Raw genomic sequence first — 123,600 nt, 5'->3', positions numbered from 1 at the left:
TCGTTCCTCCATTTACCCTTGAAAATAGAATTAAAATAGTTACTCACAGGTTAGGTAGGCACTAATTATTTCTGCTTCATGAGTAATCAGGGCAGAAGAATTTACCACCACCTACAGTGTCCAGTCATACTCTGTCTGAATATACAGATATCCAGGCAGGAAATTCTGAAGCAATGTTTACGGTGTCCACTCGAGGGAAGGTGACACAGCCCGAATTTTTGTGAGGTGGTTTAGGGCAGTAGAGGTGGGAAGGCAGGAAGGTCCTCACCATTAAGGATGATTTTTTTTCTTGACTTCTACTTGGGTTATGTTTTTTAATGCTCCGCTAATAAATTCAGAGTAAGGGCACTTCCAGGGTCCACAGTTCAGCCTCAGGGTAAATAATGACACTGGGTTTTTACCCAGAGGAAGCTCAACAGGAAAAGCTAAAAGATTAGCGAGACTGTGTAAAGATATCTTCCTGAAAATGAAAGCACACACATGAAGACATCGTGAAGACAGGAAAAAAGTCACGGCTATCGACAAAGTAAACAGGAACTGGCCTTTCGGTCCTAAGAGACCGAGGGTTTCCAATCCTGGGCTGTCTGAATACCTGACATCAGCTCGAATTAATATTCCTCACTGTTTATAGAATCTCCAAAGACGGTCCTGAAAGTAGCCTCATTTCCTCGGTTCCCCCGTCCGTGCCCCGAGTATATGTGTGCTCCCAGCACAGCTTGAAATGAGTGTATTTTTTCATCTCTGCCTTTAGTTTTTAAACAAGCAGGAAGCAATCCCAGGAGACGTGGGCGGCTGGCCGCTGTGCAGTGATGTCGGGCAGCCCGAGGCAGGTCTTCCTTATCTTCTCCCCGCCTGGCTTAGCATGCAGGGAACAGCCCGCCCCTAGAGAGGAGTTTTAAAATAATAATATGTAGTGCGAAATGAGATCATAGATATGAAAGCTCTTCTTTGAAGTTAAAAAAAATTTTCAGCCTACAAATGCACACTATTGATGTTATTTATTAATGAAATGTATTTGATACTCCCTTTGTCAGGCTCCTAGGCGGATTTGCATGCATTCATGTACAAAGACAATCATCACCATTGTGGCTTATAGAGGCTAATGTGGAAGTTTAATTGCTAATACATACTAATACATACACAAATATACCTAGGAGTCCATGCAGTCACTCTCTTCTACTTCACCAGCTACCAAAAGAAATTAAAAATCGCTATCAGCAAGAGACTCCCTCCCTTCCTTACAGGGTGAGAGACAAAGGAATGTGTGAGGGTAGGGGCGGAGGATGTTCTTCCTCTCTTGCCTGCTAAGTGTCAAAGAGGAGATGCACTCTCATAGGAGTCCTCCCAACCCAGCAGTCACAGAGTACTTGGCAAAGACCAGCTCATTAATAGGGTTAAATATCTATAGATAGCCCTGGAAACACAGAAAAAACTTTGGTCAGAGTAATTCATTAATAAATAGCCTAGAAGTACTGGACTTGTATCTCAGTTTGTGTCTCATAACCTCACCAGGGTGATAAAGCTGGTCTTGACCTAGTTCACAGGAGCCTCAGACAGGTGACTGAAGGAATTCGAAGACATGATGAACATCCCACCAAATGCTCTCCTTGCAGTAATATTGGCTGCCCGTTCAGACCACGCCCTTCACAGCTTTCCATGGGGAGCAGCTGTGGGACTGGGGCCAAGAGAATCTGCCCCTACAGGTCCCATGTGGGCACTGGCTTTGAACCACACTTGTCTGATTGATTTTATAGGAAATAAAGCCTGGTCCCTTTCTTCCAGAGCTATTTCTGGATTGAACAGTAAGAGATCAATAAGATCCATAGATAAGCACTCAGGCTTTAGCAGGTGACTTTGGAAAGGGCCACTATAGTATAAGAAGATTCTGGGATGAGTACTGGGGACAAGTAGCCATTTCCTCCACACAAGTAATGTCGGAGAGGTGACTCTGCTCCCTCTCTGTGTAAGAGAGCAGGCCCCTTGATCCATTCAGGGTGGAAGGCACTTTCCAAAGTCCATCTAGGACACCATGATATTCTGTGTGGCCCCTGGTGTCTATAAAGCAAGAAATGTCTCAGATAAACTACATGAATGAGCAAGAAGCAGGAAGAATTGGCGCTTAATAGAAACCACAGAGGCAGCCCAGGTTTACATCAAAACAAGGATCCAATCCACTCACTAAAGACAAAGGTACCGAGTGAGCACAGGGAGGCTGCCCTTTGATGAATGTCTGTTTGAGCCGTGTGTCGGGAATTATCTCATGTCACGGACTCTTTGTGCAAACTCTCCATCATCTTAAATATAGGTTTTTATTGAATGCTACAAAATAAAATCTAACGCAGATCAGTGAATAATTCATGTGCTTTCTCAGAGAGGGGGTATCATTAGTAGGACTTACTTCACTAATATAATCATAATCATTCCCTCTAAGGATTAAATTTATACCTTCGGCAAAGGCTCAATGAATTACAAAAAAAAAAATAAGTTTGATATAATGATGTCTTCTAAAACAAAAGACTTGTCGAAAATTCACCTGGGTTATGCAGCTCTCTCTAACAAGCTAAAACATTGCTTTCGTTGCATACCGTTTGTTGTCGTGGGACTGGTGGGGGCTTTCTGCCTTTTATTCACAAAGCATAAAATTGAAGACGAGCTCTGTGTTGTGATTTTTAGATCAGACACGCGAGGGCAGCAGTGAGCTGAGAAGGAACACAAACAATAGCGACCCCTTTGAGCCAGAAAGTTTGCATCTAGAAATTGAGATGCCTGGCTAGTTCTGCCTACAATCAATCATTTATACCTAGAACAAACACATTTTTAAACCCTTAAAATTAAATGGTAGAAGACCTCACTCTTCTAGCATGTATGTTCTGCTCCCCATTAGTGCTTCATTTTCTAATTTCTCTAATGTTTTTGCTTTACCTATTGACAATTTTCTTTTTTAATCTATTAAGGAGTTTGACTATTTTAAAGCTGAGATGCTTCTTCCTGACCAGCGCAAGCTGAAGCCCAGGGAGCAGAGGCAAGATATTCCAGCCCGCAGGCACAGAGCACGCTCTGTGCAGTGCCGAAGGTAACAAGGGCTGCCTTTGTGCAGAGCCCACTTTGGCCCAGAGCTGACAACATTGTTAGAGCAAATTGGTTTCCAAGGGCTCCTTTTTACAAAATAGGGAGGACACAGGGCACTCCCTCTTCCTCTCCAAAGACGGATTTGTTTCATCCCTGCCTTTTCTGGCATGGCACAGGCAGATAGCCCAGCTCTGGACAGCAAGACCGGCCAGTATGGGTTTCACTTTCACTGCAGGCAGGAGAGTCTGTAAACAAAGGTACCGCAGCCAGCCATCTCTAACCCCCCAAATGAGGGGGTGTATTTACTGAGGACAGGCTGGTCCACCTGCAGGGCCTGCTGGAGAATGACACCATGGGAGAAAGGGAGAAAGGAAGGGCGATCTAGGCTCACTCCCCACGTGGCCCAGAATAGCCCCACGGGGGGTGGCCGGGACAGCCCCTCTCCCTGTGCCTGACAAGAGGCCCTTTGTCAGGCTGTCAGGAAGGGTTTTATTTTTAGACTCAGCCAGGGCTGCCCTCCTGCTCTGGGCTTTCCCTCGCACAGCTGTTGCTTCTGCTTTCCAAAGTCCTACCCTACAGGTGCTGTGCTTCCCTGTGCCTTTGTTTGCCTGGACAAGTTGGAAGAGTGATGGTAACTTTAAAGAGAGGGGGTGAGGGAAGGTTGCAGCCTCCAGACAGGCTCCTAAGCACTCCCCTGGCCAGCCTTGGAGCATCCTGCCTTCCCCCATCACACTGTGGGCCTCCAGGCCAGGCATTTTTAAAACCAAACAACTTAGGGTCCCTAGGATAGGTGGCCTCATTGTACTGAGCATCCTTAAATGCTGGGCCTCTGTCACTTCTCTGAATGTCAGACACTTTACCCGGCCCAACCTGGAGTCAAACCCCAAAGCCACTTCTACACCATGGGCCTCTCTGATAACAGGGTTTTTTCATATGCATTGTATTCTAGTTTCTTTCATCCACTCTAAAAGAAATATGTATTTGTTGTAGCATTTCCATCCAGCTTGACGCTCTAAACAAATCTAGGCATAATTTTACCTTTCTGTTATTTTTTAACATAGTTGGGGCCATACTGGATGTGTGACTTCAAACCTTTGCATGTATATTTAAAATCTGCACAGAAGGCCGGGTGTGGTGGCTCACGCCTGTAATCCTAGCACTCTGGGAGGCCAAGGCGGGAGGATCAATCGAGGTCAGGAGTTTGAGACTAACCTGAGCAAGAGCAAGACCCCATCTCTACTAAAAATAGAAAGAAATTATATGGACAACTAAAAAAAATATAGAAAAATTACCCAGGCATGGTGGCACATGCCTGTAATCCCAGCTAGTCGGGAGGCTGAGGCAGGAGGATTGCTTGAGCCCAGGAGTTGGAGGTCGCAGTGAGCTGTGATGATGCCATTGAACTCTAGTCCGGGTGATAGAGGGAGACTCTGTCTCAAAAAACAAACAAACAACAAACAAACAAACACCTGCACTGAAACAGACTACCTGTGGGGAGTAGGACTGCGGAAATCAGGCAGTTTTGCATTCTTACTTTCTACTTTTCTAGGTTGTTTAATATTTTCCCAAGAGATGAATGATTTTTGTAATGTAAATAAGGAAAGAGATAGCTCTGACTAAAGTCGGGGTCATTGCTATGTTGTACATGCCTCAACCAGGACTTGGCACAGCGGGTGGGTTTTCTGTCCTGTCCTTAAAAACCACACTTACATTCTTGCTCCTACCACTGTAGTCCCTTTAGCTAAAAGAGTTTGAAATGCCTGTGGTGTCTCTGGATACCTATTTTTGAGGAGCAGGCTGAGAGCTCCTTCCTCTGCCCAGTGTGCCCCTACCCCAATACACACACACACTCTCTCTCTCTCTCCCCTTTTTTCCTCTTTTTCAGACACATGATGCTATCAGGCCCAAGAATTGGCCAGGAAAGAACTGAATACAGACAAGACTACTCAGAGAAACAATAAGATAAATCCACATGTTATACAACACATTGAAAAGCAAATTGGAAGAGAACTGGCTGTTCTTTATTTTTATGGACACTTTTGTCCTGTATTTGTATTCTCTCTTTCCATTCAGCTTCTGCTATGGTCTGAATGCTTGTGTCTCCCCAGAATGCATATGTGGAAAGCCTAACCCCCAAGGTGATGGTATTAGGAGGTGGGCCCTTTTGGGAGGTGATTAGGTCCCTCAAGAATAGGGTTAGTGCCCTTAGAAAAAAAGGCAGGAGGAAGCCTGTTTGCCCCTTCAGCCATGTGAGGACACAGAGAAGTGGCCATCCATGAGCAAGCAGCCTTCATCAGACACCAAATCTGCCAGCGCCTCGATCTGGAACTTCCCAGCCTCCAAAACTGTAAGTAAACTTCTGTTGGTTATAAGCCACCCCGTGTATGGCATGTTGTTATGGCAGCCCCAACAGACTAAGACAGATAAGCGCCTCCTTTACACCACCCTGCGCCTGCCTCTAGGCAGCTCCTGGGTTACGAAGGAGGGAGCCACAGGCCCTGCCTGGAGGACCACATGTGCCCTGCAGGACACAGGGAAAGGACGAGCTTGCAGCGAGGTGGGCAGTGGGCGGTGGAGGCCAGAGCAGCAGCCATCCTAGTTCAGCCCACATCAGAGAAGGGTCTCAGGAGGAGATGTCTGTATCTCAAAGGACCCGCTAGCCAAGTAGAGGAAACAGGAAACGATAACAAGGTCCCTCTGCTCTTGAGTTTTTCTACACATCTTGGTCAGCTCTGAGCATTTCACATGCAGCAGTTCAGTGGATTCTCACGGCCCTGTGGGGCAAGTGCTCTTACCACTCCCATTTCAAAGCAGAGGTCCCTGCGGCACAGAGGGCTGAGTGACTGCCACCAAGGCCACACCGTGAGTGTGTGAGTGGTATAGCCAGGATTTGAACAGACGCACTCTGGCTCTGGAGCCCCGCTTCTAACCCCTAGATGGTCCTGCAGTTTGGGCAACTCAGGAAGGGAAAGGGGCGTCTGGAACCCAGGGTTGCAGGACCTGGGTTGGAAAGATGGACAGAAAGCCACGTCCTGCTGAGCGCCTGAGTTTTATCCTGAAGGCAGTGAGAGGGTTGACAGCAAAGGCGTGTCCTGATCAGGTTTGGGTTCTAGGCAGATGTGTGCCTTTGGAAGAAGGATTGGTGAGGCCAGACTAGAGCGGCAGTGAGGTGGCCCTGGTGGGACTCTAACGGAGGGAGGAGGGGTAAAGGTGAGCAGGGAGGGTGACCAGTGTGAGCACCGTGGAGAGGGACTCCTGTCGCCCGGCACCTGGCATAGGTGACAAGCTGGAGGGTCAGCTCCTCTCAGGTATACTGGGAACACTGGAACGAGAGCAGGCATGAGAGAAGGGGGGGGGATGCAGTTCCGGTGCCTGTGGGGATTCCACGCGGAGATAAGGACTCTAACTAGGTCAGTGGCCAGAGGAATGGAAAGAAGGAGGCGAGTGCCGGCCATCGTTTTAAAGCAGGTGCTCTCACCTGGCCAGCACTCAGGGAGTCTGCAAACTTGTATGGGAAAAACTATATCTCTATGTTCACTTTCTTCCTACTAGAGTTTATCATCTTCTTGAATTATTAATGTAAGAAAATGAAATGATTAGAGTAACATGAACAACATCTATGACTTTGTCATCAATAGAAATCACAGATTTTTCACATCACATTTTCATATCACATTTCGGTTGTTGCAGACATTTCCAGCTGTCACTTGTGTTCCTCACTGCTTAAAAATGATATTAACTAGACCTGATACTGGATCTGAGTATTTAATACTGTATTAGTGCATTATTACATGTGTCCACATATCAAAATTTTATAATTTTGGAAACTGTATTTCTAAAAAACAGTTTCCTTTGCAATCCTTTATATTTTATTTTATGTATTACAAAGTATTATTCTGAGAAGCAGTGCAAAGTCTTCATCAGACTGCCGAAAGTTTTAATGAGACCAAATAAAATGTTAGGAACACCTGACTTAAAAATAAAATAAATTACACTTGTGAATGTTTGGAGGTGGGAGGAGGAAAACAAGAAGACTCCAAGAACACCTGGCTGAGTGCCCGAGTGATTGGTGGTAACACCTTCCAGCCTGGAGCGCACAGGAGAGGTGGAGAGGGGGACCAGGAGTTCATTTGGGAAGATGTCGGGTATGTGAAGCCCACAGGACAGCACTTGAGCTGTAAGAAACCAGATCTCAGGGATTTGGAGCTAATCATTTGGAAACAAGAAAGTAGAGGTGGTGAGTATGCGCTACTCTTTGAAGACATTTCTGTAATGGAGGGAGAGTGGGAGTGGAGATCACAAAGCCTCTAAAACAGAGGAGGCAGGGAGCGGGGGTGGGGCAGGCAGATTGGAGCAGAGCCAGCGAGGGGCAGCAGGACCACTTGAGGCAGGCCGGGTCAGTGGGGAGGCGGTCAGGACACACATGGAGGGAAGGAGCAGGCCCATTTTTTCTCTGACGAGAGATTTCAAGTGGAAATGAATGTGTGGTTAAGGCTGGATGAGAGAAGAAAAACTGAAGGCATCCCTCCATTCCTGTGTCCTCTAGACAGAGGTGGGTCCAGAGCTTGTGGGGCTGAAATGTATGCAGTTTGGGGTAAGGGCCTGTTTAAGAAAAAGAATGCAAAATTTAGCAAATCAAAATTAGGGATAAAGTGAATATGCATTTAGAATAAGAAATCACATAAATTTTAAATTTTCAAAAAGCAGATAAATACCACCAACCTTATAAAATTCAGAAAATAATACAAGGTTTATATTAATCAATTGACATACTGCTATATACTTTCCTACATTTTTAGCTATATGTGCTGATCATCTCTAAATGCAATGATTTGGTAATATTTTCTAAACTGAGATTAGAAGGATAATTCAGTATTTCTTCTAATGTGGTTGGTTGAATTTTGTTTTTTAATATTGATGGGAGGCGTAAAGCTTATGACTTCAATGACCTTGCTGCTTGTAGAAATGCTATATTCTATCTCACATGATTCTCACTGAGAAGAAAAAAATGTATGATGCATATATTAGTCAGCTCAGGCTGCTGTAACAAAATACCATAGACTGGGTGGCTTAAACAACAGACTTTTATGTCTCACAATTCTGGGGGCTGGAAGTCCTCAAGGTCAAGGTGGAGTTTTGCTGAGGGCTCTCTTCCCAGCTTTCAGACAGGCTCCTTCTTGCTGTATGTTCACATGGGGTGGGAGGAAAAGAGAGAGAGAGAGAGAGAGAGAGAAAGAGAAGCTCTCTGATCTTCTCTTATAAGGACACAAGTCTCGTATGAGAACTCAACCCTTATGATCTAATCTAAGCTGAATTACTTCTTGAAACCCCATTTCCAAACACCATGACATTGGGGAATAGGGGTTCAACAAATGAGTTTGGGGGAACACAAACATTCAGCCCATAACAGTGCATTTATAATTATAAATGCTGCATTATCTAGTAAGTTCCTGAGAGGGAAAGACTCCTGTTTTGACTGTGTCCTGAGAACCAAATCTTCCACTTACCCTTTTATACATCAGAGGATTACAAGAATTTTCCAGAGACTGATTTCTGGCTCTGTACATTTCAAACCCTGTTTTCTGCTCTATCTCATGCCTCTGCTGCCAGGCTCCATGGGACACATTCCTGTCACCATGTCCTACCCTGCACCTGGTGCACAGGGGCACTGAAAGTCCTGGGAGCTGCTTTCACACCAGGGTGACCGGCAGCAATTTTAGCTGAAACAGAAGTCAACAAATCACATAGATATTCACTAAACCCAAACGAAGTGCCTCTCCAACTCAACATCCTTTTAGCTGCATCTCCAAATGCCCATGGTCACCTCAATGTCAGCTAACACAAGAAAACGGGTGGCATCTTAACCAGTTGTGATTAAAATATCTTACTTTTGAATACTTGACAAAAGCACCAAAGGAACACATTTTCAGGGCCTCTCTTGGGGCCCTCAAAGGGGCCAGGCAAGTGAGGGGCTTTGCCTTCATGGTGAATCCACCCCTGCCTCTAGGGCACCGGCTGTGAATGTGTGGGTTGTGGTGAAACCACTATTTGAAATATAGTCGATAATCACATAGTGCCTACCAGGGAAAATGCTTTGCGTATGTTAAGTCATTTAATGCTTATAACAACCCTGTGGTGTTGGTGCTATGATACTCCTCACTTTACAGATAGGGAAGGGTAGGTAGCCTTCCCAGGGTCACACATGTAGTAATTCCTAGCCCTGGGATTTGAACCCCAGCAGTCTGGGTCATGCTTGCTCCCAGTGCGCTCCCCATAGCAGCCCCACGTCCTCGGCCCCCATTCCAGGACTCTGCAGTCCCACCTGTCACCTTCCGATATAGTAGACATTTTACTGATTTGCCTATTTTCTGTCCCTTGTTACTAAAACCAAGACTCTGTGAGGGCAGAGCTGTGTGTTTTGTTCACTGCTGAAGTGCCAACACGTAGAACAGTGCCTGCCACATAGTAGGTATGTAGCAAATCTTTTGTGATTACCTTAAGCTCTTTTATTCTCCTCCCAGGAAGTAATCTATTTGGAAAACTGCAAAAGAAAATGAATATGAGAGGGAAGAAACCCACATTAAAAAATGGGGAAAATGTTGCCCACATGAAATCCAGGGGGAAATAAACTGTTAGGTACATTTTGAAGAAGGTAGTCAGCTCTGTCACAAGTGCCGGTGAATCATAGTCCCACATGTCTCAGATCAGGTAAACTGTAGAAAGAACCAACTAGGAATGATCAAAAAATTTCAGATGACCTTGAGTGCCCAGCTGAGGTTTGAAATTCAAAATTTGAATTGTCACCTATCTGCATGATTATATGATTTTCTTCAGTAATATAAAGAGACAAAGTAAACAGAGGAGGGATGTGTGGACCCAAGATTGAGGATTTGTTAGTTGACTGTGCCTGCGAGTCGCAGGAGTAAGGGGGTTGTGTCTGACGGTGAAAGTGTCCTTACAGCCAAGAGCACTAGAGGCTATTCAAGGTCGATGCCTTGGTGAGACGGAAGCTTGACAGGATGCAGGTGCAGGGGAGGGAAGGGGTATGAGGTTGAGCTCAGAGTGGAATTTCCAAGTTCAAGATTTCGGAGGTGAAGCAGCCCTAGATGAAGACAAGGTCTTGTAATAGGATAGGAGATATTGATGGCAAGTGAGTAAAGCTCTATCATGAGTCATGGGACATGGGAAAATTTGATACTATGTGGGATAGGCACTAATGTATGGTTTTATGAGCTTCAGCCCTGATTTGTAAAAACTGCAAACTGTAAAGCCAGCTTTAAATATCACCTTCTCCAACAGTCTACTTTTGATTGAAAATACCTTATTTATAATAATTCTAAAATGCCAATCCTCCCAAAATGAACAAACCAGGATACTAAGCATCACCTCAATTCAGTAGGTTCAAAAAGTGGGGGCCTGTGAGCTTTGCTTGTTGAAGATCTGATTCTGTCCAAAGAATTGTTTGCAGTTTCACACATGCCAAAGATTTATAGCTCCAGATTAAAGTTCCTTTTGAGATCATACCAGAGAATTCATATTTTATTCAGTGGTACATACATAATAAAAGATCTTTTGTCTCCTGAAGTTCATATTCTAAGGCTACAAAACACTCAATATAAATATAGTGACAAACAATGGCAGGGTAGGAAAAAAAGCAAGTAGATCTCCCAGACACCGAATCCATGAAATGCTCAAATTACAAACATAACCGCCTGATTTTTAGAGAAACAAAAAACATTACTGAGTATTCTCCAGTGGTTTAAAAAAAAAAAAGATAATTGGAGCTTAAAATTGGATGTAGTGTCCAGTGAGGAGTAAGATTTCAACTTCTATCACTGGGGAGAGGGAGACAAATGTTTGGGGGGGGGGGGTTCTTTTTTTTTCCAGATTATTTTATCCAGTACTTAGCCTGAAACATTGAAGAAAGATATCAGAATCCCATATCAAGTGCAGCCAGCAAGTAAACTGATTTGTATTCTCCTTTGAGGAAATTCATAATAAAAGACCCAATCTGGTGTGTTTCGTTGAGTTCACCTGAAATGATAATGAGCCTTACTGGAGTCTTTCAAAGCAGTGGCCAGTAAAAGGCTCTCCACCCTGAGAGCTTGCTACCCAGAAGACAACTAAGCAATCTCCCCTTTCCTGCTCTGGGAGACAGCAGCTTCTGGGGCCAATGTGTCTGCTTTGGCAGGTTGACAGGCACCTGGGTAGTGTTTTGGAAGTCAGAAGTGAAGGAATCCATGCACTAGATCTTATGTGTGAAGTAATTTTTAGACATTTTATAAAACTAGGGAAACAATTTTGCCCTTTCCATCTCTCCCCTACTGGGTTTTCCATATCTCCAAGACAGATGGAGCACATGTAACAAACCAACAGAATGCAGAGGATGCAATCTGGGATATTAAAAATAAAATCTTTTCCAAATCTTCACAAGCTCCTTTAAAAACACTTCTACCCAAGTGTTAAAGCATCTAACAGAGGTATCTAAAAATGGAAAGAAGGAGAAGAGGTGCCCCGAGGGTTCTTATTTCAAAACCAGCCAGAATTAATATTTACTTCTCAGGAAGGGCTCTTTACACAATCAGCAAGTGTGGCCAAATTTAGTCATATGTGAACTTGAAAATGATTATATCCCAGAGGGCTTTCCATTAAGAATCTTAAAATATAAAAATGTTGAATTGAATCCAGAAATAAGACAAATCAGCAAGTACAATTAATACCTACATATAATGTTACTATATTACTGGACTCCAATAAACACTCAGTATCATTAAGATTTTCAAAGAAATAAATAAAAAAATATATATATATGGCTAGCTAGATTTTGACATTGCATTCTCTACTCTTACTAATTATAAGCTACTTATAGAAACATTATAGCTTATATTTTACATTTTCATAATGTTTAAATTTCATATTTTCATAATATTTAAAAATAGGAACCTATCAATAGTGGCTCCTAGGTTTTAAATTTTCTACGTAAAACTAATTTATTCTGAGCCATATGTAATTTCAGATTTTTCTAAGGATAAATTAACCTCACAAAATTATGTTCAAATATCACTATTCTATTGCCACGAACCAAAGAGTACATCAATATTGAATTAAATGTAAATAAAATTAATTTTGTCTCCTTCCTCTCTTCTCTACCGGAACATATAAGTAAATTGTTTGAAATATATTACTGATGGAAATTAAATGTAAATTACTTATTTCTTAATTTCCGGAGCCTCTGTGCACTGGGAACTGATGTAGTGCTGGGTACAGCCGTGAGTGAGGCAAACACGGCCCACGTCGTCTAATGGGGAGGATGGCAACAAACCCATACACAAGCAAATGAACAAACATGCCCATATCAGATAGTGACGAATGCGATGATGAATATGAAATCTGCTAATGGGATCAGTGGTGGCTGAGAAGCGGGTGGGGCAGGGGGATAGGGACAAGGTGATCAGGAAATTGGAAAAAATGATGTTTGGATCAAGACCAGAGGAAGCTTTGCAGAGAGCTGGGGCAGGAGTGTGTGTACTGGGGGCTGGGGGCGGTGAAGCATTCTAGCCAATGCCAAGACCCCAAGGCAGGAAGGAGCTTGGTGTGTTAATATATAACAGAAAGACAGCCGGTGGGACTAGCGTGTAGGGAAGAGGGAGGATGGGGAGAGTGAGACGAGACCCAGGAATGAGGCAAGGCCAGATTATGTAGTAAAGAGTTGGGGTTATATTCTAAGAAAGAGAAGAAGCCACAGGAACTGATTGCATGTTTTAAAAATATCACTCTGTCTACCATGAGGCAAATGGATGGGACAGTGTGACCTAAGAAAAAGTACATGTTTGCTCTCTGTCCCCAGTTCCTGGCACAGAGCTGCTACCACCCTTGTGATCCCCTGAGCAATAGGGGTGCTGGGTGCACCTTTTTTTGCTCCAATATTTGGTCTTTGACCTGGGTTCCTGACACAGAGCCCCTAATCCTTTGGGATTTCCTGGGTAATAGGAGTGTGTTTTGTTCTAATGAGGTGATTCTTGGTGGGCTTCTAGATGGGGGCTGGTCACTAGGAAGACCAAGCCATGGTTAGAAGCTTGGAATTTTCAGCTCTGCCCCCATCCTCCAGCAAAGGGGCAGGGGCTGGAGATTGAGTTAATAATCCATCATGCCTACGTGATGAAGCCTTCATAAAAATCCCTGAACTGTGGGGTTTGGTGAGTTTCCAGATAGGTGAGCCCCTGCCTATGTTGAGAGGGGAACACACCCACCTCCACAGGGACAGAAGCCGTGCACTCAGGTCTCTTCTGAACCTCACCCTGTGTCATTCTTCATCTGGCTGCTCCTTCATAGCCTTTAAAATGTCCTTTACAATCTATAGGCAAGAATAAGTAAACTGCTTTTCTGGGTTCTGTGGGCCACTCTAGCAAACTATTATTATTATTTATTATTTTTTTTTTTTTTTTGAGACAGAGTCTTGCTCTGTTGCCCAGGCTAGAGTGCCATGGCATCAGCCTAGCTCACAGCAACCTCAAACTCCTGGGCTCAAGCAATCCTTCTGCCTCAGCCTCCCGAGTAGCTGGGACTACAGGCATGTGCCACCATGCCTGGCTAATTTTTTCTATATATTTTTAGTTGTCCAGCTAATTTCTTTCTGTTTTTAGTAGAGATGGTGTCTCGCTCTTGCTCAGGCTGGTCTCAAACTCCTGACCTCGAGCGATCCTCCCGCCTCGGCCTCCCAGAGTGCTAGGATTACAGGTGTGAGCCACCGAGCCTGGCCTCTAGCAAATTATTGAACTCAAGAAGGGGGTCATGGGAGCCTCTGATTTGTAGCCATGTTGGACAGAAGTTGTGGGTAACCTGGCAACCTATGACTTGCGATTGGCATCTGAAGTCAGGGCAGTCTTGTGGGACTGAGCTGTTACTCCAGTGAGCATCAGAATTGAATTGAATTATAGGATACCCAGCTGGTGTTGGAGAACTGTTAGTTCATGGGGAAAAAACTCACACATTTTAGTGACCAGAAGTGTTCCGTGTTGAGTATAGAGAAAAACAGTTTGGTTTTTCCCTCTACAGGCAGGGATGAGAATAGAACCCCGGGGACCAGCTAGGAGACTGACAAAGAAGTCTAGGAGAGACACTGTGGTGACCTTAAATAGGGTGTTAGCAGTGGCCACAGTGGGGATGGTGGGAAATGTTCAAAATTGAAATATATGTTAGAGATAAAGCCTATCAGACTTGCTGACAGATAATTTCATTTTCCCAAATGTTGTTATTTCTCTTGAGCTACATTTCCAAAGATTTTTCTGAAACAATTTTAGATCCAAGCCCCTTGCCCTTACCTCCCCACCCATATGCACATCCACACACCCCTTTTATGCCTTGGGAAACTGCCCCCAGCCTTGGAATATCACAGTTGGTCCACACGGCTTACCCAGCCATCCACTGCAGTGCACCAAGTGCGTCTCAGCCACTGCTGCACCTGCAGGGCCCAGAAGTGACTCCCCAGCCCACTTTCCCAGGCCTTGTGATCCACACCCTCCTACAGACTCCTAGAGAAGTTTATTCCATATTTGTGCATGATTCTTGATGCACTCAAGATTTCTGTCCCTCTGTGGGTCTGCCCTAGATGGCTCTAGCAGCCCCAGTGCCATTCAGTGGGTGGATATCAAGGCCCCGCTCAACACTGGGGCCTTCACACGCTTCGGTTACTTCACTCTTCACCACTCTCAGAAAACAGAACTATCAGCAGCACCATCCTATGACTGAGGAAACCAGTTTGTAGCCATGTTTTGCAAATTGCAAAACAATACCCAGCTAGGATTTAAGTTAGGTGAAGCTTACCTGGGCTCTTAACCTCTGGGCCCCACTGCTTCTTGAAGAACTGCTGCCCCAAGAATGACCCTCTCCCTGCATAGTTAAGCATCAGAGCTAGAACACAACTCTGGAACCAGATTCCCTGGAATGGAACCTGAGTATCGCCACATTTTACTTCAGTGACCTTGGACAAGATATTATACTTAATCTCGCTGTGCCTCTGTTTTCTCATCTGTAAAAGAAAAATAATAATACCGGCCTTCTAAGGTGAGGATTAAGTGAGTTACTATATATAAAGTGCTCAGAATGACACCTGGTAGAGAGCAAGTGGTATGTAAGTATTATCTATCATCTCATCATCATCATCCTCCTGTCCCAACCACCACCATGTCACCCTCATTTCATATTTTTGCAACAAAACTTCAACCATATGATCACTGAGCTGTTACCAAAAACCCTGTTGGTAGGAGTCTGTTGAGGGGGTTGTTAGAAGGGTGCATACATAGCAAGGTCATTATTAAACAAATAAGTAAATAAATAAGACCATGGTGGGGCAAAGTGATAAGGTGACTGTCAGAGATACCAAAGAGACACTTAATAAGTTGTGATTAATTTACTCTGAATAATGCATTGAAGTGAGAACATTTTCAAAACATTATTTGGATTAAATTACATACTGTTCCAAGGCTCAGCTCACCAACCAGGAAGTGTATGGAGTGAGCAGCAGTGAGTCTGTCCTTTCCAGTAACTGTTTGGTCATTGACATATCTTGCTCCCAGCCAGTTCCCTAGCAACCCAGGGTTAAGCTCCTACACCTCAAGCTATAGCCTTCACTTCGTTGTTTTTAGTTACTATAGCTTTTAGTATGTCTACCAGTCAGCTAGACTGGATTTATCTGTGGTAACAAAAATAACAAAACTTCAGCAGCTAAAATGATAATGTTTATTTCCTGTCCATGCCACCAAGTCCATTGTGGGAGGGACAAGAAGGTCCTACTTACCGTAGTCCCGGAGAAACAAGGCTGACAAAGGCTTCATCTCAGTATGCTTCCCTGAGGGGAAAAATGGCAAACCACATGTTGCCTCTTTTTTTTTTTTTTTTTCTTTGAGACAGAGTCTTACTCTGTTGCCCGGGCTAGAGTGAGTGCTGTGGTGTCAGCCTGGCTCACAGCAACTCAAACTCCTGGGCTTAAGCGATCCTACTGCCTCAGCCTCCCAAGTAGCTGGGACTACAGGCAAGTGCCATCATGCCCGGCTAATTTTTTCTATATGTTTTTAGTTGTCCAGCTAATTTCTTTCTATTTTTTCAGTAGAGACGGGATATCACTCTTGCTCAGGCTGGTCTCAAACTCCTGAGCTCAAACAATTTGTCCACCTTGGCCTCCCAGAGTGCTAGGATTACAGGCATGAGCCACCACGCCCAGCCCTACATGTTGCCTCTTAAAGCTTTTGCCTGGAAATATCCCATCATGCTGTTCCTAGTTCATTGGTCCAAGCAAGTTCCATGGCCAGGGCTTAAAAAGAGAGAACATGTACAATCTTCCTGCCAGGAAATGTCCCAAATACTTAGCAACAATAATATAGGCCACTGAAGGAAAGAATTGAATGAAAATTATCAGAAAACCCACTAAAGGCAGTTTAAACAAGTAAGGGGTTATTTTCTCACACAAGAAGAAGATTGGAGATGGATCAAGGTCCAAGTTTGGTAAATTTAGCAGTTCAAAGACGTCTTCAGGGACACACTTGATTTCCATCTTTCTTCTTTGCTATCCCTAAGATGTCGGCAATATCTCCCTTCGTGGTTACAAGATGGCTGCAGCAGCGTCAGACATCACATGCAGACCAGCAACATCCAGAGAAGACTAGTGGTGTTTCCTGCCATTAGTCTTGTGTTGTTGAGTCTTTCCCAGAACCCCCAGCTTGCTTCCCCTTGGGTCCCACTGGCCAGAATTAAATCATATGTCCATGACCTAGCTAGTCACTGGCAGAAGGAATAAGACTACCATCCAGGATGAGAAAAAGCCTGTTTTCCCTTTGTACAAACAATTTTGGTTTCTGTGAGAAATACGGCCCTGAACATAAGCAATCAGGTAAATGTAATCTAGTCTCCCCAACTATGGTAAGGTCCTTTATTAAGAGTGCAAATAAAGAGGGACCACAAAGTCCCTTCTTGAAAAGCTTTTATTTGTGCTTATGTAATTATTCACAGTGGAATAAATATGGAGAAATAAAGCAGGCAAAACAGGCATTTAATAGGGAAGGATCATTTACCGAAGGGTCAGGGAAACAAGAAACTACTTTGGATTGATATTATATCTGTCTGAAAAGAGTTGACCAAAAGAATTCACCACTCCCTGCTTTGACCCCCCATTATTGCCTAAACCTTCTTCATCATTTCACCCGCTACACTTTATTGCCTTTATCTATGTACCCTTCTGTCTCCACCTGCAAGACTGTAAGCTCCTCGAAAATATAGTCTGCTTTATCTTTTTATGACTGTGCATGGTAAGAACAGTTAATGGCTAAAATCAATTGATCACTCACGGTGACCCAGAGCCCTAAGTTCTAAATGAATTAACTCTTGTATTCTTCACAACATCCTGTGAGGCACATATTCTTTTTTTTTATTATTATTCTTATTTCAGCATATTGTGGGGGTACAAAAGTTTAGGTTACGTATATTGCCCTTGCCCCCCACCCAGAGTCAGAGCTTCAAGCGTGTCCATCCCCCAGACAGTGCACATTGCACTCATTATGTATGTATACACCCATCCCCTCCCCACCCACATCTGCCCGACACCCGATCAATTTTATTTCTAAATGTGCTCTTAGGTGATGATCAGTGAAACCAATGTGATGGTGAGTACATGTGGTGCTTATTTTTCCATTCTTGGGATACTTCACTTAGTAGAATGGGTTCCAACTCTATCCGGAAAAATATAAGAGGTGCTATATCATCATTGTTTTTTATAGCTGAGTAGTACTCCATGGTACACATATACCACATTTTATTAATCCACTCATGTATTGATGGGCACTTGGGCTGTTTCCACATCTTTGAAATTGTGAATTGTGCTGCTATAAACATTCGGGTGCAGATATCTTTGTTATAGAATGTCTTTTGTTCTTTTGGGTAGATGCCCAATAATGGGATTGCTGGATCAAATGGTAGGTCTACTTGTATCTGTTTAAGGTATCTCCCAATTGCTTTCCACAGAGGTTGCACTAGTTTGTAGTCCCATCAGCAGTGTATGAGTGTTCCTGTCTCTCCGCATCCATGCTAACATTTGTTGTTATGGGACTTTTTGATGAAGGCCATTCTCACTGGAGTTAAGTGATATCTCATTGTGGTTTTGATTTGCATTTCCCTGATGATTAGAGATGTTGAGCATTTTTTCATATGTTTGTTGGCCGTTTTTCTGTCTTCTTTTGAAAAATTTCTGTTCATGTCCTTTGCCCCATGTGTTCTTAATATATAAGTTTTTAGGCTGGGCACGGTGGCTCATGCCTGTAATCCTAGCACTCTGGGAAGCCGAGGCGGGTGGATCACTCAAGGTCAGGAGTTCGAGACCAGCCTGAGCAAGAGCGAGACCCCGTCTCTACTAAAAATAGAAAGAAATTATATGGACAACTAAAATATATATAGAAAAAATTAGCTGGGTATGGTGGCGCATGCCTGTAGTCCCAGCTACTCGGGAGGCTGAGGCAGTAGGATTGCTTGAGCCCAGGAGTTTGAGGTTGCTGTGAGCTAGGCTGATGCCACGGCACTCACTCTAGCCAGGGCAACAAAGCGACACTCTGTCTCAAAAAAAAAAAAAAAAAAAAAAGAGTTTTTAAGTGAAGAGATGGAGGGTCAAAATTTAAGTCACTTGACCAAGTGTACACAACTATTAAGTGGGAAAGTTGGATTTCAAATGAAGGCAGCCTAAGTGGGTTACGCTTAGCACATTTGCCTAACAAATGGGGTGAACCTGGGATGCTTTAATATACAATATGAAGAAGAGAGAAAACAGATCTAAAGAACAAGTGACATTATCTTTCATTTACACGTAGAATCTTAAATCAGGTATGATAGAGTTAACATTCCATGAGGGTAGAGATCATGTATGTTTCACTTGTTCGGTATGATAGCTCCAGCTCCTAGTACAGTTCCTAGCGCACAGTTCGTATTCCTGGAGGTGGGGAAGGGAGGGAGGGAGGAAGGGAAGGAGGGAGGGAAGGAAGAGATTGAATGAGTAAACACAACTACTGCCTTCCTTCTCTTGCTCTCTGTTTTTTCTGTCTTCTCTGTCTCCATTATTTCCATGCATACCTTTGCTTCGGAGACCTACATCTTATTTAGGACAGGAAGAAGTGTTAGAGTTTCCAAGTATTAAGGGTTCTCAAAGATAATAATTTTTTCTTTCTTTTTTTTTTTTTTTTTAGCGACTAGGGTCTCACTCTGTCCCCCTAGGCTGGAGTGCAGTGGTGCGATCACAGCTCACTGTAGCTTTAAACTCCTGGGCTCAAGTGATCCTCCTGCCTCATCCTCCTGAAAACCTGGGCTACAGGCACATGCCACCATGCCTGGCTAATTTTTAAAAATTTTTTTAGAGATAAGGTGGTCTCTCTGTTTCCCAGACTTCTCTTCAACTCCTGGCCTTAAACATTCCCCTGCCCCCACCTCAGGCTCCTAAGCACCTGGAAGTACAGGCCTAAGGCACCTGGCAAAGAGAAGAATTTAAATGTAACATTGTTACAGAGTACTAAGACCTCTCAGCTGCCCTATAATTCTTTGGTGTTTGAAACAATGTATCTTGTATAAAGTAGACTTTTTCTCAAACTGAAACATTTTTTAAGAATTTGGGGCAACAGAACAAAAAAACCCAAAGAGACCCTGTCTATTAAAAAAGTAAATAAACAAACAAGAATTTCGACTTGTGCCGGGTGCGGTAGCTCACACCTATAATCCCAGCACTCTGGGAGGCTGACACAAGGATGGCTTCAGGCCAGGAGTTCCAGACCAGCCTAAGCAAGAGTGAGACCCTCGTCCCTACAAAACATAGAAAAATTAGCCAGGCATGGTGGCACACGCCTATAGTCCTAGATACTTGGGAGGCTGAGGCAGGAGGATGGCTTGAGTCCAGGAGTTTGAGGTTGCAATGATCTATGATGATGCCTCTGCGCTGCACTCTAGCCTGGGCAATAGTGAGACTCCATCTAAAAAAAAAACAAAAAGAATTGGATTTGTGCTTTTTCGTCTAATTGTGCACTGCTAAAATGTCAACACAATGCAGAGATGCCAGTTCCTACGTGGGCATATTGATTTTTTTTTTTTTAAATCAATACAGGGTCATAAGCAAATGACAGCAATAATTAAGGGCCAGGAAATGGCCACTGTCAGTTAATGGGACTACTACTCCAATAGCCCCTCTACAAAAAGCTGGTTACATTAGACAGATAATAGGCTGTGAACACTGAAAGCACTATTTTTGTCTTGCTTTCAGCAGCATTGTCATAGGACTTTGCTTTCACAGATTGCTCCAAACAGCTGTATAGATTTAACATATCAGTTCTAATCTTTAGACCATATAGACTCTCCACTTTAGTCTTAGTCAGCAGAGTAAAATCATGGTTGAAACTGAAGCATTGCATTTTTGTCATTGGTGAATTTTAAGTGTTCTTATTCCTAAAGGGTGCCTAAGTTTTCTGTTGTTGATTTTGTCATTTTGATTCCCATCTAAAGAGCTAATTTTGAAAAGTATCTCTTTGCTCTAACCTTGAACAGAACTTTACAAATATCTGAATATCCTGAAATTTTTTGTTTGTTTTTCATTCTCTGATTACTTTCAGATTCCATTCAAATTTTTTTGAGTTGGTGGGGATTTTTTTTCAGGTGGCTCCTAGTTCAACATATCCAAAAAATGAACTAACTGACTTTTCTGTAGTCTGACCTTCCTCTCCTGGTTTCTCTCTCTTGGTTGATGGCACCGTCATCCATTCTGATCCAACCCAACACCTCAGCCACTTTTGACCTCTCACATTTTTGCCACCTATATCCAATTAGTTGCCAAGTCAGATCATTTGATCTCTAGAGCCATCGTTTCTGTTCATTCCCATGTCAAGGACCTTAAGTCAGTCTCTCATCATCCCCTCCTGGAGTATTGCAATGACCCTCAATCTGGCTTCTTCTCTTTATTTCTTATCCTTCTTTTACATTTCCATTCAATTATTTTCCTGAAAGAGAGATTTATCATATTTCTCCCCTGCTCAAAAACCTACAGTGGCTCACTATTGCTAATTTTTTAAAATTCAAACTCTTTGATGACATTCAAGACTCTTCTCTGGTTAGTCCCAACCCACTTCAGCAGCCTCATGCCCTACCACTCCCCACTATTACCTTCATTCTTCTTTCCTATATGGATTTTCCCCAGACTTATCATGATATTTCTCAACTCCATCTGTCTGGCAAAATCCAAATTATCTTTCAAGGCCTCTCTCAAATGCCCTTGCCTTTTACGGAATCTTCCTTGGCCTCCAGGCAGAATTCGTCACTCCTTTCTGTGCTTTCTGAACTTTGTTCATGTTCATATTATGCCCCTTGTCAGCTTCCCAGAAGCAGACCCTGAGAGGAGGATTTGTAGGGAAGAGTTTTGTTAAGGAAATGCTCCCAGAAGAGACAAGTAAATGAATGAGGGAAGTAAGACAGGGAAGGGAAAGAGATGAAGCAAGGGTGAGAATTTGGTCAAAGTCCCATGGGAGTAGCGTAGCTCAATTCCATAGGGAAACTCCAGACATTAATTTACGTCCTTCTGTAAGGCAAGGGAGCTGGGCTTGCTTTCTCCCACACTGAGCAGTCACGAGCTAGGGATTAAGCTGCCAAGCACTTTCTGCTCTGTGCATCTGTGCACAGTGACCCAAGGGCAGCCACCAAAGGATAGTCATAGGTGCAGGCCAATGGCAGCAAAAGTGCATCTGAGCTGATGGAGGAGACACCCAAATGGTAAACGGGATCCCAGAGCATCTGGGAGGAGGGAGACAATGTCAGCTACGCTCCTAGTATAGTCTGCCTTGTGTCCTCCTAATCATGAACAGTTATCCCCTCCCCCCAGCCAGTGCATCGTGAACTGTTTGTGGGCAAAGGCCACTTCTTAGGCATCCTTGCGGTCCCTACAGCAAGCAGGCTATCACTTTGCACCTCGTGAGTGCTTAAATAGCAGTTATTGATTCAAACTGACTACTCCTTATACAACATTTTGCTGCTACTAATCATTTTGCTGATTTTTTTTTTCATAGCTGGTTTTTAGCTCAGTAATAAAAGACATGACTTCTGGAGTTTCAAAACCTCAAAACTTCAACTTTTTACCTCGCACTTTTCTTCCTGGGGCAACAACTTGCTCAGCACATCTCTTCCTCAATTCCAAGACAGGCTGCTTGCTCTGTTCAGTCAAGAATGCCAACCCAAGAAACATTTTTGAAAGATCACAGTCAACGTCATTGCCAAAAGAAGACATTCTTGGCACACAAAGAGCCTGGTTCAATATGAGATACCAGATGGTGATTTCAACTTCAGCTAAATTCCTGCTGAAGAGTGTTTGAACTGCAGATGAGAAAAGCTTCTATGACAAATTTCCAAGTGTTAGAAGCTTCAGAGGAAAATGGCAAGTGCTGATACACTCCCCACTGCACCACAACCGACCACATGCACACTTACCATAGAACTACTGCCTGCATCTGATAGCTAAGATTTCCACACAGATGCCTTTGCTTTTTAAGAAGACTATAAACCTTGATTTGACTCTTACTAATTTCAAAGTCTATTAACTGAGTCCATTGAAAGCAAATACTATTTGACTAATATGCTATGCTTTTTCAAAGAGTGTGCCCCCTTAGCATCAAAAATAACCCTCTCCCCTCTATGAATAACTCCACCATTAAGCTGATTTATAATCAGCGTGTCTCCCCTCCCTAAATACCTCCAGATTGCAGGAGATACATGTGAAGCATAAATTGATGGTGCTCTGCCCAGGTGCCCTTGGTTCCGTTTGACTGGTTCTGGGCACCCATGCCCCAGCTTCAATGTGCTTTGTTTTCATAACGATTAGCTCCTGCAATTATCTTCAGAAGATTTCCCTTGGACTACTGGAGTTTCACCATTTGCATGGAGAATTGGACGTGCCCAGGAGTTTACTGTTATCCTGAGGTGCCAACGGCCAATGACTTACACCAGTAAGTGCAGGAGATTGAAAGCCAAGCTCCCCTCACTCAAGTCAGAGCAAATTCTCAAGTGTAATTTATGCTCCAGAGCTCCACTCAGCATTAGGCTGAGGCTGGGATTTTGCCCAAAATAACACCTTTGCTTGGCTTCTTCCCTCCTTTCTCTGTCTTGCTCCTCACTAGCAACATCCACCCTTACAGGGTTTTCCTGTCACATATCTTTAATTCAACTCTTGCATCCAAATCCTCATCTCAGGGGTGGCTTCTGAAAATGACCTAAGAGATTCTGGGCCATAGAAACATTCAAGGAGTATCATGCTAATGGAGAAAAGAGAATTTTTTTCTAGAGCAAGGAATATATGCATACCTACTTATCAACCAAGGTCTCAGAAGAAAATAGTGGACAAACTCAAAGTAGGCATTTGAAGAATAGTTAATAATAAAGGGACTGTTTATAATAATAATAATAAAGGCACTCGGTGCAGAGGAACAAGGATAGTGCCTGTCTGGAAGCTGGTAACAGGGGTTGCCATGGCCAACCCTAAGCCTCATTGGCCAGAGGAGGGTGCGACTTGGAGACCTGGTGATTGAGTTGTGTAGAGAGGGCTGAGTGACAGGAGCTGTGATCTTAAAGGCTGTGGCAGCCTGCAGAGACCCTACAGGGAACAAACTAAGTAAATAAACATCTCGACCTCATGCTCTACCTCCCCTCCAGTCTTTTTTTTTCAATGATCCCATCAGCTGAGTCTAATGGGACACCAAAGCTTGAGGGAGCCTGTTAGTGTAGTACATCTAGGTGGGCCTCTTAGGGCATGGAGCAGGTGGAGAAGAGCAGAGAAAGGATGTGAAGGGACAGTCATAAGCTGTCCAGCACACCTACCTACCTGTCTTCAAACACACACACATTCTCTCTCTCTCTCTCTCTCTCTCTCTCTCATTCTTGATTTTGACCTATGACCAGATACACATAAATAGGCACTACTTTCCTCTCTACTGATCTTGTTTCCTTCTATTTTATTTGCACTTTGAGGGACCCAGAGATAGGCTGCACAATGTGGGAGAAGAGAAGCTCCATGATCAAGAATCAGACAAAATACATTTTTATTAAAGTCTGAGTATGGCATCTGGGTATGGCAGCCCCAATACTTCAGCCTCTGAGACATTTTATGTAGACTGAAATATGGCTCACAGAGCCCACTGCCATAACATTTATCACCACTTTGACCTCAGTATTTTGGTGCAATGAGGTCTAAACTATATCCTTAGAGAATCATACTTATTTGCTCACAACTAAAAACAAAATGCAAATCAAACAATCTTTATGTTGCTTTTTGTAATGCCATAGCTAATTGCTGTCTCATCAGTCCAGGTGCAAAAATGCCCTCATTATTCAGCTCACTCCCCAATGTTCTCATTACTGGAAGCAATGCTCTCTTCCTGTTGCTCTCATTTTCTGTTTTTGAAATGGTCATTTTTCCTGCATTTTGGCTTTGGCTGGATTCAGAACATAAGGCACTACACAATGCGCAGAGTGGAAGAAGCAAGGTCATTCAGTTATTTCAAGACCTTTGAGATTAATCATGGGAAACAGCATGGGTCCTGCGGATGCTGGCAGGAGCTGGTGCGGGTGGGATGGAGGGTGGAAGATGGAGAAGGACCCCTCCCACGCGGCCCTGGAGGACAGGCAAGGCCCAGCAGCCACTGCCTTGGTGGCCTCCAACCCTCTCTCTGCCGGGTACCCCACAGACACTGACACCGCTGAGTGGAAAACAGGTGGGGAGCGCTTTAATGAGTGGCCTATTGGGTAGTCATTTCTAAGTATTAAAATAGTATATATTGGCCCATTTTCTTCTGAAATTTTATTTTTAAAAATACATGTGAGGGGCCAAAGGGCTTAGAGGATGGTGATTTTTTAAAAAATATTTTTCAACACCGTGCTTCATTCCATAGCAGCTGTTTGTGTCAGCCATGAACCCTCTCGGGAGGTGAGCACCGGTGGAAAGCAGCCCAGGCCTAGGGATGTGATATCAAACCTGGGTTCCTTTTAACAGTAATGGAATTGGGTGGAAGAATTCAGAATCCTCTTCCTGTTCTAACACTGCGCTTATATGGCAGCCATTGGCTCCCTGTGGCTAGTCTGAATTGAGATGTGCTACAAGCACACACCAGGTTTCAGAGACTTAGTATGAAAACAAATGTAAAATATGGAACCAATAGTTTTTATATTGATTACGTGTTGAAATGATAACATTTTTGAGTATATTGGGTTAAATAAAATCTAAAAATTAATTTTATGTGTTTGTTTTCACTTAAAAAATGTAGCTACTAGAAAATTTTGAATTGGACATGTGGCTCACATTGTATTTCTACTGGACAGAACTGTTTTAAAATATATGTTTCTGGCTTCTCATTTCTTTTTTGTGTACATCAAATTCTAGAAAATGCAAAGTAGACTTGCTTGGGAAACAAATGTTACATCATTTTCCCTTCAAAGGTCTTTTTAAAAATGTAAAGATTTCGTATCATTTTGGTTAAGTGTTTAACAGTGTGTGAGGGGAAGGAACACCAATGTTTCTTAAACTGAAATTTCATTTCCTTCTCCTTTGAATGAAGCTGTACTGGCAGTCTTTTGGCATTTATATACTTTAAAACAGTAGAACATTTCCAGAATTCAGCTGCGTGAAAAGGGATAGTTCCAAAAGCGAGGATCAGCCCCATCCCTACCCTATGCACACACACACACACACCATCCCTTCTCCGTGTGAGTGCCGAATATTTGGAAAGTATCTAAATGCTCAGCCCGTGAGATCCAAAAGACACATGTGCAATAACCACTTCCTGCTGTGCCGTAAGTGCTGGGCCAAATGATGAGCAGTGGACAGAGACTGGGCATCCGACATGCCTCAGGACTGACGATCAAACAGAAAGAGCAGCAGAGAGAAGACCCAGAAGTTCAGGTGCACAGAGTTGAGGGAGGGTAGGGTGCCTGTGGATATCGAGGACACATACATTTGCATTGATCAGGTAGGGCCTTGAATGTCAGGAAAAATATCTAGAACCTGATACAAAGAAGGTAATGGTCAGAATGACCTGCTGGAAGCCACATTTGGGGGAAACCATTGCTCTCTTCTCTGCCATACTATAGTATGTGTACGTCCCCCAGCTGGAGGACCTGATTAGAATCCACTGCCACCTAACATCATTCCTTACTCTCTCATGTGTGCATAGTTTTGCTTCCCCAAGGGAGAATGATACGTTCCTCAATCAGGGCTGGGAACCTGGCCTTGAGGCCACATGTGGCCTTCTGGATCCTTGAGTGCAGTATTAAAAGGATTTGTTCTGTGAAGTTTAGATTCGGTCGAGTGGCCACCCTGGGGGATCTGGAGGGATCTGGAGGGCCACATGTGGCCTTGAGGCTGCAGGTTCCCCTGAACATCTTATGACTTTCAGGATAGTACTGGGCACAGAGTAGGCACTCAATGCTTACTTAAAAAAATAAATTGTGCTGAATCCCATTTTCCTCTTCTTTCACATACTTCATGAGGAAATGTTAAGAGAGAATCCTAACTTCTATTGAGAGTCCCCAGAGGCAATAGTGTAAATGAGTTTGCCTTCTGTCCCTTTCCCCTCCCTTTTCTGTGCTTTTCTCGTTTCTTCCTGGGTTCTTAACCACGAACATTTTGCTGCTTAAACTCTTAGCCCTTGACTTGCATGTCTGGAACCCAAATTTCCCCGTTCATCCTTTCACCATCAATCTTCCTTAGGGCCTTGGGGAGAGTGTGATGTCCTTTCTTTCACCCAGACAGTCCCTGGGCGAGACTGTAACTGCTTTAACCATTTGGTCTTACAGGTTCTACAACTTACCTAAAAATTATTCTGGTGAGTTCAGATGGTCAGAGAAAACAGGAAAGACGTCTATCAAAGAAGTTTAGAAGGAGCTAGGAGTTGCTACGTGAGTGACAGGCTATTTGGCTATTCTGTGAATAGGAAATAACTTATACTCAACTGTGACTTGGGACCGGGTAGACTGAGTCTGGTTAGAGCTGTAGGCTTTCCTTGAACAGCAAAAAAAAAAAAGTAACTCTTCAGATCCCAGGAAATTTACAAAGGCTGAATTCATAATTCATATTCGCTCTCTTTTATTTTGTTGTCCTCCACAAATTACTTCAGGAAGAAACAAAGGTTAACTTTCTCTTCCCTTCCCTGGATTATTCTTCAGTTAACTTTTTAGGGCTTGTAACCATCTAAGAAAGCCAGGTCACTACTACGAAATGTAGCAGAAAATGTCCCGTACAAATACTTCAAGGATCCTGGGCCCTTAAACAAAGTTCTTTGTAAAGTGAGAGTTAAAATCAGAGACAGATAAACTGCAACAGATAAGAATGAAATCTGGTTTGTAAAGGGTATTGACTCTGGGTAAACATTTACATTTCTTTTCGTTTTTCCTTATATTGTCTGCATTACAGAATTGGAGGTTGGCTGCTATATCTGCTGTTATTTTTTGTTTAATAGAGAAAAGGTCAAGTGATAGTTCCTAAGGGAAGTCCCTGCTTTTTTCCAGTGACTCTAGTCAGGACTAAGACTAACGATTTGCCCAATTACAGGCACATTGTGTTGAAGAAATAATCTTTCGTGGTAGGCTTGTTCTCGCCAGCCCACGCCGCCCAGTCACCATGCTCCACGCTTTTCCCTCCTTTGTAGCCAGGCTGGAAGTGATCCCAGTTCCCAGTCCCTGCACTAACTCCACCCCATTCACTCCTCTCAAGAAAGCATGTCTTGTGTTTTTCAAATTACACAACCCCCAGCAATTCCGATCTTCCTCCACAAGGAGTGAATGCCACCTGTGATATCCCCTGGCCCCCCAAAATCACTGCTTTAAAGCTAATGAGCAATCTCACCCTTGATTCTTGTGGGTTAAAAATGGATGCTTGGAGAAATAACCAGTAGATTGAGGCTCCCATGGCAGAGATTAGATGAAACAAGGAAGACACCTCTTCATTTTTACCTTCCAAGACAGTTGGCTGTTTTAGTGTCCAGTGAACATTATTCTTTTATCTATAAGATGACACCTATGTAAGTATTCTGGTAACAGGTTAGCCATCCTCTTAATGATTCTGTGTGTGTGTTGTACAATTATTACTGGACTGACAACCGTGTGCACAGTATATGAGTGTGTGTGTACTTATCCAAGAGTGTTAAAAAAGGTGAGAGGTGCATGAACTTCTCCTCTTTCCTATTCTCCAGGCACACTGTGTTGAAGGAACAGAGCTTGGGTTTTAAAATAAGACTGGTTTGCTTTAAATTTTTAATTTTTTTTTAGATAATTGTATATTCACACGAAATTGTAAGAAATAATAGAAAGATCCCCTCTAGACACTTCACCAGTTTTTTTCTCAATGATACATTTTGCATAACTGTAGTGCTACATCACAACCAGGAAACTGACATTAATGAAGGCCAAAGCCTTATTAGAATTTCACCAGTTTTACACGCTCTCGATTGTGTGTATTTAGTTATATGCAATTTTGCCACATACATGTTCTGCTTTTGAATCTTAGCTCTGACGAGTCCATGCTGTGTGATCCTGAGCAAGGCCTTTGACTTCTGGGAGATTGTTTCCTCATTTGCCAATGGGTGTAGATCTGCCTCCTAAGGGTGGTGTGAGGATTAGGGAAGATAATTTCTGTCATTTCCAGCACACTGGATTCTCAGTGAATGCTAGTTTCCTTCTTGTCTACTGGCTGTTCTCTCAGTAGCAGGGGACCTATCTCCAGTTTCTTGCTAAAATAACCAGACTTGTGAGTTGTAAGACATCAGGCGGATCCTTCTTCAGGGGCAACCCCGGGCCCCGAAGCTGCCATCGCCTCTAGGCCTGGACTTGGGATCCTGTTTGACTGCATTGAGATCACAAGTAGAGGGATGGCGAGTAAGAAAGCGGAGACTTTGGGGGAGCTGTGGAGTAAGGGTAGGAGGAGGCAGTAAATACCGAGCAACCGTTGGCCCGAGAACCACCAACTCCAAGGAGTTTCCGTCCTGGCTTGTGACCGAGGGTTGGTTGTACCCTCGGAAGGCTGCGCAGGGGGCAGGAGCCTACGAAGACGTGGTGGGCAGGTGCGGAAGCCGGTCTAGACCCGGTAGAAGGGTCGCACCAGCTCCAGAGGGTTCAAAGTCAAGTGTAGAGCCTTCCCGCCTACAGGACTTCCCCTCCTAGGACTGCCAATGGGCACCCGACGGCTGGGAACCCCGGGGCCGCCTGGGAGCAAAAGAGGCACCTGAATCCGCATCTTAAGGTCCCGCAGGCTGGAGGCGGGGGCCTCTCCTCTGCGCGGGGACCTTGCGGGCGAGAGATCCAGGGTGCGGGGTTCGTGCGGGCGCATTTGGAAGGAAAGGGAGGCGGACAGGCAGGGGGCCGAGGGGTGGACGCGCCAGTCCCCGCCCGGCAGCGACCTCGGGGCGCAGATCTCCTACACCCGCACCCCGAGCCCTTGCGTTTCCAAGTTCAAATCTCCGAGCAGGGGCTCGGTGGGGAGGGCGCATCCGCTAGGGCCCAGGCGGCGCCTCCCGCTCCTCCCTCCGCTACCGGAGCCGCGCGGGCCGCAGAGGAGGAGCCGCGCCCGGGCCGGCGTCGCCCTGACTCCTCCTCCCCGCGCGGGCCCGTCCCTTCCTCCCCGGCGTCCAAAGCTCCGGGTGGCCGCGGCCGAGCCGGGAGCCGAGCGCGCTGGGCGCGGCCGTCCCGCAGCCGCCGCCGCCGCCGAGCGGGGGAGTGCGCCAGCGGCCATGGTTCCCGCGACGGCGCCGGACGCCTGAGCCACGGGACGCTGTAAGTGAGCCCAACCCTGGGGCCCCCGACCCGCGGCCTGGGGGTGGCCGGGGAGGACTAGGCACGGGGACGCGCCGGGGCTTCCCCTTCCGGGCCGGGGGCCGGGGCTAGTGCAATCCCCGTGGGCAGGGAGGAAGCGGTGGCTCGGTGGCCAATCCAGGCCGGGTCGCTCCCGGGGACTAGGCGGGGAGGGGGCGGTTTGGAGGCGGGGAGGCGAGGCGGGGCGGGCCCCGGGGGCGCGGAGGATGCGCGCTGCAGCCCGCGGCCCCCGAGAGCTGCGCTTTTGTAAGAGCTGGCCCCTTACATATGGAAATGACGCTCGCGCGGATCCCCATTCGCGTCCTTTTGAAGGACGCCCGCCCGGAACCGCGGCGCCGGCTGCGAAGTATTGTCCCGCTTCTCCAGCCCTAACAAAGCGTCCTCCTTCGCTTCGCAGAGCACCGGAGGCGGGCGGCCGGCTGTGCTGGCGCTCCGAGAGGCCGACAGAAGGTAGGCGAGGGCGGCGGGGGCCCAGGGAGCTGCTGCCTGGTGACACAATGGGGTGTCTGAGGTTTCTGGTGGTGGCGATGGGCAGGCGGGTCGGAGACGCATCGCAGGTTGCAGGGACCTGGGCGGCGCGCCCGCCCTCCGGCCGCACCTCCGCCTCCCCGCCCGGCGGCGCCGCGGGCTCCGGGCACCTCCGCCACTCCGGGGGCCCCAGCCGGCAGCCCCGAGCTGAAAGCTGCTACTGTATGTTGGTCCAGGAGCGAACTTGAGTCGCAGAGTGAGCAGAAAAGGTGGTGGTTCTGTTGGCTTGTGCCACCCAGACAGCCTTGTGATTGATCAGCGGAAGAGAAAGCTGCGTGGGGAAACCCGAGGTGTCAGCGTGGGCTGAGTAGCAAGAGCTGCTTGAAGCCCGTAAAGTGTGTGGGATCAGCGCGTGTGGACAGACTTTCCCAGTGCGACTGCTGAGAATGGGGGAAGAGCAAAATGACAGTCGGTTATTGCCTAAAAGCCCTGATCTCCAGACCAGCGGAATGGAAGTGTGGAGGGTTGGGGAAGGAAGGTTCCAGGAGCTGGGCTTCTAAAGTTGCCAAACTGGCCCCTGATAAAAGGACACCGTTGATGGAAACAATCCCGCTTAAAGCCTTTTCTGTGGAATTACAAGAGATAGAGACAGGAAAAGGTGTTTTTCCTAGCCCCAGCCCTGACAACCCAGGGTTAAGGTACAAATAAAATGGGAGCTGGTACCATATATCATGTTTCTAGACACCTAGGATATTATGAGATCTGCTTTCTTCACTTGTCTGGGACCGATCCTCTCCCGGTGTTCAGGAATTGCTGAGATGAGCTTGCCATACAACTCAACTCCTGAATTTATGAAATCGAAACAGATTTCATAGGTGTCTTTTGTGACAGCCATGGTAGCTTTGGAGGATAAGAGTCCTGATAAAGTCCATCTTGGCACATGAGCTGAGCTGGGACCATCAGTGGCCTCTCAGCTAGGTCCCTTACATACCGCAACACAGATTTACATCAGCTGACATGCTTCCTAAGGCTTGGCAATCTACAAGGAAATGTATTGTTCTGTCAGCTTACTTTTACCTTGAGTCTTCTCTGGAGATGAGCATATTATGTAGGTGGCTGACCTGGAATATTGGTAGATCTTGCTCTGGAGTTGAAGGGAGCTGTGAAAATTCCCACAGTGTGTGCAAGAGTAACATGACAGGCTGGCTGGAAAAAAAAAAATGAGTTTGTGTATTGTGGTCTCCAGCTGTCGACAGTGTCCTCAGGGAGGTGATGTGAACTGCCAAGGAGTTTGTTCGCAGATTTGGTTACTTTCACCTGTTTTCTCCTGTGTCTTTAGAGGGAAGCATTTTGGCCCACAGTGTAGATAAAGGGTAGGACTTACGAACCATTGCAAAGGGTTTGGACTTCAGCAAAGACACTGCCAACACAGGAAAAGGCTTTACAGGGGGCAACAGAGAGGAAGCCATCATAGCACAATTTTTGCATTAAAATGTCAAGGATCAGTCATTTTAATAGGCACTCGCTCAGAATGGTGTGGGTTTCTTTTTTCTTATTCCTTTTTCATTTTAGATATGTAATGACCTTAATATCAAAAGATGTTAACTGTCACAGAGGGGAAGAATAGGGCTCCAATGAATTCTGAACAGCCAATCTTAATTTAATAGGCAGTATTCTTATCTTGAGTCAAATGTTCAAATAAATTGTTTTAAATGTCACTGCAAATGACCTTCTAAACTAACATTTCCCCAGTCTTGATGCTTCCATTTTATGTTGATATTGAAAATACATTGTGTCAGTTTTACGTTGATAAAGGGTTGGCAAGTTTAGCCAGAGCACTTTAGAGGGATTCAAACAGCAGAAAGCCTTTTCAGGAGGTTTATTTTTATAGATGCCAATTCATTTGTAAGCCAATAAATAACGTGGTTTGAATTCTGGCTATTGAACTTGCATCTGTTGGGGAGGGGCTTATGGAGAGACTTAATGAAGCTTGCAAAAAGATATTTTTATCCTATTTACAAATAAAATAGAATTTTGAAAAGATTATGGGATTAGGACACTTTACTGCAATTTATATCAGCAATTAACCATTTATTGAAGCTTTTGGATAGAAAAATTATAAAGCATCAATACCCTAATGCTCACTTAAAAAAAAGTTGAGACAATATTGTTTATAGATATGAGAAGAGCAGCTCTTTACTTATACCCCAGGGAACTGCATTCATATCTTCAGGCATCCTAAGTTAATTTGAGTAAATATGGCTTAAGAAGTGAAAGCTGTTGTAAGGTTTCTCTTTTAAGAAAAAGTAACATTGTTACAAGCTTTCTCTTTTAAGAAAATGTAACATTGTTACAAGCTTTCTTTTAAGAAAAAGTAACAAACATGCAGCTCTGTTTTCTGCTTCTATAATTTTACTTAGTAATTGATTACAGGCTATGGAATGTGCATTGTGCTAGGCTAATGGTTTTTTTTTTTTCCCTCCAGCTACCCTGAGTTAACTACTTGATTGGGTAATCTACCTGCTATTAGGTGTAACAAAAGCCTGGGTTTGCTATATCCCAGGACAGTAAAATACTAAAGCTTGTTTACATTTTAGAATAAATATTAGTAGGCTACCCTTAGTTAAATTAAATTTTATAGTGTAGTCAGCAAAGGTTGATATTTTCTTTCAAATTTATTTAATATGACTTTTTTCCTGTGCAATGGCATTTAAGATTTTATGTTATATTTTTGATCCACAGTTTTATTTACAGCGATACTGTTGTGCTTTTGGTATGCAGCCAGAGTGAGGTGCTATCTGAGCAGAGAGGAGGTATCTGACAATAATCAGTTTGCTGCTGAGCAGTGATGGTTTTTGGCAGGAGTACTCTTCATATAAACTCCTAAATAGCAGCAACTGCTTTTTCTGTTGAGCTTTTGCTAAACTTGAATTTATTCTTGTCACTCTTTTTGTACTGAAATTAGTCCAAAATGGTAAGCCTGGAATTTTTTGCAGCAGATTAAAGTATTTGCAGAAAAGAAAAAGAAACACTTTCATTTGATCATTGACATTATTAGGCTCCGAGTTGCCAGACGTGGAAAGCTAAAGGCATTGAATGGAAAGCTTTGCCAAAGCAGGGTTTGTTGGTCTTCATCCTTTCGGCTCCAGAGTAACTAAATGAGTCACTTGGCGGTCACTGCCTGGTCTGTGAACCCCCAGCAGCTATGTCTGAACACAGGTCCGAAAGTATCTATTACGATGCCCTCTCGAGGAAAGCGATGTGGCGAGAGGGGCATCAGACATTCTGAGGAGCTGTTCAGCTGCTGGACCATCTGGAAGGGAAATAAATGGCCTGGGGCTCTGGCATTGTGCTTGTTTGTTATTTGGTTTTCATTTGCCAGACTTTGTCCCCTTTTCACTCCCTCCAAGCCAGAACAGACGTCCCCTTTGGCTGGGGTGCCATTCTTACAAGTTCCTTTCTGTTCCTTGGTTGGACACTGGAAAGTACATAAATTCACATATCCTCTTCATTATTCTAGCCGCACCTCCATCATTTCTTTTACAGTCTCACTTGGCACTGTGATTTCATCAGCTGGGGTAATGGACATCCCTATCAGGGTCTGCAGCATTTTGGCAGCCTTGTTTTGAGTAATTTGGAAGGAAAATGCTCCAAGTAATTCTCATTATGGGTGGTTATTGGGTGGTAAATGTTTTGATTAATGGCTCTGTGCATCTGCCCCTTATTTAACCATCCCTGGTTAGAACTCCAAAATATTGCCCACACTGGCCTTTTCATTCCAAAGGAGTCGTAAAGCCTTCTAACAATTTGGGAAGGGAGATGGTGAGGCCCAGGCTTATGGCAGCCTTCATAAAACTAGAATTGTTCTTTCTAGTTTGAAGGAGGATTTATCACTCAAAACCCAACTTTTTAAATCTCTGAGTAAGATTCCTACCACTCATGGGTACCAGTTGGGGTTTAACTCTGGAAAGCATTGGATTGCACAGATTAGTAATTTAACAATTATCAATCCCTGGGCAACACCTGTTGTTGAAGGTATGGGACTCTTCATGATCATTTTCATATAAAAAATTATTTCTTCCATTCTCTGAATCCCAAAGGTGCTTTAGAAACAAAGAGAATGTTTATTCTATCTGTGTATCCCTAGTGCCTTGTAGGCTATAATTATTCAATAAATGGATCAAGGGAATTAGGGGGAAAGGAACCCCACCTCTCCCAATTCCAATTTGGAAAAGTTTGTGGCCATGGAGTATTCCTTTGGTAGCTTCTGATACTCAGTGCTGTTCAGCTGACTAACACATAAAGGTGGAGCCAAGTGGTTTGCCAATGGTGTCATCTCAGTGGTCCCATTCATCTGTTCTGTGTGCATGTGTAGGATTGAGACAGTATAATTTAGAGTCATGCTAGAGTTCAAATCTTGACTCACCCCCATATTAAAAATGCTTAATTTTTCCAAGCCCAAATTTCTACATCTCAAATGGGAAAATGATAATATCTACTTCAAATAATTAGGAACACTAAATGAGATGATATGCGTAATATGTTTAATATAGGCTGGACTCATAGTTAAATGCTCAGAAGTTAAAAAAAAAATCATTTCTTCTGAATTCCCAACTACACTTCATCCTTTTTGCCTTTATTTGACATTAAATTTATCTGTCATCTGCCTCTAAAAGTCAAGGAAGCTCTGACATTACTTGCTGCCATTGTCATTTAGTAATATAATGATGTTTATGTACATAGTACATTCCCTGCCCATTCTTGCTCTCTGTTCTGTGGCATTCTCCTGCTTTATTTCTTTGAAGGTAGATCTATGGCTGATCAGCTTGTTTAAGCTACCCCCTCTTCAGTTCACCCCTCCTTTGTAAACCGCAGGTATTCTCTTGGTGGTTTTCTCAATTCCCTTCTTGTATTAACTTTCTCTGGGATTAGCCAGTCTCACTTGCTTGTCACATTTAACCCTCAGAGCCACCCTTCCAGATGGGCATTGTTTTTCTCATTCTATAATCAAGGGCACTGAGAAAGTGTTTTCGTACACATTCTCCTCCAAAGTTTCATCCTATAACAAAAACTTGCAGATGAAGTTTGTGAATCCATTGACTTAATTCCTAGCCCATTGAAGTAAGCTTCAGATAGCTCTACACAGTGCAGTTCGGCAGTTGGTGTTGGTTTTCTACTTCTGTTGATTATTTCTGAGACTGAAGATGCCTTTGAGAAATGGCAGGGTGGGAGAAGTAACAGTGTGTACGTAGAAGAAATAGGCACTTCATGATTTTCAGATGCTCTTTTCTGTAGCCCTCATTTGGGGTAAGTTTCCTCTCAAAAATATCCACATACTAAGTCCATGGTATTTACTGAGTCCCAATGTGAAGAACAGACTGACTGTACTATGCATTTGGGGGAAAATATGTGTGTGTGTGTGTGTGTGTGTGTGTGTGTATATATGTGTGTGTGTGTATATATATATATATATATATATATATATATATATAAAAGGCGTGGTGGATTGTACCCTTAAAGAAATTTCTGCCAAGTAGGGAGAAAAAAAAAATTCCTGCACATGAAATTACTGATGAACATTTGGGGAATAATATTAACCAGCAAAAATGCATTCTGTGCCAGATGAGTACTGACAGCTTGTCACCCTGTGTAACATCTCCTGCATGTTTCAGTATGAGCATTTGTTCCACAGGGCTGGGGCTTCCTCCCCCCCACCCTACAGTCAAAAGAATGTTTTTCTAAGCCCAGTGTCTGGAGAAGGAGGGAGATAAAGAGAATTTTAAAAAGGAAAACTGCTATAAAATGAAAGAGATTTGATTTAGTGAAAATCCAGTGACCTCCCAAAGGGTGGGGCATAAGAGTTTATCCAATTCAAAGCAGCAGATAAGATCAGGAATTCTCAGTACGTTGTTTTATTTCTCTCTTCTGTTGGTTTAGATGGGCAGATCCCCTTCCATTAAAACTAATCTTTAAAAAAGGGAAGTCTTAGAATGCTTTTGCTTTTGCGTTTTTAAACGTATATGCAAAACCGAGCAAAAGCAGAGTAGTCTGGCATTTTATGAATTTGGTCAGAGTATCGTCCAGGGGACCATGAAAGTCAGAGTGAGACTGAGAGCTGTGGCAACACTGAAAATCCCAGAGCACCTGGGGGATTCTCAGCAGATCTTAGTTGACAATTAACTGGTCAGCTCTAAGTGAATCTCATTAGCCAACCCTTAGCCTTGTCTAAATTCTTAGCTCTTGTGGCTTTGCATAACACCTTGGTGTTTCTTCATTGATGCTTTGATGTTTATATAGCACTTTCGACTTATTTTGACAACATTTACATAGTGATTAGTTAACCCAACAGACCAACCCTGGGAAGACAGCCAGAGCCAGCAAGCAGTACCTTAGTAATAGAAAAACTGATAATTAGGAGACCTGTCCAAGCCCAGGAGCCTGGACCAAAACTGTCCCCTGATAAAAATTGAGCTGTGTGGCAGAGCTGTTTACATTCATCTTCTGAGTCCACTTAGTTCTGCTGAAACCCTTGGGAAGATTGTGGCTGTGTTCTAGCTTGTCCTATGTTGAACAGCTGTCTATGGAAAGGAGGCGATTACACTCTAGAGCAGCACTGATTTGTTCTAGAGAGCCTTTTATTTTCAGTTCTGGCCATGTTCAACATCTTTGCTTGCGTATTTCCCATGTTGTAGTGATCTGCTTTGTGGAATATCATCTCTAAGTTAGAGAGTTTTTCCTAACTTGCCTTATTAGTTAGAGGTGCTTGGTTAGTGAAAGGTGCTACTTTTTATAGCCAAGGGGCTAGTTCTGAGAGCTTTGTTCCAGATGGCTGAGGTCATGGTCTCAAGGGTATGTTGCATTTGGCCTCCATTGCATCATGGTAAAAGTACATTCAGATGTGCAGGCTCCAGGCTTTCATTGGAAGATCCAGCACAATAAAGATGAATTATCATGCAAGGGAAAAAACCTAGATTTTGTTGTTAAAGTTCAAGGTATCTGGAATTTTATGATGTGTATTTTTAGCAAAAATGACTCTGAGAGTTATTGATGACTCCAAGTTTTGCCTGACCCTAAGGAATGTGGCGAAATGGAAAGCCTGGGGTATGGGTAGGTCAGAGAGATGGAAGACAGGTTAACCAGGCATAAAGAGATAAGATGCTATAGATAGTGGAGGCGCCCTGAGATGCTGTATGATTCATATAAGTCAGTCTGTGGCTCTTTGAAACCTCACCGTCTGAAAAGTTGGAGTATTGTTTTCCCCTTTGTCTAGGCAACTAAGCATTATCTAAAACTCCCTGGGACTAAAGTGAGCTTCAGGGAATACTCTTCCTGTCACACTTCATCTAATTGCACCAACGGAGTTAATTGAGTTGCTTTTTGAGGAGCTCAGCATAAAAGGCATTTGGTCTCTTGTAAACAAGGAGGTGGTTTTGTAGCAGATGAGTTCATCCACTGCTTCTTGCTGTAGTTTCTGGTCTACTGTGGGAGGCATCTAGGCTGGACAAAGTAGAACTAACCAGCTTGGCCACGCTGGCAGATTGCAACATCTGGACAGGCGGTCTAGAGCTTGCTGACTTGCCTGCGTCTTTGGCACTAACGATTAGTTCTTTTGAATGGTCTTGCTGTCAAAAGTGGCTTTTCACCTTCTTTACGTCCTGGGTCAGAAGAGCCAATAGAGAACTGCTGTCAGCTTTGAGTGTGACAATCTGGCCATCCGCCCAGGGACCAGGCAGGGGAGGAGGGTATCTTCCTGCCTTCGCGACCCCCTCATTCTGGTAACGTTACCCCCAGTGTAGTGGACCGTGTGGGTGCATGTGGGAGCTCCGCTGGCCAGGGCTGGGCTGGGTGGAGACCCATGGTCCTGCCGTGGGTGTACCAGAAACAGAGTGTTACATAAAGACCATTCCCAAGGGGCTGGTGGGGTGCGAGGGAGCTGAGGGTGCCGGGGGTGACCACGGTAGGCTTTAAGGGGCTGCCACAACCTGTCCTTGTCTCTGTCCTGCACAGGTGAGCACTGTGGGCTATGGGATGGATGAGGTGGAGCAGGACCAGCATGAGGCCCGACTCAAGGAGCTGTTTGACAGTTTTGACACGACGGGCACCGGGTCTCTGGGGCAGGAGGAACTCACTGAGCTTTGCCACGTGTTGAGCCTGGAGGAGGTGGCCCCAGTGCTGCAACAGACGCTACTTCAGGACCACCTGGGCAGGGTAAGGTCTGGGGAGAACACGGTCTGTGGGAAGTGGGATGCGGTTTCTGTCGGGGTGCTGGAGGTGGGGCAGACCATGCATGTTGCAACTTCTTTCTAGCATTCTGGCTGTTAGCCTGATAAAAAGAAGGATGCAGCGGGTGTGACGTAACAGTACAGTTTGCTCAGGGGATGAGGTCCTGCTTTAATTTGTGCTCTGGAATTCAGGTGTTCACTGAGCATCTTAGATAAAGAGAGAAAAGGAGTAACGAGAGGATGTTTTCCAACATTTGTCTTGTTCTTTGTGGATTATTTTATTCACTCCACATTCATCATTTGGACAGAAAGGAGGAGGGTGAGGTTTCCATTGAAGAGAAGGAAACTGCAGTAAGAAAACTGCCATTCACAGGAAGAGCAGATTTCTGTTTTGACTTTTACTCCCAATAAAGCTATTTCTTGTGTGGATTGTTTCTGGGTGAAGTATTAATTAAACCTTCCACCCGGGAAATCAGACAGGAGGGTAAGCCAATACAGTGCAGGTTCATTTAAAACCCAGCATGACTTGCTTCCAGCAGGGGTGTGTGTATGTGTGTGCCAATGTTAGCTTCTATGTGTGACCACAAATAGTCGTGTTTGTCCCATAGATCAAGCCACAGACATGAGAAAGAGGAGAGAAGGGGTCTTTTTCTTGTTGATGGTGGGAAGAACATTAGATCTGTCATGACCTGAGATCGCCTTCAATTCTCATAATTAATAGCATCATTTATATGGCTTTGAGTTGAGTTTCTTGCTGTTGGTTGTTGGAATGGTTGAGAGGGAAAAAATGAACAATACTTTTTGAGTTCTGTTGCTCTCATTGCTGACACTGTAGACAGTGGTTTTTATCACGTGGTGTACATTGAGGAAGCAGTCATGAAGCTTAACTTTATGCTAGCTTCGGAAACTTCCTTTTATTCATTCCATTCTCACTGTCGTTTAGCTGACAAGATGGCTAAGTGATACAGTACCATGTATTGGCTTTCTGTTACCTGAGACAGACAGGAGTAGCGATCATCCTGAAATTAATGTACAAAAGATAATATTCTCAGGGGCTTGGCAACATGAATGTGGTGTTAAACAGGCTCACACTTAAAAAACAAGCGTTCTTTGCAAAAACCGGGGCCATTCTTGGCCACTTTTGAAGGGATTAGCTGCTTGTGAATACATGTGGTACCAAAAAAATGCTAAAAATCTTGCTTAAAATATCTTGAACTGGGAGTTCTGAAGATTGAACCATTTGCTCCTCATCACGTAATGCACTCAAATGTTTTTGAGTTTTACCTCAGTCTCAGACACCGGAACAAAACAATGGTGTCTCCCAGTGTGCTCCTTGGGGATCTCAGGCCTTTTGGTGTCGAAGGAATAATATAAAAGGATGAATCTGTTTTAGTGCTTATTGAAGCCTGAGAAGATATAATACAACTTAAGGTTTCCTTGAGATGTTTTCTTAGAGTTAGAGTAAATATGGGATCCTCTGCCATGAACAGATTGCACCTTGGCGGCAGATTAACAGTTTGCCCTCCAGATGTTGCACATTTTTGCCCTCATTTGGTAGACTAAAACAGGGAACAGTTATCGATTGATTTGTTAATGACTTGACACTACCAGCCTTCGTTTTACGTTTGCTATTTGCCTGAATAATGAATACCTAAGTGGTCTATAGTGTGATATTTACTTAGTGAGCCAGTGATAAAAGTTAAATAGATATGTGCATATTGATTTTGTGTGGGAGGTCCCTGGTGATTGTCTTGAGAACAGGGTTGGCATGAATTAATGCACGGCTGTGAAATTTGCATTTTTTATGAAACTGAATTATTCTCAGATGATCACACAAACTTGGCCATATGCTGTTAAGATACTCTATATAGTCTATACTTTTAAATTGTTAAGGAAAAAATTCCTTAGGATTCACTGAAGCAATCCAAGTGATATATTGAGTAGGGATCATAAGTTATAAAATTATAAGTTTTTAATGCCATTTTTTTTCTCTTTAGAAGGTATTTATAGAAAAACTTATAACAGTTAGCAGCTTGGTTTAATAAAAAAAGAAAGGGTAGCATGACAAATCTGAATATATTCATCTATTCATTAATTCAACAAATATGTATTGTATGTGTTCTGCATGTCAGGCATTCCTTTAATCTTATGGTATGGGTGCAACTTATTTATAGTTATGTTTATCGTAAACTACAGTTTTTCATTAAATTGGTTTTTGGATACATTAGTATCCATCAGCTTCCTGGATGCTTGTGGCTTTACTTTTGTCTTTTAAATCTTAATGAGTATAATTTTTAAATAAAACAAAACTTCCAAGTTACCTATATTGGAATTGGGCTGCATTAATCATTTTTTCTTGAAAAATGAATGAAATAAAAAGTATTGTCCCTCTCAATCAAGAATATTAATATTGTCTGTAGATTTTTTAATTTTATGATTCATCTTCAGTAGCTTGTGGTTTTTTTGGTTTTTTTTTTTTTAAGCCTAATGTTTCTTTTAACAGTTGTTAAGGAAAGTAACTTGGCATTTTCATGCATTTTACTATAAGGTCATTTCCCCCAAAATTATATTTCAATTCATCTGTCTTGCTATATAAGTTGAAGCCCTATTCCCTTGAGTGCTGTGGTTACTTACACAAATGTTTGAAAAGCCTAAAGCTTGTAGATCCCAGATTTGAAGGCAAAGGGGACATTGCTGGTGTTTCCTACCAGGTTATCAAAAGGGCTCCATCCATCTTTGTCATCAGTTAAGCACTTGTCAGCTGGGTGAGGTCCCAACACCGAGGAACTTACAGGCTAATCAGGTAATATACCTGGCTGGTGAATGGTACGGGGAGCAGATGCTATAAAAATCTAAGAAAGGGAACCATGAACTAAGTTTTATCCCAGCAATTGATACCAATTGTAGGTACTTCTGTTTCTTCTGTCTTATAAATGAAGTGTTTCCACATGCCTCCGTATCTCTTTTATTAGAAATCAGGACATAAAGGAGACAATTTGCCTTGGTTTTGTTGAAACCTTTAGTTATATTCAGTTTTCAAAATGTATTTTCCTTTCTTTGTGCAGTATAGCAACTTTGAGACAAAACAACCTCTAAAGTCCTGAAGAGTTTTATTGCCATAGTCATTAATATGAATTTGGATGCTGAAATACTCCATGTCCCTGGCATTCTTTAGAATGAGAATGAGCCACCTGGCGGTAGAATTTCCCATTGGCTTCCAAAGAGTCCCATAGATATGTGGACTTTGGTTGTCAAAGGTACTTTTTAGAATTAATTTTTATTTCTTTATTTTTTGGAGATGGGGTCTCACTGTGTTGCCCAAGCTGGACTCAAACTCCTGGGATCAAGTGATCTCAGCCTGTCTCAGCCTCTCAAGTAGCTGAGAATACAGGCACATGCCTTAGCACCCAGCTAATTAGTATTAAAATTTTATAGCTGTACAAATAGATACTTTGGCTCAGGCTTCCCACCTTTCATTTTAAAGTGCTTGGGGTTTTTTAATATATGTCATGATTAATTTCATATGGTAGGTTTGCTTATTTGTTTTCAACTCATTAAAAGCTTTTAAAGGTTTCTTTTTCTTATACACATTTTAATCATTTGAAGAGTAAACTGTAAATAAAGAAGTTCTTTCTGTTGATGATTATTTGGATTTGTTCTTCGTGTGCAAAATTGTGCTCGATCATCAAATAGTGCCTACCCCATAATAGGCACTATTTATTTATAACTATCCGCATGACCATGCTTCTATTTCATATTGTTGATCTGAGGCCTTTGTACCTATTGGAAGGGATGGTGGAATCATTCCTCATTGCATGTCTCAAATATCTGAACATTTACTTTATCTTAGTGTTTAACCATTATAGTTTAACCTGAAATGGTGAGGGTTATTTATTTATTTATTTTTTTATTCCCACGTTGGTCTTGTGACTTGGGGTAAACCACCATTCCTTTCCTTCACAGGAATCTCATTTGGGGTAGATTTGAACTCCTAAGGGTCTGTGTTTCCCCATTTATAGATAAGAAGATCTTCTTATTAGGAGGCAGTTAGACTTGCTTCTATTCTGTATTAATACTTTCTCATCAAACTCATTGCAAAATTAGGTTTGATTTTGTACACTGTAAACCCTGGAGTCTCTTACAAGGCATTTAGTGTGCCCCTTGGGCAGAGAAGAGAGCTATTGGCCTTGAACTCTGAACAGCAAGTAGGAACAAGTGCTAAACGGCTATTGTCTTCTACCTACTTTATTTCATAATACCTATCTCCTTTGCCAGAGAAGATACAGTCAGAAATCTTCATTAGATTTCACTAATATTCCACTGATACTTTTATGAGTAGCTTTCTGTCTGGATGCAGAGACTTAAAGTTCTACAGCATCCATCACAGATTTCAGACTTCAGAGTTTATCTGTATGTCAGGGAAACATAGAACCTGGAAAGGCTTGTCCAAGGTCAGACAACTCATTTGAGACAGTGCCAGGATGGGATCCTAGACTTCCCATTCCCTGCATTTGAATGCATATCTTCACAGTTTCCTCAAACTCCAAATATGCAAAACTGAATCTCATTCTCCATCCCCCTCCAAACACCACCACCACCACCATTACTGTGTCAAAATAGTATAAGAGCAATTTTTGAAGTCAGACCTGGATTCCAGTACTGCCTCTTGCCTCTCCGTAGCCATATGGGCATGTTATCTTAAATACTCTGAGCCTCAGTTTCTTCATCTGCTTAATGGGAAAAGTAATACCCTCCTTACAAGATTGTGATGAATGTTGACTAAGATAGGGTATGTCAAAGACTTATGGAGCCAGGGACACAGTTAACCCATTTTATCTGGCTGTATGCTCTCCTCTATCCCCTACATACCCAGAACAGGTTTTGGTAAATAATGACTTCCTAGTAATGATTTTCTAAGGAAGGTTGTTAGAGTGGAGAATGGGTTTACTAGAAGCCCTCTTGTGTGGTGGTGGTTTGAATTCATTTTCTTCTGTAGGGAGGGCTTCTTGGATCAGTCTTGGAGTACAACCTCATATGGTTGTTTTAGGTTTTAAAACCTGCCTTTTAAAATTGCTTTTCCTCTCCCTACGTTGTCTATAGTAAGTGAGTACTAAGCTACAATAAACCGAATACTTTATTTAGAAGAAAACATTTCATGCGTATGTCTTTCTTCGTGAAAATATGTCTTTTCCTTAGTCTGTCATTTCTCTTTGCATAATGCTATAAACGTTATTTTCCTGTACATTGACCTTCTGATGAGTCCATATTTCTATACCCATTTCAACTAACACGGAATGTTTTGAATGTTCTTTCATCAATTTCCCTTTGTATTAATAGATACAAACCTACTAAGTTTAATGACACTTACATAGCCCTTCGTCTTGTTTAAGTGCTAAGCTCACCTTGTTAAGTGCTGTGTTGAGTTCTCCCATCTTGGGTCTGTTTGAGGTTCTGCCTGTGCACATGTGGAAACTGTACATTTGATCTCTACGATTGCAGGAGATGATTTTATGCAATGTTAGGTTCCTTATTCTACTTCCTGTTGCAGTTTTTTTGTGGTTTGAAATCAATTTTGTTTTTTGTGTGGTGCTTAAACTCTTCAGAAAGTCAAATTTTATCTCTAAAAAACAATTCATATGAAATGTGGAGAGGAAAAGTGATGAGATAAATTTCTACTAAGTGATGGTGACACATGACAAAAAATATCAGACTTGACTAGTCATCCTATTAATTTAGTTTAAATGTCATGTGTGCTTTTAGTCAGTCATGTAATTTTCCCATTGCTGCAAACTGCCCTTTGAGGCATATAAGATATAGGAATGCTTGTAAAATGAAAGACAGCAATTATTATTCAAATGAGGGACCAACCAGGGTATGCACAACTTGGAAGCTTGTTACCTTGTGAGATTTAATTATATTGTATATTTGTGAAGATTTATAAATTTTAACATAATACAATAGTCAAGCTCCCTTGGAGGAGAAAAATGATATTTAAGAATTCCAGTTACTGAGCATAGTGGGCCCACTGATGCTCAATTCTTCACAATAGAGGATGTTTGTCAACATTTTGGTTCTGGGTTGTGCCCTAAGGGGCTTTTCCACCACATCAATATTCATGAGCCTTGATGGAAAATAGCAGTCACCTGCCTCCATTAGAGAACCATCTCTTTGAAAGATGTGGCATTTACTGCTATTTAAATCCAAGGGCCCAGCGTCCATGTGCCCTTGCATGAAGGAAAATAAAGATCAAAGTAGGACTTAAAGCTGCTCCAATGGTTTTGATCAACTGCTGAGTGGTGTCTGGATTTTTGGATTTTTTTGTTAGGGAAGGCAGTTGTCAACTAGATAGACATTATTGGATTATGAAGAACCTTGGAGTTAATAATCATGTTTAGTCTTTTACAGAGCCCTTTTTAGTCTGACATGAGGCTGGTTTACTATATCATAAGTTCATTTTGGAAACCTTTAACCTATCCCTGTGAACATCTTAGAGAAGTCAAGTGTCACAAAACTGTTCCTATTTTCCTCCCCACTGGCCAAGTAGGATTTGCTAATTCATCAGAAGCCCCTACCAGTTTGTTTTTGTCTCTGTCAAGGCACTTACCAGGTTCTACCCTGTAGTTACTGATAAACTTGCCTGTCTTTCCCCTTTCCGCCCTCCCACTTTCTAGAATCTAGAATGTAGCTGATAAAGTCTTTGAGGGGAGAGATTATGTATCTTCTTGATTTTGTATCCCCTGGTACTGCCTTGTGCCTGGTGTGTGCCTTACACCTGGTGACTTTATGAGGCTTTGACTTGCAGCAGCAGGGGGTTTCCCTGGGAGGTCAGACCGAGAGTGAAGCAGGTCTGGGCCCCAAAGGGCTGCCGGGCTCTGATGCGTCCAGTCAGAGGCCTGGCTCTCTGAGTGATCCCATCCCTTCCAAGACATGTGGCCTTGGGCGAGGCATATGCCTTCTCTGAGCCTCTCTCCCCTCAGCTTTGAGGTGGGGCCTCTGCCTTGATCATCTCACATGGGTGTTGTGAGATTTACTTGACAAAATGTCCAGGAAAGAGTGAACCTGCAATAATGCCCCCATTCATCTGGCATTATGGGTCCAGGACCCACATTAATAAAGTTTTTTAATAACTGAATCTTTTACCCCATTTAGTGGCAGACTCCAAAAAAGAAAAAAAAAAGTTGACTACTGGGGATTAAAAACATTTTTTAAAATTTTATCCTGTGAAAGACTATATTAAACATAATTAGATTGTCCTTGATCATTTACAATCTTTTTGATCCATCAGTTTTTCTTCTTTGTAGTAATAGCAATGCCCTCAGGGTTCATTTAGCAGCATATGGATCCATACCCCAACACTACATAGCCCCAGCCTATTAGGTTTTTGAGTGCGTGTGTCATCTTTTTTTTAATAGTTTACATAGTTTTTTAAATGGGGTTATTAAAATAGCTTTATATACTATAAAAAAAATTCTACTTTATTTTTGTTTGAAGGAGGGTAGTAATGTCTTTTCTCAATCTCATAGGTTGATAGTTTTTTCTTGTACTTACCTTGGTGTGCCCCTGTCTTGTATTTGCTGTTTCTAATCTGTAGTGGGTTGTGAAGCAAGGTCATGAAGTTTATGATAAATCAGGTAGAGTAAGAACATATAGATCCTAGGCTGGGCGTGGTGGCTCACGACCACCATTAGATTTGGTTTTGTATACTGTAAACCCTTGAGTCTCTTACAAGGTATTTAGTGTGCCCCTTGGGTAGAGGGGAGAGCTATTGGCCTTGAACTCTGAACAGCAAGTAGGAACAAGTGCTAAATGGCTATTGTCTTCTACCTACTTTATTTCATGATACCCATCTCCTTTGCCAGAGACGATACAGTCAGGAATGCTCATTAGATTTCACGACCACCATTAGAAAGCCATCTAGCACTTTGAGAGACCAAGGCAGGAGGATTGCTGAGCCCAGGAGGTCAAGACCAGCCTGGGCAACATAGCGAGATCCCATCTCTACAAAAAAAAAAATTTTTTTTAAATCAGCTGGGTGTGGAGGCATGCACTTGTAGTCCTAGCTACTCGGGGGAGACTGAGGCGTGGGAGGATCGCTTGAGCCCAGGCAGGAGTGTAAGGGAGCTAGGATTAAGCTACTGCACTCCAGCCTGGGCAACAGAGAGAGACCCTGTCTCTTTACATATATATATATGTATACACACATACATATACATACACACACATGGATATATATTTGAGTTGGTTGTGTGGCATTTTCTATGAGAAGAGCACATGAGTTTTATGATACCTGCGTCAGCTTTTGACCCCATTTGTTTGTTTCCTGATTGTCTGCTGGACTCTAGATAGTTGAGGCTGTGATATTAACAACCTCCATATAAATGAGGTTCATACTGTCACAACAGCGTGTGTGTGTTATATCATGTTCAAGAGATCCTGAGGCCTCATATAAAGCCTCGGAAGTTGACTAGAATTAATACCGGGTAATAGATGTCTTTGTCGTTTGTCAGGGGGAGTAAAGTTGAGGTACATAGACCTCTGAGTGACCTTCACAAGAAATACTCACTGAATTGAACTATGTCAGGACCAGATTCAGAAGGGCTCTTTCCAATTGCCTCTTTCAAAACTAATGCCTTTAGAAGACCCAGGGGAGACCCACAGAGAGAAGTGTAAAGGATTTGAAATTCTCAAGACAAATACCTCCTTTTTGAAATGGTAGCGTCTTTATGTTCAACTTGTGACTGTAGCAAGGGGAGACAGGTTTCATTCATGTCCCTCCATTAATATACTAAGAGAGAGGAGAAACCCAGAGCTGTGGTCCCTAAACACAACAGACCGGATCAGTTTCTCTGATGTTGTGCAATGCCAGAGGTCCTGGGGGAGCAGGCAGCCCCCAGGACCACCTCCTGCTGCCCCCCACCATTCCCACTGGGCTATCCCAGTCACTCCATAGCCAGCTGCTTTGCTTGAAAATATGGCCTTGTTTCTCTGAAAAAAGTGGTGGAAACAGTCACCCCTGCTAGTCTACCTGCTCACAGTACTAACTACCACTTGCTGGATACCTGATAAGTCCCAGGACATTCTAGACACTTTACATAATTCTCATTTTGTCTCCATAACACAGGGAGGTGGTATCATCAATAACCTAAGATGTACACAGTGCTCTTAGCACAGTACCTGACTTTCTGTGATATTTCAGGAGAGTCTGAGCTTTGTGGCGGCAGAAATTTTCATCACTTTCACTAACAGCTGTATCAGCAGGGCCTAGTACACTGCCTGGCACATATATTGAGCAGCTACTCAGTAAATATTTGTGGAGTGAATAATAAATATCCGTTGTTATAGATATCCCCATTTTTTATAGATGAGCAAACTAAAACTTGGAGAAGTTTAGTAATGTAGCCCGTTCACAGCAAGAAGTGAGGGACATTGCTCTCTCCCGCCTGTCCTGAGAAGAAGGAATGATTCTGGCAGGGATTAGTAGATGCCTGTCGTGTGGCCCTGAGTGACAGAGCTCTTGGGTATGTGATACTGTGAACTGGCTGGTTGGGAAGATGGCCTTGCCCTTTAGAGCCCACCTCTGACTTGGGAACAATAGCAGGACCTGGCAGCTCCTCCCTCCCCTAGGCTTTGCTGTGATTTGTCAGCTGTGAAAGCTAATTAGCACGGCTTACATTTCTACAGTCTTTTAACCCTTTCATTGATTGTACACCCTGGCTCTTTAGCAAATGCCTGGCCAGCCTCCTCCCTGACAGAATTGTACTTGGGTTCTTTAGATTATGTTGATTTTTAAAGTCTGTATGATGTAACTTGAAATTTGCTAGGAGGATAAATCCTAAGTGTTCTTTGCAGCAAACTAAAAAAAAAAAAAAAAAAGTTGTAACTATGTGAGATAATGGATATGTTAATTAGCTTGATTGTGATTATTTCACATTGTAAATGTGTATCAAGTCATCAAGTTGTATGCCTTAAATATATACAACTAAACATATTAAGAAATAAGGTCCATACAATTTAAAAGAAATATGATTGCAAGTAATTTCAATTACTCAAAACTAATGTAATAGTGAAATCACACATACTTTGGGAGAGAGTAGTAAATTGCAAGCAAATAACAATTTTACGACATGTAAATCTCAAGGGATTCCTCTCCTTTGATTTTCACAGAGAAGACATTATGCAATTTTTCCTCCATTGTTTCAAAACATTGTTACAATAATGAGATTTGGGCCCAGTGCAGTGGCTCACACCTGTAATCCTAGCACTCTGGGAGGCCAAGGCCGGTGGATCCTTTGAGCTCAAGAGTTCGAGACCAGCCTGAGCAAGAGTGAGACCCCGTCTCTACTAAAAATAGAAAGAAATTAGCTGAACAACTAAAAATATATAGAAAAAATTAGCTGGGCATGGTGGCACATGCCTGTAGTCCTAGCTACTCGGGAGGCTGAGGCAGGAGGATCACTTGAGCCCAGGAGTTTGAGGTTGCTGTGAGCTAGGCTGATGCCACGGCACTCTAGCCTGGGCAACAAAGCGAGACTCTGTCTCAAATAAATAAATAAATGAAATAATGAGGTTTGCTGCTTTTCCAAGTTTAATTTGGAAGTGATTTTTATCTGTCGCCTATATTTAAACCTTTAGGCAGTATTTTGTAATGACTTCAAAAGAGACCCATGGAAGCACAAATTACAAATTTATCAAAATTATATTTACATATGGGATTCTGTGTAAATAGGTGCCATATTTTCAAACTAGAATTATGGTGAGAAGAAATATCATTTCTCCCTCCAGCTTCATGGTGAGATCACATAAATTTAAGTTATAGAAGAATATACTAGGCCATAAAGAAAACTGTCCTACTCTTTTAACCGAAGTATAATAATAGCCCAGATCTATTCACTTAAATAAAACTCAGGTTCTTTCCCACTTCCGTCAAGATAATTGTAAGAATTCAGGGAAATGCTTCTCAAGGTACTTTTTATCCTTTGTGTTTGCTATTGATTTTTGCTTGTTTACAGAATCATAGGGGCCTTGGGAGATAAATATTATATATCTGCCCTAGGCAAGACTCTATTCAAGTCATCCTCAAAAGATAGCTTACTCCCTTCTAGAATATCTTAAGAGATGAAAGCATCTGTGGGTCACCGGTACAATGGATCATATACTGGGGAAGTTTTTTCTTACATCTAAGCTAATGTCTTTCTTTTCTGGTCTTGCTCAGAGAAATAAAAGGAACTAGGAGTTTATTTTTTTATTTATTTATTTTTACTTCCTCCCAACCCCCGGAGCTGGGAGTTTAAAACAAATTTTCTCTGAGTTTATAAAGAGGGTTTTGCTATATAGCTTTTCCCCTTGGGGGTTGAATAAATATCGATGCTGATATTAGTGTTTATGACATTGGATGTCAAAAATGATCAGCCATTTTCCCTTCTGTATTTAAAGAAATGAAAAAAGGGAACAAAATGGGTTATGACTCACACTGTCAGGCTGTCAGGGTGGGAACAAACAGTTCTGATACCTTGTAGATAGATTTGCATTCTTAGGGCTGTGGAAATGATTTTAAATTTATTCCTAATTGCCTTTTTAGGTGCACTTTGATCAATTTAAAGAAGCATTAATACTTATCTTGTCTAGAACTCTATCAAATGAAGAACGCTTTCAAGAACCAGGTAAGGGCACTAACTTTTCTTCTCTATATTGCCCATTGAAAGTTGTCCAGGGAAGAATTTGGGGACCTTGAAACATGTCTGTGAAGGATTTGGGACATCTGCCTTTCACAATCTGAGCAGTTATTTTCAGGGACTTCTCTTCGATATTATCATAAAAGCCTTGCAGCTGTTGAACACTAAAATGAGACTTCTCTACTACAGCAGCTTAGTGTGGAAAAAAATAATTGGATTATTCCTGGGCAATATGTCAGATGGCATGGGTATAACTCATTCTTGGAATGAGCAGAGTGAAGCTGAATGGTAACGGCCTTCATCCTTATTTCCTGTGTACATGGAAGGATATGATTTGGGGGAAATTTCTCCTAAAAGTGGAACGGAGGCCATTCTAGAGATAATTTTGCTTAGTCCTAGTGAATGGATAACCTCTACTGTAGACATTGTCACATTATATTATACTTGTTTATCTGTCTCCTCCCCTCAAGTGATAGTTCCTTGAGGACATGTTTTTTTTTTCCTTTTTTGTATTTCCAATGCCTAGAAGAATGCTTAGCATATAGTAAGTATTCAATGAATATTATGAAATAAAAGACTTAATATTGTATTAATACTTCATTGGCTTTTTAAAAAGTACCATAGATTATAAGATACATTGTTATTTTATGCATCTCTAAAAGCAAAAATTGTTGCCAATTATAATGTAAAATGCTATTGATTATAAAATACATTCTAATTTCAGAGTGTTCAAATCTGGTATTGGGGTGCGTGTGTCTTAGAATCAATGAAATACGGTAAATGTTTAAGGGGAAGTCTAAACAGTGTGGCGATTTGTGTTACAGTTCAGTCTGGCTTTATTAAGTCAAGGGCTTTCAGGGGCTGGGTAGGGGTTGACTATAAAGGGGAATGATGGAATTTTGGGGATGATGAAACTTGTATCTTGATTGTGCTGGCAATTACCTGACTGTATGAGTTTTTCCAACTCATAGAATTTGGCACTAATGGAGTGAAATGTACTCTATATAAATTATACCTCAATAAACCCGACTTTAAAAAAGAACATCAAAAACATAGTCCAGTTTTGAGACTGAGACGGAATTGTTAACATTTTATGGCTATGCAAAGTCATTCAATGTGACCTATTTAGATGAGGCACAGATGGGACCTCATTTCTTACCGTTGCTGGTGATCCAGTTCTTCATCCTACCTCCTGAAATGCTCCAGATTTGTGTTGTGTGTGTGAATACTGCCTTCAGCAGTGTTTTGGATTCTGGATTGTGTCTCCCCCTTTCTGCCAATGGTGTCACCCCTAGGCAGGTTATTCTCAATTCTGAGGCTTGCCAGAGCTCTCTAGAAGCCTCTAGTGAGCCTGGGAGGGAGGTTATTGCATTCTTGAGATTTTCCAGACGAACAATAAAATTTCTGTAGGTTATCACTGCTGGAATATGGACTTTAGTTACTTATGAGGTCTCACAGTTAATTGGTATTTTTGCTTTTTTAAGGCTATCTGTCATCTTGATAACAATGGTGGGAGATCTAGGGGCCCTGAATAGAGCTGTGGTGTTCACTGCTCAGGGAAGATTTTAGTTAATATGAGCATAGGTAATATAAGCATAAATTCAATGCTCTTCTGTGTAGTGATACCAATAATGTGCTTTTATGTGGATTTGGAATGGGCAGTCCTGCCACTAATCCATGTCATCCCTCTGCTGCCCTTTCTTCAAAACCTGGACTGTCATCTTCCAGGAAATTGTCGAAATAAATTTACAGGTTTATGGTGACTACAAATGTGACGGGTGCCCCCTAGAGTAGTGCGGTGTTGTGCTCTGAGCAATAAGATGAGCTAGACAATAGCTGGTTGAGCTTGGGCACAGCCAGGAAGTGAAGTTTATAAGTCTAGCTCCAGATGGCGATTTCATAGTTATGTGTGTGCCTCACTGCTGTGCAAGCAGAGATCATAATTTGTACAAGTCTTCCAGGACAACACACAGAAGGGATTTTTATAGTTTTGCTTTGTGTTCCATCCTTTGGGTAGGCTGCTGCAAATCTTTTTTACGGAACTGCCCCAAATCACTGTAATGCAGCAGCAAAGTATTTATTGGTAGCATTTCATCAAGCGTTTAGATGACTTCCCTAACATTTGTCCTGGCAGGGTTGAGCCTGTGCCTTAAGAATGTTTTATCTAATATGAGGCATGAGTCAGCCCTTCCACCCACGTTCCCTGCTTTGTTCCTGAGGATCTCTGCTTTTTCTGTCTTTTGCCCCTCTCTCCCTGGCCCCTCCAGTTGTTTGTGGGGATTCTGCAATTCTTTCCACTCAAATATTCTTCCACCCACTCTAAAATGTGACTCTACCCCTGCAGGCTGGCTGGGTTTGGGTAGAGAAAAAGAGAGCACGGGCAGGATTCCAATGCGGTATGTCAGGAGGCCACCCGAGTTCATCTCTCCCTCTGCCTCTGTGACAGTAGCTGTCCCTTAAATCTTAGACCACAGCATTTTAGGGCTGGAGAGAACACTGCCATTTTACTGAGGAGCAAATTGAGGCCCCAGGAGGGCTGTAGCTTAACTGAAGTCTTACAGACAATGGCAGAGGAGGGTGCTAAGAGAAGGATGCACCCTGGGATGTGATTCAAGGAGGCTTCAGTTTAAGGCTTTATCCTTCACATGGATAAGCCAAAGGGTCTGAGAAGTGGCTGGAGGCAGCAAGGAGGCATGAATAAAAGCAAGTTTCACCTGGTCCTTGGTGACAGGGCTGCCTGTGTCCTCAGCATTATTTCACTGCTCAGTACTTAGTTCATCTTTTATCATAACGGGCCAGGTTTGTGGTATTTTTGTCTTGCACTTTCAAATCAGTATACTTGGTAGACTTTGAGAAAAAAGGTTACTTTTAACTATGCCAGGAGACTGAAAAAAATAGGTGCACCATAGTGCACAGCCTTAGAAACTGCAAGGGTCATGAATTGATATTTTATCACACTGAAGATTGTTGTAAGTTAAAATAGCAGATACTGTATCAGACTGTAATCTACAAAAGTCAGCTTGATACAATGGGAAGACCCTTGAATGAGAGACTGGAAAATACTGGCTCTGCCCCTCTAATCGGGTGACCTTATACATCACAACCTCTGTAGTCTTTAGTCACTCGTTTGTAAAAGTGGTTGTACCAGAAAATACTTAAAATTCCTTTCAGTTTCAAGATTCAATTGTATTATCTCCTAATATCTAAATGACATTGTCTATGTCTACAAAAAAAGCTAGCTTTGTGTTTCTGTAAGATTTTACTTAATATAAATTGACACTATAAAGTTCTTCTTCCTGAGGACAAATGCCTAGTATATTTCATGCTTTTATATTCTTCTAATAAAAGGCAGTTGTGTATAAATTAAACAGAAACAAAGCTCTGATGGGATTTGAGAGCAGATGAAATTAAGTCATTATTTCCATCATCTTGAGTTCTGCCATTTATAACTTCTCTAGGCACAGTTTATTTTTAGATTGGGGGGTATGGACTAGATTATTTTCAGCATCTTGTTAACTCTGATATTTATGATTCTAAGATGTGGAATTTTCCCCCTAAAAAGCAATAATATTAATAATAAGAACAACAACACAATAAAAAATACTGAAATTCAGATAAGTGCAAGAAAAATGGGTTTGGGAGTAGGGAGTCCTTTGTAAATTCCAAACTGATTAACATTGCCAGTGGCATAACTCTCTCATATCTATGTGTACAATTTAATTTTTAAATTATTTTTCTGGAATAAGAGAGGGGCAACAACTTAATTATTATCTATTCAATTTGCCACAGCTTTGAATTATAAGATTTTTGTAATGGAAATGCTGGCATGGGCTCTATGCTACATGGCATCAACATGCCAGCTGGATCTGCTCTCCAGAGATCTCGTCCTCGTTTGATGCATCTTGCATTAGATTTCTGTCCCATGGTAGATGTTAGCATAATGCAGAAAGCCCCTTCTTTCCCTGATGTAATTCATTGAAAATGTCAATCCTTTGTTTTTTGGTGGGGAAAAACTCAGGTTTGCAAAAGCCACTCATTAGAAAAATAGGATCAGGCATCGTTTGGGTATAGATGATTGGTTTTTTTGTAACAGACCTTCCTAATTCCAGGAACTGCCTTAACTGTAATTATTTTTCTTGTATTTTGAAAAAAAACATAAATATAATTAACAGATATCTTTTCATTTGCTCAGCAAATGTGCATTGGAACAGGTCCTATGGCCCAGCATTGGGCTAGATTGTGATTTGCTGTGATTGAAGATTTGTGTTTGCAACTCTGTTCAGAGGCCTTGGACCAGGTGCTGAAGTCTGACTGAGGTCCCTGTTTTTAGGCAGTATTACACACAGGTGGCCCAAGAGGCTTATTTTGTTGTCTGTCCTCTCTTTGGTTATGTCAGAACTTAGTCTCTATTCTCTTGGGGTCAATGAGATGCTAACAGTGAGGATCAGAAGTTTTCTTCAAAGCAAACCAAACCACTACCACCACCATTAGCGCCGATGACAACAACAACAACAACAAAGAGGGTGTTAGGAGTGTGTTTATGAGGTCATGAGAAATTGGAAACACACCTATCAGTGGTCATGTAAAATGATGGAACCTTTCTGGAATTATGTAAGAAAATAATCACCAAGAACTATAATAATGTGCTTTTGGCTAACCAATCCCACTCTCAGATTTTATGCCATGTGAATAATTATGGATATACACAAAGATGTGTATATAGGGTAGTCTTTTGAAATAGTGAAATACATATATATGTATACATACACACACACACACACACACAAATTGAGCATCCCTAATCCAAAAATTCAAAGTCCAAAATGCTCCAAAATCTGAAACTTTTTGAGCACCAACATGATGTGCAAAGCAAAAATTCTGGATTTTCGGATTTAGGGCGCTCAACTGATATAGCTCAAATATTCCAAAATCAAAAAAAGAATCCGAAATCTGAAACACTTCTGCTCCTGAGTATTTCAGATAAGGGATATTCAACCTATCTAAACAAGCAAAATAATTTGACAGTGTATTAGTGGACAAATTATGCTGTAACTGTGTAATCAAAGACTACACAGCTATTAAACTGTGCTGTAGAAGAATACTTATTGTTATAATTTTACTAAGGGTAGAAGAGCGATCTTTTAAAAAAATATGTGTACATATGCAAGAAATACTGATATTATTTAAAATTAGAGAATTGGCATGTCCCTCACATCAGCCCATTGACGCAGGGAAAGGAGATTAACAAGGAGAAAATTGGGGCAAGAACAAGATCGGGATCAGGACAGCTCTGGTTTCAGAGATGACGAACTGGATAACGTCATTACACATTTGCCACAAATCTTACCTGTTCCAACAGTGAGCTGGAGGAGATCTGCTGTGGGATTGAGGGCTGCTGGACTCTTCCTGACTTTGCTCCAAGAGGCGCCCAATGCTGGGTACCTGCTCCTGGCCAGAGGGCTTTGGGCTGCAGGAGCTCCTGGGACAGAAGCTGCTAGGTGGGGACAGTGGCCTTGCTCCATGGATCTCCTGTTGTTTTCCCTCCCTCCAGATGAGGAAACTAAGTGTTCATGAGGTTAAGTATTCTGAACCTGGGTATGAACAAGGGCCCAGGTCTGGATCCATTTGATTCCAAAGCCTGGACTCTGTCCATGAAGCCCTGCTGCTCGGGAAAGTGTTACTGTCTAGATGAGTAGATAATTCTAACACGTAAAATGCTCTTAGAAACATACGATCGTAGTTATCATTAAGTTGGGAGCTATAGACAGTATGAGTTTCACTAAATGCATAGGAGAAAGGGTTCTGTGGAAGTTGTGCCAATAAAAGATCTGATATTCTGTGTTCCCCAAGTGCCATTTTAAAAAAAGAAATAAGAAAGTTGTGCCAAGAAGTTACTTGGAAGAAATGAGTTAATTGTGAATCTCTTCCTTCTTCCCCAAAATGGCTCAGGATGCAGAGCCGCCTCACAGGGGTCAGCTGGTTGACCGTCCTATGAAAAGGCTGGGGAAGCATCCGTATGATTACTGTCAACTCAAACTCTTTCCTGTTGATTTCCTGTTGTTGTTAGGGCTTAGAGAGACCATCTAGTCAGCCCAGTCAGCCCTGCGGTTGCCAGGCCACACTCATCCACCATCTTTGGCACCTTTGCTGGGTGCTGACCTTCCCCTCGAAGCCTTGCTCCCAGCCAGGGCTACTCAAAGCCACCCCATTACCTTTGTGTCCAGAAGCCCCTGCGTTCCTGCAAGAGGCATCATTCAGATAGGTGAGAATATGGAGACCACTCCTTAAATTCTGTCACTGCATCCAGGGAGCACCTGAAAGACCTAACTGAAATCTGCATTTTGCATTGAGATTCCAGGAGAGGGGAGGAGTTGGAGAGCGAGGTGCTAATGCCCCCCCCCCCCCACCCAGTCAAGCTGCTGCCTTGGAAAGGGCTTTGCACACAGAAGCATGGGGTGATGGGGCTGGGGGTGTCTGGGAAGCAAAAGGAACGGCAGATAATGTCAGAAGGCTTTTGCTGATGTCTGTTTTATGTTGTTCATTCTCTCTTGACCTCTCTTCTCATCTCCCCTCCTTGGGATGTCCTCCTCCCCACTCCTTTCTTTGCCCTACCACCCTGACTTGCCTCTACTACTCCCCTCCTCCCCCCCCACTTCACTCTTCCCCTGGCTCTTCACCCCACCCCCATCTGTTTCTCTTGCTCTCCTTCCCCTCCCTCCATAGGCTGCTAGGTCTCTACCATCTCCTGCCCCCTCCCGCTTCTCTCCCTCTCTTGGTCTCAGTCTGCCTCTGTCTGTCTCCATCAGCCTCTGTCTGTATCTCTAGGTCTCTCTCTCTCTTGATCTTGGTCTCCCCTTTGATTCTTTCTCTTCCTTTTTCTTTCATTTGGAATCAGGTGTGGGTTTGCACTTTGATTGCATGATCCCTGTGTAATGGTGCGTTCAGAATAGTTGAGGAGGTGGATGTGCAGTGGGGCTGGGTGGTGCTCATTTGCTGCCTGACTGCCTTTTCCCAAGAAAGCTTCTTGGGGGGGGCGGGGGGGCTTGTCTTGAGGTTTGCACATGCTTCATTTCTGGCCACTTTTTATTTTCAAATGGATTTCAGCAATCCTGTGAGCTTGGCAGAAATGTGGTATGAAAGGCCTCCTGCTTGCCTTACCCCCTGTGCTGAGGTTCTCTGGATAGGGCAGTGTCTCTGGGAATGATTTCTCAGGCTCACTAAATGGGTCAGGAAGAGTAGTAGAAAGAAAAGTTCTATATTAGCAATTCCAGAATGAGAATATCAGCACCACAAGGGCAGGTCTTTCTTTCTCATCTTTGAAATAGCCTCAGGTCATTTTGGGGAACAGGGAAGTTTGATTGAAAAGATTATATAATATCCATCTTATCCTTCAACATGTACAGCATAATGCTGTGCACATGGCAGGTGTTCAGGAAATGCAGGTTAAATGAATCTGCTTAACACGGGAGGGCATCTTTGAAAATCTCCTTTAACTTCCCATGTATGTGCTATGAGTGCTACTTCATTCCAGGTTCTAAGCTTGTGCTTTTGCAAAGAAAGCATTCGATTAAATAAATAGTACTTAGGCTTTTAAGTAACTATTTCTGCTTTCCTTACATCTTCATTGCTTTGCCTTTGGCTGTCCCTGCAGTGTTTTAGGAGAGCTGAGAGTTCCAATCTGCATCACATAGATGGCTGTGTCAGTTTTAGGAGACAGTGAAAAGTATACTCTGTATTGCTTAGTGTGGAGTTGAGGAAGATGTGTTTCGCCCTCCACACTGCTGCTGGGAAGGGAATTGGGAAAGGAATGAGGTGGGCAAGTTTTGTTTGTTTGCCCTGCCTGACATTATATTTTTTTTGTTGTTGTTGTTGAGACAGAGTCTCACTTTGTTGCCCAGGCTAGAGTGAGTGCCGTGGCGTCAGCTTAGCTCACAGCAACCTCAGACTCCTCGGCTTAAGCGATCCTCCTGCCTCAGCCTCCCGAGTAGCTGGGACTACAGGCATGCGCCACTATGCCCGGCTAATTTTTTCTATATAGATTTTTAGTTGTCCATATAATGTCTTTCTATTTTTAGTAGAGACGGGGTCTCGCTCTTGCTCAGGCTGGTCTCGAACTCCTGACCTCGAGCAATCCACCCGCCTCGGCCTCCCAGAGTGCTAGGATTACAGGCGTGAGCCACCTCGCCCGGCCCTGACATTATATTTTAATTTTCTTTTTATTATATGTACAAGACCTCTGGCCAAAACTCATAGCATGTGCATGGTGGTTCATCCAGATTTGGAAGGTGAACATTAGCACGGCTGTGGAGTTTCTCTTCTTGGGAAAGATGAGATGTGGAGTAAAAAACGCGGTGTCTGAGCATGCAGGCTTTGTTAATTTCTAAGGCCAGAAGGGATAGTATTTTCCTCATCTTTTCGTGAGACTTTTCGCCATCTGCTCTGCAGAGACTGTCCCTCACTTCCACGTTCCTCCAGCAGTCTTTAGGGGATTGAAGCATGGTTTCTCTGTTGCCCCCTGCTCATAACCAAGCATTTGTTTTATAAAACCTAGATCGTCTAAACAAGGGCAGGTGGGAATGCCTGGAAGCCACCTTCCTCTGAGTGGTGTATCCCATAATAAGCTCTCCGGGGATGGGGTGCAAGGCTCCGCCAGGCACGCCGGGCTGGTCTGCTTTCCTCCAAAGCCCATTTGTTTTTATGTAGTGATGCCAATAGGAGAAATAGAAAATGGGAAAGAAGGGAAAATGACTCAGATGCTTGACTATCCAGGCAGAATTGTAAATACACTTTCAGGGAACTCAATGACTGAAGGCACAGCCATCCTTTATACTTGTCTCACTGCCATTTCCCATCCCCCTAAGAGCAGTTACTTACACCTATGTTAAAGGAAGCTTTGTGACATCAGCAATTTCATTTCTTAATAAGCCAAATAATCCCTTATTACCTAACATAGATAAAACTGTTCCAGAAGGAAACCCTGAAAATATGTAAGTTCCATCCAGATGCGCTTGTAAAGGAAATAAACTTTGCCCCGGGCCTGCAGTTTTGCATTTCTTCCCTTGGGCCTGGTAAGAAAGGGGCAAGGCCTTTAACTTGAGTGTGTGAGTGTCCTGAAATCCCCGCTGTTTGGTGGATTGCTGCTGAGTTCTAGAGCCCTGGCGGAAGTTGCTAAGAAGAATCCGAGTTCTCACATGCGTGACACAGTGGTGGCTGCCAGCCAGGAGTGTTCTCTGTGGACGTTCTTCCTGTTCCCATCTCTCTTCCCCTCTTATTATGTAAGCGCAGATGCTCTAATCTAAGTAGGAGGGGAATGTGTGAATGTGTGTGTGTAATTCTAAGAGATAACTATTTTTAAATGGTGTGATTAGTCTAATTCTTTCTTGGTCACATGGATGGTTTAGAAAATTCAGTGATGAGGAAACCTTAATAACCCATTTTTCCTTTGTGTGTGCTGGTATCTTCTTCCTGAAAAGATTATACAGTTTAATAGACTTATGTAGAAATTGACTTGGTCACGTATGTATAGTCTGTGAAAGATATTAAGTTAAAGTTTGCTTATCATTAAGTTAAAGTTTGGTTATTATGATGAGATAATTTTTTTTAAAAGTTCCTGGCAAAGCATAAATAAGTAAATAAATAAACCAACAGGGTCCCTGTTGGCTCGCAGTCTGTTACCTCTCACTGCTTAGAGAAAGAGCCCTTTTGGATCCACTGCTGCTTTCTGTGCCACATGGGATGTGGGATAGTTAGTCATAAATAACTAGGGAATTGTTTCATCCACAGGGAGGTGTGGGATTAGATCACAGTGGGTTTTCTTAAGATGTTTGCTTTCTCCCGCTATTTCCCCTCTGAAGACGTGTGGCTCCTTTGCTACTTCCATCCCCAAGACTCGACTCTTCCCACACTGGGAAAATCCCCACGCTCCATTTTCTGAGGTTACAAGTTTTTCGTTTAATTTTTTCTAAACTCCCATCGTCGCTAAATGGTATATCTTGTTGTCTGCCACTGATGTTTAAGGATATGTAATAAATTAAGGATGGTTCTGCATTGCCTCTTATCTGACTAGCATCTGTGGGTGTCAGCTGCCAACAAGTAGCTCGGGTGTCTGGGCCGCTCCTGAATACTCACAAGCTGACACACTCTCTTCTGATGAAAGGTACCTTCAAATATGCATGTGATTTTCAATACAGATTCTGTATGCTTAAACTCTTCCCGCAAGAGAATCGCTCGACCTAATAAAATGACTTGGCTGGGACTTTTAAAAAGCTGGATGTAAATATTGCTAGAAATTACATAGCGAGCATAAATACTTCACTCTGAGCTTCGCCGAGCATTTTTGGAATGCTTCTGGGCCACATTTGTGAATAGAGTGAAATCCAAGCTTGCAGAGGAAAGGCATGGGGTGGGGGAGGTGGTGAGTTGAACAGGGTCACCAGTCCTCCCAGGGACACTGGAAAGTAGTGGCCAACCCCTAACATGGCCCCAATGGTGATAAGGGAAGGGTTCTGCTCTTTGAGTTCTTATCTAATCAACCACCCTCATTTTGATGATATATGGACATATCTCATTTAAACATCTACGTGTCTGAGTTCAGACATATCTTGCTAAGACTTATGTTCAATCAGACAATATGTCTATGTGGAAAATAAGACAACAGAAATCAAAGCATTGCCAGTCTTTCGTATTTTAATAGAATGTTTTATTCTAATACTATGCAAGGTACTAAAAAAAAAAAACTATGAGATGACATTTGAATAGAGTGAAGTATTTATTTTATTGCTTTAAAGCTATCCATTGTAGAAAAAGGTTAGTTTGTAATGGTGGTGGTGGCGGTGGTGGTGAAGGTGGTGGTGGTGGTGGTGGTGAATGTTGAACCTGAGACCTGTTGTGTCAAAATGCTGAAGTCCTTCTTTAAGGTCAAGAGATGACTCTCCCCTCATGCACATTCCTTTTTATTTTGTGTAACACTGATGCTCATGAAGAGGAAAAACACAATACACCCTTTTTCTTACTGTGGTTTTACATTTGCGATTTTATTCCACAGCTTTTAATTTTATAATGAGGTCTTGATGCCAGGTTTCATATAAGTGACTAGCTGTCATTGATTAGAATCTACTGTGTCAGTTTCTTTGTTCTGTCATCCTGCTTGTCTGAGAGATCAGAAAGTGGAACGGTTAACAAAGGAGTCATTGAGGTAAGGGGAGGTGTTTCAGACTAATTGGTGTGGATGCTAACTTTTCAGTGCTGATACGGTGTCCATTTTCTTACCCTTTTCCAAGACTTCCTCCAAGGTATCTCTTTGTCAGTATGGTCTCCCCACTCCCCCTTACCCCCCAACCCCTGCAAAACACCAGCTTAATAAACAGAAGAACAGATATGACCCCTGACCTTTTCCTGATCTTAATTCTGAACTGTTACGTTAAATCCCTTGCTGCCATCATTGGATCTCTCCCATCAGAGGCAGATGTATTCTCAGGGTGCTGCAAGTCATTCAGAATTAGAAGTCATGCTCCATATGTGACCTGATGGTTCATACACACCCACTGCCACCACAGCTGGCAGACAGTGGTGGTTTATTTTGGGGCTGGTATAAGAGCCCGTGTCTGACGGCTGTGTCAGCCTGAGGCTGAGATTCTCATGTAATGTGGCCTCACCTCTTGTCTCCTTGCCCAGACTGCTCACTAGAAGCTCAGCCCAAATATGTTAGAGGTGGGAAGCGTTATGGACGGAGGTCCTTGCCCGAGTTTCAAGAGTCGGTGGAGGAGTTTGCAGAGGTGACAGTGATTGAGCCACTGGATGAAGAAGCGCGGCCTTCACACATCCCAGCCAGTGAGCGCAACGAGGTAAGAAGCTGGACAGTCACCTGGATCCCGAGTGTGAGTGCTCACGTCAGGAGAACTGACGGAAGTTCATGGCGTGACGTGGGCTTTTCTCCGTTACCAGCTCCCTGCTGATCATATTACTTGCCTTTTGGACATATGTGGCTAATCTTTTTTAATGTTTTCACCTCTGTTTCAGTTTTTGTAGAGCTGACTTTTCTGTGCATGCTTCAGGTGTACACATTTAGAATTCAAGTATTTTTATATTATCTGGGGTCTGCTACCTGTAGCTCTTCTTGGGAATATCTCTCTCCTCCATGGCACTGTAATGTTTAGTTATTTACAAAGCTAACCAACCCCTCCTCTCCCTGCCGTCCCAAACTATAAAACAGCATCCGTGATAGGTAGGAAATGAAAGCAATGTGTCTAGGCATTTTGAGAGCCTGCGTCTTATCTTTTGTGGTAAAGCAGCTGAAACACTTGGTTCTTGCCTCAAGACACATGGAGCAGGGCCACTTGCACAGTGCTCAGCAGCTGCCACGGCTCTTCTTACTGGTTCTGTTGCACCCGGGCGTGTCTCGCTCTCCAGCGTTAGGAGATTCGCCTGCCCCCCTCCTCCCTTCTTTTCATTGTGCACATTGCCGTAATCTACCAATAAAGGGGGAGCATTAACATTTTCTTTATTCTTTCTTTACGGCTCATTTACCAGCATCCCATTTATAGAACATGATTGAAAATGCCATGCTGAGCAAGCTCTAAATATTTCTTGTAAATCCCAGCTCAGACTGGGGCTGCAGATATTTCGGATACTAATATAAACTGTAAAGGAGACAAAGCATTTCAACTTTCTGAAAGTGCTCTGTAGATTGTATATTGATTTGGGTGTGCATGTGTATGTGCACGCATGTGTTCATTGCTGTCTAACGTCTATGTTCAGCTTACTATCATCTGCAGGAAGCTTACTCCCAATAATATCCTCTCCAGTCAGTCATCTAGCATCCTCAACTTTCCAGAATACCCACAGACTCAAAGATAACTAGAAAGAGCCCAGGTGTGGAGAAGAAATGCATCTGGCAGTAAGCAGTGAAATTTATAAGAACACATGACGGATCTGTTAATCAGAAGAAGTCTGCATCATTTCTTTAAAACGAGCGATACTTGTCCTCACACCAGAAGTGAAGGAGCAGTAGCAGAAATGTTATTGAGAAGAGAAAGAGGGAAAACAACTAGAAGAGAGAAAACCCACAAAGGTAGTATGGGTTAAGAAGTGATGGCCGAAAACAGAAAAAGCCATGAAAAAGGAAAAGGAAAACACTGCCTAGAACATCACAGTACCAGGAGTCTGGTCAGTCTGGGCCAGAGGCTACTTCCCATCTTAGGTACAGTTTCAGCAGTCCCTTCCCTTTCTTGGGTCCCTTTGAGAATTAGATAGGGACCTTTCCCCAATAAAACACATATACTCACATGCACAAAAATTTTACATGTACAATTTCAGGAAGGCAATTAATTTGCATAATTTAGTTAGTACAGTGTTCATAATATTTATCTTGCTGGTCAGTAAGGGTATCATTTTATTACATAAAGTCTGTTTTATAACCCTGAGTAGTATGGAATGTATTTTACTTCTCTGTGAAAAAGAAATGGTTAAAATGTCTCAACACTTTAGGGGGTAAGTTTTTGTTATTTGGAAAACACTTTAACATCTGAGATCTCATTTCTCCAACTATTGTCAGTCCCAAAGGTATTATTATTTGGTGCTAAGGAATTAAATGATTACTTATTTTTTGATATGATAGTTTCTAGTCCCCACCTGGAAATACCCAGAAAGTTCTTAGGCAGGGCTGACTTGTCGGCAGCATATCTTCTTATGTCCTTGGTATATCTTAATCCGCTGATGTCCAGTAAAGCTTACTGTTTAAAAAGTGAGACTTTGGTTTCATGTATAAATAAAGATAAGAACTGAGGCCTGAGCCCAGGCAAAATCTTACAGCCTGTGTCTCAGTAAAAGAATATATTGGGAGAATCATTTCACCCGTGACGTGCTACCGCTTCCTTAGCTGCTCCAGAAACCCCTTAGATGTGACCTCTTGATGGTGTCAGTGGAAGGCATAGTGCGTACCACCCTCCGTGAGCACAACTGCAGATGGAGGCTCCGAGAGGGTCGTGTCTCTGGACTTCCGTCCTCAGCAAGGACTCCTGCTGACGCAACTTTGATATTGTTGTACTTACACCAGAACAATGCCCACAGGAGCACCAGGTGACACCTTTTCACCCTGCCTTTTTTTTAATTGCCAAAAGTAGACTGAAACCAAAGCTCATGCAACTGCTTTTTTGCCTAAAAATGAAGTGTTTTGTAAGCTGAATTGAGTCCGTCAGTTTTCAAATAATTTCTATCTTTTTAAAAAAATTAATAGCTTCACATGTGATGTTTTTAATGTTCCTGATGACATTGTTAAAAGGGCAAAGCCCAGCATTATGCAGCAGCCGTGGCTGAGGATCATACGTGCTGCCTTCACTGGTGCGTGTACAGTGGTCCTGTGGTGCGGTTTTGTCAGCCTGCCAGTCTCGCTACATACCGTTGTGTCAAGATGGCATTCCCGTTTCCTGGCCAGTTTCCATATCCACCTCAGCGATTGAGGGCTACTCTGTTGGCCAATGGGCAGCATGGGCTTGCTCCAAAGCCCCCTGCCCCTTCTGCAGAAGCTGTCTGTGTCTCCTAGGAGACCCCGGTGATCTCCCCTCTTCTAGGCTGGCCTCCAGCTGGGGAGGGGAGGGGTGAAAACATTTCTCAATGACCTGTGGGATTTATTTACTCTTATAAGGAGTTCTGAATCTGTGAGGAGTTCTTTATTGGATTGTTGGCTTCTTTTTTCTCCCATTTGGTTGCCTGGGGCTCTTTAGTCTCCTTTCGTTGCGGGTGTTAAGAATTTATTCCTTGGGTTCATACTTCATCTCAGTGCCACCAGGCCATATCGAAGGAGGGTGTGGGGCTGGGCCTCCCTGATGTGAATATTTCATAAGGAGTAGTCAGGTGGGAAGCTGGAGACGGCCTTCTTAGTTCCGATTCTGCGTTTGCTTTGACTCCTGAATCGTGGCTTCGAGGAAGGTGAGATTCTTGGCTTGCCTTTGGCCTACAGTTTCTCCTGCTCTCAGACATGCCTGATTTTTCCTAAAGTGTCTTTAGGATTTTTTAATGAAGACAATAAAAAGGCCTGAACCTGTCATTGATTATACAAAGGGGAAGTCTGTTGCTACCCATCAAGAGACTAACTTTAGCTCTAGGTTGAAACAAAGAATAATTTTATTTTTCTGAGGACTTGTGAAAGGGGGGGGCGGCGGTGGAATGGACCAGTGTCACAGGGACCTATAAAAGCTGTCGGGGGTGGGTGCTCACTTCCTTCTAGGAATTCATCCTATGAGGGGATAAGTGAGCAAACAGTCAAGCTGAAAAGATAAAATAATAATATCTCCCCTCTTTCCCTCTAGGGTTATTCAGTAGAATAGTAGGGGAGGCTGCTTCGGGTGGACAAGAATTCATTCCCAGGCTGGGTTAGAGGTTCACCTGATTTTTTCTGCATCCTTATTTGGGAGCCTTTCTCCCGTAAGCATAACCAAAATTATAGGTAATTCTCAGTGACTACTGAGCATAATTCTCTGCAGTCTGTCCATAACTCCACCCTCTCTCTCCCACTCAAGAAAACATCTAGAAATGCAGGCAAGTGAGGGTGAGGCTTTAACAGAGATGGCTTTGAAGCAACTACATTTATATTTAATGTAAGTCCCACGTGAAGCTTCAGGCTTCATCGGTTGCAAGTGACTGGGCGCAGGTGACTACTCACGGTGCACCACTGTGATGTGCTGCCACAGGTGAGGAGGGCCCACCTCGTGAATATGAGGCAGCAAATGTCCCACCACCATGGCCTCGTCCCCTAAATAGGATGTATGAAGATATACCTTGTTATGAAGTGTTTTTGCCCATTTTTGACTTTTATTTCCATTCATACATATTAAAACTCCAATGTAAATGATAAATATTTTAATGGTCTTTATCCCATTCCTGCCTCCCCATCCCCATGCTTTTGTCAGGCAATTTGATTCTTTCCTGCTGGAACAGAAAATATCTAACCTAGCTATCAAGCATGTCTCCCCCACTAAGTTTAGCTTACAGGGCAATAAAGCCATTCTGTAGGGAAGGACGACTGTGATCTTGCTAAATTTTCAGCACTAAAATGTGTATTTCAGAATTGCACTTGGAAACCCTGAAGCAGAATGTTTTAATTCACAAGTGACAGGTGGGTCCCACCATCGGGCTGCAATGTGTGTCCAACTTCCAATTTGGTGTGTTTATCTGGCAAATGAATCCCGTGGGAGTCTGACCTCTCGTCTCGGGTGGTATTGAAAGGAAAGTAGTGATTTTTCTTTTTCCATGGGATCATCTTCACCCAAGTCAATTCAGATGGACATTCTATTCCGGATTAATCCAGGCTAACAAAGGGCACTTTCTTGATTCCTGCCTAAGGTGTGATTAGTGAGAAGGTTTTGGTTGTCACTGTTTTTGCTTTACTTCTTTAAGAAATAGCAGTGAGATATTAGATTCAGAAGAGTAAAATTTTCTCCTTTTTACATGAATAGCTACTGAAATGACCTTGAATGTCATGCTCATGTTTCTTCCAAGGGTAGGTGCAAGAGGAAAAAAACAAAGCTAAGCTAATTCTCAATTCTATTCTCTGTTACTCAGACCTGGTAGGAAAGGTTGTGCAATTAATACAACTGGGGCAGGGCCACTTTGCCTTCTGCCCTGGTTGAAAACAGGGCACACCTTGTTAACTGTTTTCCCCCACAGGGACTAAATTGGGTCTAGTAAGATTCTTATCAACAGCGAGGGGCTTTAAACAATTATTTCTTCAACTGTAGACAATAGTAGTGTAAGCCAAAACCATTGGCTTGCACATTGCAGTTTAAGTTAGAACCTGAGAGAATAGTTAAAGCTGATTGCTGCATTACAAGCAAATCCAGTCCTTGTGTTGGGACCCTGGGCATAGGAGGTTGGGGGGTAGTGCTTTTTTAAAAGCTTAAAAAAAAAAAAAGAAAAGAAACTGATTTTACTATCCTACATAAAACCAAACTTCTTCAAGAAGTGTGAAACAGACTTATCTTTTCCCTTATGTTCATTTCCATATATGCATAACTTTGCAGTAAAACTTGATGAATTATTCATTTACATTGTGCAGAGTCAATATTTAATTCTGGAGTAAACTTCTTAATAACTGAGAGAAGTTCTGCTCAGATCTTTTGTAGTTGAAACGTAGCTATTTTTATTACTGCTTTGTTAAATTTTTTTTCTCAGTCTTTGACAAAGCAAGCAGTTTCATTACTGATGCCATCTATTCCCAGCAAATATGATGTCATCACGATAGATTTTTTATTAATGGAATTTCAGCCTTCCTCTTTATATTTCTTAAGCCTTATGAGATCATGTGGCTATTCCCAGAGATGAAACACTCATTCAAGATGCAAGTGTAGATCACTTGAAAGTGATATAAAGGAGCCCCTTCAAAGCTGATGGGTAAGATGTCTCCTGTTCTAACGTGTACTTTCAGGCTTTGGTGACCTGGCAAGTCTTCCTGACTAAATCCCAGAGGGAATTCCCTTGGAGTCCGGCCCCCTCCCCACCGCCTTCCAGATCAACAATTTCTCATGTTTATTTTCTAACTAGAAACTAAAACAGACAACAAATCAAAAATTAACAAGGTAATTTTAATGATGATGGGAACATTTTCCAGCTATATACCATTAAATATCTTCCACATAGAAAAGTATTGTTTAGTACTCATTGAGAAACTCTGAGGAACAGGAGAGGTATTTTTTTAAAAGAACATCCCTTTCCTTTAAAGACCGTAAAATCCAGTGAACCAAAACCAGTCCCTAACCTTGGTAGGAGAAGAGACTTAAGGATCAAACTCTTAAATTCAGCATTTCCTCACCCTGGCAGTATTGAAGGCTTTTTGGCAATGTAGCAGGACTCATCTCAATGTGTGTGCATTTAAAAATCATGTATTAATAATTCCTGTTATCCCCAGCACTTGTAGCATTTAATTGCTTTTAAAAATAAAGGCACTGATTTGCATTCTAGTGGTGACAGCTCTGGGCTGAGTACTTGTCCCTGAGTTCAGAATAGAGAGATTGGGAGCAGGGCTGTCATTGCCTTTGCCTTCAAGGGCGGCATAGTGGAAAATGCACCACAGTCCTGGGAAGTGTGTCCCTGCAGAAACGATAGCCAGCCCTGCTGGGCTCACATAGCTTCCAGTACCCAGCTCAGAACCTGGACTTGATAAATATTTAGGACCATGAATAAAATATGCCATGGATGATGTATTTTTAAAAGCTTAACAAGTTTTTATCGTAAGCATTCTCCTTAAACTGATTTCTGTTTTTCTTTAGAGACTTCCTGTGCTTAGCTAAGTGTGGTGCCCTCTTAAATGGACACTACAGCTCGGTTTGTTTGGGGAACTGTGTTATTCCAGTAAATTTCCTTCCTCTTCTCTCTGGCTTTTCGAGGCTTTCTCCTTTCAAAAAAGAAAAAAAAAAATCTGCTTCAGGCTCTGAGGCTGCTGAGATCCGCTCAGCAACCTCTGCTGGGAAAGAATAGCCCCGTGTGTGCCCCCATAATCGTTTTAATTAGCCGTACATTCTGTGGGGCACAAAGGTCTGTGCTGGAGCAGATGGCTGGTGGGGGCGGCGGCTGGGCTATTGTGGGCAGGGGCCGCGCCAGGTCCACAGGCTGCAGATGCTGGCTCGGCCCCGGGCTGGAAGCTGGGGATCCGAGAGGCTCAGGCCATCTGCTCTGCAGTCCAGCAAAGCAGGTGTCCCTCCAAAGAAAGCATTCCTGAAATTGGTGCCGCCTGTGCGGCTGACGGTGTGGGGTACCCTCGTCCAGCTGTAGGACAACCCAAGAGCCAGCCACAATGGTCAGATGACATTGAGATGCATGACCCACAGGGCGGGTGTGGGTCTTTGTCTGCCTGAGGCGGGTGGGGACTGCTTTCTGTAGCAGGCAACCTCTGCCCCTCTCCCCTCCGTCTGCTCTCGATGGGGCTGTTGGCCAGGACACTTGGCACTGGGCATCCCCTGCCAGCTGTGGCTGCCCAGGGGACACTGTCTGCAGGGGGAGGGACTCCAGGGGAAGCCCTGATCCTAAGCTGAATCAAAAGTTGACTGCTTCATCATAATCACCATGCTGAAAGCTGTCATTTTTAATTTTTCCCCAGCTTTATGAAGATATAATTGACAAAAATTGTATATGTTTATATATATGTTATGGCACATTTTGATGTATGTATGTATGTATGTATCTATCTATCTATCTATCTATCTATCGTCAGATGATTAAATCAAGCTAATTAACATACCAAAGCTGCAGTTTTTAAAGAGAGTCTCTTCTGGGTTTGTTCTTAAAGCTGACACTGGCCTGTCTGCTGTTTCTTCTAGCCTTGTCCTAGTTTTGAACATCCAAGTAGTAAGAAAGTAATTGTAATATTTACTTAAGAAATACTTAGCACTTAGGCACTATTCTAAGTGCTTTCCAAATGTGAACCACACCCTCGAAGGTAGGAATTATTATTCACTTACCATGAGGAAACCGAGGTACACAGAGGTTAAGGAACCTGCCCAGGGTCACACTGCCAGTGCGTGGTGGAATGAAATTGAACTCAAGGACTCTGGTTGTGGAGCCCAGACCCCTAACCACATCATTGTTCTGGCTGGAATAGTAATAACAGCTAAGGTTTCCCAAGTGCCAAGCATATGCCTCCGTGTCCCGTTAGGTGGGGAGGAGTGTCATCCCCACTTTGCAGATAAAGTAAGGCACTGAGGGGTCACAGAACGTGGTAGAGCCAAACCTAACCCAGTCTGTCTGCCAGACCTCTGCGCTTACCCGCTCTACAACTGTGCCTCCCGAGTAGGGAGGAGCTGAAGTTCCGCAGGATGGTTTTTATAGGTATTAATATCCATTCTTTCTCCAGTGAGAGGCTACATACATTTCAAGTGAAAAAATGAAAAATCCTTTCTCATGAATTTAGTATTGTGAACACATCCCAGCAGTCGTCCCTCCCTTGCTCCCCTGCTTTCCCGAAGATTTTTGTGATTCTGTCCCTTCCAGTGCTCACTGCGGAGCTGGTCTGGAGGCCCCCTGCCAGGCTTTCACTGTGCTGGGTAAGCCCTCTGCAGTGACAGGACCCTCTTCCAGAAAGATGCCTCCTTTCATTGGTGGTGTTCCAGTAGCTGAATGATCTAATCCCCCCAACCTTCTAACCTGCCTTCCCCTCCTTCTCCCCTGCTTTTTAATTGGAACTGCTGGCTCCAGGCAGTGAGAATGAAAATAAATGAGCTGTGAATGAATTGAATCTTCCCCCACCCACCTCCCGAAATTGCAATTTAATAACAACTGTTCAGCCCTCATGTGCTTACCTCCCTCTTACTAAAGGAACAGACCCTTGGTGGAGACAGGGAAGAAGCATAGCATATATAACACCCTATCTGGGTGGTAAACTCCGTCTCCAATCGAGGTAGCCTTGGACTGAAAATGTAGCCATTAGCACAAGCTCACTTCTCCTTTCAGCAGGGCGGTCCTAGCTGGGTCTGCGTTTCTTACAAAGGGTCGTGGGAGGAATGCTTGGGAAACCAGCACCGCAGGACAGTTCGAAACATGTTTAAGTTATCCCTCACCCTGCCATCCCCACTTGCCTTAAGGATTTGTGTGAGATCACTTAAGGTGCAGGTACAGGTGCTGCCTGGGGTTTAGGAGGCTGTGCCCTACCTGACGCTGTTGGGTTGGACTGTCTCAAGAAGGCGGGTCTCAGACCCGTGTCTCTGATCTTGCCACACTCTGCTAAGCTCAGGAGGCTTTGATGTCAGGAACATTCGCTCACCTGAGCAGCACCAGGTCTTCCCACCAAACTGTCTTCAGCTGTCACAGTGCAGGAGGAGGATGCTGACATTGCAGAGAGGTACTTACCAAAATACCTTTATCTGCACATCAGTCATAGGAGATTAGTGAGAATTTGAAGGCAGGTGGGCAAAGGAACTAGTGAAAATCGTACCTATTTGTATTGCATAAACAACATGTAGAACAGTAAAGGAAATAAAATTGTCTCTCATAGTCCATCAACCAAAATGTATCTATTTTTATTATCTCTATTTTCTTCCAGTCTGTGTCTAATTGTATAAATATTTTTGCCAGTGGTAATCGTGGTAGAGAGAGCATTTGTGTTGTGGTCTCTCATTTAACATTTCATGAGATGTTTTTCCATGTTCCTACATGTTTTTTTAATTATACTTTTAATGACTACATTATGATGTACCATTCATTATACTTTATGCTCTCTTGTAGAATATTTAAATTGTTTTCAATACTTTATTGTTACAAAAAGTGCTACAATACACACATTTATACATATGGCGTTTTTCTTTGATTTTATTGCGTTTGGATATCAAGTGAAATTGGGTCAAAGAGTATGAACATTTTTTATTGTTTTTGATACATAAAGCCATTTTCTTTACTAAAAGAATAATATCCATTTACATTGTTACCAGTAACATATAAACAGGACTATTTTAAATCATAACCTTGATGAGAGTAGGAGTCATATCTTAAATACTTTGCTAATTTGATAGGAACAAAATGACTCTCTGGTTTCACTTTATACTTCTTTGATTGCTGTTGAGAGGAAACTTCCCCCCTATTTGTTTAATTGTGTTGCCCCTTATGTGAATTGTCTGTGTTCTTTGCTTATGTGCTGGAGACTTGGCATTTTTCTTACAGATTTATATGCATAATGGATACCTCCCCAGGCCTACCCAAATGAATGCTTTAAGTTTAAACGTGGTAATGAAAAAAAATTGTGCAAATATAAATTTACTATATATTGCGTAAACACATGTCCAATAAAAATAACAAAATTTTATAGAATTTATGGTGTTCCAGGCACAATTCTAAGCACTTTACCACAACTCTATGAAATATGCACAACTTTATTCCCATTTTATAGGCAAAAGAGGTCCAGAAACTTGGCAAAGGCCAGCCTGGTAGGGAAGGCAGGATTCCGCGCAGGTACTCTGACTCCTGAGTCTGTGCGGGAGCCTCCACACTCCATCTCTTATTAATTAGGTGTAAAAATCCGGGAGAGAAGGCAGCAGGAAGTACTGTCCTGGAGAATGAACCAGCAACGTGTAGCTCGTCCCATAGACTCATGAGAGGTTGGAAACAGTGTATCAATGTATCTCGGTTCTCTGAGCCATTGCTCACGATTTTAAAATGAATTGAGACGTAAATGAGCAAATGTAAGAAACTTTTATGTAACCATATATACACCTTGTTGCTTTAGGAATGATCAAGGATTTTTTTTTTTTTTGAAGGTGTGTGTTTGTGTTGCATTTTTACAACTGTATACCTGACTGGGCTGTCTTCATGGTTTGGGTCCAGTGAGAAAATATTCTCCTGCCATTTCTCCCATCAGTTTCTGCTATTAAAAATCATCACTTGCTTGTGATTTGGTAGGGTTTATTTTGACCAATAGTTCTTAAACCATAAAACCCTATTTTATGTGTTGTAGGTGGACTTAATAGATTCTAGGATGTTTCCAACTTATATGCTAAATAATGACTTTTCACAAAATTGGATGCCAAAGTAGCATGAGCATTTAAATCATCTGCTCTGATAGAGAAATAAATATGAGCTTAATAGATTTAATTCTAGGATGTTTCCAACTTATATGCTAAATAATGAATTTTCACAATTTTGGATGCCAAAGTAGCATGAGCATTTAAATCATCTGCTCTGATAGCGAAATAAATGTGGAGGGCAGACAGACAAGATGCTTTTATTAGTGAGTCTTTATTAATTTCAACTTTCTTATATAAAACCAGTGAAATTCTGCCCAGAAATGATAATGTAACAAAATTTATGGAGGGCTGTGCATGCCAGCACTTTCTTCCTGATCCACCATGCCTCGTACATCTACCAGTTTCAAGATGTGTCTTTATGTAGAAACGCGGGCTGAGTGATTTGATAAAATGATCAGAAACAAATAAGCAAAAATCACACCATGTCCTAATTCAGTTTTCATTGATACCATGTTTATTATTGACTTTCAGTTGTAATCTGAATGAGTGGTAGTGAACCTACACATTTTAAGTTACGGCCTTTTGGTGTCTTCTGTATGCCACGAATAATCTACTTCAGCATTGTCAGTTTGGGGTTTCAGTTTAGTGTGGCCAAATTAGGTGAACTTTCTCAATTGGTGCTATCTTCGATATCTTTCTAAGTAAAATGTGGAGCTGTGAAATTGTGGTAGATGGTTGTCCCTCGTTTAAGAGAAGAGAACTACCACACGTGAGTGTGGAGAATAAAGTAGATGAGCTTAGGTTGCCTAAAAGACTTCAGCTCATATAATTAGACATTAACTAGTCTTGTACAGTTCAGGCATCTCAGAGAATGGAATGGGCTGGTTATTTATCAAAGGCAGCTTCATTCACAAAATTGGATCTTTGCTAAGACGGCAGCCCTGTTTTGAAAGGGGGATTCACCTTTTCTCAATGTGGTTTCCTTCAGTGGTTGCAGCACCTCCCAACAGCAGTGATTAGGCAGCTCGCTGGAGAGGCCAAAGCCGCTGTGGACCTACTCGCTGCAGCTGGCTGGAAGCTGACCTGTGCCATGCTTGGCCAGTGGAGCAAGGGTTGGATTTTTGGTCCTGACTTGTGCCCTTGGCTGGGCACTTTTGCCCACAACTGGATGTTGTGACCCTGGAGAAGACCCAGTAGTAATGAAGCATAAGGGGACAAAATGGTCCATTTCAGATAAATGTCACTACTTTTAATGTAATTTGCTGGTAATGTATATTTTATTTAACTCATGCTTCTAGCCCACTTGTTTTGGGTTGGATCTCTCTCCTCAGTGTACCACAAACATACCAGGATCGTTCTTGCCTCCTTGCTTCAGCAAATTACAACTGCTTTCTTTTTTTCTCTTGGCTCTCTGCAATTTATCCTTCAGTTTAGACATTGCTTCTTCCAGAAAGTCTACCCTGATCTACCATGTCTAAAGTATCCCATTTAGGTACCCGTATACCATCCTGAACTTCCTCGTCATAGCACTTAAAACACTGCCCTGTTGTGCTTCCTGATTATTTATCTGCACGTCTTCATTAGCATATAAACTTCTCAAATCTGGAAACATGTACAATACCTAGCACAAAAGTGAGCACTCAATACACATTTATTAAAGAACAAATTCATAAATTTATGCATAATCCTTGTTTGTTGATGGATTCTGAATGTTTGCTTTGGCTTGGTTTAATTGGTTGTGATAGGTTTTGCTGTGGAATATGTGACTTTGCAAATGAGAAAGACAAATCCTTGATGAAGTACTGGGGAAGGCTGTGTGTATTTCTTAGGAGTCTTCTCTTGATTGGCGGTTAACTGAAGGGAAACCATTTAAATAAAACACCAGAGGGTCCTGAAATCTTGTGACTCTCTCAAATGATGATTTCTGAGGCAGAGAGTGATCTGGTCGAGGAAAAGCTAGGATAGTTCTTTATGAATAAGTTCTAAAGTACACTCATCTTCTCTTGCCTTCTCTAGCACTGGAAGACGCAACACAGTGAGGAGTATGAAGCGGAAGGTAAGAGCTGAGTGTGTGTCAGGACCTGCCTGGAAGGGAAGGGATGCATTCAGAGGCCACTCTTCACACCCCGGCTGCTTGCATTTCTGATGTTGGAGGCCAGCTGGGAATTAACGTTGAGAACAGCAACAAAAAATTCATTCCCAGTTGATAACTCTTGGTTTTAAAGTCCTAGGATTTAACATCATGCAGGAAATGACAATTAAGATGTATAATTCCACTTATAGGCTAATTACTCTCTTATCCAGACTTTGAAATTTATTTGCAAACAGTCCTAAACTAAATAGTGACCTATTATTAATAAAATGTATCCCTTGACAAGTTTCAAATGTATTTAAAAAGCCTTCGAACATGTTGTGCTGTGGCCACCAGATGGCGCTGTGGATCAGCTGACAGAACCTCAGTCCCGTTCACAGCCTGCTCTGGATCAACTGTACTTAGGCGTAATTATAATACAATACGTTCTTAGGTCTCCAGCCTGAAAGACACAGCAGTAATGGGCTTAATTTCCGTCAGTAAATAGTACGAGTAGCACTGAAACTCCTTTCAACCCTCCAAGGTTCTTCGAGGCACACAAAATTGTGCCAGTCTTTATTTCATGGTTAAGTGATGACTTTACAGAATCTTTAATATGTAAGTAGAATATTTAGAAATTGGGAGTTTTAATAGAGGACAAATAAGCAGTTTTGATTTTTTTTAAATAAGTAGTTTGATCCTTAAATCTTCAAATAGAATTTATCTTTAATATATGATTGGGAATTTGTAGTTGGCAACCATTTATTCTTTCAAGTTGTACTGTTTGGTTTCTGTATGTCAGAGTATCTATATTGTAAAGATTTGGGAACAGGCTAATCTTGAGACTTTTATCATGAAATTATTTTCTTCTCAGTAAAAGATGCTCTAATACTTAGACTAGAAAGAAAGTGGAGATAATTCAGTCTGGCAGCTACAGTTGAGGCAGAGGTCATAGAGCTCTTTGGAATGGCTCTCAACCAGCCTTCTCTTATGATCACACTACAGCCTAAGCTTGTGATGTTCTCAGTTGGAATAAAAAAAGCCTAGAACTTTGCAGTATTGCACAGGAGATAATATTTCTTCTCTAGGTATGACTGCCAGAGAGACATAGGGTGCCTTTTTGCTCTAGTTGCAGCCTAAGAACCGATGGTTCCATTTCATTAGACCTCAGGGCCAAATCAAAATGGAATCAACATTTATTGTCTTTTTCTTATAATATTTATTTTCAAAAAGCACATTTTTCTTTGAGAATAGGCATTTTCTCTTTGCAATTCTTTTGGAGACAGCACAATATATGCTTTGATCTCAGGCCAGTTAAGGTTTTGGAACCCAGATGATTTGAATGCCTCGCAGAGTGGGTCTTCCCCTCCCCAAGACTGGATAGAAGAGAAACTGCAAGAAGTTTGTGAAGATTTGGGGATCACCCGTGATGGTCACCTGAACCGAAAGAAGCTGGTCTCTATCTGTGAGCAGTATGGTTTGCAGAATATTGATGGAGAGGTAAGTATTACATTATTATTTTATTTAGGAATAATAACGATGATAAAAGCTTCCCCGGCCACAAACTAGGAACAACCATATCATGGCTTCCTGTAGCTTGTTAAACATCATTTTTCCCCCCTGGGAAGTCATTCATGAACCTTCTGTCATTGAGGAGCTCTTGCTGTGCTGTGGAAAAGAAAAACTGACAATAACTGACACTGAGCCCATACTATGTGCCCCTCAGTGTAGTAAGCATGTTACCCCATGTGAAACTGTCAGACATTAGTGTCACTCACAGAATAAAATGTGGGAAAAGTATGGAGGAAGAATTGAGCAAGGAGTTCAGTAGATTTGAGTTGGGTGAATATTTTGAAGGCCAGTCTGAAAAATTTAGGTTTCTGGAAAGAAGATCTCAATATCGTCCCAGAGTTCACAAGCAGATTGAGCAATGTGTAGGAGAAACTTACTTGCTGAGGATGGTCCGAGCTGCTTTTACATATTAGCATGAAGAGAACCTTGGGTTAGATAGATCAGCCAGGAGCCATTACAATATTCTGGTCATGAGGAAATGGAAAAAGGGTAGTTCGGTTGTTTTGAAAGCACAAAGAAGAGTTTTGAAGGAGCCCCCAAAAGACTCTTCCTTGGTAAAACTCTGAACTTCAGAACTTCTGAAACGTTAAGAGGGGAACTGGCAGGGCTCAGTACCTGAATAGCTGTGAAATGTGAGAATATAAATAATTCCAAAATACGTCTTTCAAAGAGCTGAAAATGAGAATTGGAGAGAGATTAGAGCTATAGTTGTAGCTTTGGGAATCTTTGATTATAATGATATTTGAAACTATGCTGTCTGCTTGCTCAGGGGATAAGTGGTATTATTTTCCTAAACAAGAAAGTTTTATCATCAAAAACTTCCAAGTAGCCCGGCTTACAGAAAAGATCTCCCCCTTCTCTCTTGTATATGTGACCGTTACATACCCTTTAACTACCTTTTTAATGGCTCAGGGGTAACTTATTTTTCAGTGGTGGCTGTTGAGTCATCAAATTAAATTCATCCTCCTAAATTATAAACTACTGCAATATGCAGAACCCCGGGTTGTTTTTGCCAAAAAACATTGCACAAACTTGGATTATTTATCTAAAACCAATTCTTGGAATAAGCTGTTAAACTACAGCCATTTGTGGGGAGCTATGTTTTCTTCTCTGGTGGAGTTTCCAAAATCCAGGAAAAGAAGTAGTGCATTTAGTTATTTTTCTCTGGCCTGAGGATGAATAAAGGATTGTTTACTGAACATAGCTTCCGCTGAGTGTTTTTCCTCCTAAAGAACAATCGTGAAATACTATAGTACTTACTATTACCAGCTCTAAACCACAGAGGAACTGGAAGTTCAAGATGATCTCATTAACATAAACTTGGAATCCTAAAATTTTACAACTAAAAGCAATTTTAGATTTAGTCACCCCCTCATTTTATAGATAAGGAAAGTGAGATCACAGCTGCTGCACGTTTTCATGAAGGGGAAATAGATTTACTATCTTATGCCTATAACTGGAACTCTGGTTCCCAGAAACAAAAATGACAACAGGTCAGGGATGGCAAACTAGCCTCCTTGATGCCAAATCTGGCCCAAAACCTATTTTATTTGGCTTGCCTAATGTTTTAAAAATTGAACTTACTGCTACACTTTTTAAAATCAGGAGTTTTTCTTTTTAAAAATCCAAGATTTGGCTCCATTTGCAGGCAGTGAGACGCAGCTGGCTCCCTTGGGAAGGGCATGCAGGCCTGTGTTTAGTTTGCCAGCAGTCACTGCTTTGTACTGTCTTAAAACTATCCTGCCTCGGCCGGGCGCGGTGGCTCACGCCTGTAATCCTAGCACTCTGGGAGGCCGAGGTGGGCGGATCGCTTGAGCTCAGGAGTTCGAGACCAGCCTGAGCAAGAGCGAGACCCCATCTCTACTAAAAATAGAAAGAAATTATATAGACAGCTAAAAATATATATAGAAAAAATTAGCCGGGCATGGTGGTGCATGTCTGTAGTCCCAGCTACTCGGGAGGCTGAGACAGGAGGATCGCTTGAGCTCAGGAGTTTGAGGTTGCTGTGAGCTAGGCTGATGCCACGGCACTCACTCTAGCCTGGGCAACAGAGTGAGACTCTGTCTCCAAAAAAAAAAAAAAAAACAAAACTATCCTGCCTCATTCATTTACATCACTTTCCGGCCTCTCTGGGTATTTGGGTTTGTGATCCCTATTCTAGAGCATTATTTCCCACCTTACACATCAGAAAACCAGCCAACCCTAGACCTGGCCCATGTGTCACAGGGAGTGAGAATGTCCTCCGTGTTCTAGAGGCAGCTCTTGCTCAGAGGGTAGGGGTCTCCCGGTTGCCCATTTTGCCTGCATTCTTTTCTGCCTCACCCTGCCCATCCACCCTGTTCTGAATCTACACCCTTTTATTCACCGCTTGCCCACTCCCCCATCTGAAATAACTGGCAGGGCCCACCTGCTCCACCACCTTGAATGGGCCAGTTGATGGGTGTTTAGGCCATCTGGCAGCTGTGCACTGATTTGGCCGAGGTCATAAGGTCAGGCAGTGTGGCTCTAATGTTAGAGCCAAACTGTTAGCTTATTTAACTTCAATCAGCACACCTGGATTTTACCGTAACTTCTAGTTTGATGGTCCCGAAAGCCTTGTCCTCTAGGGGAGTGCTGTTTTGGTTGATAAGAAGAAGAAAGAGAAGCAGAGGGATCTTGGCAACCTCAGAATCTTGCCCCAAATACCTTTCCATTGATTTGACCACAACATTCTCTGTTAAGAACTATTGCTTCTTCCAAAGATTTCTACTCTTTGGAATGGTTTTCTTGTTTCCGAGTTCTCTCTAGATGAAGTAGTATAAAAGCAAGAATGGAAACAGACCTTTCCTATTGAGTGTAATTGGAAAAAAGCATTTGAGATGAAACAGCTGCCTCAGGCACTTACATGAATAAAATCAACAATTATGAGATGACATAGATCCTAGCAATAGTCCAGATTTATGGAATAAATATTAAAAATTTGAGACTGTGTTAAGAGAATTGAGGCCTCTGTTAGAATGGGCCCAATCGTAGGCTCTAATGCCACAAGAGTGAATTTGTTGCTTATTCTGTCTCCTTGCTACTCAATGGCATGGGCGTCACCCTGGAGCTTGTTATAAATGGGAGTCTCAGGCCCCACCGCTAGACTTACTATGTCCAAGTCTGCATTCTAACAAGATAGCCAAGTGATTTCTATTTCGTACATTGGAGGCATGATTCTATAGAAAAATTTAATCCCCCCAGATAAAGAGAATCCGACTGCCAGTGAGAGGTGTTTGTCTTTCCTCCCTGTTGCGTGATACTCATTGCACCATTCCCCTGCCCACTCCTCTCTGGAGCTAGGGAACAACCCCATTCCAGGGAAGCCTCTAGATGGGGCAGTAGCCCAGTCTCTCCTTCCCCTGTTATATGTTAGGGGCCACTTGATTATTGTCAGGGGGCGCAAAATAGCCAGTCAAACTGTCTTGTCTTTACATCTCTCAGAACCCTTCTATTACACTCACGTAAAATCCTTCTCACCCAATCTTGGTTTCTCTTGTGCATTAAAACAAAAACCCAATACATGCAGTGTTGTTCTAAGTAAGGTTCTAAACCCCAAGTTATGGGTTTCAGACCCAAACTCTTAGATCATTACAATCTGTCTAAGACCAAATTCTGCTGTGCTACCATACCAACTTAGCAAAATACTACTTAGAGTCACCACAGTGTAGAGCCATTATGAATATCCAACTAATTTCTATGGTTATGATACTAGGAAGCTATATATTTTTTAATTTTTTCTTTTTGAGACAGGATCTCCCTCTGTTGCCTGGGCTATAGTGCAGTGGTGCCATCATAGCTCACTACAACTTTAAATTCCTGGGCTTAAGCAATCCTCCTGCCTTAGCCTCCCCAGTAGCTAAGACTACAAGCATGCACCACCATGCCCAGCTACATTTTCTATTTTTTGTAGAGACAGGGTCTCACTGTGTTGCTCAGGTTTGTCTTGAACTCCTAGCTTTAAGTGATCCTCCTGCCTCTGCCTCCCAGAGTGCTAGGATTACAGACGTGAGCCACTGCACCCAGCCAATTTTTTTATTTGTAAGAATAATGTGTAGCAATATTAAAGATTATCTGTTGTAGGAGCATGAGTAAAAAACAGTTAATTGCTAAATTGCATAGGATTATGAAGATGTTGAAAATGGACATTGTATGAAGGAGGAGCACATATCGTTACTGGAAAGGGAAATAAATTCAGTGAAATGCAAATAAAGGGACATAATTATATTTCTGGATTCCTAGGATCAACAGCAGTACTGATTTCTATTGGCCAGAAATATACTTTGGGCCTTGTGTTATTTTGAGTGAAGTATTTAAAATAATGTGGTTACTGTGTTCTAGATGCTTGAGGAAGTATTCCATAATCTTGATCCCGATGGTACAATGAGTGTGGAAGATTTTTTCTATGGTTTGTTTAAAAATGGAAAATCCCTTACACCATCGGCATCTACTCCATACAGACAACTGAAGAGACATCTCTCCATGCAGGTGAGAAACTAACAGGAAATGCTTCCTTTGTGAGTAAATGTTAGAACTCATTTGAATAATTTCTAATGAATTGATCTGATGTCTGAAGCAAAATACTAAGGAAAGCAAGCAAAGCAAAGGAAGAATAAGAATGACTAAACCATTAGAAAGGAAAGGTTGGGTTTGAGAAATGACCATAAATTACAGAGTGGGAAGGCCACTAATTATGCCCTTAATGTCAGCTCTGGGTCAAAAGAAACCCGGTGTTAAGTAGAGACATATCTCGTCTATGTCGAAGACCTCTCTGCCAGACAATTGTTTTTGATAAGCTTTATAGGCTTGACGCACTTGGGAACAGAGATCAAAGAGGCTGCATGACTTTCTTTTTTCCCCTGGCTGCGTAAATTAGAGAAACATGTCTTCTGCCCATTGTGGTCAGGACTAACCAGCTTCCGTGTTGACCGACATCTTGTTGAAATGCCTGGAGTCAGGCTAAGCTTGCTCAAGTCTCCTTCTTCTTCCAGTCTTTTGACGAGAGTGGACGACGCACCACCACCCCCTTGGCAATGACGAGTACCACTGGCTTTCGGGTCTTCTCCTGCCTGGACGATGGGATGGGCCACGCGTCTGTGGAGAGAATACTTGACACCTGGCAAGAAGAGGGCATCGAGAACAGCCAGGAGATCCTGAAGGTGAGGGAGCTGTAATAAAATGTGGGAAAAAATGACAAACCATGGAAGGGTTGAAAATTTTCCATTTTTTTTTAAACACTGTCATTTGATTTGATTTCTCCTTGATGGTTCTTCCGTTCACAAGATCTCAGAAGTATGAGGTACCTTCACTTACCCCCTTTAACCAGGAGCCTTTTGCTAAATACTTTCCATGTTTTTAACCCTGAAATTATTGACATGAGAAATGTTCTTTGGTTGGTAAAGATTGGAGCTATACCATTTTGTTAATTTATAGTACCAGATGGTATTAAAAAAAAATACAAATAATCATGCTATACTTTCCTTAGAGAGAACTTAGTTATGTTCTAGATTGGAGATTATTCCTACCCAATCGCTAAATAAATGTGTTCGTCCAATTTCTAGACTATCTTCAGTTCTCTGAGTTTGTATAAACTTCATATTTTCTGCTTTCAGAGTCTAGAACTAGTGATTTGCCTTGAACTTTGCCTTGTTCTGATTTCTAGGCCTTGGATTTCAGCCTTGACGGAAACATCAACTTGACTGAACTGACGCTGGCTCTTGAAAATGAACTTTTGGTCACCAAGAACAGCATTCACCAGGCGGCTCTGGCCAGCTTTAAGGCTGAGATCCGGCATTTGTTGTGAGTTGAGCAGAAGGTTCGCCTGCTCCATTCTGTTTCCTCCTTGTCCAACAAGTCATTCCGAGGCCTTCGAGAAACATTCTGTATTCAAATGTGGCTAATCTTCCATCATCTAACTACTGCAAAATCTTCCTTAAATTGTTGGAAAATGAAGTAGAGCTTAGATTGGCACGTAGGCTTTTGAAGGGAACTGTGGAATGCCTTTATGTTTTGGGAGGGTTTGGGTTGTCTTTGTTTTGTTTTTGTATTGAAGCAAGCCACATGAGAGCTTTCTTGGGTCTACTTGTTGCTTAGAAACAGTTTCCCATTGACTCAGTTTATTTCTGATTCTAGGGAACGAGTTGATCAAGTGGTCAGAGAAAAAGAGAAGCTACGATCAGATCTGGACAAGGCTGAGAAGCTCAAGTCCTTAATGGCCTCAGAGGTGGACGATCACCATGCGGCCATAGAGCGGCGGAATGAGTACAACCTCAGGTGCGACCCCTCCCACCACCCTGGCCCAGGGCAGTGGCACCTGCAGCGGCAGGGCCAGAACAGAGCATGGGGGACGCTGCCAGCCTGCCCGTTTGGCCACACCTGGTTGGAATGATTTAGGTGTGGCCATGCCCTAAGGGAAAGCAGGACACACCAGATATTGGCATAGGGTGGTTACCATCTCTGTGACTCTGTGCTTCCATTTCTGGTGGATCTATACAGAGACCTCTGAGGGACTTGGTGGCAGTTGGTCGGTTTTTCTTGCTCACAGGAAACTGGATGAAGAGTACAAGGAGCGAATAGCAGCCTTGAAGAATGAACTCCGAAAAGAGAGAGAGCAGATCATGCAACAGATGGGCAAGCAGCGGTTAGAACTTGAGCAGGAAATTGAAAAGGCAAAAACAGAAGAGAACTACATCCGGGACCGCCTTGCCCTCTCTTTAAAGGTAATCATCGTATTAGTTCTGTGGTCTGTGTCCCTGCTGGCAACCCCACATGGAAAACTACAGCCTTGTGAGAGGGCAAGTCTGCACCGGGCTCAGTCCAAGAATTCCTGTAAGTTTGCCCAGCTGGGTCATGACCCAGACGTGGCAGGGCCCTGCTAGTGTCTGGATTTCAGGGGGACCCAGGCTTCTGTGTGCCAACAGTGTTGATGAGTATATCTTGTTCTTATCCCGTGCAGGCACATGGGTCCTCAGGGCTGTTTGGTACCTGGCTGACACCCTAGTTCTCAGCTGCTCTTCCAAACCTGCCCCTCACCTTGAAACCCCCTCCTCCTTGCCTGCCGCCCCCATCATTCCCAGCAGATGGCCTTGCCTCTTGCCACACAGAGCCCTGTGTGTGTCTCGTGGCCTCCAAATGTGCCTTTTCTCTCTCATATCCTCCTTTCTTCTTGTGCCTCCATGGAGGAAGTGGTCCTTCTCTTTACTGGACTGTGACACCATCCAGTGTGTGCAGGGGCTCTGGAGTCAGGCTGCCTGCTTCGGATCTGGGAACCACCACTTCCTGGGAAACCTTGAGCAGGTCACTCAGCCTGGTTCCTAATGTGCAAAATTGGCACCATAATAATATCTACCCTATAGCATCGATGTGGGGACCAAATGCCACATTGCATACATCCATGGTGTCTGGAAAGTAATGAGTACATATGAAATGCTTGCTACTGTTGCTATTATGAAAGGTTCCTGAAATGCCGCCACATATCAAAAACTAATTATCACTCCCTAACCATCCAACTGCTTCATCTCCGGAATGTTCTCCCTAATCAGCATCATCACCATATGCTATAAGTCCCAGAAGCTGAAATCCTCAGTTGTCATCGCTTGTCAGTCTCTAAGTGGCATTGATGCTCCAAGACGCCTCTCAGATTTATCCCCTTCCTCTCTCTGTCTCCCCAGCCTCTGATTAGGTTCAGAATTCATCAGGATTTCTCAGCTGGTTAATGTGCACCCTGAACGGTCCTTTCCTCCCTTTCTCCTGCCCCGGTATGGCTATCAAAGCTACTGTACTAAAGACCAGTTACAATCAAGTTGTTACTCTTTGCAAAAAAAATAAGCCCGAGTGTGTTAGTAGTCAACACCCTTAAAAGGGGGTTTGTCCCCATACCTTTTAAACCTTAGCTCCTACGGCAACGCCCAGTGTTTGTTGTCCTGTCACCACCCCCCTCACTTCTCTCAGGTCCTTGGGTGGGGGGGGCGCAGAGCACTTTTATGCTCCTTCACTGCTTTCCCCAGCACTGCAGGCCAAATTACTTTTTCATTCCCATTACATTTACTTTTTTCTTGCCAGAAGACGGGACATTTCCTGTTGGGTCATAGATAGTTGTATCCACATCTGTCCCCCTCCTGGAGGTCAGTAACAGTATCCGATTCATCAGTTTCCAAAGCAACCAGCACAGTGCCTGATACACAGAGATCACTCCATATTATTTTAGCATCTAAATTTAGATATACTTTGAAAGGTTAGAGTTATAGAATTGGCATTTTAGGGGAAGGTTGTATTTTTTTAAATACTTCATGTACATTCTTTTTTATTCTATGTGGTCGTATGGGAGTGTGAACTAGAATATATTAAAAATATACTGGCTCTGTGTTCTTTTGGCAAAGTGTACTTTGAAAATAATGTTCTTCCAATCAGCCTTTAACGGTGGAGAAGAAAATATGTCAAATGGCATGTCTCTTTGTGTATGTTTTAACAAATGTGGGTGGAAATCTTTCTAAAAAGTACTACATATACAGATCCTTTTAAATGGAAAAAAATCTTCTGTGGGTTTCATTTGATGGGTTAGTACATGATAATAACTTAAACATATACAAATTATGAGCAACTTACATGTGTAGCTTTTATATCTTGAAACCAAAATAAATTTATAGATTAAATATAAACCAAACTATAATATCAGTACATTGATTTTACAGTTACTCTACTTTTTTTTTTTTTTTTTTTTTGAGACAGAGTCTCACTCTGTTGCCCAGGCTAGAGTGAGTGCCGTGGCGTCAGCCTAGCTCACAGCAACCTCAAACTCCTGAACTCAAGCGATCCTCCTGTCTCAGCCTCCCGAGTAGCTGGGACTACAGGCATGCGCCACCATGCCCGGCTAATTTTTTCTATATATATTTTTAGCTGTCCATATAATTTCTTTCTATTTTTAGTAGAGATGGGGGTCTCGCTCTTGCTCAGGCTGGTCTCGAACTCCTGAGCTCAAACAATCCGCCCACCTCGGCCTCCCAGAGTGCTAGGATTACAGGCGTGAGCCACCGCGCCCGGCCAGTTACTCTACTTTTTGTACTCTCTTTGACTTCTCTTTTGCAGGCAGCTGAACAAGGTACTTTGTAACCAGTTTTATTTGACAATACTGAATATTGAGAATATTTTCATGTTATTAAATATTCTATACAATGCTGTCTAATATATACTGCAAGCCACATATGCAATTTCAAATTTGCAAATAGCCACGTTATAAGGTAAAAAGAAACAAGTGAAATTAATTTCAAATCATTTTATTTAATCCAATATCTCCAAGACATTATCATTTTAACATGTAATCAGTGTACAAAAATTATTACTGAGCTATTTTACATTTTTGTGCTATTTGAAATCTGGTGTGTATTTTATATTTACAGCACATTTTAGTTGTTCCAGACATATTTCAAGTGCTCAGTATCCACACGTGGCTGCAAGTGCTACCATATTGGACAGCACAGTTCTGAGGATCAAAAAGAAGGCAAACTTTGTTTTTAGTATAAGATAGAACTTTTTTCTCCTCTGATCTATTACAGATTTCAAGATGGACAACTTTTCTTAATCTAGAGCACTGATTTACACCATATATAAAACAGTACAATTTGCTTATTTCTTAACCTGTACCACATTTAATTTCCCCAAATTTCTTCAGGAAAACAGTCGTCTGGAAAATGAGCTTCTGGAAAATGCAGAGAAGTTGGCAGAGTATGAGAATCTGACAAACAAACTTCAGAAAAATTTGGAAAATGTGTTAGCAGAAAAGGTAAATCTGTTTGAATCTGATGTCCTGATAGGTAGCCCGAGGTGTAGTTTACACTAAAGAGCAGAAGCAATGCCACAAAGAACATTTTTATTGGGGAATTGTTTGGGCAGCTTTTGCAGGGATATAATTTAGTAGGTGGGTTATGATGGAAAACATTGCGTGGCACTGAGAAACGATCCCTGCCTTGGTTGAGCACATCACTTCAGAATGTTCTCCCTGTCATCCAGTTGGTGGTGTTTCTGCTTAAATGTCACATTCCTTTCATTCTCCAGAGACTGGGTGAACACCAGAAACTGGGGCCTTTGCTATGTTTTAGGTCAAAGAAGGGCACTCGGGAAAAATGACAGCTTTGCCCTTTTCCCCTTCCAGTTTGGTGACCTCGATCCCAGCAGTGCCGAGTTCTTTCTGCAAGAAGAGAGGCTGACACAGATGAGAAATGAGTACGAGCAGCAGTGCAGGGTGAGTGGACGAAGAGAATGGAGTAAGTGCAGGAGCACTGGATTCAGAGCCATGTGACCCATAAGCAAATCACTTAATCTGTGGGCCTCTATTCCTCATCTATAGAATGGCAACAGTAAGAGTGCCCACTGCACAGGGTTGTGAAGACCCAGTGAGTGAATGTAGCGGAAGTTCTTAGAGCAGAGCGAGGGCTATAGTCAGCACTTAGACAAATGTTAGCTGTTAATGTTATTATTCAATATCCTGAAACTATAGGGAATCAAGCAGTCTGCACTTAAGTCTGCTTCCTCTAGGCCGGAAATTGCTAGTATTTAGAGGAAAGTATGCTTTTATTCTGAGTGGAGGAATATGTGGTCATGTTGATGTGTTTATTCCAAAATTAGCTTTTCCTGATTGATCATTGCAGACCTCATCTGATGTGATTTGGTTTTGTCCTGTTTTTTCCTTTTTCTGAATACATTTCTTATACTGTTTATTTACAAAATGCAAATGAAGCAGGAACCCCTCAAATTTTTAGCTAGTAAACCATTCCCAATTCTTACCAGGAGAGACACAAACTTTCATATAAATATTATAAGAGGAATCTGATTTGGAAAAAAAATTAACTCCCCTAAGCTTAGGAATTTGGGTTTTTGTTTTTTTTTTCTTAAACCAAAAACACTTGTTTATTTTAACAAGGTTAAGTATAACTGAGTTCTAACTGCTTTAGATAAAAATTTTAATTGTGCAGAGATGAAGAAAACAATCATGAAGTTACCTTCTCAGGAAAGATATGTGCACATTTGAGAAAAAATAAAATATTTCTTCTGCTTTTATAATTAAGTTTTAGCTCTTGGTTCTAATCAAGTAGAGATGTTTTCTTTAAATGTCTTTACATTTAATGAATTCATCAGTAAAATCTGTCAACTCTACCTCCCAAAATTCCCAGTTCAATCCACTTCTGTTAACAGCTGTATATACCATATATTTTACCCATTTAAAGTGTACAATTCAATCTTTTATTATTCACAGAATTGTGCAACTGTCACCACATTCGATTTTAGAACATTTTTATCACCCCAAAAAGAAACCCTTGTTCCACTTAGCCGTAATCTCTCCTATGCTCCCCGGCCCTAGGCAACTACTAATCTACTTTCTGTCTCTACAGATTTGGCTATTCTTTGCATTTTGTATACATGGAATTATATATGTGGTCCTTTGTGACTGGCTTCCTTCACTTAGCATAATGTTTTTTAAGTTCATCCATGCTATAGCATTAATCAGTACTTTATTCCTTTTTATGGCTGAATAATACGCTACATTTTGTTTATCTAGTCATCAGTTAATAGACATTTGGGGTTAGAGGTTATTATGAATAATGCTGCTATGAAAATTTGTGTGCAAGTTTTTTTTGTTTTGTTTGAGACAGAGTCTCACTCTATCACCCCGGCTAGAGTACAGTGGTGTCATCATAGCTCACAGCAACCCCATCTCCTGGGCTCAAGCAATCCTCCTGCCTTAAATTCCTGAGCAGCTGGGACTACAGGTGCATACCACCACACCTGACTAATTTTTCCTATTTCTAGGTAGAAACTGGTCTCATTTTTGCTCAGGCTGGTCTCAAATTCCTGGCCTCAAACAATCTTCCTGCCTCGGCCTCCCAGAGTGCTAGGATTACAGGCATGAGCCACCACGCCTGGCCCGTGTGCAAGTTTTTGTGTGGACATGTGTTTTCATTTCTCTTAGATAAATACCTAGGAGAATTGCTGGGTTATATAGTAACTCTATGTGTAATCTTTTGAGGAACTGCCAAACTTCTTCCAAAGTGGTTTGTACCATTTTATGTACATTCCTACTGGTATGAGAGTTCTCATTTCTCCACATCTTCACCAATAGTCGTTATTGTATGTCATTTTGATTTTAGCCGTCCTTGTGGTTGGGAAGTGGTATCTCATTATGGTTTCAATTTGCATGTCCATGATAGCGAATGATGTTGAGTATCTTTTTATGTGCTTATTGGTCATTTGTATATCTTCTTTACAGAAATATCTACTCAGATCATTTGCCCATTTTCTTAATTCAGTTCTTTGTCTTTTCATTATTGAGTTGTAATAGTCTTTATATATCTTAGTTACAAGTGCATCAGATACATAATTTGCAAAACTTTTCTCCATTCTGTGGGTTGTCTTTTTGCATTCCTTGATGGTGTCCTTTGAAGCACAAATTTTTTTTTTTTTTTTTTGATCATGTCCAATGTATTTTGTTGTTGTTGCTTATGTTTTTGGTGTCACATCTAAGACCTGTGTTGGTTTTTAAACCCCAGGTATTACAAGACCAAGTGGATGAACTCCAGTCTGAGCTGGAAGAATATCGTTCACAAGGCAAAGTGTTCAGGCTTCCTCTGAAGAACTCGCTGTCAGAAGAACTTGATGTTAATAGCGGTGGCATTGAGGCCGACCAGGGTAAACACATTCACACACCATCTGAAAAGGCTTTAGTTAAAGCATTCAACCTTTGTTTTTAAAACCTTGGTTGAATATAAATTTGCAAAAATTTGGCAACCTTAAAAAAAAAAAGACTTTGGCAATACTCTTTTTCTTGAGTTACTTCATTTGTGGTCTGGTTTTTCATTTGTCCTTGAAGTCTTTATGAGAATATTTCCATCTGATTTTGATATGTATCAACAAAGGAATGGAAAAATCAAACCACAAGGGTATTTGCTTTGTTTAAAAAATAAACAAAAATCTGGCCACAAATCTGGGAATCCAGGCCTTCAGAGTGTTAGAATTCAGACGCTGAGCTATTGCTGAGTCCTCCCTTTCTGAGCGGGCCTTGCTGGTATGAGGTTGGTTTTGGAGAACGGGCCGGCCAGCAACCTCAGAAGCCATAGCTGGCTTGCTTGTGCTGGCTGCGCCCAATGTCTGCATTGCCTCTGCAAACAACAAATAGAATAAATAAGCGTTGGTGGCCTGTGCCTTTGAGGAAAAGTTTGAGTGGCAAAGTTGGGCAGCGGAGTTGTCAGGGAACCCTCTCACATTCACTGTCCGCTCTTTCCCTCCCTCCTCATAGCCGGCCTCTTTTCCTGGGTGTGTTGAGCTTGAATTTCAGAAAGAGCTCCTAGTCAATTTTTCTGTTATAAATAGCTTTCCCCACTGCTACTTGGGATGGGAGTATGGTTCTTACAAAGGTTATTTATTCTGCCTCCCTGCTCCCCCCAACCTACTTGCCGTAGAATGAGTAAGGGATGCAGTAGGGGAGAGGAAGCGGACTCAAGACCTCTCCTCTGATTCCTGGCTCACTTTAGTCTAAGGATCTGAAAATATTTATCTCAGCAGCTTCTCTGGGCTTCTACATAGATGACCAAGTGTGGAGGGTGCTCCTCACAGGTACATGAAGCTGCACTATCGTGGGGTGCCTTACACCCCGGGTGTTACTTCTCAGCTGGGAATATGCCCTATTGTAAGAAGAGAAAGCCCAGAGCAAGACTGTCTATCCCAGCTGCTAGACCTATACCCAAGAAGAGTCTCTTTGTCCCATCTGCCTGTGTATCCACACATGAAAAGCTATTTTGGGTCCCCCTGCCCTAAGAGATTTCTGCATAGTATTAGACATAATCTTTTTGTCTGTGTACTGGCTCAGTCCCCAACCCACGCTTCAAACTTCAGTGTCCTCCTCAGTCATCATGGCAGTTGCAGAGCTGAACTCATGGATAGTTGAGAATTTCACCCCCACCCCCCAAACACACAAACTGTCTATATCCAGGTTCCTAAATTATGCACTATTTTTTTAATTTCACCTGATAATTTCAGATGGGGATCCACCCACACTCCAGGAAATTCATAGGACAGTAGCCAGTCTTCTGAATGTTTAATGATGGGTTGGTTGTCTTGACCCATGAAATTAACTCCTCAAGGCATAGTGGCAAGTGTGCTGGCCCTACATTCCCCTGTCACATTGCCCCTCTGCTTATTTGTCATTTGTCTTTTTTGGGTGGCTAGACGTCTGGTTGGTTTGACTAAACTACCTCATGTTATTACCTCAACTTGCAGCATTTTCATTAAGATGAGGTCACATTTAAGCAACTATTTTCACACCTACCCCAACCTGTTCAAAAAGATGGATTCTGCTGAGGTTTGGTACACTGCCTGTACATGAAAGAATCTGTTCACCTCCATTTCCTTCCCTTGACTTCTGTTATTTCCTAGTAGATCACATCTGTAGCAATTCAGGCTAAAGATTATTCCTTAGCTGAACTGGATGTGTCTCCTCAGTTGCCAGATTATGTTATTGAAGGAACCTGCTGCAAGATCAGTGGGTCCCGTGTGTTTCAGGGCTTGGTTCTGAAGAATGCAATCCATCGAACATGAGCATTGAGGCAGAGCTCGTCATCGAACAGATGAAAGAACAGCATCACAGGGACTTATGTTGCCTCAGACTGGAGCTGGAAGATAAAGTAAGTCCTTGCTGCCGAGCCAGTTCTCAAGTTACTTGGAGCTCTGACAGCCTTTTGCGTGTAGGCCATTCCCAATTCTTTTTTCTCGGAGAGCAGCACTTTCTATGCATTTCCTCTCATGTCTGGTGGCTTCCAGGAACCCACTTCCTCAGGATGGTTTTATAGGCTGAGAGTAAGGCCTTTTCCTACTCAGAGAGAGTTTCTCCAAAATTTACTACCTTCAGCCCTGGCAAGCATGGAACCTGAAGCTTTAAGTCCATTATATTATTTCCAACTTGTTTAAAAAAAAATCTTAATAAAACCAAAAAGCCCGTTGATGTTATATTACCTAGTGAATTAGGTACAAGTCCTGAACCTTGGCCTCCAAACCCTTCACCATGGGGCTTCAACTCACATTTCCAATCTTCTCTTTCCCCATCCATTTGCGTTATCGTAGCCTCCAGCCACACTGGGTAGTTCCTCATTGTCCATCTTTTGCTCATACTATTATAGACTATGCTATTACTATTTCTTTCTGCCTCTTGAAAGTCTGCTTACCCTTCAGAGTTTATATCAGCTGCTACCTGGTGCATGAAGCCATTCCTGAATTTCCCCAACCAAATGTGATTTTTCCATCCTTTGAATCCCTGGGTTACATTGTAGCTCCTTTTTCTGTACCTTTTCCCTTGTATGTTGTGCCTTGTAGTGTACTTGGAGTTGTATCCACATCTGGCCTGGTTTCTACTCAATGGCAGGGACTATGTCTACCCAGCTTTATGTTCCCATGAGGCCTGCAAATACCTGATAGGTGTTCAGTAAATATTTGAATTTAATTAAATATTTTAAGACTCTAACTTTGCAGTTAAAAAGGATGTGTGGGAGTCCGCTCAGTTCTTAGTAGAGTTCTTCAGAAACTAATAAAATTCAACCAGTTAAAAAAGAAAAGCAAACCATGCCTGCCTTAAATATCTTGCTTAAAATGTTTTGAATTGTTGCTTTAAAACAAAATGAGGAAACCGAGGAATGTCTTACAGGAAAGAAAAAGTACTTGCTGCCCCTGTTACTTCCCTTTCCATGGCCTTGAGTTGAATGACCTTGTGGTGGGTCCCTCTCTGACTTCAGGTGCGCCATTACGAAAAGCAGCTGGATGAAACTGTGGTCACCTGTGAAAAGGAGCGGGAGCACATGAAGCAAAGGCATGAGGATGAAATACACACCTTGGAAAAACAAATAAGTGACCTTAAAAATGAAATTGCGGAACTGCAGGGGCAGGCAGTAGTGCTCCAGGAGGCACACCACAAGACCACCCGCAGGCTCGAGGAGGAGAAAAAACAGCTGCAGATGAAGATTGAGGAAGAAAAGACTCACATGCAGGAGAAGCTGAGGCTAGAACATGAGAAGGAGCTCAAGGTTAGACTGGCGCAGGCGGAGGAAGGCTTTGAGCGGGAGAGGGAGGGACTCCTTCAGAGTAGCACCTGGACAGATGAGAAGGTGCGAGGCGTGACTCAGGAACTAGAGCGATTTCACCAGGAGCAGCTGGCCAGCCTGGTGGAGAAGCACTCTCTTGAGAAAGAGGAGTTGAGAAAAGAGCTCTTGGAAAAGCACCAAAGGGAACTTCAAGAGGGAAGGTAAGAAAGTTGGGAGAAATGGAATAGCCTGGGACGCTGTATCTCAGGGCATCAGAAGTCCCAGTCAGTTAAGGAGACTTGGGAAAATCAGATAGAATAGTAGCCCATTGATTTATTAGATTCTTTTAAAAATTTTTGACCGGTTTTGCCATTGTTTTGACATAAGCCTACCCTAGGGTTATTGAAATTGTTTTTGTTTTTAAAAGAGGAAAGTATTCCTTGTGCTAAGATTGATTGTACCTCATAAAGCTCCAGGTCAGGATAAGATGATCCCAAATGTGGTTCCTTCCTAGTTCAATCCTATTGCTTTCTGAGAAGAGCTATTTATAAGATGGATTCTGAGCAAAGTTACATTTCCTCTCAGAGTTATAAAATAGCACCTTGTGCTCACCTTCCTCATGTGAAATCCCAGGTGCATTTGAAGGCCTTGGTACTTCACACCCTGATCAACTTGGTTCTACTTTATTAAATAAGAAGCAACAGCAGAATGCATTTGTCAATATGTGTGGTTTACGTGCCTAATATCCTGTAAAGCATGCTTAGGTAAAATGAAAGGATGTTATATTCCCCAAGTTAGGGGTTAGGTTAATAGGCATTTGATCATTTATTGTGAAATACCAGTTTAAGTGTTCCATTTAAAATCCATAAACAAAGACATCCAAGAATATGCCAAAGAGTTTGGTTTCTAAAATTTCCCTCCAACTACAGAGAAAGGTAAATCCTTTAAATCAATTATGGCTGCTAGTCTTAGCTCTCAGAAATGAGATTCCTTTCCAGTACAAATGAATCACATAGGAATAAGTTATGACCACTTTGAGAAAGTATTTCAATTGTTTGCTTAGCAGCCTCCTCTGTGCACAGAAAAATGTTTTTTGTTTGCTTACAAAGTTGGTGGCAGTTTCAGTAATGCTGTATGTTGACTACATTTAGGGAAAAAATGGAAACAGAGTGTAATAGAAGAACCTCTCAAATAGAAGCCCAGTTTCAGGCTGACTGTCAGAAAGTCACTGAGAGATGTGAAAGTGCTCTGCAAAGCCTGGAGGGACGCTACCGCCAAGAGCTGGAGGACCTTATGGAACAGCAACACGAGGAGAAATCCCAGTGGGAGTTTGAGAAGGATGAGCTCACCCAGGAGTGTGCAGAGGCTCAGGAGCAGCTTAAAGAGACCCTTCAGAGAGAGAAAGCAACTTCTCTGGTCCTGACCCAGGAGAGAGAGATGCTAGAGAAAACATACAAAGAACATTTGAACAGCATGGTCGTCGAGAGAGAGCAGCTGCTCCAAGACCTGGAAGATCTAAGAAATGTGTCCGAAAGCCAGCAAAGCCTGCTGTCTGGCCAGATACTTGAGCTGAAGAGCAGTCACGAGAGAGAACTGAGGGACTGTGAGCAGGTCCTCTGCCAGGCAGGGGCCTCAGAGCAGCTGGCCAGCCAGCGGCTTGAAAGGCTTGAAATGGAACGTGACCAGGAAAGGCAGGAAATGATGTCCAAGCTTCTGGCCGTGGAGAGCATCCACAAAGTGACCTGTGAGAAAGCAGATCGAGAGAGGGCTGAGATGAACACAGAAATCTCCAGGCTTCAGAATATAATCAAGGAAATGCAGCAGGTGGCATCTCCTCTCTCCAGACTTCAGAGTGGCTGCCAGGCGGTGGGAGGGGAGGACATGGAAGGCAATGGAGACATGTCCCTGCTTCAGCAAGGGGAGCAGCTATTGGAAGAAAATGGAGATGTCCTCTTAAGCCTGCAGAGAGCTCATGAACGAGCAGTGAAGGAAAATGTGAAAATGGCTACAGAAATTTCTAGATTGCGACAAAGGCTGCAAATATTAGAGCCAGGGTCAGTGATGTCTTCTTGTTTAGATGAGCCAACTACTGAGTTTTTTGGGAATTCTGCAGAACAAACAGAGCTGTTGTTACTGCAAAACCAAATGAAGCGAGTAGAAGATGCAACCACAAGGTGCATCCTAAGTGACCTGCAAGACAGTGAGGGCCGAGACGTAAGAAGTACGGGGACGAGCTCTGATCGGAAACAAGAGGTCAAAATAGAGGAATCAGAGGCTTCAATAGAGAGTTTTTCTGAGCTTGAAAATAGTGAAGAGACCAGGACTGAAAGCTGGGACCTGAAGAATCAGATTAGTCAGCTCCAGGAACAACTAATGATCTTACGCAAAGACTGCGATCGAGCTTCTGAAAAGAAACAGGATCTGCTTTTTGATGTTTCTGTGCTAAAAAAGAAGCTAAAGATGCTTGAGAGAATCCCTGAGGCTTCTCCCAAGTATAAGTTGTTATATGAAGACGCTAGTAGGGAAAATGACTGCCTCCAGGAAGAGCTGAGAATGATGGAGACACGCTACGATGAGGCACTGGAAAATAACAAAGAGCTCACCGCTGAAGTTTTCAGGCTGCAGGATGAGCTAAAGAAAGTGGAGGAAGTGACAGAAACATTCCTTAGCCTGGAAAGGAGTTATGATGAGGTCAAAACAGAAAATGAGGAGCTGAATGTTCTAGTTTTGAGACTGCAGAGAAAGATTGAGAAGCTGCAGGAAAGAGCAGCCCAACAATGTGACTGCTTCTCCCCATGGGAAGCTCGTTTAGATAATCTGGAAGTCAAACCTCATGAAAAGATACTTGAACTCAATCAGACACTGGAAGAGTGTATGCCCAAGGTTGTGAGTGTACACCATATTATAGAAGAGTGTAAACAAGAAAAGCAGTACCTTGAGCAGGGGAATACAGGGCTCTTGGAAAATGGAAAAGCATATGAAATTGCCTGGTTACATGGAACAATTCAGACACACCAAGAAAAGCCAAGAGTACAGAATCAAGTAATACTGGAGGAAAACACTACTCTCCGAGGCATTCAAGAGAAACATTTTCAGTGTCAGGTCACAATAGCGGAGTTAGAACTGGAGAAAAAAAAGCTACAGGAGCTGACTAGAAAGTTGAGGGAGAGAGTCACTACTTTAGTTAACCAAAAAGATATACCTTCTCAAGGAGAGGAGGAAGAGCTGAAGGCAATGATGCATGACTTGCAAATCACATGCAGTGAGATGCAGCAAAAAGTTGAACTTCTGAGGTAATGTATGTACCTTCTAGACTTCACGAATCCCGCAGAGCACCTCACCAAAGCTAACTTCTGCTGCTTGCTATGCCTAGAGAAACTAACCCATTAGTCTTCCAGAAGAGAGCAGTACTCTAGACTTCCTTCTGCTTCTGTGTCATATTAACAAATAAAATAACCTTGCATAGGAAACATTCCCTTACTCTGTAGCAAATAAATGTTGTTCATATGGGGTGTCAGAGTTCACAATGGCGAGTATTTGCATCATTGATGTACATCTTTAACTTTTTTCTAGCACTTCATTTGGATGGATAGAATTTTTTTTTTTTTTTTTGCTTAATGTTACTTTTCTCATTTTGATGAAACATGTTATATGAGAATGAGTGCCTTTTGTATATTATTAACTCACTTGGTAGATAAGTAATACCTTCTTATAGTAATATAGAGAAAATGTTGTTTTGTGGCTTATAGTTTTACACTTATCACTTGAAGTACATGCTGATAGCCTATAGACAATGGAAATTTACCTTAGAACATGTAAGTTTGAGAAGCTACCAGATTCTAATAAATATGTTGGAGAATAAAGACAAAAGTGGAACTAATTTGAACCACTCCTTACTTCACTTTATAAAATACGATTGCATAGTCTTCTAGCAAATTTGGTTTTTCAAAAAAAAAAAAAAAAACTTGTAAAATATATTGTGTCTGAAATATCTTAGTGCTACGAAACAAAATTATTTAATTCTTGATGTAGTTTTTCCTCTTCTCACTTCAGACCATTTTTTAGTTCTAAAAATCAGGATATAATGAGATGAATAAAATCATGAAGTAAACATTAATGTACATATTTCAGTGGGCCCTTTGATTTATGTAGTGAATTTTCTTTCTCTGGGTACCCAGGGCCCTAAAACTAAAGCTAATATAGCTTAGTGATGTGGCTTGTGTCCATTCAGAGCAGGCAGGACTTGAGACTGAGATTAAATGAAGTCGTTTCTCAAAGCAGTGTACTTGCCATTGGGGAATCAACAACCAGAGTGGGCATTGAGTCTCGAGTCGCCATGCTCAAGTTTGTTAGCTACACTTCCCTAACGTCTTTTAGTGAAATTCTTACTTCCCCAAAGAAATTCGTCAATATGTCATAATTTGATTTCCAAGTACTAAGAGACTACTAATTTAGACTTCTCTTTTTAACTGGCATGGAATACTCGTCTTATTGGAAGTTACTAGAAAATATTTTCCAAAGATGCCAGATGACTGCCTTGTTGTAACTATTTTTTAAAAATCTCTGTGCTTCAGATATGAATCTGAAAAGCTTCAAGAGGAAAATTCTATTTTGAGAAATGAAATTACTACTTTAAATGAAGAAGATAGCATTTCTAACCTGAAATTAGGGAAATTAAATGGATCTCAGGAAGAAATGTGGTAAGACATATACTTAAATTTTCTTAAGACATTTTTGCAAGGACTAAAACTATTTTACTTCAACTTTTAAAGCCTAACTCTTCAATTTTATTTTCATCATTTCTTTAGGCAAAAAATAGAAACTGTAAAACAAGAAAAAGCAGCAGTTCAGAAGATGGTTGAAAATTTAAAGAAACAGGTAAAGAAATACTTAATATTTCCCAATATTTCTTTAGTATGAAATTTTCTTTTTTTATTTGAAATTTATAAATTTACAGCATATGCTACTAGAATAACATGTAGCTAATGATGATAAGGTTGTAAATTCTGAGCTTGAAAATGGCAACTCACCTCATTCTAACTCTACAGTAGGTTCCTGTTTTTGAGAAATAATATATTAGTCTAGATGCTAAGTTCCCCCCCGCCCCCAGGGCTTTAATAATTAGGATTTATTTTTATTTTTTATTTCTTTTTTTATGCTGATGGAACATTTTAATCATTACAGAAAGATGAGTCATTCGATAAGTTGTTAAAATGACTGGCTTTCCTTTTTTTTCCAATTTATTTATTTATTTTCTTTTTTAATTTCAGAATATTATGGGGGTACAAGCATTTTGGTTACATATAATGCCCTTGCATCACCCATGCCACAGCTACAAGCGTGCTCATCCCCCTTACAGTATGCTCCACACCCATTTGTTGTGAATTTTCCCATTCCCGCCACCTCCCTCCCACTTGCCCGGCACCCGATGAATATTACTTCCATGTGAGCACCTAAGTGTTGACCAGTTAGTACCAATTTGATGGCGAGTACATGTGGTGCTTGTTTTTCCATTCTTGTGATACTTCACTTCGAAGGATGGGCTCTAGCTCCGCCCAGGATAATATAAGAGGTGTTAGATCACCACTGTTTTTTATGGTCGAGTAGTATTCCATGGTGTACATATACCACATTTTATTAAGCCACTCATATATTGATGGGCAATTGGGTTGTTTCCACATCTTTGCAATTGTGAATGGTGCTGCCATAAACATTTAGACCCTAAGTTTTTCATACAAGCTTTATAATCAGTGGGGATAATGAGGTGATATCTCTAAAACCATACCTATGAAATACTAGCTCTAGCCCTTGTGTTGTTTTAGTTAATGTTAGCCCTCCCATTCTCCTCACAGTTATTGAAAGGACAAAGTTAAGGACAGAATTTCACCAACATAGAATGTCAGTTAATCAGCATATGATTTCACAGAAGTATGATTTATTCAGATAGCTTGTACCATTCGATGCTCAATTTGCATAGTCTTACAACATGCAGTTGTAAAAAGGGAAGGCCATTTTAGAATCTATCTGAAACAATCCAAAGACAAGGACATACTATTGAGAGAGAGTATTTTTGGTACTTGGAATAGACAAGGCGTTAACATCCAAAATATATTTCAGACTGTTAGAAATAAATGGCAAAACCCAGTTGAAAAGTAGGCAATTGATATGAATGTTCAAGTCACGGGAAAAAAAAAAAAGAATACAACATATACAAGATGGTTAGCCTCATTAGTGATTAGGGAAGTGCAAATTAAATGAGTCTCTTTTTTTTTAACCTATTGAATTAGCAAAAAGTAAAGATTGATATCATCAAGTGTTAAAAAGGGTATGAGGAAACGAGTGTACTCATACATTATTGATAGGATTGTAAGATGGTAGCACTGCAGGGAAGACATTTGGGAGCTATCTATCAAAATGGTAATGTATGTGCAGACCTTCTAACCCAGCAACCCTATTTCTAAAAAAAAATCCTAAATACAAAATGCTACCATATGTAAATGGATTTTCCAGAAGATCATTTTGTTTCTTCCTAATTAAAAGATAAAATGATTTAAAAAAAAAATAACCTATATGTCTATCAATGTGGGAATGGATAAATGCATTATAGAATATCCTACAGCCACTAAAAAAATAGAGCATATGGTGGTTTCTGAACACACTGACTTGGAAAGATAAGAGTAAGATGTTATAAGTGAAAAAAAGCAGGCTGTTCAAAAATGAAATGATCCAATTTTTTTGCTAAGAAGAAAAAAAGAATCTCTGTGTATACGGGTTTTGTACATGCATAGAAATGAATGACCTGGAGGGATACGTATCCAGCTGTGGACAGTGGGCCCTTTGTGGAGTGGGGTTAAACTGAGTGTCTCACTTCTTCATCCACTTCTGAATTGCCTGAATTTGTAATAATGAGTACGTAGTATTTGTTATGAAAATATATTTTTAAAACTTACTATCCATATAGAGAAGGAAAAAACAATTACATCTCTAAATCTGTTTTTTATCACAAGTAGGGTAACAAGATTTTAAAACTTATTTCAATTTTAATTAGATTTCAGAATTAAAAATCAAAAACCAACATTTGGATTTAGAAAATACAGAACTTAGCCAAAAGAACTCTCAAAATCAGGAAGAATTGCAAGAACTTAATCAACGTCTGAGAGAAATGCTATGCCAGAGGGAAGAAGGGCCAGGAAGTAGTACATTCAAGGAATGGGAGCAAGAAAAGTCTCATCTGAAAGAAGAACTGGAACACTGTAAAGTGCAGGTATGTCTGTAGCCACCCCATAGCTTTTTGGGGGGAAATCCCAAGAAATAGAAGAAATGCTTGTGTTAGATTTCTTATACATAAAGCCTTAATAATTAAAACAGTGTGACAATGGCACATGAATAGACAAATAGGTAAGTGGAATAGAAAGTCTAAAATTAGACCTAAATACAAATGGAAACTTAGTACATAAAAACCACTGGGGTAAAGATAGACCTTTTAATAAATGGTGCCTGGATAACTAGGTAGACATTTGGAAATAGATAACATTAACATTAGATCCATATTTCCTACTAGACACAAAGATAAGCTTCAATTGGATTAGGAGCCTAAATATAAAAAATAAAACTATAAAAGTACTAGAAGAAAACATGGGTTAATTTGTCTTTAACTGTTGTATAAAAGAAAGGCTTTCTAACTATGACTCAAAAACCAGAGGCAATAAAAGAAAAAATTGATTATATTTTGAAAGAACTTTATATGTCAAAAAGATACTATAAACAAAGTTAAAAGACAATGGACAAACTAGGAGAAAATATTTACAACATGTACCACAGAGAGAAGTGCTAACATCCCTACTATAGCAAAATGGGAAAAACATATGAACAAATAATTCATCAAAAAAAAAAAAAAAAGGCCTTCAAACCTATGAAAAAAATGTTCAGAATCACTCATAATTAGAGAAACACAAATTAAAACAACACTGATATATAATTTGTTACCTGTAAGACTGGTAACAGTTTAAAAATATGAACATATTCTGTTGGCAAGGCTTTGGGGAAACACTTTCATACATTGCTGGGGAGATACAAACTGATACTATCTTTGTGGAGGTAAATTTGACAATACCTAACAAAATTCCATATGTACTTACCTTTTGCGCCAGCAATTTCACTTGTAAGAATCTACCCTAAAGATATGCCTCCAACAGCATGGAAATTCATATGCACAGGGTTAGTCACTGAAGCATTCTTTGTAATTGCAAAATAGTGGAAACAACCTAGTGCTCATGCATAGGACAGTGGGTGAATAAATGTGGTGGGTACGTTCACACTGTGAAGTACTACTATGCAGCTGTTTTAAAAAAGAAAAAGAAAGATCCCTATTTATATGAAATGATCTCCAGGATATACTTTTTTTTTTTTCAGGATATACTTTTTAAGTGAAAAAAGAAAGCTCAAAAGAGTAGCTGTAGTACACCTCTGTGCATGTAAGAAAGAAGGGAACATTAGAAAGTACACGTGTCTATCCATTTGTGCAAAAGAAATGCAAGAATGATAAAAACCAGAACTAATGAAGGCAAGAGTGAAAAATATGAAACAGAGGAACGTAGTAAAAGGGATAAGGAAGGCGATGACACTTTTCCAAGTTTATCTCTTGTATAGCTCTGACTCTTAGAACCATAGTCATGTTTCACATATTCTTCCTATACTCCCAAAATAAGTGCATGAGTAAAACCAATCAATATGGTGGGAAGAGGGGGGTACAAATAGGGAACACAAACACAAACAAACAAACTATATTATAAATGGATAATATAACCACACTGGGGAAGAAAGAAAGAAGTAATTTGAAAATTAGTATCTTGACTGGATACTGTCCAGGCTGAAGAGAAAATGAACTGTGTATAAATGCTTTAATAATCTAGTCAGTAAATGTGATTCTCATAGGAGTATAGGTAATTCTGAAACTACTTTGTGTATACTAGAACGAATAAGTAAATATAGGCTAGACAATAAGAACTGGCATTTCTCATCAGTGGAGAAGGAAGTTGCAAGTAGAAAGTAGGGAATGCTAAGATGAACCCTCTGATGTTGGATTGGGATCTGAAATATTAGTTTAAACTTATGGTATATGTGTATACACACAGAGCTAGATAGATACAGAAATACAGATGTGTGTCTATGCATGGAATATCCTGATCTTGGTTTCTAAACACCACTTTTCTATAAAAGGAACTAGGGTTCCTTGGAAAAATGATTAATTCCAGGGCTGGGGCAGAGCAAATACAAGGTGAGCCTGGAATATCTCATGGTACCAAAAGGAAAAATGTACTCAAAGAAGAAAGATGGGACATGTCAAAAGGATACAGGCCCGCAACCTGAAGGAGCTCCTAATGGAGAAAGCTGGAACAATTTAAATAAATAATGATGGTATAGAATAAAATAAGTGTAATCATAAAACACATGTAATAAATATCTGTGAATCCATGTTGCTATAAATAATTGATTGAATAAATGGAGAAACAATAGCTCTTTCTTACAGAATTCCAATTAATGTAGAAAGAAATATGGAAATTAAAAAAAAAATCATCATTAGGGAAACACCCTAGTAATAAGTTGTAAACAGAATGCATTGATAGATATTAAAATTAATAAGCAGAAGTCTGAGGAGAACAGGATTATGCATAGTTCCAAAGTATCTTCCCCAAGAGAAAGATAATAACTTTACATTGGAGAATCATGCAAAAACTACCTGAGAAATCATATTCATGCCATTTAAGCAGAAAGTCTTTTAAAAGATTGCTGAGGTGAGTTCTGCTGAGTGTAAGAAAAAATGGTCACAAAACAGTGTGTCACTGAATTTATATTATTATTTCCTTAATATCGCCCTTTTTTTGTGGACCTTGTAAAGTTCCCCAGCCTAAATGAATGTGACTGTTATTTGACTTTTTAATTTTTCTCTCAGTCCTCCGCTTTAGTGTCTTCTCTGGAGGCGGAACTTTCCGAAGTTAAAATACAAACCCATATTGTGGAACAGGAAAACCTCCTTCTCAAAGATGAACTGGAGAAAATGAAACAAGTAAGGCTGTGTGCAGCTTGGGGGGTTCACAGAACAGTATGTACTCGATGGTCTAGTGTTTGCAGCCACCAGCTGTCCTCTGTACTGAGTCCCATCAACTAGCTTATTGCTGGGTCAAGTTGAGGGCTTAACATGTTTGTAAGGTCCTATTGCTAATTCTTCTAGATGTGTAACTTATATACGTTGTAGACTTTAAAATTCTATTGCTACAAATGAATCCCAACCACTTCAATTTAAAAAAAAATCATTGTTTTACTTTCTCCCATCCAGGTGATAAAGTAACATAAATTTATCTAAAAAGAGGGTGACTTTCTTGCTCATAACTTTCATAATTCTGTTCACTCTTGATTGGTGAGACGTAGGTAAAGCTGGTCCCTCTTATGCCTTTTTCTTTGCTTTTTTTGAGACGGACTCTCACTCTGTTGCCCTTGCTGGAGTGCAGTGGTGTCATCATAGCTCACTGCAACCTCAAACTCCTGGTCTCAAGTGATCCTCCTGCTTCAGCCTCCTGAGTAGCCGGCACTACAGGCATGTGCCACCACATCCAGCTGATTTTTCTAATTTTTTGTAGAGATGGGGTTTTCGCTCTTGCTCAGGGTGGTCTTGAATGCCAGACCTCAAGCAATCCTCCTGCCTTGGCCTCCCAAAGTGCTAGGAATTACAGGTGTGGGCCACCGCACCGTGCCTTTATGCCTTTTTCTCATATCAAGTATGAGACGTCTATTTAAGGCAGAAGAGTAAATTCTGCCTTATGGGATGCAGTCTCACTTATGAATTTGGCTTTTAGAAGCCTATTTCAAAGTTTCAAACAAGGGCTTAATTTTAAGTATGAAAAAGAGCTCACATTAAACATTATGTCCTAAACATTGTTCTATTTTATTCTTAATTAATTTTCAATATGTTCAGGAAGATTTCAACTGAATCCTAATTTTTATAGTAAGAGAATTTAGTTCCATTTTATTTTATTTGCTTCACCATCAGGTTAATATTATGGTACCTATAGATTATAAAATTCTCTTTCTTGCATTTATCTGTCCAGCCTGTAAGCATAAAGCCGTCCTTCCCTGAATGCTGAAACATTGAGTCTGTACCATCTAGTGTTATGTTTGTATTGATCTCTAATTGACTCATATAAGTCTTGCTTTCCTAATAGGATTATAAAACTCTTTCAGGGTATTTGTGTCTTTCATAATGCCTAGTATAGTACTGGTACCCAAGGGGTGCTTTATAAGAACCTTTTCAAGTCAAATACTGCTATGCAAAGTATTAATATATCTGTTCTGCTATAACTGGAGAAGCTGTCTGTCCTGTATAAACATAACAGAAGTTAAAACTCAAAGCGCCTTTCTGTGGTGTATAAGTATTCTAAGGCTGTTGTTACCAAGTTTATCCTAATTACATGGGCATCCTTTTTCCCTTTACTTTTTGAAAGCCTGTCTGTTGTTCAACCTTTAAGATGTTAATGGTTGGTTCCAAATCTGTAGCATGGGAAATGTGTGCTTTGTGACTTTGCTAAGCCAGAGAACAGAAGAAAAAGAGCAGAATTAGGAGAAAAATAACATGATGAGGACATCATTCAGCACATTTTTATTACATATTTTTTTCCAAAGGAGTTGGTTTAAATAGCGAGATGGAAAAACACTGAGTCCTGTCTGCCTTGGTAGGAAGTTGTTTCATCAGCAGCTGGACTCTTTTGGATCCCAAGAGTAGGTTAGTGTCAGCCCATCATTGCTGCCCTATAGCTCGGACTGAGAAAGCACGTGCCACTCCATATGATATCGTGATTCGCAGTTCACAAAGCATTTTTACGTGTATTATCTTTTGCACTAAAAAAAGAAAGAAATAGCATCAACAGAAGTTACACACCAGTCTGTAGACACCAAAAATGGTATTGAGTTTTATGAGTGTTTGGGAGTGGGGAGGCAAGGCAATGGGTAAAGGAGAAAGTTCTTTATTAAACCAATGCTCAGGTACTTTAAAACACATTTTCCTACATCCTTCTGACTTGTACAGATCTTTAAGACATATGCTAGATTTGTTGCCAGCTGAAGACAAGATTCAACCCTTAAAGTCTATTTTGTCATATTATTCCCAAAGCTAAATGTAAAAGAACTTCAGGTGGGAAGTAGAAAGATGGCCATAAGATCATAATGAAATGGAAGAAAGTTAAAAACTTATAAACCATGGGAAAGGATTTAAGAAGTATAAGAAACAATCAGTCTCTTTAAAGCAGTTGTCCTCAGCAGGGTTGAGGGTGACGATTGCTCCCCTACCCTGGGACATTATCTGGCCCAAAATGTCAATAATACCAATATAAATGCTGAAAAGGAACAAAAGTAGTCTTTGGTTTGTCTTAATTTTATAAAAGTAGAGAGGGAACAGCCAGTGTGTGTCCACACCAGCAACATCTTACTGGAAGTCAACTTAGGCCTCTTCCGAAGGGAAGAGCACATGGAACATGCTGAAAAACTAATAGTTTTATCTTTAAACTTGCCCTTGTAGTTGTTACCTTGTATGTGGCTCATGCCAACTCGGAAGTCTTAACTGAGACTAAAATACTTTTCTGGTTAAAAAAGCATGAGAAAAATGTCATAAGCTACATGCATACAAGTTAAATTGGTGACAGAATGGCAGTATGTCATTTTACCTTCAGGAGCTAGGATCATTATTTAATAATGAGTGGTTGAGTCTGAGCAGATAGTTCAGCAGTCAGTTGGGGAGCAGAGAGAAACCAGCAGTGAACATTTTGTTAAAGTTTATTATAGTCTGCTAGAGTTTGTATGTCCTCTGAAATATCTACAGATAAACAAATATCAGCTGTCATGAAAATGCCCTGTTTATAAATACTGCTTTATACTTACAGCCATAAGATGTGATGGGGGGCTCATTTGTTTATCTCTTACAGCTGCACAGAGGTCCTGATTTCTCTGACTTCCAGCAAAAAATTTCTAGTGTTCTAAGCTACAACGAAAAATTGCTGAAAGAAAAGGAAGCTCTACGTGAAGAATTAAATAGCTGTGTGGATAAGGTAATAAAAATAAAAGACTTTACCATCATCGTATAGTGCACATATAATGAGCATTTCTCTCTAGACAGTGGCTCGTGGGCCTCCCCTGTTATTGCAAAGTCTCCTTGAACAGCATCTTCACAGGCGCTATGTGACCCTAGATCTCCTGAAGCCATGACTGTGACAGCGTCTAAATTAGTTGTTTAATAATTACTAAATACACTAATATAAAATTTGTCTCATTTTAATATATCACAATGCTACTTATAATTATTTACATACATCAATGGTTTGTTGTATATAATATAAATATTGTTTTTAATAATCTGAGGTCTATTTCATAGACATTCTTTCTTCTATTGTATTTTCTCTAGCAGATTCAAAAACACTGCCTTAATGGGTATTCCATATTTTCCTACTATGGTCTGCTCTTGAGATTTCTCACTGTTTTCCAGCCTGCCATCTCCTACCCTCAAAATATGAGGCAGTGAGAAAGAAAAATGGGAAATCCCAAAAAAGAAAAATAGAGGTAGAACAGGGAGTCCATAAAAGTACTACTTTTTTTTTTTTTTTTTTTACCTTGACCTGTTCCACCACATAATTAGATGGTACTTGTTCTTGACAATATAAGTGGATGCATATAAATTAAAGCTAGATTTGTTTGCAAAAATGCCCTTTTACCTCTTTTCTCTTCCTGAAACAGTTGGCAAAATCAAGTCTTTTAGAGCACAGAATTGCTACAATGAAGCAGGAACAGAAGTCTTGGGAGCACCAAAGTGAGAGCTTAAAGTCACAGCTGGTGGCTTCACAGGAAAAGGTATGTGGACAATTCTTGTTTCATCTTCACAGTTAGTATTCTCCTATATCTTGTAACAGAAATCCCGGTGGAAAGAATGTTTCAGGTGGAAGTGGCCTGAGAGGGCTCAGAATGATACAATTTGACCAACATTTGACATATATTTATAGTATGGTAAAATAAATACTATTTCTCGTTCATTAATGAGATTACTTATGAAAGCTTGAGAATAGTATATAAAAATGAGTGCTTATTCCTAATTTAGAAATAGGACTTCTAAGGCAGGTTCAAGCCCTACTATAGTTAAAGATCCCAATCATTGTTCCTTTTATAAATTTAAATTTTTTTAATTGAAATTTATGAGCTATTAGTGTACAGTAGGATTCTATAAGTATATAGTTTTGTTTAACTAAAAGGCCTTTTATAATCCACCACCACAGGATAAAACATAATTTCTACAAAATTCAGTGACACCATCTTTTGTGATGCCAGTTGGCACTCATTGGTTCTGTAAGAGATCACTGACAATATCAGTAATACCTTGCTCCAGGCATAGTTTGTCATTGTCCTAAATAAAATTTAGCACCGTATAAATGTACATAATATCCTGGGTTTCCACAGAGCTACTGAAAAGAAAGTTTGGTATAGAAATAGAAACAGAAGAGACCTTGGAGTTCTTTTGTCCTTATTCATTCATTCTTGGACATGCTAGAGGTGAGACCACAAGGGTTTGTGTAGAGGTGTAAGATTGTTCTCATGATGCAGGTTCAGCATTTAGAAGATACCCTGCAGAAGGTAAACCTGCAGATGTCCCAGATTAAATCTGACCTACGAGTGACTCAGCAGGAAAAGGAGGCGTTAAAACAAGAAGTGATGTCTTTACATAAGAAACTTCAGAATGCTGGTGACAAGGTAATTTTTTTCTTTATTGAAGTGTAAGTTATTTACAGTAAAGCACACAAATTTTAAGTCTATAACTTGATTATTTTTATGTGTATATGTATGTATACATAAATATATACAGTTTATATATCTGCATGTTTGTGTAACCATCACTTAGATCAAAATATAGAACATCTCCAGCACCCAGCTGGCTCTCTTGTGTTCCCTCCAGTTGGTAACCCCAAGGGAACCACTTTTAGTACCCTCTGTCACTATAGGTTAGGGATGCTTGTTTCTGGACTTCATATAAATGGAACCATAGTGATATAAAACAGGTAATTTTTTTATATTGAGCAAATCAGAACATGGCTAAGTTTAGTTTTGTAGTAATAGAACTCAAAGTTTTCTTAGTTAAATGATAAAAGCATCCATGTGACTCTAAAAAAATTAAGTCAAGAAATTTATCTAGGAACATACACAGGCTGCAAAAAAAAGTAAAACTTCTGCTGAAAAGGAAAACTATGGTTTAAAACAATAGTACTGAATTTCAGGAGATAATTCATTGCTACCAAACAGGTTGCTACTGGGAAGCCAGAAAGTCCAGGAAGAGCTGGCTAAAGTGTTAGCTGGCTGACACATTATGGTGGCGCTGTAGAAAGTGTCTCTTTTATCACAATGCTGTTTAATCTGTGTGCAAATAAATTAAGAACAATGTTAGGGATGTTAGTCTTAGGCTAGAGGTTAAGACTTTGTCCTACAATAAAAGTAGGTACTAATTCAATTATTTTATCTCTTGGTGACACTTTTTTTTAAAATAAGATAATTTCCATTTTAAAAATTACTTCTGGACTGACATTTTTTTCAAAAAGAGATTGTACCTTTTTTTATTTTTCATGTTTAGCTTGAAAGGCAGGAGGCTTATCTAGCTGTTACCTTTTAATTTTTTAAATCATTATCAAGATCCAAAAAATCACTTTGATAACTTAAAGCATATTCCCGAATTCAGGCCTTAATTGTACAGACAATATGTGCTTTGGATTCTAAAAATGGATATGATTGCATATGTGCAAATGGAAGTGGAGTTTAGCTTGGGAAAGCTTTCATGTTGGCATGCATCTCAGAGTTCCCTTCGTGTTCTCTGTTCATCAAAAGAGTATTTTCTGGGCTCAACGATAACGTTTTTTTCGCAACCAGAAACAAAGGGTGGAATTTTGTGGTTTTTGAGACCAAGGTCTTACCATGTTGCCCAGGCAATTTTTAAGCCACCAGTCTCCATGCACTTGCCCTACAATCGTATTTGTTACCAGACTTGATGAGGCTATTTTGCCAAAGACCATTTCAAACATAGAATTTTGAAACCTTTTTTTAAATCAAACTCGAAGAATATTGTTTTATTCATATTTGTATATACATACACTCACTTTCATTAGAAGACAAAGGTGAAGGTTTAAAGACACTTACTGAGAATTGTCATTAGGTAACCACGATACCTTTCTCAAAATAGAAATTACCTGTCAGCTTGCTGTTAGGTTTACTTAACTCTGCAATTCTCTCTTAAGAACTGGGCCCCAGAAATAGCCACCCGTCCATCAGGGTTCCATAACCAGCAGAAGAGGCTTTCTTGGGACAAGCTGGATCATCTGATGAATGAAGAACAACAGCTGCTTTGCAAAGAGAACGAGAGACTCCAAACTGTGGTACAGAGCACCAAAGCGGAACTCACACACTCCCGAGAGAAGGTAACTTGAGATGTTGCATATAGTGGCCTATGTTTGAAAATGACTAGTTTGATATGAAAATCAATGCTTGATATGATTGAAATGGTTCTAGGGTATGAATTTGAGTATCCTGCTATGGCAGACTTATTTTAGGAATGTATAATTTATCATTTACTTGCATATAATTTTATACTGATGTTTATAAAATATTTTTCATTTTATAGGAGCAGTTCTATATTAAAATATATTTGTGATTTTAATCCTCATATCTAAAATATAGACTCATGGAAATTATGCTAACCATATAGTCTTCATTCAAATTGGCTGGCCACCAAGACTAGTATTACAAAAATGGCAAAACTTAGACTCAGAGCTTGTGGATCTAACTCATTCCTTATAAGAGAAAAAGGGTTCCCCTTTTAAAAGACTCAGCATTTCCTTTTCCAACCACCAAACTGATGCTTGAATTCCTTACCTCTGCTATGTATTCGCTCAATGATAGTTAAGCTATGCTTCAGCACCTCCTTTGATTAGGTGCTCTCCGAAGAGTCCCAGGTGTTCCTTTAGAACACCTACTCTTTGCCAGAAACTATCACTGAAGCTGCAGTGGTGAACAAGACGGAGATGGTCCCTGTCCTCACGGAACATAGTTGATGTACATGCATCACTTCAGGCGTTTACAGTCCACAGAATAGATGGGACTGTCACCTCATTCACTCCTAAAAGTAATGCTCATGTCAGAACAAAAGTGCCTAGAACTGCTATGTCTGTTTTCTTGGCACCCACATCACACACCCTGTTGACTCCTGGAGATTTAGTAGACTTAGAAGTCCCCCCTTCCCCATCTTGTCCTTACAGCATTGGGTTTGTAGACCCAACCAGATTTACCTCGAAAGGATCTTTTGAAATCCAAAAAACGAGGCTTCAAGAATTGGCAGGCTTGACTGAAAAAGTTACAACAGGACCCAAGTGCTGAATTAAAACTTTCCTTATATTCCTTGTTTATTTTTCTTGGATGGCCGATTGTATTAGCATCTCTTCCTCTTTTGTTTGTTCTTGTTAGGTCCGTCAGCTGGAATCCAACCTTCTTCCCAAGCACCAAAAACATCTAAACTCATCAGGTACTGTGAAACCCACAGAGCAAGAAAAGCTGAACTTAAAGAGAGAGTGTGAACAGTTTCAGAAGGAACGATCTCCTACTAATAGAAAGGTGAGTTTTTGAGAGTATATACTATGTTTCTGTGGTTCTTCTTTATATCTCTTTATGCTTTTGTGCTCTTCTCTACGCAGTATCATAGTTCTTTCTGATTGAATAATTGTTGAAAAAAGAACAATTTAAGCTTTCATAAAGAAGACAGTTAATCATCTCCATTAGTATTACAAGCCTTGGTAAGTTAGCAAAATATATATAGCCTGAATATTAGAAACATCTTAATACCGTCTGTATTATTTATTGCTGTTTAACAAATTCAAACAACAAACATTTGTCGTCTCGTCTGTGGGTCAGGAATTCAGAAGCCACTTAGCTGGGTGGTCTGACTCAGGGCTCTCATGAGGTCGCAGTCCAGATGTTGGCCAGGGCTGCGCTTATCTGAAGGTTTTGCTGGGACAAGAGGATCCACTTCCCAAGCTCACTCGTGTGACTGTTAGCGAGAGGATTCTGACACTTGCTGGCTGACTGCCTGGGACCTCAGCTCCTCCTCCCCTGGGCCCTTTCTCAGGATGTGGCAGTCAGTTTCCCCCAGAGGGAGTGATGAGATGACAGACACTGAGACCAAAAGACCAAGACAGAGCTGTGGTGCCTTTAATGGCAAACCTCAGAAGGGCCACACCAACATTTCTGCTGTATTCTGTTTGTCACACAGACTGGCCCTGGTCTAGTGTGGGAAGGAACTGTTCAAGAGGGTGAATGCCAGGAGGTGGGGGTCGTCTCGGAGGCTGGCTACCCCCGGTGAGACCTCTGTAGTGCAGCTTAGTGTGGTTCCTATGCTTGTCCCAAAAGTTAGAGTTCTGGACCGGGGTTACTCTGGGGGAGGGGGGGTTTCTTATTTTTTTCTCTTTCTTATTCTAAAGTGAAAGTCAGAATTTTCATTATTACCTTCCTCTTCCTAAAAATATAGTTTGTTTAAAAATCTGGAAAGAATGAACAATGTTGCTTTTGTTGTAAAATATTCATAACAATTTTTAAAAATTTCATCATCACAACACTTGCAACAAGAAGGCGGGTCATGTGCTAAAGCTGAAATGCCATTTAATTTCAGGTATGTTCAAGGAAACTTTTTACAAAGACAGTGGGTTTCGTCTAGCTGTTCGTCAGGGGAAAAGTCTTGTGATAGGTCTCTAAATAATACTGCATTTTAAATGGACCTGGGAAGATTACACTTCTGTTTAACAATTCTTGCTGGTCTCTTGAGATCTTTTTGATAGAGGCAAAAACAGGTATTTCTAGAATAGTGTCATATGTTTTCTGCTTAGCAGTATTCTGACTCGCAGTGTCCTCTAGCTCCTTAGGTTCTTCCTATAGTAAAGAGAATTCCAGAAATGGATACTTATAAAATCCTCAAATTTCATCTTTAAAATTGAGAATGGGCTGGGCACTGTGGCTCACACCTGTAATCCCAGAAATTTGGGAGGCTAAGACAGGAGGAGTCCTTGAGACCAATAGTTAAAGACCAGTCTGGGCAATGTAGCAAGATCCCATCTCTACAAAAATAAAAATAAATTAGCCTGTAATGTTGTGTGCCTGTAGCCCTGGGTACTCAGGAGGCTGAGATGGGTAGATTACTTGAGCCCAGTAGTTGGAGGCTACAGTGAGCTATTATCATGCCACTGTAGTCCAGCCTGGGTGACAGAGCAAAACCTTGTCTCTAGAAAAATAAATAAAGGAGTTGTATAAATCAGGTTTTATGTACTCTCAATTTTAAAACATTAACTTTGCCTTAAGGTAGTGTTTTTCCCCACTGCAGATTCATAGTAGGGGATCATGAAATTGATTTAGTGAAAACCAGCATTTTTTATTAATATACTAGAAAATGTGACAGTACATGCATGGTAAGGATAAATATTTCAGAGATATGTACTTATGACTGTGCATATACATGTACATGTGGGTGTGTGGACTGTGTTGTAAGATAAAATGTATTTCTTCTAGTGGGTGGCATCCAAGTTTAAAAGCCAGCTGCTGCCTTAAGGAATCGGTTCTGTGTGAGGACTGGTGATTAAAACTACCTTACTTAATATAAGCAATGCACTGAATTGCATTGTTTGTTATTTTCCATGGCTGAATTAACTTTGGCTTTCTTCCCAGGGTTGAGATTTCTGACTAGTGCAAATTTGTCAAAGTAAAAATAAAGCAACTCAGGTTTTTTCGTGTTTTTTTTTTCTTAAGGGAATTTTCTGTTTTTTAACAGGTCAGTCAGATGAATTCCCTTGAACGAGAATTAGAAACAATTCATTTGGAAAATGAAGGCCTGAAAAAGAAACAAGTAAAACTGGATGAGCAGCTCATGGAGGTAAGTTTTTAAGCAGATGGCCTTAGCTATGAAGAATATTTTAGTCCGTGAATGAGCCATTTGTTGGAAGAGACTAGACATGGCATCGAATTCCTGTTGTGAAAATCCAAGTACATTGCCAAGCTGAAGTTTTTGGTCTGTCTTACCAAGTTTAATAGGCATTTTTGCTTAATTACACTGTCATAGAAATCTATACTGCTTTGCAGAGGAAGGAATAATGTTGACCTAAAATGCAAAGATCTGTACTTCAGCAAATTCAGGTGGCAGGGACTCTGTCTGATACTGGCCAAGGGGCCCAGAGTTCTCTCACTGTCACTGTATTTGTGTTTCCCGATACCTTCTATATTTCAGTGTTTTAAAGACATGATTGCTTTCTAACAGCCTCCTTTGTTAGGAAATGCATGCAGGGAATTTGAGAGCATGAGCATTTAGGAGTTTTATTTTCAAGTGCTGCCATTGTTCAATACTATATATATAACTCAGCACTGCCTTGTGAGAGGTACATCTGATAATTATAAAAATGGATTTGTAAAATTTGTCAGCTTGGGCCGGGCAGTGACTTACACCTGTAATCCTTTGGGAGGCCAAGGCGGGAGGATTGCTTGAGGCCAGGAGTTGGAGACCAGCCTGAGCAACAGAGTGAGACCCCGTCTCTACAAAACGTAGAAAAATTAGCTGGACATGGTGGCATATGCCTGTAGTCCGAGCTCCTCCTACTTGGGAGGCTGATGTGTGAGGATTGCTTGAGCCTAGGAGTTTGAGGTTGTAGTGAGTGAGCTATGATGATGCCACTGCACTCTTCCCCGGGGGCAACAGAGCAAGACCCTGTCTAAAAAAAAAAAAAAAACAAACCAAAACTTGTCAGCTTATATGTTCATTCTAGTCTGCTAGATTGCCTTGTAAATACTGAGTTCAATTATAGGATATAAAACAATTTATGTACAAATCCTCCCTAATAAGTGAAATTTCATTGAGATGCTTTGCTTTGGCTAGATGGAAATATCAGTCAATTAATCCAATGTTTAGTGAACTATAAAATTTATATAGGGTAGAAAATGTCTGTTCTTAAAAAGTACTATTATTTTTAAAGTCAGAATTATAGGAAGGAATAGAGATATTTAAATATTTTCTTTTATGAAGCTGGACACATGCAAAGGTAACTTTAAAAATCAGTGCTTGGTTTTTAAATGTGTATGGACAAACATGTCACACTAACATTTAAATAACCACTGAGGCTTCTGTCAATTTTATGTTCTCTGATTTATCCACTAATGGGAAAATTTGTGAAACTATAAATAGTGAAATCAAACCATTTTTTCTCTTCCTGACAGCATATAATAAATGTATTCAAAACCTTGAGCTGCGGGTTGTGCTTAGATGTAGAGTTGCTTTTCTGATGAAATAATTATATACTCTAATGAATAAGATATCTGAAGCTAAGCCTGATAAGTCTAGCAACAAACTGAAAAGTAACAGGGTATACTTAATCACCGTTGGAGCCTTGACAGAGGCTCTGCCAACAGGCTAAGTCTTCCCCCACCTGTTCTCCCTGGCCTTGGAAGCCCCCTGCTCTCCCAGCCCCATTTTCCAGTATTAGCCATTGTATACAACTTCCTCCCATTATTTTTTCCCTGATCTAATAGTAAATATCTGCTAAAAGATGAGGGAAATTGAGTGTTCTTGGCACTGGAGCTGAATTTTCCATTTGAACACTGAAAAGAACATCTCATACACTACTCAAAACTTTCCTTAGGAAATAAGACTGAACTATTAACTCTACAGATTTCTACAGATTGGATTGTCTAACAGCTTTGTTGAGATATAATTCACATACTATACAGTCTCACACATTTAAAGTGTACAATTCAGTCTTTTTTGGTATATTACATTAATTTTTTTAAGCTGTTAAATATATACATACCATAAAATTTGCCATTTTAACCATTTTAAGTATACAATTCGGTGGCATTAATTACATTCACAGTGTTGTACAACCATTACCACTACTTACTTCTAACACCTTTTCAACACTCCAAACAGAAACTGTTAACCATTAACCACTCCCCCCTTACAAACTGGATTTTTATTTATATTATGATATCTATAGATTAGGCCACTTTGAAGGATGTACATTGATTTTCACACCATCTTTTGTGCCCAGCTCACCTGAGGGATAGGTTCATTCCTCCTTACTCTGGCAGGGATTCCTACCTGGTTGGGGCACAGGTGGTAGGCAGGCAGGGAAAGAAGTTCCTGCGTCAGAATCTTTGGGATCAAGGAATTTGAGAAAAGCTTTCTAGGTGATTCTAATCTGATGTATGCACTCCCTTAAAGGAAGGAGTTTCTCCTTATCTCTGTATACTAGTTTAGAAGTCACTGATCTAATGCAACACATAATCTACCACAATGTTATTACAGACAGCAAATCACTAAGACTAGGAAATGGAAGAATTAGGGTCAGAATTTGACTCTCACTCCAGGGCTTTTTCAACTATATGAGGTAATGTTTAATAAATAATTCATTTGGAACATTCAAAAAAAAGAATTACAAACTATATTAGCAATTCTCCAGTCTGCTTGAATACCTCTGTGATAGCGAACAGTTCACTTGAACGACAAAAGTGTGTTCTACATCTCCTAGTGGCAAGGGATTTAACGTCAGATCCATTCCACACTGGACCTGGAATCGTCTAAATAATTGTATTGGGATGGATACAGGTAAAGGTGGCAAGGTGAGGATTCAGTTGCAGAATTAAAGCTGTAAGATATTTTAATGTCTATAAAATTTATAACCAGAAAAATGTAAATGTTGGTCCTTGATGTGCTCTTATTCACCTATGTAATATACCTACTTGGCACTGTTCTTTTTCTTTTTATAACTTCTACTTTTCTTCCTCTTTTTATAACTCCTGTAATCTTCTGTTTTTTTCTGTCTGTGGCTGACGTGTCCCTAAGAACTCAGTGGTTGGAAGTGGCAGAGAAGTGTGCAGTTCTCTGCCTGAGATAGTGTGTGAAGGTAGAACTTTCTCTTTCAATAAACTTTCATAGCATGGAGACATCCCATTACACTCACTGTTCATGCAGTCATTTCTGTTGACTATCAGTCAGTAAGTACTTAAGGAAAGAGCCAGTATTCATTTTCATTTTGCTTTAACTGCATAATATGTCTGTTTACATCAGGATTTTCCTCGGTATTTAAAGCATTATTTATGAAGATAATTATCCCACTGATATAGAACCGTGGGATCATAATTCTCTATATTCTTCATTCATGAAAAATAAAGTGGTGGATTTTCTGAATCTACCACTAGAAGTATTTCAAAATGGGCAGTGGTCCGCCTCAAGAAATTTAGACGTAAGGAAATGGATAGTGGCTCTGAAGCTTCATGATAAGCATTTAATTATAGTTGAGTCTTAGAAGTCCCTTTTCCCCTTCTCACAAGCCTGGAGGTGCTTATTCTTGAGTTTAGTACTTGGTCATGTTTGTTGCATGCCTTCGGTTGAGCCCTGAAAGTGACATGTGAGGTGGCGTGCTTCCCTGGCCAGAATACAGTGCACTCTCCTCCCTTTCCTCGCCTCTACTTTGATTGGCATGTTGATACACGTACCATTTCCTCATTGTCTTGAACAAATCTTTCTATTTCGTGTACTCCAATTCCTAGATGTTCTAGGATATCATGGGCTTGTGCCCCAGAATTGCCTGTCTGATGCTGTTTTCAATTAAAGGGTATAAGTACACATTGACCAATTTAGATAGATTAAAATAATTTTAGATGTAAAGCAGATTCTTCAAACAAATTACTAACTTGGGGTTGGAAAATATGTAGTCATTGAACATTTACCTTTAAGAATCCTTATGAATGGTAAATCAAGTGGCAAAAACCCTAAAGCATAACCACTTTCTCACCTGATTTCCTTACTCTGATCCCAGTTTTTAAAAGAGGTGAGTGGTAATTGTTTCAGTGTAAAACGGAGATAGAATTCAGATATATTATATATACATCATGTATTTCATGCCCTTATAGTCACTCAAGAGTGAGGAAGTTCTACTTTTTAAGTCTATAGCTTTTAAGAAAGCCTGCTTATTCATTAATTATGTCCTCTCCTAAGCAAAATAGCCCTTCCTATTTACATCTTTCTCGGGTTCCTATGCTGTCCTGTTTCTAAGTTGTCAGTGGGTGTGAGACCATTAATGAATCCCCAGGCTTCATTACTCTCTGCTTGACACCTTCGAGGGAAGCCCTGGGACTGAAGGCACCGTGACTGACCAGGGCTTTGCCCTTGTCCTGCAGATGCAGCACCTGAGGTCCACTGTGATGCTTAGCCCATCCCCTCACGCTTGGGATCTGCAGCTGCTCCAGCAGCAGGCCTGCCCCATGGTGCCCAGGGAGCAGTTTCTGCAGCTTGAACACCAGCTGCTGCAGGCAGAAAGGATAAACCAGCACCTGCAGGAGGAACTGGAAAACAGGACCTCCGAAAGCAACACACCACAGGTATGAAGCTCTTTTTTGCCTCTCATAGTAAACTCGGATCACTTATCTAATTGGGTTTACCTATTTGAAATTTATACCAATTCAGATGTGGGGGCAAAGAACCTAAATTCTCTGTCCAAGAGTTATACTTTATTATAAATCCACAGAACTGCAGTGCTTTGTTTTTTTTTTTTAAAGTGCTACTTTTGAGCTCTCAGCTTCTAAGCTGGGTGATTAAGTGTTCTCAGTCTCCTTTGCACGTTTGTAATAGACGATGAAGTATCAGGATCATTTAAGCATAGTGCACATTTGGCCTAATGTGCCCACCTCACGCCAAAATGTTACACTTGAATTTTTTAAGTTTAGAGTACACACTACTAACAAAGCATCCTGAGTTTTCCTGTACCAGAGGGGTGTAGCCTGCCAAGTTCCATGGAATTCAAAAGTGGAGACTTTTCACAAAAATAAAGTAGAATGTGTAGTCAGTGCCTTTAGTTAACAGTTCAAGTTTTTAAGTGATCTAGTTGCAAAAACTGTTTTTAAGAAAAGAAAGTTCTTCCCGTTCTGTTTGAATTAGCATGCTCTTAGCTCACTACTAGATACAATCTTATGTTATCTAGTTTTCAAATAGTTATTTCTCTTTAGTGCTTCATTCATAAAAACATCTTTTAAAAATAAGGATAAAAAAATAAATAAGAATTAATCAAAGTATAATACTTTGTAGAATTCTTTCTGGTTTGGATGTACTGCTTCTGTTTTTAGATATGTTGCCTCTTGGTTAATATTTAATAAGGAATTTCCCTACTCTTTTTTTTAATCCCCTCAAAATGACTTTGTAAAAAGTCCTATTAGCACTGTAACTATACACTAGAGCAGTTTTCTTCTCCTCCTAGTATATATCTATGCTTTGTTATGAAGTACTTCTGTCACCTATTAGTTCTAACAATTTTTAAAAGTTTGTCTTATGTGCTTTAAAATCTGTTTTTTAGAAGTTTTCTACATACCACTTCAACTTCCCCATATTAAAATTATAAATTCTTGAATTGAGATCGTGATGGTAGGGTGTTAGAGAGATGCTTCAACTCTTCATGAAATAATTGAACTACAAAACCTTGACCTCGGTTTTTTTCTGGACCTTCTAAACCAAACGATCTGGCCAAGATTCTACTCATTGCTCTCTCATACACCTTCTTTTCAAAGGATGCTCTTTCCAACCCACCACTGTTAAAAAATATTTTTGACTCCAATTACTTCTGGATTAGATGGACAAAAACTTAAGATTTTTGTACCCCAGAAAAATAGTACAGCCAGATGACAGGACAGACTACTTATTACTCTCACTAGAATGCCACTGCAGGCACTACAAGCTGACACCAATTTTAATACAGAATGTTCTTAGAATCTGCATGTTGTCTGTGTGTGTGGAGTGATGTGATCTCTTCTGCCTTTGTGTTGCTTTGCTTGCATCTGTAGTGTTAATGTGTGCGCTTTAAGAAGTTGTTTGCATTATCAATGTGTGAATTTAGACTCCCCCCCAAAAAACAACCTTGACATCAGGGTGAAGTGTACCACTTGCCTTCTTTCTCTAGGCCTTGCTACCGGAGCAGCGAGCAGTGCATGCAGATTCCTACAGAAGGATTGGGCACCTGTGAAAACTGGGCTGCTATTGATGGCATTTCTTACCCTGGCAGACACGCAACCACACACACCCACACATGCACCCGCACCACACAAACAGAGACATAAGCTGAGAACTGTTGGAATAAAGTGCTCCTTTAAATTATTTATTATTTTTATTGTTAAGCCTTTGCAGTATTATGTCTCTTATTTATGTAGAAATGACAGATCTTATGAATCAAATTCACAGATTTCAGCTTGTTACAAATGATTTTATTTATACCATTTAAAGAACGTGGATTTAAGATTCTTCAAAGGATGTATTCTATATATTTTCTCATTCCATATGTTGTAACTATTTTTAACAAAAGGTACTCCTACTTTTATATATGGAATTTGAAGAAAATCAGGGTTATTTATACTGTTTTGTATAAGATGTATAAAAGTTTTTGACAGGAAAAGGGAAAATTTTGATGAAGCAATAAAATAAAATTTAAACATATGACTGCCTTTGTTTTTCCTCTTTTTCCACTCTTTTACTGTATTCCATGTTCTTTGAATTATCTGTTAAGGTTTTTTTTTTTGGCAACTGGAAATCAGACATTTTTTCATTTATGTTTAAACTTTAAAAAGCTATTCTTTTAAAATATAGCCCTTTTAAAAGCTAGATATTCTCATTTTCTGCATTAGACTTTTGCCTACTACAAGTTTTATCTTCAAACTAGTCACATGGTTTGTTTTATGATATTTAAGATCCAAACAGATGTTGGTTTTCAAGTAATGTTTGGACATTCTGTGTGTTCTTTTTTAAGCCAGCCTTTAAAGACTATTTTAAGTACCATCAGCCATTAACACCTGAGCTTTGCTTAAACATTTTAAGCACCTTTTGAAATCTGAAATTCCTTACGTAGACAGCGTAGGGGAATGAGGGGCAGTCAGTTGCACTCTCATCTCTCCCTAGGTCTCTCTGCTCTACAAAACCCACTTACTCCTTAACCCATCACCATTGTGTGAGAAAAGGAAGAATGCCCTATTGTTTTATCCAGTTGTTTGTGGGGAGAAGATTCTTAATTTGCAGTCTGCTCTGTTGATAAACCCATCCTCCAATCCAGATGTTTGCTTCACACTGGCAAGTCAAATGAGAAAACAGATGACTAGAATAACTGGCAAGAAGAGGCTGATTAACTACTAACACTAACACCCTCAGAGTAATCACCCATTTCAAAGGAAAAACAGACATGCATATTGCAGCAAGCTGACCCCAAACGTTAGGCAACCGTGAATAAACTCAGTGTTTGTTTTGTTGTTGAGAGGCCCACATTATTGCAAAGATGTAAATCACAGATGAAAGGTTGATAACTATCTTTTAATTTACTTCGGGTACCCGGTTTACTAGAAGTACACACAGGTATTAAATTATGGGTTTTAAGAATTTTGCTTTATCTCGGGGGACAATGGTAACACAGGTAAGATTCTTTTTTTTTTTTGTTTGTTTTTTTATCTTTGATTCTCTCTCTGATAGGGTTACTTTTTGTAATATGTGCAACCCATGCAGGGCTCAAAACTCCCATTTCATCAGAAATTCATCCTTTCTGTTACAAAGGCAAAACATTTGCTGTCCTTGTCTCTCAGCATCTTGTGGGGAAAATAACTGTGGCATGATTTTCAAATATACTTTTTTAATTTAAAACTTCCTTTCAGGGAGACCAGGAACAACTGGTAACTGTCATGGAAGAACGAATGATCGAAGTTGAACAGAAACTGAAACTGGTGAAAAGGCTTCTTCAGGAGAAAGTGAATCAGCTCAAAGAACAAGTGAGCCTCTCTGGTGATCTCTATCCACCCACCTCACACTCCAGTTTTACACCCCTTTATTGCCATTAACTTGTTAACTTGTGCTGTGTAATAAAGGCAAATTCTATTATGTCTGAAAGAACTTAGAATTCGCTCTCCTTACATCACCCCAACAGTATGAATTCTGTATCATACGTTATTTTTTCCAAAGCTCTTTTAAGACATATGTTTGTCCACAATTAAAAAATGTATATTTGCTAACAGTGATGCATATGGATTTAAAGCATTTCTAATCAGGTTCAGCAGCTCAAATTGAATATTTATAGATTTTTTCTGCCCAAGAAATGTTCCTGTTTAAACAAATAGAGGGTAATAGAACTTTAGCTTTCCTGTTCCCAATAACTTATGACAATGTGGAAAAGTACATTATTGCTATAGCCAGAGCCCAAAAGGATGTGCTTTGAATTAGAGTCTGGACCCCAAATTCCAGGACCACTAAGCAGCCTGATCCATTTCACCTGCTGATGGCAGATGTGGCCTCGTTTAGAAATTAGTTGTGCAGCCTAGGCAACATAGCAAGACTCCAACTCAAAAAAAAGAAAAAAAAAAAAGAAAAAATCAGCCGGGCCTGGTGGCAGATGTCTGCAGTCCCAGCTACTCTAGATGCCGAGGCAGGAGTATTGCTTAAGCCTAGGAGAGTTCAAGGCTGCTGTGAGTTATGATTGTGCCACGGCACTCCAGCCTGAGTGACAGAGCAACAAGACTCTGTCTCTTTTAAAAAAGGATGGGGGATGGGGCTGTGCACAGTAGCTCATGCCTATAATCCAAGCACTCTGGGAGGGCGAGACAGGAGGATCGCTTGAGCTCAGGAGTTCAAGACCAGCCTGAGCAAGAGTGAGACTCCATCTCTACTAAAAGTAGAAAACTTAGGCAGGCATCACCATGCATGTCTATAGTCCCAACTACTCGGGTGGCTGAGGCAGGGGATCACTGGAGCCCAGGAGTTGGAGGTTGCAGTGAGCTACCATGATGCCACTGTACTCTACCCGGGTCAACAGAACAAGACTCTGTCAAAAAAAGAAAAAAGGAAGCTAGTTGTACATCCACTAAAGAGGCAAGAGGCTTGCAGAGAGTACTACCCCCAGGAGAGTGTTACAGCTTCTCTGAAAACTGGGATTGAGACAAGCTGGTGGGTTGGGGGGCAGAAACTGCCCAGCCTGGTTTTCTAGATACATAAAACCTAAGAATCATTATTTCCAGAGAGGGTCTAAATTCAGATGTACACAGGAACTTTCCATCGCCCTGTATTTTAATACAGAAGAGGAAGTCCTATGTTCATGCATTCATTCCTTTATTCATGCATTCAACATTCATTCATTTTCATTCCTTTATTCATGCATTCAACGCACAGTAACTATGTGCCAGGTCCTGTTCTAGGCACTAGAAATGCAGTGGTGAACAACAGAGTCCCTGCCCGTAGGAAATGCAAAGTCTAGTATACCTACAATGTGCCAAGCATTTGGCCAGGTGGTGGGTTCCAAAATAAATAAAATAGGGTTTGTCCTATTTTCATTTTCAGTAGAGGGGAACACAAGAGAAGAGATACTTGATCCAACCCAGGAATTTAAAGAAAGCTTCCTGGAAGCCTCTGACACCAAATTTTGAAAGTTAAGAGTTGAACAGGTGAAGAGATGTGGGAAGGCTGTGGGAACATCATGGAGTTCTGACAACATATGGGGTGTGGATGTGCACAGACGCTTAGGCATTACCAGTTCTTGCTGTCCTGGGAGAGGCAGGAGAAGAGACTGGACAGGAGGGGAGGAGCAGGGAAGCAGAGAGCCTGGAGGGAGGAGGCAGGGAGTTTGAATTATTCTGTAGGTGATGATGAAACCATTGAAAGGCAGAGAGGGAGGACGGAAAGTTGTACTAGGACAGTTCAGTAGAGCACAGGTTCTAAAAAGTTAGTATATTACCCCTGCCAGTTATCTAGGATCTGGGCTTTTGGGTGTTATAATCCTTATCATTACCCTTTGAAATGCTAATAAGTTATTTGGCCACTCTTTAGTTGTTCTTTGTTCCCTTAAACCTTTATACTTTTAGATGCCCTGCTTGAAACTGGATGTAAAATAATGAGTTAAATGTGTAATATGTGAAAGGGGCTTGGAAAATATTAACAGGAGCAACAGTAAATATATCCCAAGGCTGCTAACAAGTTCTCCCACCACCCCAACCTAGACTATATATTCCTAGCATAAAGATTAGAATATACCTTTTAGACAAGGCCCTATGTAAAAATGGAAGAGTTCAAGAAAAGTAACTGCCCAAATCCTATCTTTGTCCTAATAAATGAGCCAAATTTTAAAATAATCAGTAGGCTGTAGTTATGAATGGAAAGTTCAAGCAGCTGTTGTTAAGAGCGGAGTTAAGCAGTTCACACCTTATACCTCAGAAGTTATAAAAGTATTTTATATTTTTAGAGAATGAATAAAGGAATGATATCTAACTTAAGCAGAAAAAAAACTTTACATTTTGTAGCCCTCAAATATCAATCTGTTCTTTTTATTAGTAACTTCTACAAACATTTTTGCAAAGAAATATCTTGGAAAAAGTAGATTTGTTCCACATGTCCCTGATGCCAAGTTTAATGTTAAAGCTGTATTGTAAAATAAAAGAATATGATTGCTAGAAGTGATTTGCTTTTATAAAACTGTCCTTATGTCAGAACTCAAAACTAAAAGAATCACAGAAATGGAGTCAAGATGTTTTTGGTTCTGTTTCTAGCTCTGCAAGAATACTAAAGCAGATGCAATGGTGAAGGATTTGTATGTTGAAAACGCACAGTTATTGAAAGCTCTGGAAATGACTGAACAGCGACAGAAAACAGCAGAGAAGAAAAATTACCTCCTGGAAGAGAAGATTGCCAGCCTCAGTAATATAGTCAGGAATCTGACACCAGCGCCACTGACTTCTACACCTCCTTTGAGGTCATAGCCAAACCAAAGGATATACTCATATTTGTGCACTTTACTGAAATGGATGGAACATTTCAGTAGGCTCTCTCAATGCTTTTTTTTTTTTAAACCTTTAATGGCTTAAAATTAAGCCTAACCTAAAACTGCCCGCAACAGAACTGGAGCCTCCATTCATTGTAATTAGTTTTTCTAAATAGACCTTTATGAGAGTTTCAAATACATATTTACATATGTCACTGTTTAAATTATTCCCAAGATTTAACTTTATTTTTTTTTAAGTGTTCTAATAGCCACCAAGAAGGTGGATATATGAAAATAATTCAAGAAC

General features: G+C 41.3%; 1 protein-coding gene across 4 annotated transcripts; it reads left to right on the top strand.

Moving 5' to 3' along the window:
- Positions 1-29,718: 29,718 nt before the first annotated feature.
- NIN (ninein) lies at positions 29,719-123,291 on the top strand. Of its 4 annotated transcripts, none has more exons than XM_069486858.1 (30): positions 29,719-29,880; positions 30,317-30,369; positions 38,395-38,595; positions 50,188-50,269; positions 61,955-62,124; positions 74,737-74,776; positions 76,101-76,291; positions 80,723-80,869; positions 81,373-81,540; positions 82,044-82,180; positions 82,514-82,654; positions 82,926-83,100; positions 86,049-86,159; positions 86,529-86,618; positions 88,921-89,059; positions 90,929-91,050; positions 92,152-92,657; positions 93,588-95,729; positions 97,011-97,136; positions 97,245-97,314; positions 99,485-99,700; positions 102,389-102,502; positions 105,408-105,530; positions 106,213-106,326; positions 107,071-107,217; positions 108,747-108,926; positions 109,969-110,115; positions 112,316-112,417; positions 116,710-116,910; positions 120,208-120,431. In XM_069486858.1, the coding sequence occupies exons 3-30, from the start codon at positions 38,416-38,418 to the stop codon at positions 120,388-120,390; spliced, it is 6,264 nt and encodes a 2,087-aa protein (XP_069342959.1). In that variant the 5' UTR covers positions 29,719-29,880; positions 30,317-30,369; positions 38,395-38,415; the 3' UTR covers positions 120,391-120,431. The 4 variants fall into 4 exon arrangements, with proteins under 4 accessions (XP_069342959.1, XP_069342968.1, XP_069342977.1 ...); XM_069486867.1 differs by lacking the exon at positions 120,208-120,431 and adding an exon at positions 118,479-119,008; XM_069486848.1 differs by lacking the exon at positions 29,719-29,880 and adding an exon at positions 123,082-123,291 and having other exon boundaries at positions 30,323-30,369; positions 120,208-120,321.
- The last annotated feature ends 309 nt before the right edge of the window (positions 123,292-123,600 follow it).

This window comes from Eulemur rufifrons, chromosome 2, assembly GCF_041146395.1.
Source record: "Eulemur rufifrons isolate Redbay chromosome 2, OSU_ERuf_1, whole genome shotgun sequence".
NCBI lineage: Eukaryota > Metazoa > Chordata > Mammalia > Primates > Lemuridae > Eulemur > Eulemur rufifrons.
Note: the sequence above shows the minus strand (reverse complement) of the source record. Positions and strands in the feature narration are given on the sequence as shown.

Bases quoted from the DNA above. Each gene is read 5' to 3' on its own strand.
- NIN (XM_069486848.1), top strand. From the start codon at position 38,416: ATGGATGAGGTGGAGCAGGACCAGCATGAGGCCCGACTCAAGGAGCTG. The intron at 97,137-97,244 runs GTAAGACATATA...TCATTTCTTTAG, and splicing joins GGATCTCAGGAAGAAATGTG to GCAAAAAATAGAAACTGTAA. The intron at 107,218-108,746 runs GTAATTTTTTTC...TTCTCTCTTAAG, and splicing joins TTCAGAATGCTGGTGACAAG to AACTGGGCCCCAGAAATAGC.